This window comes from Cotesia glomerata, linkage group LG1 (assembly GCF_020080835.1).
Source record: "Cotesia glomerata isolate CgM1 linkage group LG1, MPM_Cglom_v2.3, whole genome shotgun sequence".
In the NCBI taxonomy this organism is placed as follows: domain Eukaryota; kingdom Metazoa; phylum Arthropoda; class Insecta; order Hymenoptera; family Braconidae; genus Cotesia; species Cotesia glomerata.
Genome location: NC_058158.1, coordinates 14,270,729 through 14,414,907, shown reverse-complemented (window position 1 = coordinate 14,414,907; position 144,179 = coordinate 14,270,729). Strand labels below are relative to the sequence as shown.

The following is a 144,179-nucleotide window of genomic DNA, read 5'->3' as shown; positions in this document are numbered from 1 at the left end:
CCAATACACAACCAAGAGCGCTGACAAGGAAAAACCGCTGTCCTCTTGTGTTTGCACACATTCATTGAACAGCATTTGAGAGTTACGTGTTATTGCAAATGTGTGCAACTCTCATCGACTCCTCTGGCAGCCCATTCCCTGTGGGTACATCGAAATATACCCGCAGAATATGAGCAGTATCCAGCGGGGACCACGGGGAGGCGGAGTCGATAGAAGACCGTGTTGTATGTGTAGTGTGTTGTGTGTAAATTGACTTTACGAGTAAGTGTTTGCGTCTGTGGGGTGCCCGGGCACTTGTGTAGTTTTTGGTTCCCTATCTTATTCTACGGCAGTCATCCAAAGCTCTATACTATCCTCACAATTGTGTGGAGCATATCGCTTTTGCCTAGGCGCTCCGACTCTACCTAGGTGGATGCCTGAGCTTCGTCCCTAATCGCGCTTTCATTAGCTAGTTGGGTCTGGAGTTTGCAACATACTACTACTTTGCTGAAATCTTTTAAAAGCTTGAAGTTACTTTGGGATGTGGCAATCGCACGCGCAACATTCACCCACTCCGCGTTCCCACCCCATATGTCCTTGAGCACCTCGCGTTGAGGCTCGTACTCAAGGCATTCGAGCATTAAGTGCTCCACGTTGTCGACCCTTTCTCCATTTCCCTTCTCCCTACACTCGTCGCAGAACCTACTCTCCGTGTGTTCGTATTTGAATTGATATTCCCTAAAACAACCGTGACCAGTTAGGATTTGGGTCAGCCAAAAGTTTGGACTGATCCATTTGTTTGCCAGACGTTCTGCTACGTCTGGGAAAAAGACTCTAGTTTCGCGACCGTTTTCTGATATGTTCCATTGTTCTTGCCACCGACGTATGGTTTCAGCTCTAAGGGTTCCAAGGCGATCCTCCGCATCAGGCTGCACGGTAACGTTTCCTAGGGTCGCCTGTTTGCCAATACGAAGGTTGTATCGAGCGCACCGTTCGTCTATTACCAGTTGAATGGGTATCGCACCCGCGACTACGCAAATTCCGTCAAGCGACACTGTCCTGTAGGCAGTAGTTGTTGCTATGAGCGCTTGACGCTGTAGTGCACGAAGATGTCTCCAGTCCTCCTTATCGCAACGGTCACTCCAAGCCGCCGCCGCATACGTGACGATAGGCATGAAGAAACCCCTGTATATTGTGGACATAGCTGGGTATCGCAACCCCCATTCCGCTCGCGCAATACGCCGCATGCGCCCGAATACCCTACTCAGTTTCGCGCACCTTGTTTTGATGTGACTTTTCACTTTAAGGCCCTCGTCGAAGTGCACCCCTAAGTATCTAACGCTTTTCTTGAATTTAATGTTGGTCTCTCCTATCGTAATTTTTGGCGGTTTATCGTACTTGGGCTTCCTCTGTTTTCCTTTTGCCTCATAGGGGTGCGGGCTCTTTTTGTCCTTTCGTGGACCGCGATACACAAGCTTATTCTTGAGGAAGATGGCTTCAGTCTTCGACTTCGACAGTTCGAGCTTTGCGGAATTACACCATTCCAGTATCATATCTACTACTATTTGACCCTTACGCTCCAGTTCACTTCTTGAGGAGCCTTCTATCATGACGAGCAAATCGTCAGCAAATGCAACGAATTTATTCCCGTGTTCTGTCTGTTCGAGTCTCTGAAGGAGAGCGTCGAACATCACGTTCCAAAATAATGGTCCCAGCACTGATCCTTGTGGGCACCCTCGCGTCGGCGTTTTCGACTCACTACCAAATCCCCATGACAGCGCGACCGATCTGTCCTCAAAGTAATTCCTAATAACCTCGTATATGTTTCTAGGGCAGCCTCTGGCCTTGAGACCTTCGAGTACTAACGGCCACCACACGTTGTCAAAAGCGCCCGAGATATCGAAGAGAAGCCCGACCACTAGCCTCTTCTCTGAAGAGTCTACAAGTCGGCGCATCTCCACGATTGCATCCTCCGTCGACTTTTTGGCTGTGAAGCCAAACTGCCGGCTCGAAATGTTCCCTTCTGCTAAGACTGTGGTAGTCAATCGCGCCTTAATAAGTTTTTCGAAAACTTTACCTAACCCCGAAAGGAGGCAAATTGGCCGGTAAGATTTAGGGTCATTTGCGTTTTGTCGGTGCTTTTAACTAACATTATTATTGCCCCTTCTTCCACTCTGTTGGGGAATACTCCTTGTGCCAGACAGGCATTATACAATTCTAAAAACTGATCGCGAAGGATAACCCCTGCGCGTTTAACTACCTCGTTTTCTATCAAATCCGGCCCCGGGGCCTTCCTGTTCTTTAATGTCTTTAGGGCTTTGTCCAGTTCGCACGGGGTGAACGGTTCGGCGTCCGCGGTGTCAGGTGGTAGAATTGTGTTGGCTCTAATCTTTTCCTGATCGAGGGTTTCATTGTCTTGGTCATCGTCTACGATATGCGTGTTGAGAAAGCACTTGGCTGTTTCCTTAAAGTTTTCCGAGGATACTCCGTTACGACTTAGTGTGCACATTGCACTTTTGACTCTAACTTTTTCAGCGCAGATCCTGTAAACAGGACCCCACTTCTCTTGATTCCCTTTCTTTGTAACGAAGTCCCGCCAGCTGCTTTCTCTCGTTCGCTTTATGTCTGTCGAGTACTGTTTCCGTAATGTTCTGTATTTGACGCTTAGGGTATTTTTGACTAATTCGTCCCTTTCCCTTTGGTATACCCGCCTAGCTTTGTGCACTAGCCTCTTCGCGTGTGTTAGTTTTCTGGTCCACCATGGGTATGATTTTACATGGGTTTTTCTACGTGGTATCGCGGCTTCGCAAGCTTCTAAAATTGATTTGCCAAGCGCAGAGGCATACCTTTCCACGTCCTCAACTGATTCCACTCCAAGGCCTTCAAGGTTTGTGCATGCACACGTGAAGAGGACTTCGTCAAACTTTTCCCAATTGGCCAACGTTAAGTTAAACCTTTTGGGGTCCGCCTGTACGCCATCCTCCTACCCCGATTTAGCCCCCAGAGTGATCTCAATCGGGTAGTGGTCAGTATTCTGCACCCAACTCCTCTTAATGGACCAGCTTAGAATGCTACTCGCGATTTTAGGCGTGACGAGTGTCACATCGATATACGAACTCCCGTTTGTTGATTCGAACGTCGGACCCTCCCTCGCGTTGTTGACTATCTCTAACTCGTGTGCGTCAATAAACTGCTCTAACTTTTCGCCACGCGCGTCGTCAGTCTTGGATCCCCATCTCTCGGATTTCGCGTTCGCGTCCATTGATATTAAGACCCGTTTCCCTCTCAGTGCTCGGACCACCTTTTCTAAATGCTCCAAATGTGTTTCTATTTCGTCTTTTATACTGGAAGTATGCTGAGACTACGAAGAACGTTGTGTCAGGTCCCACGATCTGAGCGCATACGCAGTGAGTTGTACTAAGCTGTGAAAGAACCAGCAGTTGGTACTTAGGATTTGTTAAGCAAATAGCCGCATATGGCCTGGACCTGGTTTCGGCAGCGACTTGTATGCCGCAACCGAACCCAGGTATCTTGAAACTATTATTATTCTTACTGTACGCTGCGTATGGCTCTTGCAAGAGGAGAACATCAATACGTTTTTCCTCCCACAACTGACTTGCCTCCAGGGTCCCTGCTCTGTCGTTCCGCAAATTCGCCTGCAAAACCCGAAAACCTTCAGCCTCCATTCCCCGGGTCGCGTGCGGAGACTTATGATTTGACCTAACGCCCGGCGCGAGCCCATCTAAATTTCCCGAAATCGCGGACCCTCTGAGGGTGTATCTAGTCGGCCCTGTGCATCTTCGCCGGTTGATGCTTCGCGTGCAAGATTCGAATTCTCCCCTGCTACTTGGTTTTGCCTCTTCTAAGTTTAATCGCGTGAGTTTAACTAGACAAGGTCGCGTGGCTAGAGGCATTAGCTGTTTCCGTGTTACTTTCGCGAACTTACCCGGACACGTACGCGATCCCGAGTCCGCGTGCCGGCGATGAACGGGAGCGTCAGATGGCAGCTCGATTGGAGAAACGCGGTTGGCTATTCTGGCGCTCCATCGAACGGTCGAGAGAGTTTGGTGACCACCGAACGTGGGTGCGTCACCTATCCGAGGCTCGTCGATTCTGTCCTGACCAATTTAATTTAAGCTATAAGAGCTGGTAACACCTATAACCGATAGCATTTGCCCTCTCGGGCGTGTTTAACGAGACCAAAAAAAAAAAAAAGGTGTGTGTGCGATTCACACACGATAGAAGTGAAACTTCAGTGAATCGACAAAAGAATGAGATGAATATTTATAACAAGGGTAGGATAATTACAAAGTTTAATTGTTCAAAAATGAAAGTATTTTGATTAATTTTAAAAGATATTTTATATTTTATTTAACATATGTTACATAATCTATTACTCAAGTTCCATATTTTCAGTTTCAACAAATGATACAAGAGGCTTATGATAACTAAAATACGATACAAATATTTTAGTTTCAATTTGGTTGATATATCTTTGGAACACTGCATCTATTACCGTTTTTGATCTTGTAGTTGATTGAGTGCGATTGTTACACATTTTTAAATAAAATGTTGTATCGAGAAACTCAATCAAAGGAAGCGCTGTATCTGATGCAAAATTTATGTTAAAATCCCCACTTAAAATCATCGGAATTTTATCATAATTCTTTTTGAGAATTCGCGATACCTCTGGGGTATATTTGATCAAATTTTCATGTATAAATTCAATAACTGATTTTATTGATTGGTTGGGAAAGATGTAAATTGCTACGATCAAAATTAAATCTCCTTGGTCATTTCTGCTCTCACAGGCACATATTTCTCCAACTTTCGAAAGCTGAACAGACAATGATTCTAGCTGTTGTGCATTGAGATCCATTTGTGGCGTAACAACACGGGCTCCATCATTTACGTTGTGATAAATTGCTACTCTGCCTGCCCTCGTACGTGGTCTTTTGTAATTAACAACAATATTAAAATTTGGAATGTCTACAATATCTTCATTATTCATCCATGTCTCCGAAAGAATTAAAAATTTGACGATGACACTATATTGTCATGTTGCAGATCTTGTACATGAGCTCGTAAGCTTTGACAGTTAAAGGTAAACAGTGACATCCCTTTTCTTTTATTTAAGAAATCATATAAAACATTTGTAATTGTCTCAAGTCGATTCAAGTTCAGCCTTCGAAATTCATGTTGTAGATCAATTGTAGATACTGACGCTCTTCGGCCATGGTAAAATTTTTTATCATTTTTTTGAAACGAGATATAAGCCGTTTATTGATGTAACTCGTGATAATGCGACGTACAGGAGTTGTTGAACGTGTGATTTATCATATTCATATACAATCTCACCAAAAGTAGCTCCCTGGGACTTGTGAATCGTCATTGCACATGCAGAGACTAATGGGAAATGATTACGTTTTACAATAACGGTTTTATTAGGTACTAGTGGTATAGATGATGTTCTGCGATCTATTGGTACTGCCAGTGGATGAAGATTATTTTTGAATTGATGCCGCTGCCTTTCTTCTCAATTTTTCTCCGATTTTTGGAGATTCTGGAAATTCTAGCCATAAACGACCTATCTCTCCTTTGTCATTATATTCAATGAAAATTAATTTTCCCGTCGCACCATTTGCTAATCCATCTGATACATCGATGTTAGTTGTTATCATGTATGGTTTGTTCAAAACCAATGTAATTTGATATGGCAAACCTCCTGTATCAATAGTTGACATTTTATGTAATTTTTGACGCATAGAAGTTTGCTGTTCAACATTTCTACATCCAATATATATATCAGTTGCCTCTGAATTCACTTTTTCTTCTATAGAATTCAAAATTTTATTGTTGTATTCAGCAACTGAATGATTATTAAAAACAATCGTATACCGTCTGGACAAAGTCTCTCAGCTTCTTCTTCAGAGTAAATCCGTGACTCAATTAAATCTAGCTCTTCCTGATCTAACAACTGTCCATTACCAATTTTTGTTAATATTGTTGCAAAACTTTGATTAGCTTGTCGCATAACTTCGTTTAGTTCGAAAAATTTCAACCCTCGCCATAGTGTTGAACCTGCTATTTGTCGTTTTATTTGTTTGTAAATTGGGGTAGCACGAACTGGCGGTAGTTGACGTAGATCACCAATCAAAATTATATCTAATCCACCAAAATGGACTTCAAAATTACCGGTGATTTGCTTTAACCTTGAATCTATTTGGGACAACAACTCGGCTCCAATCATACTAATTTCATCGATAATCAATACACGAACATATTTAAAAAGTGATCTATATTGTTGGGCTACTTCAATTGATAAAGGAAGCAACTTTGAAAGACTTATCTTCAGTGCAGTGTGTACTGTTGTCCCATTGATAGCCACAGCAGCTTTACCAGTAGAAGCACAAGCGATATAAGCATTACAAAACCCATCACTTTCAGAATATCGATTATAAATTTCCATTAATAATTTAATAACAAATGTTTTACCACATCCAGCTGGTCCTGTAAAAATATTTGCAGCGGAGGAGGATCTTCCAACTGAAGATTGTAAATGACGTGCATCAAAAGTTCCTTTTGTTTTGGTTTGCCATTTTCATCAGCTCATAATATTGGTCGTTAGGCATTAAATTTTCTTTCCGTTTTGCAATGGCACCAAGTTTATTTAGGGTTGCGAGACGTAAATCACTGTTTACATCCGAATTCGGATTGTCATATAGCGTTTGGAATGGATTAATTTCTGGAAATCTAGTGGCAATATCATGAATCTCATCGTCATCGTCTGCTTCTTCATTTTCGCGACATAGTTTTCGGCATAGCTCTATAGTTTTATTAATGTCTAAGTCAGATTCAAACTCTTTACGTCGCTCCAGAATTTGATTTTCATTTTCGTCGTAAATCCTAATAAATTTCATCTCTTCAAGAATCTCGAATTCTTCATTCCGAAATGGGATATGCAAAGTCACCATTTCTCTTTTATACTCATTTATATCTGAGGCTATGTCATAATTCCTATAACGAATGATGCGTTGTTGCTTTCGACGAATATAATCACCTTGCGAATTTTTAGTAAAATTAGCAACGAATTGTGCAAGTGATAATTCTTCCATTTCTTGTGGCCGCTTCTCGTATTTATCAAACCAGTTTTCCTTCCAAATACTTGTTGAATCTTCATCGATATTTAATTCATCTAATTCTTTTTGTGTTCGTCTAATACGCTGTCGTTCAATAGGCCAAACGGTGGGAATATAAACTATGGAGACTGAACTTCTAGACATAGGTTCACGAAGAAGGTACCACGCTGCTTCCTGGCTTGTTAATTCAACGGTGTTGAGCATATTAACACTCATTTTTCTAGTTATTTCTACTATATCAAACTCAGGGTTTTCATCCATGATTTCATGAATTTGTCTTTGTAAATTACTTATACCCCTATTAGTTTTATTGACATATTCAACAACATACGCTGCACATGAGTATTCTTCGATAATAAATTGCATATCTGTATTTGATTGTAAGACATTGAGAATAAAAGGATTGAAAGGGTTGTGCCATTTTTCTTTAGGTTGTCGCTTCAAAAATACTTTTAGGTCTGGTAATTCCAGCTTCAAGAATATGAAAATAATCATTATCAGAAGTTATATGATTTTGTGCATAAAACATTTCAATATTCTCGTAATCATTGTTCTCAAGATTAATTTGTATTTGTTTATACCGCTTAGCGTAATCAGCATATCCTGGATGATCTTTCTGCATTGGTTTTAATATTGTAGTGGATTTACATGGCATAAATGGAGCATCAAATCGGCATTTCTGAGGTTGATTGGCATGTACTTTTATAACAGGTAAAGGTATGTTTGTGACTTTGCAAGCGAATATGTCCAGAAGCTTCTGATGAAGAAATTGATATCAATTGATCAATCATCATTACAGTATCTTGATAGTTTGTACCAAGAGGATCTGATGGAGCGTCATTCAGCCACAATAAAATATGTGCATGAGGACTACCACGATGCTGAAATTCAATTCGTTTAAAATAGTCGACAACATAATAATTTCCAAATGGGCTGTTCTTCTTTGATTGGAGAATAGTTATCAATATATTGACTATTTTATTAAAATAGATAGCACAGGTCACAGCATCTTCATTCACTAGTGTAGTCTTAGATATGTAATCCAGTGACGCAGCTTGTTCAGCTGAAATTTCAGTACCGTTATTTTTTAATTTGTACAATAATTGTATTAAATTGGTCCATCCGATTTCATTGGCACTCAAAGTAAGAAACATCGTAGGTTTTCCTAGTTGCCGAATCATCGCAAAAAGATCTCTTTTTCGATCGCTCCAATACCATACTGAATTTGGTATTGAGCGCAGAAAAGCTAAATTACTTTCGATACAATTATTAATGTAGTCAGCTGACTCAACTTGCTGCCGTGTAATATTAGTATTTTTTCCCACATGTTTAAATGCAATCGTAAGCGAGTCACGAACTCTTAACCTCATAATTTTCATTGCTAGATATAATAAATGATGTGGAGTAACTCCACGCCGATCTGATCTTCGTAATTCGCTAGTTGCTATTGCGAACGGTGTTGCATTTACTCCCTCTCTGAATTTTCGGAAATGACCCAAATAAATCGATGGGAAAGAAAGTTCTTCGGCATGTTCATCAAAAATTATACTTTTGGGAATATTATATTCTCCAGGAGCGATCCGTAAATACATATCTTCATTCCAAAGTAGAGTTTTCTGTTGTGCTGTTAGACTCTCTTCGACCGGTATATCTTCACTCATTTCTTCTAGATCGATTTCATTATTACTATTATTGTTGAAGAAGCTTTCATCAATTTTAATATCGTAAAATAAATAAAGTGGAGTTTGAAGCAAATACTGAAGCCATGCACGAATTGTCCTTTTATTAACTAGTCCCATTAAATAGCTTGATCTATGTATTATTTTTCTTTTAATGTGTACGTTAATACAGTAATCATCATCGACATTACGGGGTAAGAGTTTTACCATATTGTTTACCTCGACTGGTACATTAATGATTTGTCCATAAATTCCATATTGCCCATGAACATGTCGTAACCGTCGAATTTGCATAAATGGAACTCGTGGTGAGACAAGTCTTTCGAAATTAAGTCAAGCGGTGGTAAAACCTCAGGTATTTTTCATATTTAAAACCGTTATAAGTAGACATTATAGGAATCACTTTCCTCCCAATTGCTTGGTAACACGTGTTGCACAGTAAAATATCTTCAACTGTATTGTAATTTTCAACTATTACCCTTAATAATTGTTCATCTTCAGCACGTGGTGATTTTAAATCTAACTTAAACCACAATCGATCACAAACGGAGCACTTATGACCAAACATATTGTTTAAAAACTTGTCGTTAAATTCTTTATGAGCAAACTTATTTCGACGAAACCGTGAGTATGGAATTTCTGGCTGTACATCTACTGGAGGGTTATCTGAAAAAAAACAATTCAAAGTATGTAACGAGTTATCTATCGACTGTGTATTGAGAATCAATTCCTTAAAAAACTAAAATTTTTTACATCGTAAATTCGAAAAATGTATATAAAATTAATTTTAAAAACTCATTTTAAGATAATGATTATTTTCAAATATGGTTATTAAATTATATGTACCATTTAAAAATTATCCACTCTTTAGTTTAAAATTAAATTATTTTTTTTTAATATCATTTTAATTTTGAATTTTTTTACAATTTATTTTACCATTCAAAAATATTCATCCGTCTTAAAATTGTTTTTTCCTATAAATCTAAATATTAAATCATTTTGTTAATTTAAGAATTATTGAATTATTGAATATAAGTTTAAATTAAATTAAATTTTTTAATATTTTAAATCATGAATTGTAAATTAGGTACATGTTTTTAAATTAAATTTTTAAGTTTTTAAGTTTTTCATTAAAATTATTATTAAATTGAAAAATTTCTTTAAATTATTTAACATTAAATGATGAAAGTTAGTATTAATTATTAGTACTTACAATCATTATTTACTAAATTATATCCCGTTGGAACACTATTTTGTTGCTGAGAGTGGTCTAAAACAGAAAAAAATAAATAAGGTTAGACACATGATGTATTGAGGTTATATATATATATATATATATATATATATATATATATATATATATATATATATATATAATCCATGATCAGTTTAAAATAAAAATCAAATTTATTGATTGAAAAACATTGATATATTAGTTTATACTTAAAACAGGATTAAAAAATATTTACACTTACCATTTATTACATCAGTCACATTGACACTTATATCTGAACATCTATTTTGATTGTTCAATAATTGTTTTACGTGCACGAAACTCGCGACTACGTTCTGTTGAACTTTTGCTGAATTTTTTCATTTTAATTTCATTTTTTTGCGTCGATATTGACGACACATTTCGGCATTAGTTTTCGGCATTTTATAAAATTTATTATTTAGTACAAGATATAAAAATACTCACAAACAGTTAAATAATAACACACCACGCTATCTTACTAAAACGCTGTAATACGCAGCCGCATACAGTGTACAGTAAGCTCACGTAGTTTTCACATGCACTACACACGTTAAATGCTCAAATACAAGCACGTATTAAACAGTGTGCAATATACATACACACTGACATCTGCTCTCTCGCTCTGGCTCACAAATTACAGGCGACTATGCTTAGAAGACGGGAGTGGGGACGCTACGAAGTATGGCACAAAGAGGAGAGACCGATAATATACAAATTGTATGTATATTTCTGTCTCATTCTTTCCCCTGGCTTCATCCTACACATTTTTGTATTTGTGTCTCTTACCTGTCGTTTTTTCGTTGCATCCGGTTTGAAATCACAACGATTCTAAAGAAGTTTCACTTCAAAAGTTGCCAACCGTTTGGCACCGCTACGTTTTGACAAGATTTGCAACCCCCCTGTCTTACACCCCTCACTACGTTAGTCAGTTGGGATTTTAGGTTTAGCTGAAAAGAGAAAAGAAGAAAGATCCTCACTCGTCACCTCAGGCATTATACAGACACAGGAATTGTACGAGGAACATGACGGCTGGCGCCACCACGTCCATCACACACGACCTCCGGCCCTTCTCGAAGAATAGCTCACAGATTAAGTGTTGCATAAAGCCCTTGGGAGCCGGGGAATAAAGCTGCAACCTCCCGCTCGTCCGAAGACGGCTATTGCTCGGTTGGAGCGGAAGGGTCGACTTTTCCCGAAACGCAATAGTAGACTGTGTCCATTATTGTTCGAGGTCGCATTTGCAGTGATTTCGTTATAGCCACATAAGAGTCATTCAAGTTATGTAAGCAGGCCAGTAGGTACTGGTGCTAAACTATCAACCCGTGGCACGTAAATCACGACACAAATGAAGTAGGACCGTCACCCAAGTCTGGGGCCCTTACAGGTAGTTACCATCCGGAGCCAGATGGACCTGGTTTTTTCACGAGGTTTTACTCCTCCGACTTCTCCTTCCCCGTCATAGACAGGGCCCCGGGCTAGCCACCGGTTTAGCAGAGTTTGTCACCTCGGGATCTTGTCCGTACACACAGGGTGTTGCGCAGCGAGCGCGACTACTGACATACACCAGACTCATCACGCCCACCAAACTCGACCTCCGGCCATTCTTTGAGGAATAGCTTGCGGATTAAGTGCGACGGCTTTAACCAGTCAGAAGTGACCGGGGACTTAACCATGTTACTTCCAGCCGCAGTGGCCGGAGAACCAGTAAGCCCCCCGAACGAAAAAGTCGTGCATGGGCGTGCCTAGGCATACACATGCACACATTACCTTCCCGAACGGCCTCCAATCAAGGGGCAGCTTTGCTGTAATCCAAGCTGGAGCCCACACAGGTTTGTTTCCATCCGGTGCCAGATTGGACCTGGTTTTTTAACGAGGTTGTACTCCTCCGACTGCTCATTCCCCGTCATAGACAGGGCCCCGGGCTTGTCACCGGCGTAGCGGAGCATTTATTTTGGCAGCGGCCCTGGAATTTTTCTAAGTCAAATCCATTCGTATTGCTTTTCAATCTTTTGTAAAAAAATAAAAGGCAGTTCCACAAGGCCACTGCCAGGAATCTCAGCCGTGTTACCTTCAAGAGTATAATAGCAGAAGGAAAACGGAAAAATCCCTTAAAGAGAAAAGGCCATGCATGGGCGCGCATGCCTGAGCATGCACATCCACACACGGCCTTTCCAGAGTGCCCAACCCTCCATTCAAGGGGCCACATAATAAGAAACAGTTACGCGAGGTCACTGCCTGGAACCTTAACCGTGTTTCCATCAAGAGTATAATAGCAGATGGGAAACGGAAAAATCCCTTAAAGAGAAAAGGCCATGCATGGGCGTGCATGCCTGAGCATACACATCCACACACGGCCTTTCCAGAGTGCCCAACTCTCCATTCAAGGGGCCAGCAGGCACGAACAGATGCCCCATCTTCCAAGAAGCGCTCCAGAAGATAACGAAGCCAAGAACATGAAGATAGTGCAGCTCAACCTCAATCATTGTGAGGCTGCGCATGACCTGCTCATGCAAACTGTGCGCGAATTAGAGGCAGATGTAGCACTTATAAGTGAGCCTTATAGACATCTGAGTAACCAACCCTGGCAATCTGACAGCACTAACAAAGCCGTCATCTGGTCCTGCGGTAAATGTCCTTTTCAGAGAACAGTCAACAATAAAGAAGCTGGCTTAGTAGCAGCATGGGTAGATGGCATCCGCTTCTACAGTTGCTATGCACCACCTAGTCTCTCTAATGACCATTTTGAAGACTTCCTTGATCGGCTAACTGAGGACGCAAGAAAACACTTTCCCGTGGCAATAGCTGGTGACTTCAATTCCTGGGCAACAGACTGGGGCAGCAAGTTCACTAATACACGTGGAAAAGCACTTCTCGAGGCAATGGCCACTCTGGACGTGATCCTTCTTAATACCGGTGACACGCCAACGTATACTAAGGGAGAGGCAAACTCAACTGTCGACCTTACATTTGTCAGCAGTTGCTTAGCTCGAAGAGGTTTTTCTTGGAAAGTATTGAACATCTATACAGCCAGCGACCATAGTGCGATACTATGGGAAATATCAACTGGCCAGAAACTAACAAGAGACAACAGGAGCGCTAGCGCCGTTGGGTGGAAAGTTAAGTCTCTCGACCCCACTGCTTTAGTAGTAGCCTTAGACTGCAATCCGATCATCGTAGAAACTGCTGAAGAGAAGACCAAGGACCTAATGAGAAGAGTCACCCAGGCTTGCGACGCTAGTATGTCTCGGAAACGTCGCATAAATTCAAGACCTTCAATGCACTGGTGGAACGATCACATTAGCATTTTACGCTCAAAGTGTCTTAAAAAAAGAAGAAAGTCTCAGCGTGGCTACAGACGATCTAACTCCGCAGAGCTGTTGGCAGAGTATAAAAAGGCCCGTCGAGAACTGAACAGAGCCATCAAAGAAAGCAAAAAACATTGCTGGAAGGAACTAGTCGCAGAAGTCGAGAAAGATCCATGGGGCAGACCGTATAAGGTGGTTATGACCCACTTGAAATGCCAACCAATGCCATCACCTACGTGTCCACAACTCCTAGAGAAGATTGTTACTACGTTGTTTCCCCAACAGCTGGTATTCACCTGCAAGTTGGAGCAGCTCAATTCTGAAGACATCCCAACTATCACGTTGGACGAGTTGATAGAGGCAGGAAATCGAGTAGGGAATAATAAGGCGCCGGGATTGGACGGAATTCCTAATATTGCCCTGAAATCAATCCTTAGGGCAGCACCAACATTATTCCTGGACGTTTACGATACATGCCTGAAGGAAGGGACTTTTCCCCAGAAGTGGAAACAGCAACGGCTAGTGTTACTTCCGAAGGGGAAAAAGCCGCCGGAAGAACCGTCATCCTACCGACCACTCTGCATGTTAGACACGGCCGGCAAGATATTCGAGCGCATAATTCATCAGAGAATAGAGGCTTTAGTCGATCCACTCCTAGCAGAGAACCAGTTTGGTTTCCGAAAAAGACGGTCAACTCTGGATGCTATCAAATTGGTTGTTGATATAGCCAAGGATGCAATCGCCGGAACGAGATGGAAAAGTGGAAAGAAGAAATACTGCTTGGTGGCTGCTTTGGACATCAAGAATGCCTTCAACTCCGCTAACTGGGACTGCGTTATGCGGGCTCTAGAAGAAAAAAACATACCAGGATACCTTCGCAGAATAGTAGCGAGCTACTTCACGAACAGGCTCCTGAAATATGACACGACGAATGGTACGGAAGAGTACGAAATCACCGGAGGAGTGCCACAGGGATCAGTTTTAGGTCCTCTGCTATGGAACATCATGTATGATGGCCTCCTGAGAATAGCATTGCCTACGGGAGTCAAACTTGTAGCATATGCGGATGACGTAGCTGTCGTGATTGTCGCAAAGCACCTCGAAGAGATAGAAATGGCATTTGATATTACATTCAGACGAGTCAATTTGTGGATGGACATGATGAACTTGCAACTAGCCAAGCATAAAACCGAGGCAGTGCTCATCACCAGCAGAAAAACGGTAGAAACCATCAAGTTGAGAGTCGGAGAACAAGAAATCACATCACAACCATTTATCCGTTATCTGGGAGTGATGCTGGATGCACGACTCAACTTCAAACAGCAGGTGGAACATGTCAGTGCCAAAGCGTCAGTAGTGAGGGCTAGTCTCGCACGGCTGATGCCTAACATCGGAGGCCCAATGCAGAGCAGGAGGCTACTATTGTCATCAGTAGTCACATCAGTGCTCACTTACGGAATATCCATTTGGGCTGATGCACTGGAAACCCAAGAATCATGGAGAAAAGCTGGACCAATATACCGACAGAGTGCCCTACGAGTAGCTAGTGCCTTCCGCACTCTATCAGAAGAAGCAGTGTGCGTCATTGCTGGAACCCTACCTCTTAGAGTTCTAGCAGAGGAAAGACGGGCCCTTTACCAACGAAAAAGGTCAACTGCACTGAGCCCGGAAGAACTTAAAATTGAAGAACGGCAGAAGAGCATAGGCCAATGGCAACTACAATGGGATGCTGCAGAGAAGGGTAGGTGGACGCACCGTCTCATACCTCGGATCGACATTTCGCTTAACCGGAATCACGGTGAGGTCAATTACTATCTTACGCAGATGTTGTCGGGACATGGGTGTTTTCGAGAGTATCTACACCGCTTTAAGCACGATGACTCTTCGGAGTGCCCGTCCTGCCCAGGAGCTGCTGAAGACGCGGAGCACGTCTTCTTTGTATGTCCTCGTTTCGATCCACAGCGTGAAGAACTGGAGAGGATCCTGAACCAGAGAATGCAACCAGATTCACTAGTAGAAGCAATGTTGTCATCAGAAGCTGCCTGGAACGCTACCAACACGTTTGCAACAGAAGTCCTTAAAGACTTGCGTTCCACCGAAAGAAAAAGAGCAAATAGCAGAAGATAGAAGGAAGATAGTTAACACCTTAGCCACCAGAAGGAAAAGCAGTAGCTAGATCCTCCCTTCACGAAGTAATGCCTGACAGCGGTTTCCATGAGGGATTAGAGGAAAGAAGGAAAAGGGGTTTAGGGTTTAGTGGGTAGGGGCGTTAGTGTCGAGTTAGTATGACGCTGCGTCGAGTCGCCACATATCCAGGCCAAACAGCTATGCCTAGAATCCGTAAAAAGGATTCCCCCCCCCCTTAAAAAAAAAAAAAACACACACACACACACACACACTCGGGGCAGAAGAGATACTGCTACCGGGCGCGTCTCCCCGAGCGGATGGGAGAACGCTCGCTGTCCTTGGATGACACTTAATCTCTTAGTTGATGAGGTACAGCGGGTAGGAGCCAAGCAAAATAACCAAACAAAATACGCTTCCGTGGACAAAACTCCCCTTTAATGCGTTGGTCGCACTAACTGACCTAACAAGACGATCGTTCTCTGCTGTGACCCACTGGGAGTGACCGGAACCTGTATCGTAGTTTCCGACGATGCAGGCCACGGCTGATGTGAGCTTGCTCTACCGAGGTGTAAGTTGCAGCAGTGGATCAGGAGCCAGCCACTTCGGGCCTTGATCAGGAAGTACGCAGTGAGTGTTAGAGATCGGAATCTTCACCGCTCCGAGCGAGTCTAGTCCGTCCGTGTATCCCGGGACTGGCTAAGTGTCGGCTAGGCCTCAGGGAACTGGGGTAGGAGTACTATCTCCGAGGGTACACCCGTTCTTAGTTGTGGCAACCCGCTCCACTCCGTACGATGCGCTGGTAAATTAAAAAGTATGAGTAATTCAAAGGAAACAAACAAAAGTGGAAACGGGCTACATGCCAAACAAGCAGCGATTGACGCAAGTGCTGAAATGAAGCGTTCGCAAGCGCTCAAACGCCTTGAAAAGCTGATCAGTGAGTTGAATGATTTCGTTCAACCAAAGGTCAACATTCACAAAGAGATTAAATCCAAGATGACTGGTGTAACTAACGCCCTTCAAAGGTTTGAGAAGCTGGACGAGGAGTGGCGCTCATCATTGCAGCGCATATCCCATGCTACACCGGAGAAAGACTGTCAGGCTATCGACGTGACTGACGAAGCAATGGACACCGGAGCTGAAGGTGACGGTGAATCAGTCGCGGAAGACAAAAGTGAAGCCAGCAACAAGTCAGTTAAGAAAAAAAATCGACCTTCTCCTGACCCAACAATCAGCCAAGCCATGAAGAAAAAGGATTTGAAGAAAAGCCCTCCACAAGGAGCGGCAGGGCGAAGCGACGAACAGGAAAAAGCGTCAATCTGGCAAAAAGTTCAGTCCAAGCAAGAGCTAAAGCGACAGAAGAAAGAGATGCTCTCAAAATAGACGTCAAAGGAGCCCCGACCTGAACCCAAGCGAAAGAAACCGCGGAAATGGATTAGACCGGATGCCCTCATCATTCGGCTGACAGAGAAAGCAAAGTACGCTGAGATCCTGCGTCGAATAAAACAGGACGTCCCTGACGACCAGGTCCGCATTACGGTAGAGAAGATCCATAAGACCAATGCTGGAGATATGCTGATAACTCTTTCGAGGAAGAGCACCGACAAAGGCCAAACATTGAGAAAGACCATTGCAGACATTCTGAAAGAAGACGCAAAAGTAATCTGCAAAGGACCACAGGAGGTAATTGAGATCCGAGACGTCGATGAAGAAACAACTAAGGATCACATCCAGGGTGCCCTACAGGAGGAAGCTGGAGATGGCTGTGAGATACCACTAGAGGCAATCAAGATCCGTAAGGCCTATAGAGGTACTCAAATTGCCACAGTAATTCTACCAGCAGCAACAGCACAGAAACTACTGGATGGAAGTAGCAAAATCCGGATTGGTTGGGTTAATTGCCGAATAAGGACAACGAAGAGACCTATTCAATGCTTTAAATGCTGGCATTTCGGACATCATGGATCCCAGTGCAAAAGCAAGGTGGACCGTTTGAAGCTTTGCATCAGGTGCGGACAAGAAGGGCACAAGATTGCTGATTGTAAAAATCCCGCCAAATGTGCATTATGTGCTAAGATTGAAAGTGCAGAGAATGTTGCCCACCATGCCGGTACCCATAAGTGCCCGTTATTTCAGGATGCACTCCAGAAGTTGACGAACAAACAAGCATGAGGATACTGCAGCTCAACCTCAACCATTGTGAGGCAGCGCATGACCTGCTCATGCAATCCGTGCGAGAACTAGAGCTTGACTTGGTACTGATAGCAGAGCCATATAAACACCTGAGTACCCAACCCTGGGAATCTGACAGCACATCCAAAGCTGTCATCTGGTCATGTGGCAAGCTCCCTTTCCAAAATGCAGTCGACAACAGCAATGCCGGCTTTGTAGCAGTATCAGTAGAGGGCATCCGCTTCTATAGCTGCTACGCACCACCTAGCCTCTCTACTGTCGAATTCACCGCATTCCTGGATCGACTTACCGAGGACGCGAAGCATTACCACCCAGTGGCAATAGCTGGGGACTTCAACGCCTGGGCAGTAGACTGGGGTAGCAAGAATACAAACGCGCGAGGAAAGGAATTACTAGAAGCCTCTTCTACATTAGATGTAGTACTGCTCAACAATGGTGACACACCAACCTACACCAAAGGAGACACAAGTTCTATTGTAGATCTCACTTTCGTCAGTGGCAGCCTCACCAGAGGTAATATCAACTGGAAGGTGATGGATACCTACACAGCCAGCGACTACAACGCGATTCTCTGGGAAATATTAAACGCCCAGAGCCCGAGAAGACCTAAAAAGCAACTTAACACCATTGGTTGGAAGGTAAAAACTCTTGACCCAAGGGCATTGTTAGTAGCTCTCAATAGTGACCAGATTATCGCGGGCTGCGCAGAAGAGAAGACCAAGGACCTGATGAGAAGAGTGACCCAGGCGTGTGACGCCAGTATGTCTCGTAGACGTGGCATAAACACAAGACCTTCCGTTCACTGGTGGAACGACCACATCAGCGCCCTCCGTAAAGAGTGTCATCAGAAGAGAAGAATATCTCAGCGTGGCTACCGACGACCTAACTCTGTGGAGCTGGTCGCAGAGTACAAAAAAGCCCGTCGATCCCTGAACAAAGCCATCAAAGATAGCAAAAGAAAATGCTGGAAGGAGCTCATCAACGAGGTGGACAGAGATCTGTGGGGTAGGTCGTATAAGGTGGTCATGACCTATCTTAAAAACCAGCTAATGCCATCACCCACGTGTCCTCAACTCCTACAGAAGATCGTAAACGCGTTGTTCCCCGAACAAAGCAAGTTTAACTACCTATTAGCGCAGAATGAAATGGATGACATTCCATCTGTCATAGAGGGAGAACTGATGGAGGCTTGTAATCGTGTAGGGAACAATAAAGCGCCGGGATTGGACGGGGTCCCCAATATTGCTTTAAAAACAACTATAAAAGCAGTGCCATCATTGTTTCTGGACGTCTACGACACATGCCTCAAGGAAGGGATTTTCCCTCGGAAGTGGAAGCAGCAACGACTAGTACTACTTCCGAAAGGGAAAAAGCCACCAGAAGAACCGTCATCTTATCGACCACTTTGTATGTTAGACACGGCAGGTAAGATACTTGAGCGTATAATCCACCAAAGAATAGAAGCAGTTGTCGATCCACTCCTGGCAGATAACCAGTATGGTTTTGGAAAGGACGATCAACCCTGGACGCAATCAACTTGGTTGTTGCAACGGCCAAGGAGGCAATCGAAAGGATCAGATGGAAGGGTGGAGCGAAGAAGTACTGCCTGGTGGCCACTCTGGACATCAAAAATGCCTTCAACTTCGCCAACTGGGACTGCATTATGCAAGCCTTGGAAGAGAAAAACGTACCAGGATACCTACGTAGGATAGTGGCTAGCTACTTCACGGACAGAATCCTGAGATACGACACGAAAAATGGTCCAAAAGAGTACGGTATTACCGGAGGTGTACCCCAGGGTTCTGTTCTGGGTCTACTTCTGTGGAATGCCATGTATGATGGCCTGCTGAGACTGACTCTTCCAAGAAGTGTCAAGCTTTTTGCATATGCAGACGATGTAGCTGTCGTAATCGTTGCGAAACACCTAGATGAGATAAACCACATGTTTGGTATCACCTTTGAGAAAGTTAACCGGTTGATGGATTCAATGAATCTACAACTGGCTAAACAGAAGACTGAGGCTGTGCTTATTACCAGCAGAAAAGTGATAGAGACCATAAAACTGAAAGTCGGAAAACAAGAAATCACATCACAACCATATATCCGATATCTGGGAGTGATGCTTGATGCCCGACTCAACTTTAAGCAGCAAGTCGAACACGTGAGTGCAAAAGCATCAGCAGTGGTAGCTAGCTTAGCACGACTGATGCCAAACGTCGGAGGCCCAAAGCAGAGCAGAAGACTACTACTATCATCTGTAGTCACATCAGTGCTCACTTACGGAATATCTATCTGGGCGGACGCACTAGAAAAGCAAGAATCATGGAGAAAGGCTGGACCAGTCTACCGTCTGAGTGCCTTAAGAGTAGCAAGTGCCTTCCGCACAATATCTATGGAAGCAGTGTGTGTCATCTCCGGAACTTTGCCTCTCAGAGTCTTAGCTGAGGAAAGACGGATCCTTTACCAACGAAAGAAGTCGACCACACTAAGCGCTGAGGAGCTTGGAACAGAAGAGCGGCAGAGGAGCATAAGTAGATGGCAACTACAGTGGGATGCCACAGTGAAGGGTAGGTGGACGCATCGTCTCATACCAAGGATCAACGTTTGGCTGAACCGGAGTCACGGTGAGGTCAACTATTATCTTACACAGATGTTATCAGGACACGGCTGTTTCCGGGCGTATCTCCACCGCTTCAAGCATGATGATTCCCCGGAGTGCCCGTCCTGCTCAGGAGTCAATGAAGATGCAGAGCACGTTTTCTTTGAGTGCCCACGTTTTGACCCACAGCGAGATGAGCTGGAGAATATCCTGAAGAGGAAAATCCAACCAGAGACAATAGTAGCAGCAATGCTGTCATCAGAAGCTGTCTGGAACGCTACCAACACGTTTGCAACAGAAGTCCTTAAAGACTTGCGTTCCACCGAAAGAAAAAGAGCAAATAGCAGAAGATAGAAAGAAGGTAGTTAACACCTTAGCCACCAGAAGGAAGAGCAGTAGCTAGATCCTCCCTTCACGAAGTAATGCCTGACGGCGGTTTCCATGAGGGATTAGAGGAAAGAAGGAAAAGGGGTTTAGGGTTTAGTGGGTAGGGGCGTTAGTGTCGAATTTTAGTATGACGCTGCGTCGAGTCGCCACATATCCAGGCCAAACAGCTATGCCTAGAATCCGTAAAAAGGATTCCCCCCCCTAAAAAAAAAAAAAAAAAAAAAAATACACACACACACACACACACACACACACACACACACAAGAAAAGCGATATTGTGGAAACAGATTTGTAATGATCTCGACAAGGACATCTGGGGCAAAACTTACCAAATTGTCACTAAACGACTTGGAAAGGCTTCACTAGAAGCGCCGAAGTCGGCTGCCTTAATGGACAGCATTGTAGCGGAGCTTTTCCCCAAATACCCGCCGCGGGAGAAGGAACACTACGCTAAAAACAGCGAAGGAACACCCTTCACAACTAAGGAACTACAAGACGCGGCCAAGTTACTCAAAACAGGAAAGGCACCTGGACCTGATGGCATTCTGGCAGCGGTGATCAAGATTGTAGCCCTGGAACACTCAGACATACTCCTGAACACCTACAACGCATGCTTGGCAACTGGCACGTTCCCCGCGGTCTGGAAGCGGCAGAGAGTGGTTCTCTTAGACAAAGGAAAGGGAACCCTCGTAACACTTCCGTCGTTTAGACCACTCTGTATGCTAGATATTGCTGAAAAACTGCTCGAGAAGCTCATACAAGGGAGACTTCGTAACGACATCGACCGTGCTGGAGGTTTTGCCACCAACCAGCATGGCTTCAGGAAAGGTCGTTTGACAGTCGGAACGATTGAGAAAGTTATAAAGACAGCAACACAAGCATGGTCTGGTAGCCTCAAAGCTCGTAAAGTATGTCTCCTCCTCACGCTAGATGTCAAAAACGCATTTAACAGCGCAAATTGGAGAGACATTTTAGATGCTCTGGAGCACAAGTTTGACGCGGAGCCAGAGAATCTGGCACTAGTCGACAACTACCTGGACGAAAGAAAGCTAATAGCGGAAACTACGGAAGGCCCACAAGAATACGCCATAACGGCTGGCATACCGCAAGGCTCAATAATGGGGCCCGATCTATGGAATGCAGACTACGACGAGCTTCTTGAAATCTCGTTACCAAAGCAAGTAGAGCTAACGGGCTTTGCAAACGACGTTGCGGCCACGATATTAGTAGACAGCGTAGAAGAGGCCGAATTACTGATCCGGGAAACCATTGACGCCGTCGAGACTTGGCTTGATTAACACCACCTAAAACTCGCCAAGCATAAAACCGAGATGGTTGTTCTGACACGTCAAAAATGGTTCCCAAAACCATTCGCTGTGGACATGGAAGAAACAACACTGATTTCAACAAGGGCCCTGCGCTATCTAGGGGTAATGATAGACGAGAAACTATCTTTCCGCGAACACCTTGACAGTGCATGCAAGAAAGCCAGCAAGACGGTGTCTAGCCTAGCAAGAATCATGACCAACACTATGGGACCAAGAACCAAAAAGAGAAGAGTTCTTCCAGAAGTAGTCCACTCGGTACTGCTTTATGGAGTAGAAATATGGGCAGACATATTGTAACAGAAGACTTACTGATGAAAAATAGTGGTAGTGCAGCGGCGAGGCGCTCTCAGGGTTGCCTGCGCCTATCGAACGGTTTCCGGGGGAAATGGGCAGTTTAATGCCTATCTTTTCAAGATGGGACTGCACAGCACACCAACGTGCAAATACTGCCCAGACAAAATTGACAACGTCGAGCACACGTTCTCTGAGTGTGACCGGTGGAAGGAATACAAAAGCAGTGCTGATGAAACTATTGGCACCACGCTCTTCCCTGAGAGCTTAGTAACCTGCATGATCAAAAAAGAAGATAACTGGTCAGCTGTCGCAGCCTATGCGCAGCGTCTTTTAAAGGAAAAAATCGCAGAAAGAGACTAGTAACTAGGAGCAACCATCGTGAGACGCAACACAAGCTGGATTGAAGTAATGCTAACGCGGTCCCGATCCAGTCTTCCCCGTAACATCTATAGGGAAAGAGAGAGGAAGATGTTTAGTCGGTATTGTTCTCAATAATATTGACTTCCGAGTCCGACATACCCAGGACAAACATCTCGTCCTGGTATACGTATATGTATTTGACCTCCTCTATAAAAAAAAAAAAAAACACACACACACACATACAGACATAGTGACAACATCGCGGGGGTAGTCAGGGAAGCTTCCTATGACCTTAAAACGTCGAGATCTGATGAAAACTCAATTTTTGCGAAACGGGGTGAAAACAATAACTTCCCGATTTTTGAAAATCTTCGATTTTCTTAGCGGGAAGTTAAAAAAATGTTATAGCTACTGAACTAAAAAGTAGCACTATAACTATGCTGCTACTTTTTGATTAGAAAAAATGTAGATTAAGTAGGAGGGCCAAATGTTCCTTTGTCTAAATGTTGTTTTTCTATTATTATTTTTTTTTTTTTTTTCAATTCAAGTTTATCGCTGTAAAATAATGATTTTTATCAAAACAAACATTATTACCGAATTCATTCCACATAATTAAAAACAAAACGAATCTCATGACGTATTAGCCACATTGACACGAAATTACCTAATATCATGTTTTTAATTAGTGGTAAGTATAATGTTTTTAGTTCATAAGATAATTCAAACCAAAACGTGATACACGGAGAGAAATGGATGGTGGATACCACTATACCAGTATGGGCGAGAACGCCATACAGTATGGTATTGAAGATTTTTGTCTATTATTAAATTGTACACATAGATGATTCGACCATTGCGGGAATGGTAACATTGACGATAGTTATCGCGGATGCCGCAATGCTAGTATGGCTGTCAGGCCCATACTGGCTTGCCGCATGTACAATCCTTTTGGCAGTAGACCTAGCCAATATTGTAATATTATCTACATCACCATTAGCGTAAAAACAATGTTTATTTAATTATAAACGTAGGTTATGTCCGAAATATATTATATAAATGAAAATGATATTAATTATTTCATGACATCCCGTGAAAAAATTTTCTGATCAGACTATATTAGGCCTGATATAAACCGTCTATATCAGGACTGATATGGAAATTGACCATATCAGAGTGTACAGGGTGTCCCAAAAGTCACGGATGCCATTGTAGCATCTGATGAAAAAAATAATTCTGAGACGAAAAGTCCTTAGCCATTTTTCAATTAACCCCATAGATAATTAATTATTAATTAAAAATAACGTCACTTTATTTGTTAAAGAGAGAGCGCCAGTGTCCAGTAAAGTATGTGCCAAACAAAGTCACAACTAACCGTATGACTAACTAGTTTCTATAGCTAACGTAGTCACACATATTTACTTACACATTCACACGTGCAAGCGCCTTCGTTGGAACGCACTTGACTTGACACTAGCGCTCTCTCTCTCTCTCTAACGCATAAAAGGACGTTATTTTAATTAATAATTAATTATCTATGCATCTGATTAAAAAATGACTAAGGACTTTTCGTCTCAGAATTATTTTGTTTATCAGATGCTACAATGGCATCCGTTACTTCTGGGACACTCTGTATATGCCTTGATATAGGTATATCAGACTATGTACCCGCCCGGGTAAAAAAAATTATATATCATTATATATCGACTTATATAAATTATATATCATTATATATCGACTACCCTACATTACCCAAGGTACCAAAATACTTAGGTAGAATACTCGGACAAAAAAGTAAAACTAACTTATCAACGAATGCTCAATGATATCTTTACACATAAATAGTGATAATGATGTCATTACTGTAAATGATAAACAAGATATAGATGAAGATTTCAGTTATGAAGATTCTTATGATAGAATTAATGAATTAAATGAACAATTTAATGTGAACGATCTTATAATTGTTAACTTTAATGTAAGGAGTCTAAATGCTAATTTTGAAAAACTGGAATGTTTCATTAAAAGTTTAACTGTGTTACCTGATATTATTGTGTGCACAGAGACGTGGAGTTTAACGTGTCCAACTATTTTTAATATATGTGGATATAATATATACTATAATGACAGTCACATAAATAAAGCTGATGGAGTGGTAATGTATGTAAAAAAATCTTTAGCTGGTCAATCAATGAATATCGAATCGGTTGATGGAATTAAATTTTTATCAGTGGAAATAAAAATAAAAAAGAGTGGTGTCTTGAAAATAACTGGGATTTATCGATCACATGATACTGATAAAGAAACTTTTAAGGAATCTGTGAAAAAATATTTAAATAAAAATGCAAAATTGAAGAACCATATCATTACTGGTGACTTCAACATAAACTTCCTATATTCTGATTTGTTTACAAATGAACTTATGTGTAATTTTTTGGACTTTAATTATATACCATATTTCAATTGTATAACGAGACCCAGTTCAGTTGTTAATGGGGGTACTTGTATTGATAACATGTTTGTAAAAGCAGACATTAAAAACATTAAGTCATATATTTATACGAATACTTTTGCAGACCATTATACATTATTTTTAAAGTTAAATCTGTGTAAAAAAGAAATTCAAATAAATGAAAAAACTGTAATAGACTTCAAAAAGTTAAAAAGAAATAGTGATCTGTTTGACTGGTATAAAGTGCTAAGTTATAATTCTCCTGATGAAGCAGTGAACAATTTAATTGAAAATATACAAACTATTATTAAGAAGTCATACAGGAAACAACAGAAGCAAAAGAAGAACAGGCGACCCAGAAAAGACTGGATTACAAGTGGTATAATAAATTCATGTAAGACTAAAGAAACTCTATATCTTAGCTGGGCCAAAGATAAAAATAATTTACTTTTAAAAAGTGAATATAATAAGTATTGTAAAATCTTAGATAGGGTAATTAAAAATGCGAAGCAAAACTTTATGAGAAAACAAGTAGTTGAATGTAAAGATAGCAAACGATTATGGCAATATATTAAGGATAAGATAGGTAAAAATGTAAATAAAAATAGTAATATAGAGTCATTGATATGTGAGGATAACGAAATAACTGATAATAAACAAATTGCTGATAACTTGGTTACATATTTTAGTAGTATCGGTGACACTTTAGCATCTAGAATAGACAAAACTAAATCACTCAATAAAAAAACATATGCCAGGAATCCATATAGTATTTTTCTCGTACCAACAAACAAAAATGAAATAGAGAAAATAATTAATGAATTAAAAGATAAAGCAGGGGGGGTAGATGGTATCAGCAGTAAGATTTAAAAAAAAATAGCTAGTAATATTAGTGAGCCTTTAGCTCACATTTTTAATATGTGTATGAACACCGGTATTTGGCCAAATGCTTTAAAAGCAGCTGAAATAATACCAATTTTTAAATCTGGAAACAAGCAATTACCATCGAATTACAGACCAATTTCGTTAATATCAAATATTGCTAAAATAATGGAAAAAATAATATATCAAAGGTTTACAGTATTTTTAAATAAACATAAAATAATATCTGAAAAACAATTTTGTTTTGTTAAAAATAGAGAAACAAATGACGCAATAAGTTTTGTTACAGAACATATTTATAAGCATTTAGATAATAATATTCCTACAATAGTAACGTTTTTGGACCTGGCAAAAGCATTTGACACAGTAAACCACAATATTCTGTTAGAAAAATTAGAAGCATATGGAATAAGAGGAGTGGTCCTGGAGTTATTAAAGAATTATCTAAAAAATAGAGCACAGTGTGTCAAAGTTAATAATGAAAAGAGTAAAAATATGAAAGTGACAGTGGGAGTACCACAAGGGACGATTTTGGGTCCTTTACTTTTTATAGTGTACATAAATGATGTCTTTGGTCTACTCCCGGACAACTCTATTGTTTCCTATGCTGATGATACTGCAGTTTTATGCTCAGGTAAAAATTGGAATGAGGTTCAAACTAAAACTATAAAGTGGTTGAAAGTACTGAACAAATGGCTATGTGTTAATCAGCTTTCTCTAAATATTGAAAAAACCATATACATAACTTTTGGATGCTACAAAGATAGTGTACCAAAAGAGACAGAAATTTACATAGAAAATAAAAAACTAAAAAGGGTAACAAATTGTAAATACTTAGGAATAGTTATAGACAGCTGTATGAAGTGGGATTGTCATATCAAAGAGTTGATAAAGAAAACCAAATACTTTATTTTTGTTTTCTATAAGCTTAGTTTAATAATGAATAAAAGAACTCTGAAAATCATTTACCAGGCCTTAATTGAAAGTGTAATTAATTATGGAATTACTGCCTGGGGTGGAGCGTATAGTAATACGTTAAACTCACTAATTACAATTCAAAATAAACTAATTAAAAAAATAAACAGTGAGGATGTATTAAATATCAGGCAATCTTTTATTATAAATTCTATTATGACATACTATAATGAATGTAAACTTAGATATAAAGATATAGTTGTAAACACAAGAAACAAGTCTATTGCAATGCCAAAGAGGAACAAAACTATTTCATGCAAGAGTGCTAGCTATGTTGCTGTGAAATTTTACAATAGGTTACCAAACAATTTAAAGATGTTAGACGGTTCTAAAAAATCTATTAAGATGAAAATAACTGAATGGTTAAAACAAAATACAGAATAAATTGAGTTAATTAGTTTTTAAGTTTTAATTGTTCAATTTTGTATGCTAATAATTTTGTCTTCATGGATATAAATTACTGTACCAGTCCTATGTACAGATGGAAATCATCTCTATAGGACAGATATTTTTGTATTGTACACTTATTATGTATTTTTTCAAATATCTGTATTTCTGGTAATAATAAATTATTATTATTACATAATTATAAATGAAAAATGGCCCTATATAATTATGTATAATTAGGTATAATTATTTCCATAGGAAAAAAAAAAATCGGCGTGAGTGGGAATCGAACCGTGGACCTACTGCTCGAAAGACTAATTCACTGCCCGTTTACCTAAGAGACTTACTTGGAGAACAGAGTTTATTATAACTACAAGTAATGCAAATCGTATACATGATCGATTCGTAGTGAACAAAATTTTTTATCTAATTTATTAATTATTTTCGATATTTATATATAATAATGGTATCTATATGTAGATTTAAAAAATTATCTATGTATACATGAAATCGCAAAAATGATTCTACGATATATTGTTAAGGTACTTCGTTGCTTTAGAATTTATAATTTCTTTGAAATAAAAAAAATAATCGAGGTAAAATCAGAATTGAAAGCTTAAATTTTGATGGAATTATTTGTTTAGTATATGGAACTATATATTGCTGGAGGGCCCGGCTAACAATTTTTGAATTTGATAAAACTAATAATTTTTGTGAAATTAAATTTTTTTTTAAGTTCCTATTATTTCATCCGAAAAATACTATAAATCAAAAGATTGTTAATCATTGGAGTAACAGACTCTTAGATAGAAAAAGAGAATGTTGTATAGTAATCACAAAATACCCACTAGAGTAAAAAAAATTATATAGAATTCTATATGATTCGTATATAATTGTATATGAATTATATATACATTTATATAATTATAAATGAATTACATATGCTTCTATATAATTAGATATGAATCATATATAATGATGTATAGTTTTTTTTACTCGGGTATGCCTTTATATGAGTACATAAGACTACTTATGTACTGGTAAGGGTATGAGTATATCAGACGATATGAATCCATATCAAGTTATATCAACCCTGATCAGGGATTTTTTTTTCAAGTTTATCAAAGTATATATAACTTTATAAGGTTATATCAGGGCATATCAGGACCTATTAAAAAATAATGTAAAATTAGAGATGAGCATATCAAGCTATATCAAGTCTGATATAGACATATCAAATTGATGATGCTTGATCAGGCCTGATATGGACAATTTTCATGTCAGGCTATATCAAAAATTAAATATGGACATATCAGATCATATCAGGCCAGATATGAACATATCAAAAATTTTTATATGGCCTTATCAGCTCATATCAAGCCTAATCAGAATATTTTTTCACGGGATGATTGATTTTTTTTTATGTTTACTCTGATATGAATTGGTTTTAGTGAAGAAAAATAACAACAACAATCAATTAAAAAATTGGCTTTTACTTTATATACACTGATAGAAGGATTCATTAACTATTAATAATTTAATTTATTTTAAGACAATTATTTAATTTATTAAATTTTAATAAACATTTTTTAACATTCAATAAATATTTATTTGGGAGGAAAGTACATTTATTAATAGTTAATAAGTATTTATAGTTGGACTCTGTTATGCAATAGTATGTTAAGTATATAGGATTTCCATAGCACTTAACACATTAATGCATAACAGTGTCCAGTTAATAAGTATTAAATAGTTAACAAATATTTATTAACAGTTAATAAATATTTTTTGAGTAAATTTGTTTTGCTTGCAATGTCATACGATATGAAGATGACTTATAAACGAAAATAATCTTTATAAATTATTTGCATTAATTACATTACATTATATTAACGTTTATTATAAAATACCAAATTCTATCACAGCTCATTATTATCTTTAAAATTTTTAAATATTGAAAACGTTAATTTATTTAGTGAATTGAATTATTATCATGTATTACAGCTATAGAATTATAAAAAGTGTCAAAAGAAAATTGCTATTTTTGCTGTTTATTTTAAATAAATATTTGTTAACTATTAACAAATATTTATTAACATTTAATAAATCGTACTTAATAAATAATTGATTAACTTTTAATTAATGTTTATTAAATCCTATGATGAACAGTTAATAAAGCTTATTAAACAAAAACAAATCCTTCTATTAGTGTAGTTTTGGTGGTAACAAAATAGTTTAATTGCTTAACACGCCAAAAATTATAGCGGGAACCGCTAGTACCATTGCGTCATCAACAATGTAGTATGGGTCTCAGGACCATACTGTCTTACCAAGCCTGCTATGCATACGTGTAAAAAATACAATAGCGCCATTACTATATTATATAGTAAATAACGCCATACTTATGGGACTCGTTACAATATTGAATTGCAATATTTCACATACTGTTTTAGTATCGGTCTGGAGACCATAGTAACATTGTGTTAAACGCCATTCATTTTTCTCCGTGTAAAATGGATTGAAATAGTTTTAATTATGACCCAATAAAATAATTTTAATTCTTAATTATTAACTTTGAAATTAAAAGAAAAATAAAACTTGATTAAACACACATAATGAACCATGATTGAGGTCTCGCTCAAAGAAATTGACACTTTCAAAAATTAAACGTAAATAAAAAGTATACACATATATATATATATATATATATATATATATATATATATATATATATATATATATATATATATATATATATTTAACGTTGGTGGTCTTTCCAAAGTATTCTGAATTCATTAAGAGCTGAGACTATGAGCAATTCAACGAGACATGTATTTTTATCATTCGAGAGTCTTGACAGTGAAACGGTTACCTCCCTGGTCGGTAGTAGTCATCAAAAGTCTTGTTAGTAGCCCTATATTGGTGACGCCAGTTATGTTCACGCCTATCCAGAAGCTGTGACAAGATTTCATGAACCATCAGTTATAGTATTCAGTTTTGATCGTAGAGGTTTGACTTTGATACATGTATTTAATTAATCATATATACTAATGATCAAATCTAAAGATATATACTGTAATAATCGGGAGTGACTTCAGAGTGAATGTCACTCCCATAATTTGGAGTACCGAAGTGAAGAAATAAAATACACTGTATGCAGAGTGAATCCGAAGTTTTTTCTAACAGAGTGACTCTGGAGTAAATCTAGATATTAATCTGGAAAATATCCGAGTACCCGGGGAAAAAAATTATATATAATTATATAAAATTTTATCTAATTATATATAATTTAGCATGTTTTTTACGAATTCTATTTAAATAAGTAGCCAAATTTATTTTTCACATACCCAGTGTTTGGAAAATGCATTCATTTTAATCAGATACATTCCCGCGATCCCGCAATAAGAACAATTTATAAGTTATGTAATCAGCAAAAATAATATGTATATAAAATTCTTAATCCGTTGACCGAATTACTACATGTAATGTTAAGTTTTGGAAACCTAGCAATTACTTTTTTCCCGCTGCTAAAGAGACGTTTGCTGTAAGGAAATGTTTAGTAAATGTTATTAAATCTCAATAGATATGGTTGAAGTTTCATGTTTCAAAAAGTTCTAGTTTATAAACAACAACATTTTCAGTAGATTTCATAGATATCTAACTATTTTATTTCATGAAACCAATTAATTTTCAGATAATTATCATAACCAAACATACGATCAGCATATAAACATAAATTTTCGACACTTAGTTCACCAAAAATAATAAGTTTCTTTTTCTTAAACTTTTTTTAAATGACGTTAAATCAATCAAATATCAAGGTTATGTAATAAAAACAAAAGAAAATCGTATTAAAAACAAATGAATAAAAAATGAGAGTCTTTTGTTTTTCTTAGCGGGAAAAAATGTATGTAAAAGTAAATCGTAAAAAAAATGACAAATGGTCGATGAAATCCAAAAAATAAGTAGCCCATAACCATCTACGGAAAATTCTGCGTCGAATGGTATATATATCTATATATATATATATATATATATATATATATATATATATATATATATATATATATATCTATATATATATATAAGCGAAATACCACTCACTCATCACGAGATCTCTGAAACTATTCGCCCGATTGACTTGAAATTTAGCATAGTTACTCCATTCGTGATGTAGACGCTCACTAAGAACGGATTTTACGCAATTCCTAGCCAAAATGAATTTTTCGTCTACCATCACATATGCCCTCCCCTCCACTCCCTCTCATTTTTCTTCGTCCCTCCCGTTCCCTATCATCTTTCCCCTTCCCTTAATCTCTCTTTTTTGGGAGCGAAATATCATTTTGACCCTCTAATCTAAGAAACCATCAGTGGCACCCGTAAATTATCGAACTCAACCCCTACAACCACCCACGCTAATCAACCGTTGCCATGGTTACCATTGTCATGGTTATCGTTGCCATGGTTACCGTTGCTATGGTTACCGTTGCCGTGGTTACCGTTGCCATGGTTACCGTTACCATGGTTGCCGTTACCATGGTTACCGTTATCATGGTTACCGTTGCTATAATAACTGTCAAAATGATTGATTTTAAATTTTATCGATTGACTGTTGGGACAGTAGGAATTCATAATCATACGTTTTTAAGAAAGAATAGCTAAATCATTAATAACTGAAATAACTTATATGTATTGGAATAATCATGAAGGATGAACTCGATTATATCATAACACAGATAAATTAAACATAAATATTATCAAGTTGATATTGTTAAATGATTATACTGATTTTAATGATTAAAATTAAAATGGTAAATTGTGTCTGATGCGTCTTCTCTAAAATTTTACAACGATATCGTTAAATTATTATAACATACACTCGATTTAGGCGAACTTCTAATAAAATGAGTAACAATAAATATAGCTTGTACTACCACTTAATTTGTTATGAATTTATTAATAACTAGCTGATACCCGCCCGCTTCGATAGGAATACAATAAATTTTTATGGTGTAACCTAGATGAAAAATATAAACAAAATGGTTAATTTCAAAAAGATAATGAATATAAATTTTGAATTAGAGAAAAGTGATTGTTTGTGATGACCGGTGTTAGCGAGTATTAAATATATGAGAAAAGTATTTTATTATTAACATTTTTTTAAAATTAAAAAAATTATTGACATTTTTTAAAATTAAATAATACTATGAAGCGGAAAAGAATAGGAGTTACGGATAATTATTACGTGAATCGTTCCAACATTCACGTAACAGAATAATTGGAGGAGGAAGAGATTGAGAAAGAAATAGGAAGGACCTTCTTAATAAGAGTTTACAGAATATGCGAGAAAAAATTCAGATAGCTCGGACAGGGATTCGAACCCAGAACCTTCCGGTGACATGTCGGCTACTCTACCATTTGACCTATCCGGTCTAGACTAAATGTTTAGGATAACATTATTATAATGGGAACGCATCTCATTACACAGTACGTCATGGGTGATGCGGAAATCTGTCTAATGACAGATTTACTGACTAACTGACCCATTGATTGATTGATTATTAATAATAAAATACTTTTCTCATATATTTAATACTCGCTAACACCGGTTATCATAAACAATCACTTTTCTCTAATTCAAAATTTATATTAATTATCTTTTTGAAATTAATCATTTTGTTTATATTTTTCATCTAGGTTACAACATAAAATTTTATTGTATGCCCAGCGAAGCGGGCGGGTATCAGCTAGTATATATATATATGTGTACTTTCGAAAAATATAAAAAAAAAACTTGAGAGGTGTTAAGGGACACCCGGATGGAACGAAGTTCCTTTCGATTAATTAGTAAAGGAATTGTAATAAAATTTTATTTTATTTAGAAAGAAGAAACGAAAATAACCCTGATAGCTATCCAATCGTAAAAGTTAACGTTAAAATGCAATCCAACTTATGCACAATCTAGTGCCGGAAATTCACTTTAACTTTTCTCAATATCTTGTAGTACAAGTCTTAATATGAACTTTTAGTGAAGTTGGACAAAACACTTATTGATATCGCAGATTATCAGAATTTGTCTCTTTTTTATATCGTTAGGTAATTTATCGGTAAAAAAACGAAGCACAGTAAAAATTTTTTACTACGTACATAACAAAAAAAAAAACAATATTTTATAGTTCGACCGGGGAGTCAAACCCGGTTAGAATGGTTACGAGGCAAGCTCTCTACCAGATCAGCTATCCGAGATGCTTGACGCGAATGCAACTTTAGTCAGTTATTTCTGACATATTATTGCATGCCTTAAAACTCGCCTAAAAATCGTGATTTCGATTAAAACGTGATTTTCGTAATTTAAACGAAAAAAATTATGGATAAAAAGCATATTGAAATAAATAATAGTAACTACAGAACACGTTAAAAAAATTTTCTTATCGATTAAATAAGATTTCTCAGAAAAAACTCGTTTTTCTGATGAATTAAATGAATAAGAGCGTGGTATTCATGGGAGCTATGGTCTTGATAACACCACAACTTTGTCAAAAATCACTTTCACGATTTAATTTTTTTTTTTGTTTTATTCCTAAGGAAGTTTATCAAAACCCTTGTGAAAATTGCGTGTCAAAATAATTCCGTTTCGATACAGTTAATTTTTTTCGATTGTCAGTTCGGTGACTTTTTCTGCGATTTCGGCAGCCATATATATTATTTTTCATCAACAGAATTGAAATAACTATAAACAAGCAGAAACTATACATTAGGGTGTTTCAAAAAAAGACGAATTTTTTTTTTTTCTTTTGGTGTCTAAAAATTGATAGTATACCTAAAAACAAAAATTTTGGCGCCCATGTGAGCTCTTGATATCAATAGTAAGATTTGCCTGTATCCATTTCTTTATTTTCCATTTAAATAACACGGGAAAAATTTTTTTTAATTTTTTAATTTTTATTACTTTGGAACGGTTCATCGTAACAACAATCTGAAAAATGATATTAGTAGGAAATTTTACGCTCTAAAAAAAACGTTTGAAGACCAAAGTTCCTCAGATTAACGGCTTCAACGATATCCGCGGTCAAAGATAACACTAATAAAAAATTTATAATATTTTCCAATAAAATTACAAAAAAAATATCACATGCTATATTTTTATTATTTTTTATGTTAAATTACTTTAATTCCGTTAACCTGAGACTGTAAACTTTTTTTTTTTACTAATTAATTCAATACTTAACTCACGAAATGCACTAATATATAAATATAAACGTTAAAAATGTCACATAAATGATTTTTTGGTCTTTCTTATAACAAATTTATTTTATATTTTATAAAATTTATAAATTTTTGTAAGAGGAAAATGTAAAGTTCCTTATTACACAAACTCACCAAACACTCATCATTGCATATTATTCAAAATAATATGAAAATTCTGTAAATACGTTAAATCAATTAAATCTACTATAAAACTTGATCAAATGTTTTTTATTTGAAAAATATCAACAGAGCTTTATTTAGCTCTGTCGGTACAGAGTATTATACTCATTTAATTTGAGTGTTGTAGCTAATAAGCTCTGTGTTGGTAAGCCTGGTTGTTCGGTACTAACTTCATTTAGTTGCTTTGCTCTCAACGCTCTCAACAGAAATGGTGCGTGTGTATTAGTAGAAAAGGCTCTTAGTACTCTCTTAAAATTAATCAGTAGAATTTCACTGTTTCACAGTTATAAGTATACCAAGTGGTATACTTATAACTGTGAAATAGTGAATATACCACTAATTTCCAGTGATTTTCACTGTTTCAGATTTAGAGAGTAGAAAACTGTTGTACTTGCTATGCCGACACCATATTTTTGAAATTGTTCTTCGAAGTGCATTTGAAGTATACTGGCCTGCTTCATCTGGCCCAAACGTTCCAATTTATCAGAGATTTCAAAAGAAGTGGGATGAAATTGACCAATCAAACTTTACGGCTGGTATTTGTGACAAAAAAGTTTTGGAAGTAATAACACCAATCAAAGATGAGATTTTGAAATTCGTTAATAATCAAATAGAAGTAAAATTTTTTAATCCAGCGCTGAAGAATTATTAACTGATGTTAAAGTGGAAAAGAAAAATGTATAAAGTTCAGTATAATTGAGGAGCTGATTTTCAAAAGGGTATCTTTTCATATTTTAAAATACCAGTTTTCTGAACTTTTAAATACTAATTACTTTGAGAATTATGAACATTTATAAATGAAAATCGAATTGCAGCTTCATAACCGATTGCACTTTATAGCTAAATTAAAAAAAGTTCAATACAAATATTTATAATTGAAGATAACTAGTTTTTTGTCTCGATTAATCAAAAATCAAAAGATACCCTTTTGAAAATAAGCTCCTCAATTATCAATTTTACTCTGATTAATTAATTTGCCGTCGTGATTAAAAATATTGAAAATCAGTTTCACATGACTGTTATACTTTTAATCATCTTTAACGATTAAAATTGCGTTTGTAAAATATTTTACAACTTTTACCTCACATCAGTTAATAATAATTAGTCTTCTCAACTTTGAAATTGCGATATAATCAATTTCATTTTGACTTATAACTTTTTTTGTAGATGGATCATTGTCGAGACGATTACCGTGAACTTCTGGAATTATCATTAATATTTTTGGGTACTACTACCACAAATATTACATTTAAGCATCCTGGAGCGGTCCATCATGCAAGGTGGATGGCTAAAAGCAATATATAGTTTAAAAATTTTTTTATTCAGAAATGAATTTCATCTTACTAAATCGGAAATAGATGGATTACGAGAACTTTGTTTATTTATCATAATATTCTATTTAAAAGCTTGGTTCACTGCGCCGTGTGCTATAACAGCACCTAATAATGATTTAACTTTGATTAAAGAATTAATTTCATATGAAAGATTTAATAATAGTCTTTCACAGACATGCTCACAAAAATTAGCCGATCACTTGTGGTATTTAAACAACGAGCTGTCTGTTTTATCTCTCTTTGATAAAAATGTTTCAGTTGGAACAAAAAAGAATAGTTCATGCTCTTAAAAACTGTAAAGCCAATGAAACTACAACAAATCGCTTTATAATAGATAAGAAAAATTTAGAGTCATTATTAAATAAAGATCTTAGTCAATTTATGTCTATGAGATCGATTAATATATTCGAATCGTTTGATTTGTCGTATGAGTTCATTGATGAGGATGTTACTTTGTGGCCTCAGAATCCGAATTTCTTAGAAAACTTGGAGTATTTCGGGAAACTTCAAGTTGTGAATGATGTAGCAGAACGCGGCGTGGCATTGATAGAGCAGTATAATCGATGCTTAACGAAAGATGAAGAACAGCTTCAATATTTGTTGCAAGTAGTGACAGAACATAGAAAACAATATCCTAATTGCAATAAAAGTAATTTTATAAAACTGTAATATTTTCAAGTTGAAAAATTGTTGTAACAAGTTGTAAATATAGTTTTTTGTTATAAAGAATCAATTGTTCAATTAAATTTCTTAATATTTAGTAAAAAAAAATAAATTTGTTATAAAAGAGACCAAAAATCATTTATAAGATATTTTTAACGTTTATATTTATATATTAGTGCATTTCGTGAGTTAAGTATTGAATTAATTAGTAAAAAAAAAGTTTACAGTCTCAGGTTAACGGAATTGAAGTAATTTAACATAAAAATAATAAAAATATAGCATATGATATTTTTTTTGTAGTTTTATTGGAAAATATTATAAATTTTTTATTAGTGTTATCTTTGACCGCGGATATCTTTGAAGCCGTTAATCTGAGGAACTTTGGTCTTCAGACGTTTTTTGTAGAGCGTAAAATTTCCTACAAATATCATTTTTCAGATTGTTGTTATGATGAACCGTTCCAAAGTAATAAAAATTAAAAAATTAAAAAAAATTTTTCCCGTGTTATTTAAATGGAAAATAAAGAAATGGATACAGGCAAATCTTACTATTGATATTAAGAGCTCACATGGGCGCCAAAATTTTTGTTTTTAGGTATACTATCAATTTTTAGACACCAAAAGAAAAAAAAAAAATTCGTCTTTTTTTGAAACACCCTACTATACATACATGATGGTATAATTACTAACTGTTTTATCATCTGTTAAAATTTTTCTTTAGTTCGACCTACAGAGGGGATAATACTACTCGCGGGGAAATTTAAATTAAAAACGAATAATTTTTGTTATGATCTAAATAATTTATGTATAACATGAGCGCTTAAGGCATGCTCATTTGGATTTTCCAAACTTTTAAAAACAAACTCGCAAAACATTCTGTAAAAGCCTCAGTAACAATATTTATTCTATCAAAAAAAATATAGGATACTTTTTATTAATTCTAACTCTGTAAAATATGTTAGCTGGTTTTACTTCAACATTTTTTTTGTAAGCCTATCTTTGTTACGTAAGCAATAAATAATTTGTGTGTACCGAGTAAATTCATAAAAAAAATTATCTATGTATAAATTATATCGTAAATTGATCATTTAAAAATTTGAGATTCTTATTTTTAGCTATTTCTATAATGTACTAGCTGACCCGGTGAACTTCGTATCACCTACAATATATTTTGTTACACCTTTCGATCAGCGATTATCAATCTTTAAACTCTAATCTACTTCGATAAAAAATAAATACTAGCTGTATGAAGTACAGTTAGAATTTTGTCAAGCTATTAAATAAAACTCGCTTCTTATTATTGCCTGAAAATCAAGATCCCAAAAAATCAACACTGAATTCATGAAATTTTTTTTGTCCATATATACAGAAGATAGACGATTAACAATTTTAAATCTGTTGATTTCCTTAGCTGAACTTACGGGTTTTCCAAAAATTTTATTCTTTTGAAAACATCCCTGAACTATAGCGAACATAACAAAAAGAAAATTTTTAAAATCGGTCTAGTCGTTTTTGAGTTTTAGCGAGGCTATCACACAGTTATTGATTTTTATATATATAGATAAATATAAACAATATGAAAATAAACACGAACAAAACAAAAGTAGTGACAAACATTCTTCTTGAGTTTCTCTTTGAGATTTGTGGTTATGTCCTACAAACTGAATATAGGTAAGTAGTATAACTCTGCAGTATACTTGTACGTATTTTCCTACATATTGAAAAATTTTGGTACACTCTTGCATCCTTATGGTTGAGGCTCAAGCGTAACAATAGCGATTCCGATACAAAATTAACAATTTTTTATTTTTTTAGCTGAACTTTCGGGTTTTCCAAAAAAATTTTTTTTTAAATCATCCCTGAACTATAGCGAACAAAACAAAAAAAAATTTTTTTAATCGGTCCACCCGTTTTTGAGTTTTAGCGAGACTAACGCACAGCAATTTATTTTTATATTTTTTTATTATTTGATGATGATTAATGATAATGATTTTTTTAGCTGCTGTCGAGTTTTCCAAAAAAAAATTTTTACTGAATCATCTCTGAACTGTAGCGAACAAAACAAAAAAACAATTTTGAAAATCGGTCCAGCCGTTTTTGAGTTTTAGTGAGATGAACACACAGCAATTCATTTGTTTTTTTTTTTTTTTTAGCTAAACTTTCGGGTTTTTCAAAAATTTTTATTTTTCCAAACCATCCTTGAACTATAGCGAACAAAACAAAAAAAAAATTTGAAAATCGGTCCAGCCGTTTTTGAGTTTTAGCGAGACTAACGCACAGCAATTTATTTTTATATCGAAGTATGCAAAATAACTACAGTGTAGTCTATATAAATAAAAATAAAATGCCGCATGTATGTCCACGCATCACTTGAGAACGGCTGGACCGATTGAGCTAAATTTTTTTTCGTTATCTTCAGAATTGTAAGGAGAAGGTTTGTATGTAAAAAAATTTTTAAAAAATCTACCCTCAAAGGGGATTGCGGGGGCGTTAACAATGAATTATTCCCGTTTTTGAACTATAGCTCCTATAGTTCCCAAATTTGGTAGGAATCTTTTGTAAGAGATATAGAAATAATCTATGAACGAATTTTACGATAGCTCGCTAGACAGGGGGTTGCGGGGGTGGATTTAACTTTCAAATTTTAGATCCTACAGACGGAAAATTTAGGTGGAGTCTTCCATATGTGATGCGGAAATGATCTAAGAGCGGATTTTACAAACCACCCCCAATAAGGATTACGGGGGTGGGTGTTAGAATGTTAAGTTTTAATTTTCAAACTGTAACTTCTACAGACTCCAAATTTAATAGGAATCTTCGTGTATGATGTTAAGTTCAGCTAAGAGTAGATTTTATCAAATTCTAATCTCAAAAGGGATTGCGGGGGCGTTAGCCATGAAAATTTCTCATTTCCAATCGATAGTTTTTATGGACTCAAAGTTTTGTTCGAATCTTTTATTTACAATGTAGACATCATCTCGAATAGGATCTTACGAAATTCTTTCCCCGCAAAGGAGTGCGGAAGTGATAATTGTCAAAAAATTCATATTCTTCAAATACAGTTCCTACAGATATAAAATTTAAACAATCTCAAGAGATACAGGAAATTACAGGGATGGCCTTCAAGGTCAACCGATTTAAATATTTTTCTTAGTCAATGATTAGATTTCAACCAAAAACGAATTTCGTGATAATTCAATTGATATGTAGGTTGTGTCAGAGTGGTGAGTAGAATGTAAAAAATATTTTTGTACATAAACTAGGACTTTTTGAGACATGAAATTAAGGACATATCTATTAAACTTCAATAACATTTAATAAAAACTTCCTTACAACAATCATTTCTTTGGCAGCGGGGAAAAAGTCATTTTGTAAGGTTTTCAAAACTTAACATGACATGTAGTTATTCAGTCAACGGACTAAGAACTTTATACATGATATTTTTGCTAATCACATAACTAATTGATTGATTTTATAATTGCGGAAATGTAACGGTTGAAAATGAATGCATTTTTCAAACACTTGATTATTAATTTCAAGCCGATTAATAAAATCTATTATCAGTTTGTCAGCGCGTAAGAACTTTTTTATTGTTATTGTTTCAAAATACCAAGGAGAAGACGACCTGACTAAGGTCATGCCAGTTAATGAGATGTGGGACGAGCTATCTCACGTTCAAACCACACTGACGATCATAAATAAATCGCCAGGCCAGTCGTTGAAAATTTGCGGAATCAAATCGGAGTTTCCCTGTTTCGTGCATGGGAAATTATACGTTCTGTGTTCGTGAATCGGAAAACCATCATCTTTATATACTTACGCACCGCAAAAAAAGATAAAAAATGTAGTCCATCAAAAAGCTTTAAATTGATTAAGTGTATAACTATGTTGCATTGAATGTAAATAAGAATTTTGTATTAAATTTTGACTATACTTTTCACAAATATATGTAGGTGATACGAAGTTCACCGGGTCGTCTAGTATATATATAACTAGTATATAGTATAGTATATAACTACACTGTAGTTATTTTGCATACTTCGATATAACTCGAATTTTTAAGTGATTTAGTTTTATAAATTTTGCCTTTTTAAATAATATTTTTTACTTTAAAATTCTGAAAATATCTTCTTTTCTGGCCGCAATTATTAAATTTTTCTTATTTTTTGTTAGAATCATCATCCGAAAAATGATTACAAGGAGTTTTTGGAGCTGAGCTGTATCTTTTTGGGTGGTATCAAAAGTCATAGAGCCGAATTTAAAGTACCTGGTGCTTTTCATCACGCACGGTGGTTATCGAAAGCTCTCTATTGCTTGAAAATATATATGTTTAGAAACCAGTTTAAAATGGGAGCAAACGAAAAAAAATTTTGCAGAAAATATGTGTTTTCATCGTAATATTTTATGTAAAAATATGGTTTACTGCTCCTAATGCAATAAATGCTCCAAACTCGGATTTGCAATTAGTAAAAGATCTTATTGACTACAGAAAAATACTTCCAGAAATTGCAAATGCAGCACTCGATAAATTGTCTCGGCATTTGTGGTACTTACACGAAAATCTTGCTTGTTTAGCTCTTTTTGATGAAACTGTGTCAGTAGAAGAAAAAGTAAAGATCGTACAAAAAATAAATTCCCAGGTAGCGGTCAAAAAGCCTAATAAACGTTTATCAGTCGCTTATGAAGAAATAACGTCGTTATCTGAGAAAACATAAGCGATTTTGTTAATCCAAACTCGTTGTTTATTTTGAGCAATTTGAGCTCCCTCATGAATTTTGCATACAGATCCAAGTTTGTGGGAATCAAATCTTGAGTATAAACGATGTTATGATACATTCAAACAGTTAAAAGTAGTAAACGATACTGCGGAAAGAGGAGTAGCGCTAGCCGAAAGTTTTAATGAAGTATTGACTTATAACGAAGATGAAAGACAAAGAATTTTTCAAACTGTTCAGCACCATCGATCTCAATACACATCGTGTAAAAAATCACAATATATTGACAATGAATTAATCTAACAATTCATTTTTCTGCTTTCAATAATAATTAATTGGTATTGTTGTTTTTATTTTTATTAAATACTTATTGTTATTAATATAATTCGAACTATTATAATTTAATAAACTGTTAATAATATATAAATTATTTAAGTGTAATTGAATTCATAAGTTTTATGCAGAAACTCGTAAATCCATTATTTATTAAAGATTCTTAAGATATAAGCTTTTATAATGTAAGATACTGTAAGATACTTATCATATCCTGTTTTTCTAGCCTTAAAAAAATATATTGAAGAAAAAATATAAAAAACAGAGAAAGTAAACAAGATATTATTAAGTTTAAATCAATGATCGGCCAAAATTTCACGAAAAAATATATTCAAGGCTTAATATCTCGCTTAATATTGATCTTAGCGATTTGGTCCATAGGACTTTTTTTGTTGGAAATTGAATTTTCTACAAGTTTGTCATTTACATTTTTTCCGTAGCTCTTGATATTTACGAGATAAATGCGAAAAAACGCCAATTTTATGAAAAAATCAGGTTCAGTGGCCCGTACTGCCTCGCCAGTGTGAGTTACGACTTTGCGGCAATGGGCACTTTTGTAGAGCGTTCAATTCTAAGAAAAAACCATCTTCGATCAAAGTGATTCCATGAAATGCCGCTGAGCTTTAGAAATTCAAAAATTAAAAATCAAAGTTTTTGTGTATTTTCAATGGGAAATATTCACATGCCTTGGTTGAGGACGTTAATTAATATTAAGAGCTCAAACTTTCAGGGAATTTTTTTTTGGGTATTTCCAACAAGAATTCACGATGGGACCGAAAAAAAAAAATAAAGTAAAAAAAAAATCACCCTAATATATATACATATATATATATATATATATATATATATATATAGATAGATAAAATGTAAAATTGTATTTGCAGTTATGAATATAAAGTGAGTGAGTTAATTAAATTTAAAAGTTTTTTGTTTTTAGCTATGACATTAAAGTAAGCCGTCACTTGACTATTTTTTATTTTTTTTGAACAAATAAATTTGTTTCAAAAAATTATTTATAAAAAATTGCATTATTAATTTTTGTAAATTTCTACCTGTCAATTTTTTTTTCTAATTATTTTTTACCATAATTTACTTGTTAAAAAAAATTCTTAAAATTATCAAATGTCAGCTAGATTAATTTTCATTTTTAGCTTAAAAAATGTAAAAAAATGTTTTAATAATTTATTAATAAAAATAAATATCTGAAATTATATGATGTTTAATTTTCTTAAATATAAAAATACTCTGAAAACTTTTATGAAATTATTTACAAAGCATTAAAAGTTTTATTTATCGTCCTATTATTTTTCATTACGTTTTTATAAGAAGTGATTGACAATTAACTTGCAAAAAACTTTTTTAAATCATGGTTCTCTAATCAACTTGAAGGTCCAAATAAATATAACTTGAAGTAACATAAATTTTTCTATAAATTTTACAGTTAAAGTTACAGTAATTTTTCATTAAAAAATCTTCCAACGTTACTATAAAATTTCAACACAAATTGTATATAAGTTTTACTGTACAAGTCTTGGAGTAAACTTAACGTTAACTTTGACTAAACTTCCTATACTACAAGTATTTTTATAGTAAGTGTGGCTATCAGGGAACTGGCTTGCTTTCTATCAGAGATTGATTGATAAATTTATTTATGCCAAGGCACAGGCCAAATGGCAATTTAAATACAAAATATTTACATTTTAAAAATAATAATATTAAATGTAAGTACATAGTTCTTAACCTAAATTTTAGAATAATATTGCAAAAATAATATTTCAAATTTACTTTCTTTAAAAAAAAAAAAAAAAAACTTTTAACCATTTTTAAACTTTTCTAAACTGATTCGACTATTATCTCAATTAAAATTTTTTAATTAGTATACAAGTACTGTAATCAACAAATTTAATCTATCAATTGTTCAATTTATCAACTGTCTAAATTTAGCAAATAGTCAAAAACTTTATTTTTGAAGACTTCACTGCTACTTGAGTTTACGATTTCTTCTGGTAGTTCTTCCCACAGACGAATCACGGAAATCAAGAAGAAGTGTTCCATATAGGTGGTAGCAAAATGAGGTATCTTGAAGGAACTATGTTTTTTAGCTGCTAGCCTATTGGAACGTCTAACATCAATGTCTTCAATGAATAGCTCTCGTAAGTACTTGGGCTTTTCAACTTGAAGTAACTTGTAAAAATAACAGCTCATGTAGTACATTCGGCGATACTTTACAGACAACCATCCCAGCTCATGTCTGAAAGGTGTAATGTGCTCATCTTTTTTGAGATTAAAAATAAATCTGATAGAGCAGTTAATCGCACGTTGTAGTTTTAAATTGTTATCAGAAGTTGAGTCGACCAATACAACGGAACAATAGTCAACGAGTGGTAAGATGGTTGCTGATACTAGTAATTTCCTTATAGGAGTTGAAAAGATATTTTTTTTAGTTCCATATTTTAGTTCCATGACAGATTTCTGCTTAGCTGAATACCAAAGCACTTGGTATAGTTAACGTAGGGTATTATGACACCATTTACTACTATTGGTGGCAGATCCAAGTCCTCAAGCTTTTTCAACTTACTATTAGAGCCCAAGATCATAGCCTTTGTTTTAGCTAGGTTGATTTCCAATCCATGGTCTCTTGCCCAGTCAGCGACTGATTGTGCATCCGAGTTGACCCTCCAGATAGCATCATGTAGCTGATAGAAAAAGAAGTGAGAGTATATATATTTGTCGTCAGCAAACAATCCATGCTTGCAATATACCAGCCGCTGAGCCACAGAATTCATGACTATTAGAAACAGGATTGGACCCAGAACAGATCCCTGCTGAACACCAGATGACGTTTTGAGTAGTTGAATTGGAGTCCCAAGATCGTTTAATATTGATTGAGATCGACCCGACAAGTAAAAGAAGAACCAATTTATTGTTTCCATTGAGAAACCAAGCTCAAATAGCGCAATCAGTATATTTTTGGGATCAACATAGTCGAAAGCTTTGCTCAAGTCAAACAATACTAATACAGTGAGTTTGTTGTTGTCCATTGCCTGTTGAATATCATCAGTGAGTTTCAATAACGCTGTTTGCGTGCTGTGATGTTTTCTAAATCCAGACTGAAAAGGATCAAATAGCTCATTATCTTCCAAATATGCTGTCACCTAATTAGCAATAATTCTTTCAAAGACTTTAGCCAAATGCGACAAATTTGCAACCGGCCGAGTGTCTGACGGTTACCTTGGTGGTGTAATTTTATTTAATAGTATTATATAGATAATCTTCCAAATATCAGGGAAGATACAACAATCACCAGATCTATTAAATAAATCTGTAAGAAAGAGTGAGATTTGGGGGATATGATCTTTCAGCCATCTCAGATCAAGACCATCAGGACTTTTACCTTTTGATTTGGATAGTGTGAGGTGCAATGCCTTGATGACATCAACTATATCAATCTTTGTCCAATGAAATGAGCAGTCAACCTTCTTTGTATGGTCAATAGGTAAATTATCTATGAAATTTGCATCACTTGGTTGATGTTTCCTAACTATGTTTGCATAGTACTCATTCAACTCGCAAGCATCAAAGAAATTAAGCGGTGACGAGGGGTTTGATTTGATTAAGCCAAGATGTTTGAGTTTGCTCCAGACAGTCGAACCATAAGGCAAATTTGAAAGAGCAGTTTTGAGGTATTCTTCACGAGCTTGATTCAGCTGGATTTTTAATTCTTTTCTTTTTAATCTAAAGAGAGCAATCAAGTTTGGATCCTTGTATCTCTTTGCTTTTTTGTAGATTTTATCGCGCTCCTGACACTTAATTTTTAACTCTTTGGTAAACCACGGATTACTCACTCGCGTCACGTTTCTTGTAAGTAAGGGTGCATGTACATCTAGAGAGTCCAAAACCCCAGCTTTAAAAATACTTAGTAGTCCATCAGGATTAGAATTTTCAAGCACAAAATTGTCAATTTTCAACGCATCCATCAGCGACATTGATAAGGCCAGGTGATCACAGTTTTTAAAGTTCCTGAAGGTTAACCTCTTTGGAAGAGGTTTTAAGTTATCCAGTCTGTATTGGCAGAGTGAGTAGTCATGACCATCAATAAATGGGAACTCAGACTTTATAAACGAGGATAACTTGGTTTCATTATCCAGTAAAATGACGTCCAACCAGGAATCACAATTGTTTTTGTGAAAAGTAGCACCATAGGGTACACAATGAAGTGATGATTCAGCTATGAAATTCTTTAGATGGTTCGAAGTGTAGGTATCTTCCAACAAGTTGCAATTTAAATCACCAGCGATAATAATGTTATTATAGTTTAATGCAAGTCTGGAATAAATATCAAAGAACTCATTGAGAAAGAGTCCTTTTGGTCTTCGGTAAATGCAAGATAGTAGACGATGAGATCTTGTAGTTAAAATTACGTCAACAATGAGATACTCCGGTTGATTTATATGATCAGAAGTTGAAATATGGAGTACTTTAGCTTTTAATGATTTGTGAATAAGACAAGCCACACCTCCACCTTGAATATAGCGATCAGTATCTGTATGCTTCAGGATTCTGTCCCTACGAATGATAAAATAGTCATCCAATGAAAAAATTTCATCATCTAAGGTAGGTTTTAACCAGGTTTCCACAAGGATAATAATGTCGGGTTTTGTATTATCAACTAAATCAATGAACTGAGCAATGTGACCAATAACACTATTTATATTTAAACTTAGTACAGTTAATGATGAGAAAGTATTCTTAATAGAGATATTCGCAGAATCAGTTAGATGTTAATCAAGCTTTGTGAGATCAGATTCATGATTTATAATAAGCCTTTCTGAATCCTCATCCTTCTTAACAAAAATTTGCCCACATTTAGCCCAGACAAATTTGAAATTTCTATTCTTCGCCTTTTCTTTGGTTTTCAGTAGCAATCGATAAGTCTCAGGAAGCAAAAATTCATTAACGTAGATAGAACCCTTAAAAGCCTCATTAACTTGTACAGGAAAAACTTTTTTTGCTAAAAGATTTCCTAACTTGCGCTTCTTATCGACGATGAAATCACGAGCAGGAGTTGACATCAATGAGATAATATAAGAGTGAGTATTAGATGTATTACGATTTCGCAATTGCTTATTTTTATTTACAAATTTACGAGCATTCAAGACACTACCAATCAGATTTGGCAACTCTAGACTTTTCAACACTGCAGCTGAAATATCACCTGGTGTTAAATGATTTGCAACTGTATCAGGAATACCTGAAATCACCAGTTCAGAAGTGCTACCCAAAACTTGCTGAGGAACAGACGATACAGGTGCTGATTTCTCTATATTAGATAGTCTTTTAGAAATTTGCTCCAAATCAGATTTTCGCGTTTCTTTCAAATTCAAAAGATCTGAGCTGATAGCAGCAATTGACTCAGCATTTTTTCTAACATTTGTAGTTAATTCTGTCAGGTTTGTAGCAGTTTGCTTCTGTGATTCTTTGACCTCGAGCAGTTTCACACTCAAATCGTTCAGTTTTTCATTGGTCGTGACTTCTGAATTACAAAATTTCTCCATCAGAAGAGTAATTTTATCATCCAGAGACTTTTCAGCCCAATCAACTGGCAAACACGACATCGTTGGTGAGATTATAGAGGTAATAAATACTGCGTCTGAACCAGGTGATATCGGTGTATTTGGAGTGATGGGTGATTGTAAGCAGGTCGAAACACGAGCTGTGGATGAACGAACAAGTGAGGTAGATCCACGAGCTTTAAATGTAGGATCAAGAGGAGAAGAGCTGGCAGACTTGAAGCTAGAAACTGAAGAGGTGTTGGAGCTAGTAGATTTTAGCGAAGCAAGTCTCGTTTTTGATTGATTGATTGATTGATAATTTATTAATGCCAAGGCACAAGCCAAATGGCAATTTTAAATACAATAAGATTTACAAATACAGTAATAATCGTAGCATAATATAAAGTAGTATAAGTACATAAACTAGAGCATGAATCTAATATAAAAATTTATGTTTATTTTTATCTAATTCAACTAACAAACTCAAATAAATTATTCTATTGAAAAAAAAAAAAAAAAAAAAATCTGATAAAAGAACAAACTTGGAGTATTGAACACTTGGAATTTAATAGTAAATATCAGAGAATTTTTCCACTTTACAATAACATAATTAATGATCCAAATTCAACAAATGGTCAAAAATTTTATTTTTGAATACTTCAAGACTAGATGAGTTGACAATCTCTTCAGGTAGTTCTTCCCACAAGCGTATTACACTCACTTGGAATGACCGCTCCATGAAGATCGTAGCAAAACGCGGAAACGTGTAAAGAGAGTGTTTTTTGGTTGCTAACCTATCTGAGCGTCTGACTCCAGTCTCCTCAATAAAAAAATCTCGTAGGTATTTGGGTTTACCAACTTGAAGTAGCTTAAAGAAATAACAACTCATGAAATACATTCTACGATATTTCACAGAGAGCCATCCCAATTCTCGTCGATAAGGCGTTATATGCTCATCTTTTCTAAGATTAAAAATGAATCTAATTGAGCAATTTATTGCACGCTGAAGTTTCCAATCATTTTCAGATGTTGAGTCTACCAGTACGACGGAACAGTAGTCAGCAAGCGGTAAGATGGTAGCTGATACTAACAATTTTCTTATGTCAGTTGAAAAGATGTTCTTTCGAACTTTGAGAGAGTGCAGAGCTGAGTTTACTTTACTTACTACTTGCTGGACATGATGATTCCAACTCAGGTTCCTGCTGATGTGTAATTCTAAGCACTTAGAGAGAGATTTAGATTTAGATTTAGATTTATTTATTATTGATGCCAAGGCACAAGCCAAATGGCAAAATCAGTTTCATGGTTATACAATTTCTACAAAAAAAAAAAAATAAGTACTATGAAAATAAATTTCTGCGAGTACATAACATAGAATACTTAGTAATGTATAAAAATTAGTTTAAATAATATGTGTATAAATTTGAATATAATCAAATTCAATTTGAAAAATTTATATGAAAAAAAAAAAAAAAAAAAAAAAAAAATGGAAGTTTTAAACAAAAAATTTTAATGCTATCATATCAGATAATAACTCTATAATAGTTCACATAATAATTCTATGAATTGCACTTATTATATCTTTATTTTAATATTCAATCTTTAGCCTTTATTTTTAATGTATTGGACTCAAATTTGTTATTTATCATTATTAGACACTATTTTAATTATCAAGATTTAATAAATAATAAAAAACTTCATTTTTAAAGACTTGCAAGGAACTCGAATTTACAATTTTGCGCGGAAGTTCTTCCCATAGTCTTATTACAGTCACTAAAAAGAATTTCTCTAGATAGCTTGTAGTAAAAAGAGGTAGCTCGAAGGACGTGTGCTTTTTTGCAGCCAATCGGTTTGAACGTCGAACATCAGCTTCCTCAACGAATAAATCTCGTATGTACTCCGGTTTTCCATTTTCTAATAATTTGTACAAGTAACAAACAGCATAGTACAATCTACGATATTTGATTGTAAGCCACCCCAGCTCTTTGCGATAAGGACTGATATGCTCATCCTTCCTGAGATTGAAAATAAATCTGATTGAAGAATTGATTGCTCGCTGAAGTTTTAGATCATTTTCAGTAGTCGAGTCGATGAGCACAACAGAGTAATAATCAATTAGTGGTAAAATGGTAGCGGTAACTAGGAGTTTTCTTATCTCAGTAGAGTAGATGTTTTTTCGGACCTTGAGGCTATGGAGAGAATAATTAACTTTTCTGACAGTCTGTAAGATGTGGCTATTCCAAGACAAATTGTGATTGATAACAAGTCCTAAACACTTCGTTGAATTTACATAGGGTATTACTGAGTTGTCAACAAGAATGGGAGGAACATCTAGAGACTGCAGTTGTTTCAATTTGGCATTTGAACCCAAGATCATCGCCGTAGTCTTAGTCAAATTTAGCATTAAACCGTGAGATCGAGCCCAGTTTGTAATTGCTTGTGAATCAGCAGTAACTTGCTGGACTGCATCAAGGAGCTGATAAGTAAGACAATGATGATAGATGTACATGTCATCAGCAAATAGACCATATTTGCAAAAAATTATCCACCTGGCCACAGAATTGACAACAATTAGAAATAATATTGGCCCCAGCACAGAACCTTGAGGCACACCCGACCTAGTTTTTAGCAGCTCAATTGGAATTCCATGATCATTTAAAATGGATTGTGAACGGTTTGTTAAATAAGAAAAAAACCAGCTTATTACGTCAGAAGAGAAGCCCAATTCATGAAGAGATCTTAGAATTACTTTGTGATCTACGTAGTCGAAGGCCTTACTCAGATCAAATAACACCAGAATGGTTAATTGATTTTTGTCCATGGCTGCTCTGACGTCATCAGTGAGTTTTAGCAATGCTGATTGCGTACTACGATGCTTAGAGAGAGAGAGAGAGAGAGAGAGAGATTGATTGATTGATTGATAATTTATTAATGCCAAGGCACAAGCCAAATGGCAATTTTAAATACAATATGATTTACAAATACAGTAATAATAGCAAAATTACATAAGTACATAAACTAGAATATAAATCTAATATAAAAATTTATATTTATTTTTATCTGATTCAACTAACGAACTCAATAAATTATTTAATTAAAAACAGCTGATAAAAGAACAAAGTTGGAGAATTGAACACTTCGAATCTAACAGTAATTTTCAGAGAATTTGTCACTTTACAATAACATAATTAATAATCCAAATTCAACAGATGGTCAAACATTTTATTTTTGAACACTTCAAGACTAGATGAGTTGACAATCTCTTCAGGTAGTTCTTCCCACAAGCGTATTACACTCAATTGGAATGACCGCTCCATGAAGGTCGTAGCAAAATGCGGAAACTTATAAAGAGAGTGTTTTTTGGCTGCTAACCCATCTGAACGTCTGACTTCAGTCTCTTCAACAAAAGAATCTCGCAGGTACTTGGGTTTACCAACCTGAAGTAGCTTAAAGAAGAAACAACTCATGAAATACATTCTACGATATTTCACAGTGAGCCATCCCAATTCTCGTCGATAAGGTGTTATATGCTCATCTTTTCTAAGATTAAAAATGAATCTAATTGAGCAATTTATTGCACGTTGAAGTTTCAAGTCATTTTCAGATGTTGAGTCTACTAATACGATGGAACAGTAATCAACAAGTGGTAGGATGGTTGATGATACTAACAATTTCCTGATGTCAGTTGAGAAAATGTTCTTCCGAACCTTGAGAGAATGCAAGGCTGAGTTAATTTTGCTAACCACTAGCTTGACATGATAATTCCAACTTAGGTTCCTACTGATGTGTAATCCCAAGCACTTGGCAGTGTCGACATATGGAATTATGACACCATTTATAATAATAGGTGGCAGATCAAAATTACTCAGTTGTTTCAGCTTGCTATTTGAACCCAAGATCATTGCTTTGGTCTTGGACAAATTTATCTCCAAGCCATGCTTCCTTGCCCAATCCGCAACTGATTGTGCATCAATGTTGACCTGTCTGACTGCCTCTTGTAATTGATACACAAAGAAGTGTGTCACAAGGTTTTTATTCCCTGTGTGCGTCCCTCCCTGCGCCTAAATTTGGCAACAGATCCACACTCGGTGTGTCTCTGAATTTATTATTTTATATTGATTTATGAATTTATTTATTGAATTTAATATTATTAGTATTATTTATATTTGAAATTTCTAATATTATGGTTATTAATTTAAGAATTAATTTTATCTTTATTTCAGACATTTATAATGAATTATTTGTAATTTATTATTATTATTATTATTTGTGTGCATTGCCGTAAATCATTGGCATATAGTACCTAATTTTACTATGAGTGATAAATCATAGCCTTTACTCGCACGGGTGAGGCCCTACAATATCGATCGCGAGCAAAGAGTTCATTGAATTAGGGAAAATGGCTAGAGAGGCCCTTGTTGTCGAACACGAGGCCTCGAACGGTTTACGGTGACAAAAATTGAGCAGACACGCGGTGGCCCGCTTGGTGTGAGGTAGGCACGCGGGACCTCCGCTATTGTAAGGAGTGTGGATTTGGTGCCTTGGTTTGAGTTTCCTTTTCTGGTGAGTACTCACAAGTTGAGATCAATTAATATCCGCACACCGCTGTCTCCTGGCTTAAATAAGTTGTTCTTTTACTGTCCAATTAAAATCACTATCGATTGATCGGGTCGATCCCATAGCGAGTAAGGGTTATCATAAGGAAATATTTGTACCTGTCCCGAAAGCCGCGTGTTGGGTCCTCGATACGGCCAGCAACTTTTATAATTAGTATTGTCAAATTAGGTTTAGTATTTTGCATCATTGACAATTATTATTGTCAAACATTAACTATCATTACAAGTATTATTTTCAAGCGCAATTCAGATTTAATATTCTTAAATTTTAATTACTGTTACGATTATTGTTTTGATTGAGGTTATTATTATTCTCGAACGCAATATTGTAAAATAAGTTGAAGAAAAATTTATATGTTAACCACGAATTCCATAAAGGATTTATTTTGTTATTTAATGGATAAATTTAGTTTTAAGTAACTTCATTTTTGAATAAACAATTTATTTATTTTTATTGAAATTTTCTGATCCATTAATAATTAATGTATGAAAGCTGATTCTCGGATTCCTTTCCTATGACTCATCTTCCTATCTTAGTTAAATAATCTAGGATATTAGTTTATAATTATTTAGTTATTGTTTTTGATTCCAAATAATATCCTAATCTCGACTTTGATTATTTCGTGATTTATTTTCCATTCTCATTAATTTAAATCGTTAATTGATCGTCCGGCGCGGCCCCTGGAATTTTTATTATTTTTGGTAATTTTCATAAAAAAATTACCTGGCGTCCAAATGTGCACTAACCCAGCCTGAGGGGTTTCCGGGTTAATTTTATTATATGTTTAAAAAGGGCGAGCGTAAAATACCCTACCCAGCCGATATCTCCGCCATCGGTCGAATTTAGTTGAATTCTGGGGAAAAGTATTGTTACAAGTGTAGATAAATATATTTGTCGTCAGCAAACAGGCCATAGTTACAATACACTAGCCATCTGACAACAGAATTCATGACAATTAAAAACAAGATTGGACCAAGCACAGAACCTTGAGGAACACCAGATGAGGTTCTAAGGAGCTGAATGGGAGTCCCAAGATCATTCAGTATTGACTGAGAGCGATTTCATAGGTAGGAGAAAAACCAGATAATTGTTTCCATAGAAAAACCAAGCTCAAATAACGCAATCAGTATGATTTTGGGGTCAACATAGTCATAAGCCTTACTCAAATCAAATAAGACTATTATAGTTAGTTTATTCTTGTCCATCGCCTGCCTAATATCATCAGTAAGCCTCAATAATGCTGATTGAGTGCTGTGGTGCTTCCTAAATCCAGACTGAAAAGGATCAAGTAATTCATTGTCTTCCAGATAGGTTATCACTTGATTTGCAATGATAGCGTAAGATGCAGTGCCTTCGTTACATCAACAATGTCAATTTTGGTCCAGTTAAATAGACACTCAACTAGCCTTGAATGGTTCTCGGGTAAAAAATCGACAAAATTTCTATCGCAAGATGGGTGTTTTCTTACTATGTTGGCGTAATACTCATTTAATTCAAGAGCATCAAAAAAATTTAGCGGCGAAGAAGGGTTAGATTTAATTAGTTCAAGATGTTTAAGCTTACTCCAAATAGATGAACCATATGAAAGATTTGAAAGAATAGTTTTTAAGTATTCTTCACGAGCATGATTCAACTCAGCTTTTAATTTTTTTCTCTTAATTCTAAAAAGAGCAAGCAGATTTAGATCCCGAGTTCTCCTAGCTTTTTTATAAATTTCATCACGTTCTTTGCACTTCATTTTTAATTCTTTTGTAAACCAGGGATTACTATGACGAACTATCTTCTTAGTAATTTCTGGTGCAAACAAATCCAGAGAAGATAGAACACCAGATTTGAAGATAATCAGCAACTTATTTGGATCCGAATTCTCTAGTACAGCATTATCAATTCTTAAAGTGTTCATCAAGGTTCTTGAAAGAGCTTGATGATCACAATTCTTTAGGTTTCTAAAGGTAACTTTCTTTGGTGCTGGTTTTGAACAATTTAATTTATATTTACAAAATAAATAGTCATGGCCATCAATGGACGGAGAGTCGGATTTAGCAAAAGAAACTAATTTACTCTCACTGTCAAGCAGGATGACATCCAACCAAGAATCATGATTATTTTTATGAAAAGTAGCTCCGTAAGGTACGCAGAACAGTGACGATTCAAGAATAAAGTCTTTCAGGTGCCTTGCAGTGTAACTATCATCCAACCAATTACAATTTAAATCACCAGCTATGATTATGTTATTGAAATTTGGAGCAAATCTTGAAAAAATGTCAAAGAATTCGTTGAGAAATAGCCCTTTCGGTCTTCTGTAAATGCAAGATAATAAAAGGTGAGATCCAGAGAATAAGGTGACATCAGCTATCAAATATTCTGGTTGGTTTAAATAATCAGAAGTTGAAATATGTAAAACCTTGACTTTTAAGGACTCATGGACAAGACAGGCCACTCCACCTCCCTGAATGTAACAACCAGTATCTGCATGTTTAAGGGTTCGATCTCTTCGAACAATATTGTAGCCATTCAGTGAAAAGATACTGTTATCGTGTAAGGGTTTTAACCACGTTTCAACCAGGATAATTATATTAGGTTGAGTATCATTAATCAAATTCAAGAATTGAGCAGTATGGCCAATAAGGCTATTTATATTTAGACTAAATACATTTAGTGATGAAGATATATTTTTTGTTGAGCTATTAGTTGAATCAGTTGACTGTTAATCTAGTTTAGTAAGATCAGAAACACATTTAATTTTAAATATTTCAGAGCCATCATCTCTTTTCGCAAAAATTTGTCCACTTGTCACCCAAACATACTTGATCTTTTTTAATTTAGCCTTTTCTTTAGTTTGTAAAAGTAGTTTATATATCTCAGGCAGTAAAAATTCATTGACGTATATAGCACCTTTGAAGTTTTGATCAACATAGTCCGGAAACACAATTTTAGCTAAAAGATTTTTTGACTTGCGTTTCGAACTTATAATGAAATCACGCACTCGAGAAGACTTCAAATCAACAAGACAAGAATGATTAACCTTATCTTGTCTCGGTCTACTTTTATTTTGAAATTCGCGAACGCTCAAAACGTCACTGACCAGATGCGGCAACTCTAGGGCATTTAAAACAGCAGACTGAATTTCAGAAGGCGATAAATTATCAGCCACCGAATTGGGAATACCTGCAATTACCAACTCAGTTGTACTTCCTGATAGAGATGAAGTAGACGAAGTTTCTCTGTTTTCAAGATTGACTATCTTGTTCAGATCTGCTAGATTATTATGCATTGTATTCATATTAGATTTATAATCTTCTTTTAATTTTTTAATTTCCGAGTTCAACTCCGAAATTGACTCAGCATTTGTTTTTACACTAATCTTAACTTCCGAAAGGTCAGCCACAGTAGCAGCTTATGAATTTTTGAGATCAGTAATTTGCGTACTAAGATCTTCAAGTTTCTTATTCACTGACATGTTCGATGATAGGAACTGTTCCATCATAGTTGTCATCTTATCATCAAGTGACTTTTCAAACCAGTCTGAAGGTAGCTGCAACATTTCTGGTGATGGAATAGATGAATGAAACACTGAGTCTGGACCAGGAGATATCGGTGTATTTGGTGTGACGGGTGATTTCAATGAGGTTGATACATGAGCTGTGGATAAGCGAACAAGTGAGGTAGATCCACGAGCTTTAAATGTATGATCAAGAGGTGAAGAGCTGGCAGACTTGAAACTAGAAACTGAAGAGGTGTTGGAGCTAGTAGATTTTATCGAAGCAAGTCTCGTTTTTGCATCTAAATTTCCCAGGAGATAGTTAAATTGTTTTCTGCAACAATCAGTGAGCGGCCTGTTTTTTACATAATCTCGTGCACAACCAGGATGAAAATGCTGTTGACAAGTGTTACAAATAACAGATGATTTAACAGGTCTCTTGCATTTAACACATGGGTCAGGCACCAATGGCATAACCAGAAGATTGGAAGTAAAATTACTTCTCAATACACACACTGTTGGTACTTTGTAAATTCTCAGGCCGTAACAATTTGATGTTCAGAACACACTGTAGATCTTTTATAAGTTCTTGAACTATAGTAATTTGATGCCGAGAGTCAATTTGATAACAATTTACCAACAGAGCAGTAATCGAATGGATGATATCTATCGAACCTGGTAAACCTCAAGTGAGAGTTGACATCAACTGACGCTAATTTGGCTAACAGCCCACTGCACACTAAAACCACTGTCAACTTAACTCTAAGAGAGAGAGAGAGAGAGAGAGAGAGAGAGAGAGAGAGAGAGACAGAGAGAGACAGAGAGAGACAGAGAGAGAGAGACAGAGAGACAGAGAGAGACAGAGAGACAGACAGAGAAACATGCGCACGCCGCACGGCTTACAATATCGAGCGTAGATCACTACCTCAACACTTCGCTTATGAGTCATGCAATAATTGAGCATAGAACTTTATTTTGAAAAGTTTGATAAACTTGAATCAAGTGGAAAAATTTTTAATCTGAGAAAATATTCTTGATTTAAGTAAATTTTACTTGATTTGAGAATTTTTTATTTGATTCACGACAACCAAATTCTTCATAATGATGTTCTTGATTGAAAAATTTTTCTCTTGAATCAAATTAGTTTTTTGATTCGTGTCCAAAAACTGTTGACAATACAATATTAATGACAATTATGAATGATTAAACTATTTTAAATGATAAGATCCACTATAACTCATGAGATGGTTATAAATCAATAAACTTTGGCAAATGTGACGTTTATAAAGGTAACGTTGCCATATCGTTCAGCATTGTCATCGATATCTTGGAAACGATTTATATGCATGTGATTATAGTACTAATTATAGGGCTATTAATTAATTTTTTGCTGTAATTTTTAATATATATCAAATTTGAATAATCTATACAATCGTGATGTAAGATGAAATCCCGAAAAAAAATATTTATATATATTTATATATAAATTGGTTACATAATTATATATAACAATATTCAATTATATATTTATTACATCTAATTAATTATTGGGTTAATTTTATTGATAGAGTATTTAATATGGTGCTACGCAATTCTCTGTAACCAGTAAAAATGCAAAAAAAAATATCTAGTTATAATTTTACGGCTATAACACCAGCGGTCACCCATCCAACTGTTAACCCTGCTCAATGCTGCTTAACTTTGGTGATCTCCGTGCGTCTTGAAGTTTCTGTCTGCTATGCTGCTGTCTAAGATGATAGTGACTCTATGATCTACATAATGTATCATATGAGTTTATCATAAGTATAATATAAAAATTGATTTTATAATATATTTGGATAGTCATAATTCATAATTTATTTATTTTACCGAATCTCATTATCATATAACACTTATTTAAATAATAAAATAAATAATGATTTTACTATTAGGTAGTAGCAGAGCAGACCAAAACATCTCATAGGAAATGTAACAAATTTTGTATTTCAGAATTATTTAAACGTAATTATAAACATCATTTTACACTTTTTGTGATTACCAAAAAAAAATTTTTTTTCAAAGAAAAAATTTTTATATGTTAATTATATATAAGCATATATAATTATATATGGGGCTATATATAATCCTGCATGGCTGTATATTGCTCCATATATAGTCATATATAATTATATAAAATCTTATATACAATTCCATATATAATCATGTATGATTATATATGATTATATATAATTCTATATGATTATATACAATTATATATGATCATATAGAAAAATTTTTTCTCCGGATAGGTTAAAATATTTCTATGGAAGGAAAAATTCTCTGAGAATAGGGATCCGAATCATTATTCTAACTATACGCCATATATTGATTTTTCTTAGCGATATGCCGTATGGTCAATTCAGCTATACATCGTTTCCTCACTATCCTTGCAGTGGTTCGGGTGATCATGGTTTAATTTAATAAATATACTACCATTTAATGCAAAAAATTTTCGATTATTACTTATTATTTATAAAGAATGTTGTTATTAGAAATAAGTTATGAATGACACATCATTTTCAATTCCGTCAATAATTTACATTTATTAAAGAAATCAATTATTTTTAATATACTTTAAATTTCAAAACAATTTTTTTTTTTTTACAAGACATAACGTATAATGGATGTATATTCCTTTTCAATTAAATTTGTTTTCTTTTTGAAGGAATTAATAATTATGATTTGTCAGAGTCATTTATTTTTTATCTGCACCACACTATCATTCAATTTTTATTAACATGAAGAAACACATTTCTATATACCATAAAAATAGTAAAAGTCTTATATACAATGCTTTATTCAATATAAATTTACACAGAAATTACAATTAATCATATTTATAACTAAAACTTAGGTATGCTGCTTTAATATCTAAACTGGCCTACTTCATAAATTTTCCATCAAATACTTTTAGAAAAATGGCACATTTTAATGAAACTTTTAAGTGTTCGGTTCAACCTTTAAAAGGATTTAATCGATTATAACTATTAAAATATATATACTTATAATTTTTTATTTTTCTTCACTTCCCTCATATTTTTCATTATATTTTACAGTTCTGTTATACTTAACTATTTATATTTATTGGCCAACTGCATTGAAAAAAATAATCGGTAGAGGCAACCGATTAAAATCGGTAGAGGTTACCGATTTTTTTTCGGTAGCCTCTACCGAAAAATCGGTAACCTCTACCGATTTACTTTTACTGAAGAAATAGTTCTTGGGGCCTATAACTATAGTATATTACACACCTAGGGAAGTAAAGTAAGAAATGTCTCAGATCACATGTAATTGTTGGCCGAGGCGAAGCCGAGGTCAACAAACATGTGATCTGAGGCTTTCTTATTTACTTCCCGTGGAGTGTAAACTATTTTTTTGCTCGACGAAGGCAGAAAGAGGCAACTTGGTTTAGCGTAGTGGGCCGAAAGTTGACGCTTTCTGCCCGTCGAGCAAAAAAAGTATAAATGACATGTCAACATGATTTTCATGTAACAGCAACATGATTTTCATGTAGTAGTAACATAATTTTCATGTGGCAGGCAATCCTTTATTTCTAAATTGATGTAACGTTTTCATTGTTGTCGCTTTTTGTTGCTATTGCAACCACTTTGGCAACGATTATCATCATGGGAACGGTTAGATATTATTAATTAAAATTTGTACAAATATTGATTGATGAAATTTTCGATGATAAACATTTTGTCAGAAGCGTACTCAAATGAAAGGTCTCGATGAGCGTAACATCAGGATGAGCTTATATCTTAAGAAATGTCAATAATTAGGAAATGACGTTGTATTTTGTCCTTTCATAATATTTTTAACGATGTAAGCTCGTTCTGGTGTTACACTTATCGAGATCTTTCATTGGAATACCCACACGAATTTTTTATATATTTTACAAATATGAAAAATATCATATATATAAAATGTATGAAAAAAGTCGTGTGTATTCTCAAACGACAGGTCTCAATGAGAGTTACATCAGGATGAGTTTTTATTTAAAAAAATGTCAATAATTAAGAAATGACGTATTTTGTCCACTAATGATATTGTTAACGATATAAGCTCATCCTGGTGTTACACTTATCGAGACCTTTCATTTGAGTATCCATATGTATTTTTGATATATTTTTTATATATACATATATAAAATATACACAAATATATGAAAAATTGATGTGGGTACTCAAATGAAAGCTATTGATGAGTGTAACATCATGATGAGCTTATATCTTCAAAAACGTCATTAATTAAGCAATGACCGTGTATCTTGTGAACTATTGACATATTTTAATATATAAGCTCATCCCGATGTTACACTCATCGAGACCTTTCATTTGAGTACCTACATCAATTTTTCATATATGTATATATATAGGAGACTTTCTATAGATATAGTCACTCATCACGATATCTCTGGAACTATAAGACCTAGAGACTTGAAATTTGGCAGGAATATTCTTTTCACCAAGTAGAGGTCAGCTAAGAACGGATTTTACGAAATTCCACCCACAAGGGGGGTTGCGGGGGCATTAACAATAAAAAATTCCCGTTTTTAAACTATAGCTCCTATCGACTTCAAATTTGGTAGGAATCTTCTGTAAGAGATGTAGAAATAATCTATAAACGAATTCTACGATATCCTACTTCAAAGAGGATTGCGGGGGTGTTAACAAAGAAAAATTCCCGTTTTTAAACTATAGCTTCCATAAACTCCAAATCAGGTAGGAATTTTCTGTAAGAGATGTAGAAATAATGTACGAATGAATTTTACGATAGTTCATCTCATAGGGGTTTGCGGGGGTGGGTGTTAACAATTATAAAAATTTTTTTTCTCAAGCTATAGCTCCTATAGTCTCTAAATTTGGTAGGAATCTTCTATATGTGATGTAGAAATAATCTAAGAGCGGATTTTACGACAAACCACCCCCAATAAGGATTGCGGGGGTAGGTGTTAACAATAAAAAATCTTAATTTTCAAAATATAGCTTCTAAAAGCTGTAAATTTAGTAGGAATCTTTTATTTGTCATGAGAAGATCAACTCGAAACAGATTTCAAAAAATTCGACTTCCAATAGGGATTGCGGGGTCGGGTTTTAAAATCTAAAATTTTAATTTCCAAACTGTAACTTCTGCAGACTCTAAATTTGGTAGGAATTTTCGCGTATGATGCTAAGTTCAGCTAAGAATGGATTTTCTCGATTTCTAATCCCAAAAGGGATTGCGGGAGCGTTAACAATGAAAATCTCTCATGTCCAAACAATAGTTTCTATGGACTCGAAGTTTTGTAGGAACCTTTTATCTCGAATAAGTTCTTACGAAATTCCTCCCCCACATAGGAGTGTGGGAGTGATAATTGTCAAAAAATTCATATTCTTCAAATACAGTTCCTACAGATATAAAATTTGATAGAATCTCAAGAGAAACAAGAAATTACAGGGATGGCCTCCAAGGTCAACAGATTTCAATATTTTTCTTTCTTAATAATTATATTTTCTAACAACAATCGTCCCTTGGCAGCGGCGAAAAAAGTCATTGTAAGGTTTCCAAATTTAACTTTATATGCAGCCATTCAGTCAACGGACTAAGAATTTTACTTACATTTTATTTTTGCTGATCACATAACCGATGAAATGTTTTTATTACGGGATCACGGGAAATGTAACAGATTAAAATGAATGCATTTTCTAAACACTTGAGGTGTGGAAAAAAAATTTGGCTACTTATTTTAAGAGAATTCGTAAAAAACATGTACAAATAATTTTCTATGAAGAATTTATGTCACGGAGGAAATTTTAATTATTGGCAAAATTCGTCGCACTTTAAGCTAGGCAGATTTCAACTTCACTTATGAGACCTGCAATTAGTTTAACTGAAAATTTCAGTGCTCATTCCAAATTTTTTTCTTCCTGTCAATTATTATTCATTTTTGGAAGAAAGCCATGGGAATGTTATAGTTATTGCACATTGAAGTTACAGTGAATACTAGCTATATAGAATAATCACATGGATAAAAGGTACAGGCCACTCCAATGAAATTTGGAATCTGTGCAAGCCAAAACAATACCCCAATTAAATTTCAAGTCTACATCTAAAAATATAATTCTATAAAGTGCCCAGCGGAGCGGGCGGGTAACAGCTAGTTTATATATATTATATATATATATATATATATATATATATATATATATATATATATATATATATATATATATATATATGTATATATATATATATATATATATATATATATCTATATATATATTTATATATATAAATAAATATATATATAAATATAAATTTATATATATAAATATATATATAAATTTATATTTATATATATATTTATATATATACTATATGCTATATATATATATATATATATATATATATATATATATATTAGGGTGTGTCATTTTAAAGCGATATTTTTTTTTTTACTGATATACCAGAGAATTTGGGAGTTTATAAATAAAAAATTATGCCACTGTGCTAAAGGGTTTAAGTCCAATAGCGGCTTAGCTCATCAAAAAATTCGATTTCCCATTTAAATAACACAGGAAATATTTTTTTTTGTTTCAAGTGGATTTTTCGTTGTTAAAAATTTTTTTTTTCAAAAAACCTTCTTATGGCTTTTGTAGGAAATTAAATTTTCTACAAATTATCTCTTCGGTCAAAGGCTGTAAAACCACTAGTTTCGAAGTTATAGCCCGTCGAACGGTAACATTTAAAAAAATACACATTAAATTCCATTTAATTTTCAATTTATTACTCTTACATAAATAATTTAATTTTTTTATACATTGTCGAGCATTTAAATTTTAAATTAAAGTATTGACTCGTTTTAATACAATAATCTCAGTCAAATTATTGTTAGTTAATCGTTATAATTACAAGCAATATATTCGATATATTCCTTAAAAATATATTGCTTAAGAATTTATCTGTTTCGAGAACAATTTTCACTCAGCCGGACAGAAACTTCGGGATTCCGCTATATTTGTATTTTCATTGTTTTAGTATTCATAAAAGTATGGTATTGTGCGCCTTCAGCGATCCAAGCTCCTCGACAGGATTTAGAATTTATGAAAGACTTACTGAATTATAAGAGAATAAAAAAAAATTTTTCAGAAGTAGCATCGAAAAAGTTCAGCAATCACTTGTAGTATTATCTTTCTGAACAACTTATTCGTTTGTTATTATTTTATAATAATGTCAGTGTAGAAATCAAAGTAAATTGAATTGAATCGATTTAGAAAAAAAAATTAGGAAAACGGTTGACCCTGAAGGCCATCTCTGCAACTTCCCGCCAATTCTATACCTAAACGCTTGAAATTGCACTTATGACGTTTTTGAGCTCTTTGAGCTCATAAATAAAATTTGTGTGTTATTTTAAGCTCTTTGAGCTCAAAAAAATAGCTTTTGTATGCTTTTGAGCTCGAAGAGCTCAAAAGTTTGATAGAAGTTTGATAAAACACTATTTTTGGAATTTTCAAATCGCAATAACTTCTGAATGAATAAACCGATTTCTACGCGGTTGGTGGCATTCAACGCAGTTTTTTAAGCTTCATAAAGAATGTTCAAGTTTAAATTGATAGAACGAAAAATTTCGGAGTAATTCCGAAAAAACACTTTTTTCGTTTTTCTTTCGTCAATGATAACTCACGAACGAATCAACCGATTTTGACCGGGCTGGCGGCGTTCGACGTGGTTTTTTTGATGTTAAAACCTGATTAGTTTTTGAAATTGATCGGTCAAGCCGTTTAAAAGTTACTCAAAAAAAACCCCATTTGAAAAAAAAAATTTTTGTATTTTTTTTTGCGATTTCTCAAAATCTACCGGTTAGAATCGTTTCAAACAATATTCAAAATCTAAGTTCAGTCAAGCCTTTTCGAATGGCGCCAACCGCGATCAAATCGGTTGAGTCGTTCAGAAGTTATGAAAGGTTTACATCCACACACACACACACACACACACACACACACACACACACACACACACACACACACACACACACACACACACACACACACACACACACACACACAAACACACACACACACACACACACACACACACACGTACACGCACACACATACACACACACACACACACATACACACACACACACACACACACACACACACACACACACACACACACACACACACACACATATACATCACCGCGGGAATAATCAGGGAAGTTTCCTAGGACCTCGAAACGTCGAGATTCGATGAAAACTCAATTTTCGTAAAATGGGGTGAAAACAATAACTTCCCGATATTTAAAAATCTTCGATTTTCTTAGCGGGAAGTTAAAAAGGTCAAATTAGAAACTTTGAACGATTTAATGAAAAAAATTATAATATTAATTCTTTCTTAAACAAACAACTGTATGATTTTGCATCAGTAGTGTCGTTGATTATTTTTGAAAGGTTGGAACACCCAACCGATTTTTTAAATTTAATACATCCTGATCAGTAAATATCTGACAAAAGTTACAATACTTGCTTAAAAAATTTTTTTAATTTACACGTTATTAATGATGCTGCGGAATGGGCGGCCCAACTGATAGAAGCCTACAATAAAAGCTTAACTGCTGATGAAGAACAGAAGCAATACTTATTGCAAGTTGTTGCTATACAGAGAAAAAAATTTCCAAATGCTAACAAGTAGACGTTAATGTTACCATTTTTAGAAGAATAAAAAATAAAATTTTTTGTAATTATAACGATTAACTAACAATAATTTGACTGATATTATTATATTAAAACGAGTCAATACTTTAATTTAAAATTTAAATGCTCGACAATGTATAAAAAAATTAAATTATTTATGTAAGAGTAATAAATTGAAAATTAAATGGAATTTAATGTTTATTTTTTTAAATGTTACCGTTCGACGGGCTATAACTTCGAAACTAGTGGTTTTACAGCCTTTGACCAAAGAGATAATTTTGTAGAAAATTAAATTTCCTACAAAATCCATAAGAAGGTTTTTTGAAAAAAAAATTTTTTAACTACGAAAAATCCACTTGAAACAAAAAAAAAATATTTCCTGTGTTATTTAAATGGGAAATCGAATTTTTTTATGAGCTAAGCCGTTATTGGACTTAAACCCTTTAGCACAGCGGCATCATTTTTTATTTTCTATAAACTACCAAATTTTCTGATATATCAGTAAAAAAAAAAATATCACCTTAAAATGACACACCCTAATATATATTTATATATATATATATATATATATATATATATATATATATATATATATATATATATTATATATATATATATATGTATATATATATATATATATATATATATATATTTATATATATCAAAAATGCATGTGAGTACTCATATTAAAGCTCTTGATGAGTGTAACATCTGGATGAGCTTATATCTTAAAAAATGTCAATAATTAAGAAATGACTTTGTATCTTGTGAAATATTAAAATTCTTAAAGATATAAGCTCATGCCGATGTTACACTCATCGAGAGCTTTCATTTGAATACTCACATGAATTTTTTTTATATTTTATATATTTTACAAATATGAGAAATATCATACATATGAAATGTATGAAAAAATCGTGTGCGTACTCAAATGAAAGGTCTCAATGAGAGTATTTTTAGGATGAGTTTATACTTCAAAAAATGTCAATAATGAAAAAATGACGTTGTATTTTGTCCACTAATAATATTTTTAACGATAAAAGATCATTCTGGTATTACTTATCGAGACCTTTCATTTGAATACTCACATGAATTTTTTATATATTTCATAAATATGAGTAACTAGCTGATACCCGCCGGCTTCGCTGGGCATGCAATAGAATTTTATTGTGTAACCTAGAAGAAAAATATGAACAAAATGATTAATTTCAACAATCTTAACGAAATTATATCGCTTTTTATCTATAAAATAATTGTTTTTACAGCTCTGAATTTGTTAATAAATTACATCAATAAATATGTTATTATTCTTTGTCTAAGCGCCAACTTCAATAACGTTATTTAGATTGTTAATTCAGATTATTATTTCTTATCTCAGCGCCATTTTTTATAAAAATATGAATATTAGTAATCAAGATTATAGAAATTAATCACATATCAATTGAGAATATAAACAACGATGTAATTATATTAATTTGAATAAAAATTAACATCGATAAGTTAATGAATAAATTTATTTCTGCTTATAAATATGAAAATGAATACATTCAGTTATTAAGAAATTATCACAAATTAAGTGGTATTAAAAATATATTTATTATTATTAATTGTACTAAGAATTAACTCAAATCGACCGTTTTTTACAATAATTTAACGATATCGTTGTGAAATTTTAGAGAAGATACACCAGACACAATTTACCATTTTAATTTTAATCATTAAAATCAGTATAATCATTTAACAATCTCAACTTAATAAATTTATGTTATATTTAGCTGTGTTATGATATAATGGAGTTCATCCTTTATGATCACTACAATACACATTAGCTATTTCAGTTATTAATGATTTAGCTATTCTTTCTTAAAAAAAGTATGATTATAAATTCCTACTGTCCAAACAACCAATCGATAAAATTTGGAATCAAAATGTATTTGCCTAACATTGTATAGAATAATACCGTTGAATAATTGTATAGAATATTAGTATTTAGTAACTTTCTACTTTTATTCTAATCATTCCTCTGAATTTAGTTGAAAACCGAATTTGTTATTACAATTTATTTATTTTGACAGTTATTATAGCAACGGTAACCATGGTAACTGTGACCATAGTAACGGTACCCATGGCAACGGTAACCATGGCAACAGCAACCATGGCAACGGTAACCATGGCAGCGGTAACCATGGCAACGGTTACTATGGCAACGTTAACCATGGTAACGGTAACCATGGCAACGGTAACGCTTCTGACAAAATGTTTATCATCGAAAATTTCATCAATCAATATTTTTACAAATTTTAATTAATAATATCTAACCGTTCCCATGAAGATAATCGTTGCCAAAGTGGTTGCAATAGCAACAAAAAGCGATAACAATGAAAACGTTACATCAATTTATAAATAAAAGATTGCCTGCCCCATGAAAATTATGTTACTACCACATGAAAATCATTTATACTTTAGTTATAGGCCCCAAAAACTATTTCTTTGGTAAATGTAAATCGGTAGAGGTTACCGATTTTTCGGTAGAACACTGATAGAAGGATTTCTTAGCATTTAAGAAGATTTCTTTGTATTTAAGAAATCATTTCTTAAACATCATTTCTTAGCATTTAAAAAATATTTCTTAGTATTTAAGAAATATTTCTTTGTATTTAAGAAATATTTCTCTGTATTTAAAAAATATTTCTTAGTATTTATATTTTTTAATATTTAAGAAATGTTTCTTTGTATTTAAGAAATATTTTTTAAATACTAAGAAATGATTTCTTAAATACAAAAAGATCTTTTTAAATACTAAGAAATTCTTCTATCAGTGAGGCTACCGACTTTTCTGTAGAAGTTACCGATTTTTCAGTCGAGGCTACCGATTTTTCGGTAGAGGCAACCGATTAAAATCGGTAACCTCTACCGATTTATTCGGTTGCCTCTACCAAAAAATCGGTAGCCTCTACCGAAAAAAAAATCGGTAACCTCTACCGATTATTTTTTCAGTGTGACAATTTCGAATTAATTTAACGAAACAAAATTTGAGTCATTTTTACAAAGTATTTTTTGATTTCATTGTTTTAGTTTTATATTTTTTTTTATTGATATCACTTCACGAGTCATTTTTTTGTTTGATTAGGATATAAAAACTTTCCATGCAGAATTTAACGTCAAATTAGAAAAACCAGAACGTAAAGTAAATTAATATTTTAGGTTTTGTGTACTCCAGTGTTTTTCTATCTTAACTAATACTTGATGAATAAATCAATTAAAATTACTACCAAGAGTTTATTTTCTTGGATCATAATACTTAATTTGACGAAGAATCCAATTAATACGAAGTGAGTTGACTTAACTAAGAAAATTTTTCATTCAATATTCTAATTTTATTTACATATTCATACTGCATCCTGTTCAAGTGCTCTACATTTTTGTGACTGATTTCAATTTAGTTGTCTACGTATATTTTTAAACAGGATTATGAAGTACATACTTAAACAGAAGACTCAATAAATAACATATTAGATAACCAAATAATTAATGTGGCTATACATAATCTAAATAATAATGTACTTACAAACATAATTCTTACTCTGATAATCATCGTTTACATTAATAAAGTTAAACTTTACATGCAACGATTGCAGTCTCACAAAACTTGATGTTACGGCAACGTAAACTCATAATAAAATATTTTTCATGGTGGCGATACCATTCCGGACGAATCTGGATAACTTTTAGTAGATGCAAGGAAACTTATGTTTCCAAGACTAATATGCATTAATACACAATTCGTATTTTATATTCTTTCACTTAAATGCCGACGGTTTAGCTACACCCATAAGTGGTTAAACAGGTCATGGCGTCTTTTGAAATGTGAATGTGACGAGTATGGGTACGTAAGATAGGCGCTTACTCTATAGATATCTTTGATATCTATACCTTTAATACTACAATCAATACCCCTTGGTGGAGAAAGATTATTTAACTTTCTATGCCTGGTATTTTAACTAATTATTTTTGATCAACTTTTAGATCCTTTTACAGAATTTTAATAATTGAATCCATTTACAACTATCTTTTTTTTTTGTTATTTTCAGTAATTGGTAATTTAGGATTTTTATTCACTTCCCTTAGGCTATTTTAAAACCGAACGTTCATCTGACCGATAGCACAATTTTCACCATTCGTCTTCTACTTAAATATCGAATTAAATAAATCTCTTTTATAAGCTTCGGTGTTTGATGCCTCACGTATAATGATGCAGTCTTGTATAGCTTGATGTTACAGTGACGTAAACTCGTAATCGGATTTTATTGATGGCGGTGGTACCGTCCCCGATAAGTCTGGTGAACTATTGGTAGGAGCAAGAGGACTTATGTTTTCAGGATTAATATGCACTAATGATCCACTAGAACTTTCTATCATTCCACCTATATGTTGACGGTTTAACTGCGCCTGCAGATGATTCAGTGGATGAGAGTGTCCTTGAAAATTTGAATGTGATAAGTGTGGGTGTGAAATACCGGCGCTTACTCCATGAATGTCTTTGATATCTATACTGTCAAGACTACTATCAATAACACTTAAAGGAGAAAGATTATTCAACTTTCTAAAGTTTGTATTTCCACTAAGTATTTTTGATCGACTTCCAGAACCTTTTGAAGATTTTGATGCTGGAACCTGTCCATGACCATTTTTTCGTCTAGTATTTTTTGTATTCGGCAACCTATTGTCTTTTTTAAATTTCATTCTTCTATTTTGGAACCAAATTTTGATCTGACGTTCCGATAAAACTAACGAATGAGCAATTTCAATCCTTCGTCGCCTTGATAAATATTTGTTGAAATGAAACTCTTTTTCAAGCTCTAAAATTTGATGCCTTGTGTATGCTGTTCTTTGTCGTTTTATTTCCATTCCAGGTTGATAAGTTCCGTTGGCTAAGACAAAAAAACAAAATTTTCGAATTAACATATTATTCAATATTTTCATTATAAGTATTGTTTCGAGTAATCAGTATGTTTTAAAGATTCAACGATACAGAAATAATTTTTTTTTGTTATCGAAACGATTAAAATTCTTTTCTATACGGTATATAAATGAAACATTGTACTCGCAAAACTTAAACAGTTACATTTCACATGGAAAAAATTAAATTTATTTGAGAAAAATTTTGTTGAACTAAGAAAATTCATAGGAAAAAAGCTTAAGAAAATTTAAGAATTTTTTTTCTTGGTTTCTTTCTTGCCTCAAAATCTGTTAATGTTTGTTTTGAAAGTATTAGGATTTAACTCAATGTAATTCAATTCTCAAACCAAGGAACATATTATTTAGGAATAAATAAAAATTTCAACACCGGATGGCGCGTCAGCAAACAACGGTTGTGTTGTAAAGTTTTGTGTTTATTTTCGAACAGCTAATATTTAATTTTTATTTCGAACAGCTAATAAATAAATAAATACGAGCTTTATTAAAATAATATTCAATTTAATTAATAACTACTGAGTATAGAAATTCATTCTATGAACGTATTTAATTAAAGTTTTTCATTTACTAGATAACCTACAAGTATCTGTCGTTGATAATTTAGTCATAAAATATATAAAATATTCAAGGGATTGAAACATACCCTTGGGGAAAAAATTTCTATGAAATAACTGTGAAAAAATTGTAATAAGTACGAATAATAGTTCATAAAGTTTTTTATTTTCTTAAAAAGTCCAAAAAAGTCTTATTAAGTCAGAAAAACTCTTCATTCGACTTAGAAAGTCAGATTTTTTGCAAGATTTGAGACTCTACCAGAAGAGTTATTCAGAGTTATTAAAACTTCTTGTAGGAATCCTTGTGGAAATAATTCTCTGAAAAAATTCTCTAAAAAGTCACATTTCCCCTGCAATTTGGGACTTTCCCAAAGGGTTATTAAGAGTTGATAAGTCTTATTCAGTTTTACAGTAAAATGAAGAGAATATTTCTTTCAAAAAAATTTACGTATCAGAATTGGAAAAAAATTGAAAATTAAACTATAAAAAAGAATTAATGAATGTTTTATAAAAAATTTTTTCAAATAATATTTTCATTTTCATACTTTTGAAAATCAAGTTCTCATCAAATCTCGACGTTTTGAGGTTATAGGAAGCTTCCCCGAATGTTTCCGCGATGATGTCCGTATGTCTGTATATATATATATATATATATATATATATATATATATATATATATATATATATATGTGTGTGTGTGTGTGTGTGTGTGTGTGTGTGTGTGTGTGTGTGTGTGTGTGTGTGTGTGTGTGTGTTTTTATTTTAAGGGGGGGGGGGAAATCCTTTTTACGGATTCTAGGCATAGTTGCTTGGCCTGGATATGTGGCGACTCGACGCAGTGTCATACTAAAACTCGACGCTAGCGCCCCTACCCACTAAACCCTAAACCCCTTTTCCTCTTTCCCCTAATCCCTCATGGAAACCGCCGTTAGGCATTACTTCGTGATGTAAGTGTGTGTGTGTGTGTGTGATTTTTTCGCACGCTTTATAGTTGTTTCTAATAAACATAAAAATTTTAATTTTTTTTTTGATTTTTCTTTTTTTAATTTTTTCGGAATGGCTCGATGGATTAACTCTCGAATCTAATCAGATTTAAGTTTTGATAAACCTTTTCAAATGACGTGTCGTAGAATCCAATCGGTTGATTCGTTTTTGCGAAACCGTACGACAAAAATTTATTTACACACACACATACAAACACACACGGCCGGACATTTCATTTTATTCGGAATGATACAAAAGACGTGTGTAGGTTCAGAAACATTTGAATAAATATCGTGAATGCAGTTGCCAGTTCTCACGCAAACATACATAGACGTCCTTACTTTTACTTTGTTGGTAAATTTTTTTGAAAAACTAAAATGTTGACTAGCTAACTTCAGGGTGTCGGTTTTTCGTGACGGTGTGCGCGAGCATCTTAAAAATTTACTCCCATAATTTTTCCCTAACGCGCCAAAAGAAGTATAACTTCAAAAATTTTTTGAAATGTGGTTTTTTTCAATAATTTATAAACGGCTCTACCGATCGATTCTAAAAACTAATCAACTCTTAACATAAAAAAACCACGTCGATCGCCGCTAGCCCGGTCAAAATCGGTTGATTTGTTCGTGAGATCGTTGTCGAAAGAAAACCGAAAAAAGTGTTTTTGCGGAATCACTCCGAAATTCCTAATTTGATCGATTCATACTAAGAAATTCTTTATGGGGTTTTAAAAACTGCGTCGAATGGTGCAACTGCGTGAAAATCGGTTCATTCATTCAAAAGTTATTGCGGTTTGAAAATTCAAAAAGTTGTGTTTTATTAAACTGCTATTAGAGTTTTGAGCTCGAAGAGCTCAAAATGACACAAAAATCATATTTTGAACTTAAAGAGCTCAAAAACGTAATGTGCAATTTGGAGCGCTCAAGGACAAAATCAGCGGAAAGTTGCAGGGATGGCCTTTAGGGTCAACCGTCGACCTAATTTTTTTTTTCTTAATTTCTATAGTTCAGCGGCATTTTAAGGTATAATATCGTCCAAAAATGCAATTTTCTAAAATTAAATGCTCTACAAAAGTGTCCGTTGTCGCGAAGTCGTAACTCATACTGTTGGGGTAGTACGGACCGCTACCGAATTTTTTCATGATTCTTGTTTTTTCTCTCATTATCTCATAAACAACAAGTCCTACAGAAAAATTGTAAACGATAATTTTATAGTAAATTCAATTCTCTACAAAAAAGGTCCTTAGCACCAAATAACTGAGTTTGATATTTATTGAGATATTAGTCATTGACGTTTACGTAGCATTCAATTCCCATGAAATCTCGAATCAAATCTTAGAATATATTGATTTTTTAACTTCTCGCTAAGAAAATCGAAGATTTTCAAAAATCGGGAAGTTATTGGTTTTACCCCGTTTTTCGAAAATCGAGTTTTCATCAGATCTCAACGTTTTGAGGTCCTAGGAAGCTTCCCTGATTGTTTTCGTGATGATGTCCGTATGTCTGAATGTATATATGTGTGTGTGTGTGTGTGTGTGTGTGTGTGTGTGTGTGTGTGTGTGTTTTTTTTTTTTTTTTTGTAGGGGGGGGGATCCTTTTTACGGATTCTAGGCATAGCTGTTTGGCCTGGATATGTGGCGACTCGACGCAGCGTCATACTAACTCGACACTAACGCCCCTACCCACTAAACCCTAAACCCCTTTTCCTTCTTTCCTCTAATCCCTCATGGAAACCGCCGTCAGGCATTACTTCGTGAAGGGAGGATCTAGCTACTGCTCTTCCTTCTGGTGGCTAAGGTGTTAACTATCTTCCTTCTATCTTCTGCTATTTGCTCTTTTTCTTTCGGTGGAACGCAAGTCTTTAAGGACTTCTGTTGCAAACGTGTTGGTAGCGTTCCAGGCAGCTTCTGATGACAACATTGCTTCTACTAGTGAATCTGGTTGCATTCTCTGGTTCAGGATCCTCTCCAGTTCTTCACGCTGTGGATCGAAACGAGGACATACAAAGAAGACGTGCTCCGCGTCTTCAGCAGCTCCTGGGCAGGACGGGCACTCCGAAGAGTCATCGTGCTTAAAGCGGTGTAGATACTCTCGAAAACACCCATGTCCCGACATGTGTGTGTGTGTGTGTGTGTGTGTGTGTGTGTGTGTGTGTGTGTGTGTGTGTGTGTGTGAAAGTATGTGAACCGCTTATAACTTTTGAACGGCTTGACCGATTTCATCGCGGTTGGTGCCATTCGAAAGGGCTTGACCAAACTTAGATTTTGAAAGCTATTTAGACCGATTCAGATCAATGGATTTTGAGAAATCTTCAAAAAACTGAAAAAAACAATTTTTTTTAATGTGGTTTTTTTGGAATAACTTTTAAACGGCTTGATGGTTCAATTCCAAAAACTAATTAGCTATTAACCTCAAAAAACCACGTCAACCACCACCAGTCCGGTCAAAATCGGTTGATTCGTTCGAGAGATATCGTGAACGAAAGAAAACCGAAAAAAGTGTTTTTTCGGAATAACTCCGAAATTACTAGCGCGATCAATTCAAAATTTGAGATTCTTTGTGAAACTTGAAAAAGTGCGTCGAATGATGCCAACCGCGTAAGAATCGGTTTATTCATTCAAAAGTTATTGGGGTTTAAAAATTCAAAAAATAGTGTCTTATCAAATCTCTATCAGACTTTTAAGCTCAAAGAGCTCAAAAGCATAGGAAAGCAATCTCTTTGAGCTCGGAGAGCTCAAAATAATCCATCAATTATATTTTTGAGCTCGAAGAGCTCAAAAACGTCATTGGTGCAATTTTAAGCATCTAAGTATGGAATTAGCGGGAAGTTGCAGGGATGGCCTTCAGGGTCAACCGTTTTTCTAATTTTCATTATATTGTTTTACTTGAACATATCGTTCAATGCTCCAAACGCGATAAAAGCCCCGAACTCAGACTTACAATTGGTAAAAGATCGGTTCAGCCAATTCAGAGATATTTAAAAAAAATGCCATTCGGCCTCACCCGAAATGGAAGGTAGATTTCATGTGATATGAGATTTTCTTTATTTATGTTATTTAATTTGTTCAATAACAAATGTTTATGTAATTTTTAAATTTTCAATCCGCTATAACTTTTAAGCGAGTTAACCGATTATCACGTAATTGACAACAGTCGATGCAGTTTTTTAAATTGTATAATGAATTTCAGACCGTTAATTGACCAGATAAAAAATTTCGGAATTTGTTTGAAAAAAACGCTTTTTTCGATTTTTTTCGTCAACGATATCTTACAAACGAATCAAGCGATTTTGACCGGTCTGGCGGCGATCGACGTAGTTTTTTTTATGTTAAGAGCTGATTATTTTTTGGAATCGGTTGTTAAAGCTGTTCAAAAGTCATTCTAAAAAAACCACATTTGAAAAAAATTTTTCATTATTTTAAAATTTTTGAATGGCCTATAAAATTAATAAAAATCTTTATAAAGTATAAGTGTTATAGGTCAAATTGAAGGAAATATAATCAGCTTTACCATGAAGTTTCCAGAAATGAATTCTTTTCTGTCAGTCAAAAATTATTCACGGTTAAAGTTATAAAACTTGAAATTTACAAAATTTTGAAAATTTTAAATGGCCACCATTTCTAAACTAATTGACCGATTTTGCTCATCTTCGAACTCGACCTCGGTAATTACCCAAAGAATATTTGTACCAAGTTTCATCAAGATCGGTTGAAAACTTTCCGAGATATTCTGATGACAAGGCTGGTTATATTACATATATATATATATATATATATATATATATATATATATATATATATATATATGGTTCCTTTGACTAAAGTTGACGTCAAAACTACTGTAGCTATCAGGATGAGACTGTTACCATTCGACGCAGAATTTTTCATAGATGGTTATAGGCTATTTATTTTTTGGATTTTTTCAACCCTTTTTTACGTTTTTTACGATTTACCTTTATTTAAATTTTTTCTCGCTAATAAAAACAAAAGACTCTCATTTTTCATTCATTTATTTTTAATACGATTTCCTTTTGTTTTTATTACATAACCTGAATGTTTGATTGATTTATCGCCATTTGAAAAAAGTTTAAGAAAAAAGCTAATTATGTCTGGTAAACTAAGTGTTGAAAATTTATATTTGCAGTATTTATCACAAATTTGATGTATATACATTAGAAATTAACTTTCTTTATTGATGTAAGATGGACAGCGGTGTTCTTGGCCCAACTCATTTCCCCCCTCCCGTGCGCTGTGTCAGTATGCCCTGGGAGGTGGTAATAGTGGTTACACGGAAAAAAATAAATAGTACATGCAACATGATACAGTCTTGGTAAATAAACATGATGAAATTATGTTGCACCCACATGATTTGTCATGTTTCGGCTACATGACAATCATGTTGCGGTAACATAAGAATATCATGTGGATGCCACATGACAATCATGTTGCGGTAGCATGAGAAAATCATGTGGCATCCATAAATATTTATGCACAAATATTTATGCTTCAAAAAAATTATTTATCATCAAGCAACTAGATTTTTTCGGATTTATAATGTTGTAGATGAAAATTAGAGTAATTTATCAAATTAAATCATTTGTAATATTTTTGCTTAAGGGGTTAGGGGTAGTCAGAATTTTCAAAAAATCGATTTTTTTTGCATTTTCTTCAAGTGTAATATCTTAAAAATACTGTCTGAAAGTTTGAAGTCAATCCGACAAGTACTTTTCGAGTTATTCGACAAATAACAAAGGACGTTGAAGCACTCCAGAATGCTCGAGAGCAGGTAGTGTAAAACTTAAAATGTGTTTTTTTCAAATCTATGTTTTTTAAACTGGTAACCACTGTAACTTGAAAACCACTCAGTAGATTTCAATGAAACTCATACAGTTTTATATTCCCGCGAGGGTGCCACTATGTCTATACGTATGTATGTATGTATGTGTGTGTGTGTGTGTGTGTGTGTGTGTGTGTGTGTGTGTGTGTGTGTGTGTGTGTGTGTGTGTGTGTGTGTGTGTGTGTGTGTGTGTGGGTTTTTCTTTTTTTTCCCTTGGGGGGGGGGGGGGAATCCTTTTTACGGATTCTAGGCATAGTTGTTTGGCCTGGATATATGACGACTCGACGCAGCGTCATACTAAAACTCGACACTAACGCCCCTACCCACTAAACCCTAAACCCCTTTTCCTTCTTTCCTCTAATTCCTCATGGAAACCGCCGTCAGGCATTACTTCGTGAAGGGAGGATCTAGCTACTGCTCTTCCTTCTGATGGCTAAAGTGTTAACTACCTTCTATCTTCTGCTATTTGCTCTTTTTCTTTCGGTGGAACGCAAGTCTTTAAGGACTTCTGTTGCAAACGTGTTGGTAGCGTTCCAGGCAGCTTCTGATGACAACATTGCTTCTACTAGTGAATCTGGTTGCATTCTCTGGTTCAGGATCCTCTCCAGTTCTTCACGCTGTGGATCGAAACGAGGACATACAAAGAAGACGTGCTCCGCGTCTTCAGCAGCTCCTGAACAGGACGGGCACTCCGAAAAGTCATCGTGCTTAAAGCGGTGTAGATACTCTCGAAAACACCCATGTCCCGACAACATCTGCGTAAGATAGTAATTGACCTCACCGTGATTCCGGTTAAGCCAAATGTCGATCCGAGGTATGAGACGGTGCGTCCACCTACCCTTCTCTGCAGCATTCCATTGTAGTTGCCATCGACCTATGCTATTCTGCCGTTCTTTAATTCTAAGTTCTTCAGGGCTCAGTGCAGTTGACCTTTTTCGTTGGTAAAGGGCCCGTCTTTCCTCTGCTAGAACTCTAAGAGGTAGGGTTCCAGCAATGACGCACACTGCTTCTTCTGATATAGTGCGGAAGGCACTAGCTACTCGTAGGGCACTCAGTCGGTATATTGGTCCAGCTTTTCTCCATGATTCTTGGGTTTCCAGTGCATCAGCCCAAGTGGATATTCCGTAAGTGAGCACTGATGTGACTACTGATGACAATAGTAGCCTCCTGCTCTGCATTGGGCCTCCGATGTTAGGCATCAGCCGTGCGAGACTAACCCTCACTACTGACGCTTTGGCACTGACATGTTCCACCTGCTGCTTGAAGTTGAGTCGTGCATCCAGCATCACTCCCAGATAACGGATAAATGGTTGTGATGTGATTTCTTGTTCTCCGACTCTCAACTTGATGGTTTCTACCGTTTTACTACGAGTGATGAGCACTGCCTCGGTTTTATGCTTGGCTAGTTGCAAGTTCATCATGTCCATCCACAAATTGACTCGTCTGAATGTAATATCAAATGCCATTTCTATCTCTTCGAGGTGCTTTGCGACAATCACGACAGCTACGTCATCCGCATATGCTACAAGTTTGACTCCCGTAGGCAATGCTATTCTCAGGAGGCCATCATACATGATGTTCCATAGCAGAGGACCTAAGACTGATCCCTGTGGCACTCCTCCGGAGATTTCGTACACTTCCGTACCATTCGTCGTGTCATATTTCAGGAGCCTGTTCGTGAAGTAGCTCGCTACTATTCTGCGAAGGTATCCTGGTATGTTTTTTTCTTCTAGAGCCCGCATAACGCAGTCCCAGTTAGCGGAGTTTAAGGCATTCTTGATGTCCAAAGCAGCCACCAAGCAGTATTTCTTCTTTCCACCCTTCCATCTCGTTCCGGCGATTGCATCCTTGGCTATATCAATAACCAATTTGATAGCATCCAGAGTTGACCGTCCTTTTCGGAAACCAAACTGGTTCTCTGCTAGGAGTGGATCGACTAAAGCCTCTATTCTCTGATGAATTATGCGCTCGAATATCTTGCCAGCCGTGTCTAACATGCAGAGTGGTCGGTAGGATGACGGTTCTTCCGGCGGCTTTTCCCCCTTCGGAAGTAAAACTAGCCGTTGCTGTTTCCACTTCTGGGGAAAAGTCCCTTCCTTCAGGCATGTATCGTAAACGTCCAGGAATAATGTCGGTGCTGCTCTAAGGATTGATTTCAGGGCAATATTTGGAATTCCGTCCAATCCCGACGCCTTATTATTCCCTACTCGATTTCCTGCCTCTATCAACTCGTCCAACGTGATAGTTGGGATGTCTTCAGAATTGAGCTGCTCCAACTTGTAGGTGAATACCAGCTGTTGGGGAAACAACGTGGTAACAATCTTCTCTAGGAGTTGTGGACACGTAGGTGATGGCATTGGTTGGCATTTCAAGTGGGTCATAACCACCTTATACGGTCTGCCCCATGGATCTTTCTCGACTTCTGCGACCAGTTCCTTCCAGCAACGTCTTTTGCTTTCTTTGATGGCTCTGTTCAGTTCTCGACGGGCCTTTTTATACTCTGCCAACAGCTCTGCGGAGTTAGATCGTCTGTAGCCACGCTTAGACTTTCTTCTTTTTTTAAGACACTTTGAGCGCAGAATGCTAATGTGATCGTTCCACCAGTGCACTGAAGGTCTTGAATTTATGCGACGTTTCCGAGACATACTAGCGTCGCAAGCCTGGGTGACTCTTCTCATTAGGTCCTTGCTCTTCTCTTCAGCAGTTTCTACGATGATCGGATTGCAGTCTAAGGCTACTACTAAAGCAGTGTGGTCGAGAGACTTAACTTTCCACCCAACGGCGCTAGCGCTCCTGTTGTCTCTTGTTAGTTTCTGGCCAGTTGATATTTCCCATAGTATCGCACTATGGTCGCTGGCTGTATAGATGTTCAATACTTTCCAAGAAAAACCTCTTCGAGCTAAGCAACTGCTGACAAATGTAAGGTCGACAGTTGAGTTTGCCTCTCCCTTAGTATACGTTGGCGTGTCACCGGTATTAAGAAGGATCACGTCCAGAGTGGCCATTGCCTCAAGAAATGCTTTTCCACGTGTATTAGTGAACTTGCTGCCCCAGTCTGTTGCCCAGGAATTGAAGTCACCAGCAATTACCACGGGAAAGTGTTTTCTTGCGTCCTCAATTAGCCGATCAAGGAAGTCTTCAAAATGCTCATTAGAGAGACTAGGTGGTGCATAGCAACTGTAGAAGCGGAGGCCATCTACCCATGCTGCTACGAAGCCAGCTTCTTTATTGTTGACTGTTCTCTGAAAAGGACATTTACCGCAGGACCAGATGACGGCTTTGTTAGTGCTGTCGGATTCCCAGGGTTGGTTACTCAGATGTCTATAAGGCTCACTTATAAGTGCTACATCTGCCTCTAATTCGCGCACAGTTTGCATGAGCAGGTCATGCGCAGCCTCACAATGATTGAGGTTGAGCTGCACTATCTTCATGTTCTTGGCTTCGTTATCTTCTGGAGCGCTTCTTGGAAGATGGGGCATCTGTTCGTGCCTGCATGGTGAGCTGCCTTTTCTACGCCGTGCCGTTCAAAGCACAGTGCACATTTAGCTGGATTTTTACAATCAGCAATTTTGTGTCCTTCTTTTCCGCACCTTATGCAGAGTTTAGACCGGTCGACTTCGCTTTTGCACTGCGATCCGAAGTGCTCAAAGTGCCAGCATTTGAAGCATTGTATGGGTCTCTTCGTTGCTCTCATTCGGCAATTAGACCAGCTTATCCTTATTTTGCAGTTTCCCTCCAGTAACTTTTGTGCTGCAGCTGCTGGTAGTGACACTGTGGCTGTCTGTGTACCCCTAAAGGCTTTACGGATCTTGATTGCCTCTAGTGGGATTTCACAACTTTCTCCAGCTTCCCTCTTTAGAGCGGTCTGAATATGCTCTTTCGTCGTGTCGTCATCGACATCTCGGATCTCGATGGTCTCCTGTGGCCCTTTGCAAATCACTTCGGCCTCCTCCTTAAGGATGTCCGCGATCGTCTTTTGCAGACCTTGGCCTTTGTCAGTGCTCTTCCTCGAAATCGTGATCAACAAGTCCCCACTTCTGGTCTTGTTGATCTTATCCACAGTTGAACGAACCTGCTCATCTGGGACGTCCTGGGCCCGAAGTGGCTGGCTCCTGATCCACTGCTGCAACTTTCACCTCGGCAGAGCAAGCTCACATCAGCCGTGGCCTGCATCGTCGGAAACTACGATACAGGTTCCGGACACTTCCAGTGAGTTACAGCAGGAACCAATCGTCTTGCTAGGTCAGTTAGTGTGACCAACCCACTAAAGGGGAGTTTTGTCCACGGGAGCTTATTTTGTTTGGTTATTTTGCTTGGATCCTACCCGCTGTACCTCATCAACTAAGAGATTAAGTGTCATCCAAGGACAGCGAGCGTTCTCCCATCCGCTCGGGGAGACGCGCCCGGTAGCAGTATCTCTTCTGCCCTGAGTGTGTGTGTGTGTGTGTGTGTGTGCATGTAAACCTTCTATAACTTTTGAACGGTTTGACTGATTTCATCGCGGTTGATGCTATTCGAAAGGGCTTTGCCAAACTTCGATTTTGAATATAATTTGGTCCGATTCGGACCGATAGATTTCGAGAAATCTAGAAAAAAACTGTGAAAAAAAATTTTTTTGAAAGTGGTTTTTGTTGAATAACTTTTAAATGGCTATATCGATTAACTCTAAAAACTAAACAGCTTTTAACCTTAAAAAACCACGTCGATTGCCGCTAATCTGTTTAAAATCAGTTGATTCGTTCGAGAGATATCGTGAAGGAAAGAAAACCGAAAAAAGTGTTTTTTCGGAATTACTCCGAAATTTCTGGTTTGATCAATTCAAACTTAAAGATTCATTATGAGGCTTAGAAAACTGAGACAAATGCCGCCAACCGCGTGAAAATCAGTTCATTCATTCAAAAATTATTACGGTTTGAAAATTCGAAAAATTATGTTGTATGAAATTTCCATCAGACTTTTGAGCTCGATACAACGTGGATTCTAAAATCATATCTGATTAAATTTTCTTTCATTGCGAGTATTCAAAGCTTAATAACTTTTTACTTGTTAGGATTACGAAAAAACTACCTCAGTACTTTTTTGTAGAAAATTAAATTTCCTACAAAAATAACTGACGAAAAAAACAAAAAAATTTTTTTTCGTAGTTTTACCGAATGAAAACGTAAATAAATTTTTTTTACGTGTTATTTGAATGGAAAAATAAAAATTCATTGAGCTTTATGAAGAATTGAGCTATCAAGCAGCGCTTTGGAGAGAATTTTTTTTATACCTTAGAGAAGTTTTTAAGACAGCAGCACTTGAAAAAAAAAATAAAAATGTTCTTTTTGGACCACTAATATATATATATATATATATATATGTATTAAAGTGTTTCAAAAAAACACACTATTTTTTTTTTTCGAAGAACATTGAAAATTCTTCAGAGTATCCCTAATCAAAGACATTGTGAAAATCTCAGCCCTTAATATTAATGTATAGAGGTGGCTGTAATTAATTTTTTATTTCTATTCAAATAACATGGAAAAAATTTTTTTTTTACTTTTGAATTTTGCTAGTCAACAACGAAACATTTTATAGCTATGATAGATACATATTCTTATAGGAAATTTAACGATCTACAAAAATTGTTTGAATGAAAATATGCGTCCGGAGAACCATTTCGGAGTTATCAGGCCTCAAACATCGAACTGATTAAAAAGTGATAATATTTGTTTATAAATACGAAAAATCAACTTAAATCACTCTTGTGTAAAAAAAAATTTGTCCTAAAATTGTCATAAGCTTAGTTTAGGACAATACGGATTGTCATTTTAGGATCCTAAACATGACACAATTTAGGACATTTTATGACAAATTTATGACACCAATCTGAAATGAAATTTAGATTGAAGAAAAATATTGTGGATATTACTCAGAAAAAAAATATTGTTGAAAATTACTTTTATGACAATTTAAGGATACTTTCCTAAAAATTTTAGGACACTATTATGAATTTTAGGACAGATTTATGACAATGTTAGGATACTCTTATGACATTTTTATGACAATTTTATAATCTTTTATGAAAATTTTATAAAAATTTTAGGACCCTTTTATAACAATTTCAGGACACTTTTATGACGATTTTATGACAATTTTGGGAAACTTTCTTGACAATTTTAGGACACTTTTATGAATATTAGGATACTTTTATGACAATTTTGGGACACTTATGAATCTTAGGATACTTTTATGACAGCTTGAAGAAAATTTTAGGATACTTTTATGACAATTTCAGGATACTTTTAGGACAGTTTTATGAATTGTAGGATACTTTTATGACAATTTTAGTACAAATTTATGACAATTTTAAGACGATTTCATGACATTTTTAGGATAATTTTTTGACAATTGTATGACAACTTTGACAATTTTAGGACACTTTTATGACAATTATAAAACTGACATGAAAGTGTCCTAAAATTGGCATAAAAGTATCCTAAAGTTGTCGTAAAAGTACCTTGACATTTTCATTAAAGTACCATAATTGTCATAAAATTGTCCTTAAATTTCATGACACTTTTATGACAATTTTAGAATACTTTTATGACAATTTAAGAACAGTTTTATCAATTTTAGGATACTTTTATGAAAATTTTAGGATACTTTTAAGACAATTTTAGGATACGTTTATGACAATTTTATGACAATTATGGTACTTTTATGACAATTTCAAAGTTCTTTTACGACAATTTTAGGATACTTTTATGCCAATTTTAGAATACTTTTATGACAATTTTAGGACACTTTCATGTCAATTTTATAATTGTCATGAAGAGTTGTCATAAAAATGTACTAAAAATTTTAAAGTTGTCATATAACTGTCAAAATTTGTCATGAAAGAGTCCAGAAATTGTCATAAAAGGGTCCTAAAATTTTTATAAAATTTTCATAAAAGATCATAAAAATGTCATAAGAGTATCCTAACATTGTCATAAGTCTGTCCTAAAATTCATAATAGTGTCCTAAAATTTTTAGGAAAGTATCCTAAATTTGTCATAAAAGTAATTTTTGACAATATTTTTTTTCTGGTCAATATCCACAATATTTTTCTAAAATCTAAATTTCATTTCGGATTGGTGTCATAAATTTGTCATAGTATGTCCTAAATTGTGTCACGTTTAGGGATTTTAAGCTTATGACAATTTTAGGACAAATTTTTTTTTACACAAGAGTGATTTAAGTTGATTTTTCGTATTTATAAATAAATATTATCACTTTTTAATCAGTTCGATGTTTGAGGCCTGATAACTCCGAAATGGTTCTCCGTACGCATATTTTCATTCAAACAATTTTTGTAGATCGTTAAATTTCCTATAAGAATATGTATCTATCATAGCTATAAAATGTTTCGTTGTTGACTAGCAAAATTCAAAAGTAAAAAAAAAATTTTTTTCATGTTATTTGAATAGAAATAAAAAATTAATTACAGCCACCTCTATACATTGATATTAAGGGCTGAGATTTTTACAATGTCTTTGATTAGGGATACTCTGAAGAATTTTCAATGTTCTTCGAAAAAAAAAAATAGTGTGTTTTTTTGAAACACTCTAATATATATATATATATATGTATTAGGGTGCTTCATTTGAGACGACTATTTTTTTTTTTTCACTCCATTGACGAAATATTGTTCTGAACATAGAAAAAAAAATTCTCATCAAGGGATAGTTCTTAATTTCAATTTTAAGTACTCACTGGATAAATTTAAAGTTTTCCCATATAATTAACCCGATAAAATAATTTTTTTTGCTTAAATTATCTATAGCATAGTAACATTTTATGATATTCTATGAAGAATATGCAGAAGTTGTAGAGGAATCCTTCCTCTTTAAAAGCTCTGACAGCTTATTTCCAATTTATGAGTTACCGCGCCAGTAAAAAATTGTACATTCGATTTTTGCTCAAAAGTCGTGGTTTTTTGATTTTTTCTCCTAAACTATTGATCTGACACCTAAATTGCAAAGGACCTTTTTTGTAAATAATTCAATTTTCTATAAGATAGATTGATAGCTGAACCCTTTCAATAAATTGCCTCTGAGATAAATTTCATTAATTACAAGAAAACAATAAATGACACTATTTTATCGTAAGTTTTATACTTTTTAATAAAACAACAGTTGATAAAAAAAATTATAACATTGTATATTTTTATAATCAAATATTGTGATATCGTTATAATGCCTAAATTTTTAAAATTTTTAATTGTCTGACAAATATTCTAATAAATATAGTTGTTACATAGAATATATCCAAAATATATGATCATACATAACTCCGGCACACAAAAAAAAGTGGTATGTACTTTGGATTGCACCTACCTATCGAAATGAATATTGACCCACTGAATCCAAATTTCAAGTCCGTTTGACCCGGTAACCCTCCAATTTTGAGCATAATGCAAAAAACCCCAAAAAAATGCATAAAACTGCAGTCACAGCGATGAAAAAATTTTTGTGGACCCGGATCAAGTATGATTTTTATGTATTCCAATTTAATGAAACTAAATCTGAACGTTAATTAGCCTGCTGAACCGACCAAATTTTAAATAAAAAACGAAAAACCCAAAAAAATTGCAATAAATCATGAAAAATTGAAGTTATAGAGATAAAAATTTTTTTGGACTCAGATTGAGTATGATTTTCATGTATTTTGTTCCACTGAATTTGAATCTGAAGTTTTCTTGCCCCGTTAACGTTTTAAAATTAAAAAAAAATCTCAATAAACCAAAAAAATCGGGAAAATCGCAGCTATAAATATGAGAAAAAATCTATAAAACATGATTAAATATTTTTTTTGTGTTTTTTTACGCATAAAATATAAATTAAGATTCTGAAAATATAAAAAATTTTAATATCTATAAAAAATGACGTATAACTAGAATAAAGAGAACGATTTTCTCGAATTTCAAACTGTTCTTCATTGAAATCGAACTCTTTTGTTCTCAAACGATCTACGCCGTAAATTTTTCTTCCGTTTGTTATTTTTTTTTGTATTTCATGCGTGGAAAAATACAAGAATAGTATTTAATCGTGTTTTACAGGTTTTTTTTTTTTCAAATTTGAAACTGCAATTTTCCCAATTTTTTTGGTTTTTTGAGATTTTTTTAATTTTTAAACGTTAACGGGGCACTGGGCTAATTAACGTTCAGATTTAGATTCAGTAAATTAAAATACAAAAGAATCATACGTGATCCGGGTCCACAAGAATTTTTTATATCATGAAATGTCGCTATGCTATAGATAATTTAAGCAAAAAAAATTATTTTAACGGGTTAATTATATGGGAAAACTTTAAATTCATCCAGCGAGTACTTAAAATTGAAATTAAGAACTATCCCTTGGTGAGAATTTTTTTTCTATGTTCAGAACAATATTTCGTCAATGGAGTGAGAAAAAAAAAATAGTCTTCTCAAATGAAGCACCCTAATATATATATATATATATATATATATATATATATATATATATATATATATATATATATATATATATATATATATATATATATATATATATATATATATATATATACATATATATATTTGAAATTAACTTTTTTTTTTTAGCCATAAATTTTTTTTTCATTAAAATAAAACATTAAAAATTTTAACAAACGTTTTGATTTCAAACCTTATATGCTGATCGTGTTTGGTTATGATAATTCGAACAAAAACAGTTTCACTGTAAAAAAATCGCGCTACCCGGGTAAAAAAATTTATATATAATCATATATACTTCTATGTTATTATATATTACTTACATATAATTATATGTGATTATATATCTTTATATATATATATATATATATATATATATATATATATATATATATATATATATATAAAATTGGTGGTGTGTGTCCCTATATTTCACTTTGCAGCCAAAACTACGCATCGCAGACGAATAGTGTTTATATGTGGCAATAGGCACAAGGTTCCCATCGTGCACTATGGTGGTTGCGTGAATAATTATAAGGGTGTAAAAGATACAGGGGTTGGAAGATGTTAACTTTAAAAATGTGAGACTATCATTGGTCTGAAATAGTCAGGATTGTTCTAGAAATTTCTGGAATGATCTAGAAAGCTTTAATATGTATATCAATGTTCTGATTGATTAAAATTATTCTAGAAAATTCTAGAATGATCCAGAAATTTTTAGAAAGATCTGGAAAGTTCTAAAATCTACGTTTAGATTCTGATCGAATGAGAATGTTCTAGAAAATTCTAGAATGATCTAGAAATGTCTAGAATGATCTGGGAAATTCTAGAATGATATGGGAAGTTTTAAAATCTACGTTTAGATTCTGATCAAATGAGAATGTTCTAGAAGATTCTAAAATGATCTAGGAAGTTCTAAAATCTAAGTTTAGATTCTGATCGCATGAGAAAGTTCTACAAAATTCTAGAATGATCTAAGAAGTTCTAAAATGATTTGGGAAATTCTTAAATCTACGTTTAGATTCTGATTAAATGAGAATGTTCTAGAAAATTCTAGAATGATCTAGAAATTTCTAGAATGATCTGAGAAGTTTTAAAATGATATGGGAAGTTTTAAAATCTACGTTTAGATTGTGATCAAATGAGAATGTTCTGGAAGATTTTAAAATGATCTGGGAAATTCTAAAATCTACGTTTTGATTCTGATTGAATGAGAATGTTCTAAAAAATTCTAGAATGATCTAGAAATTTCTAGAATGATCTGGGAAATTCTAGAATGATATGGGAAGTTCTAAAATCTACGTTTAGATTCTGATCAAATGAGAATGTTCTAGAAAATTCTAAATTGATATGGGAGGTTCTAAAATTTACGTTTAGATTCTGATTGAATGAGAGTGATTTAGAAAATTCTAGAATGATCTAGAATAACTCCGAGTAAAGTAGAAAGCTCGAAAGTGTATTCTTATCGGTCGGAAATATGCTGGATTGTTTTCGTAACTTTTAAAACATCCCAAAAAATTTTCTAATATCAACAAATAACTGCACTATTAAAAATGACCCAGCGAAGCGGGTGTTCATGGCTAGTAATTATATATCATTAGAGGCAACATTTTTTTAATAATTATATATAATCATCTACAATAATTACATATAATCATATATAATTTTATATAACTCTATAGAATTGTACAAAAGTTACAAACATTATTTTATACAATTATATGAAATTATATATGATTATATAAAATTATATATAATGATATGTAAATTGATAGAAGGATTTATTAAATATTAGAAATTTAATTTGTTTGAAGACAATTATTCAATTTATTAAATTTTAATAAATATTTTGTTGAGTGAATTCGTTTCACTTGCAATATCATATGATATGAAGATTGCTTATAAACAAAAATCATTTTTATAAATTATTTGCATTAATTATATTATATTATAATAACGTTTATTGTAATATACCGAATTCTATTACAGCTCATAATTATCTTTTATATTTTTAAATATTAAAAACGTTAATTTATTTAGTGATTTAAATTATTATCGTGTATTCCAGCTATCGAGTTATAAAAAATGTCAAGAAAAAATTGTTATTTTTGCTTTTGATTTTAAATAAATATTTGTTAACTATTAACAAATATTTATTAACTTTTAATAAATCGTATTTTATAAATAATTTAATAACTGGTAATATATATTAATTAAATCCCATGATGTTAAAAAATCACTTATTATCAGTTAATAAAGCTCATTAAATATAAATAAATCCTTCTATCAGTGTAACTATACGTCAGTCATATATAATTATATATGAATCATATATAATTGTATATAATTTTTTTTATCTCAGAGTCTGCTACTCCAATGATTAATAATCTATTAATCTATAGTATTTTGTGTATGAAATCATAGGAACTGTATTAATTAAGTTAATTTATAAAAATTCATTATATATAAGATTTGCATTACTTGTAGTTATTTCAAAATTTACTCTACAAGTAAGTCTCGTAGGTAAACAGGTGTCAACAGCGTGTCAGTCTTTCAAATGTCAGGTCCCCGGTTCGATCCCCGCGTACGCCGAATTTTTTTTTATTTTTATAAAAATAATTACATATAGGGGAGGGGGGGGGGCAAAATGGGGTACTTAAGAAACCGTTATGATTTTAAGGACTTAAATATGCTGATTTTTCTCGTTTTCAGTCGTAATTGAAGGAAAATAATAAAATTTCAAGTTACCATAGAAAAAAAAATTTTTTTTTTTGCGGGAAAAATGGGGTACCCCCTGAAAAAGTGAAAAAAAAAATTTCATTATCCGAAAATGAAATGTCGTTAAGAAAATAAAATTTTCTTATCGATAAGTCTACGAAAGAACCCAATTCCAAGCAATAGCACGAAAAAAAACATTCGTAATTTTTTTGCACTCTCTTTCTTGGCTTAGGGATTCAGGAAAATTTTTTCAAGTTGAATGATCTTGTAGGCCTGAAGATCTTACTTTTTAAATTAAATATCTCACAGCCCACCAAATGATTTTGAAGAAATTGGCGGCCTCTGACACAGTTTTCTGAGCATTGATAGTTAAATTATGACATCAAAAATTATCCGAGAATAAATTTCGAAGTTATTTGAAAAAGACATTCTTTTAGAATGGTTAGTTTACACAGAAAAAAAGGTTCATTTGAGCCAAGAAAATATTTTTTTTCCTAATTATTTCCTTGAGCGAAAAAAAAATTTTCTTTTTGACACAAGAAATTTCACTTATTCCAACAAAATTAATTCTCTTGTTTTAAGAAATATATATTTTGATCCAAGAAAATTTATTTAAGTCAAGAAAATCTTCTTCTTTTGAGAAAATTCAGCCTCTTACTCCAAAAAATTAAATATAAAGATAGAAGTAAATTTTCATTAATATTTTTATTGATTAACATATCAAATGGGAAGATCAAATAATGTTGAATCATTTTTTTTCATTCAATATGTATGATTGCACGCTAAAATAATATAAAATGGGTATCAAATATTCAAGAGAAAAATTTTTTCAAGGTGAGAAAATTGTTTTCTCAGCTGAAGTAGGTGGCACTGCTTCCCTAAAGTATCTAAAAATCTTGATCAAATGTAAAAATTTATTGCATCAAGTATTTATGATAAATTGAATTAAGAAAAAATTACTTCCACAAAAAATGTAATTTCAATAAAAATTTTTATTTCGGGCAACACAACTTCAGTCTTCCTTCAGGCACCTGAAAATTTTCTTGAGCCAAGAATTTTGTTCGCCAGTCAAGAAATTTTTCTTTCTGTGTAAGATTTTTCTTCGACACATTAGAGGTTTACACTCACATACACACACACCGACAGATATCCTCGTAGGAATATTAAGAGCTAGTTCCTAGGACCTTAAAAATGTGAAGATCAGATTAGAACTTGATTTTCGAAAACTGGCATGGAACCAATGACTCCCCGATTTTTTTTTTTTTAATCATTCATTTGTAAAGCGAGAACTTAAAAATTCAGAAAAAAATCGTAGATGTGAAAAAAAATTTATTACGATGCATAATGACGATAAAAATTACTGTAAAAAAAGTTAGAAAAAAAAAATTTTTTTTGTTTTTTTAATTAAAAAATTTTTTTTTCTTTTAAATTGTAGGAAATGACGTTAAAATATATTTTAGGAAGCTGAAAGAGCTTTTTGGAAAAAAAAAATTTTCTTATGAAATTTTGGGGGTACCCCATTTTGCCACCCCTACCCCATTTTGCCCCACCCCCTCCCCTAATTCTATATAATTGTATCTAATTCTATATAATTATATAGGGGCATTTTTTATATATAATTATGTATAAGTATATATAATTATATATAATCTTTTTTACCCAGGCAAGTCCACGTTCATGAGACTATTAAGAAAAAAAAAATTTTTTTTTCTTTACAAAAAGATATAAAATAAAAAAATTAAAAAATCCAAGTAACCGATATGATTGTGTATGATTTTCGGAGATTAAAAAAAATTTTGTTGTAAATTTAAAAATTAAAAAAAAAATTTTGGAACGTATTTAGTATGCGGGGTTGCAGAGTTGAAGCTACACTTTATGTAAAAATAATTCCATTGCTCCCTGGCGGGTGTAGATACAAGCTGTGAAATGTATTTTTTTAACTGTAGTTTCCCATCTATTGGAAGATTACCATGCATTCTCGAATTATTTAGTTTGTAGCATGTCACTTTTTACGTCGAAAAAAAGTCAGGATCGAAATTTTTGAGCTTGCTATAGTTTGTGCTGATAAAATTGAATAATTTCAAGTAGATTAATTGTTATAATTGAATATAATTAATTAATATCAATGAAATAAAGTATGAATAACTGTTATAATATAAAATTTAGGAACGAGAAGTTCCGTAGAATTAAATAAAATTTTGCAACCTCGAAATACCGTTCTGCTTACAGTAAACATACTCGGTAGTCTGGCGCTCCGTTTACAACGGTTTTGAACGGAACTTGGCGCCAGATTCTACCGAATCTGTGGATTGGTTTCATGAAATAAAATAGTTAGATTTCTATGAAATCTACTAAAAATATTGTTCATAAACTAGGACTTTTTGAAACATGAAATTCAGGCCATGTCTATTGAGTTTCGATAACATTTAGTAAAAATTTCTTTACAACAAACGACTCTTTAGCAGAGGGGAAAAAAGTCATTGTAAGGTTTCCAAAACTTAACATTACATGTGGTAAATCAGTCAACGGACTAAGAATTTTACATACATGTTATTTTTGCTGATTACATAACTTATAAATTGTAACATATTTAAATAAATGCATTTTCTAAACACTAGATATGTGAAAAATAAATTTGGTTACTTATTTAAATAGAATTCGTAAAAAACATGTTAAATTAATTTTTTATAAAAAATTGATGTCACTGAGAAAATTTTAAGTAACAGAAAAATTCTTCGCACTTGAAGCTAGACAGATGTCAACTTCACTTGTGAGACTTGCAATGACTTTAACTAAAACTTTCAATGCCCATTTGGAATCAATGCAAAACAAAACAATACTCCAATTAAATTTCAAGTCTGTATCTAGAAATGCAATTCTATAAAGCACTCAGCGAAGCGGGCGGATAACAGCTAGTCTAATATATTTGTACCTATACGAAAAAAAAAAATATTGCTACTGAGCCATCTACTAGATCGCTACTCGTAGACCGCTACGACAGCTAAACGTCTTCCTACAGTGGCAATACTGTATAGCTCTGGTAGCAATACTTTAGTTAGCTAAAATCGCTAAACTACATTTTTCAACAGCGCCATCTAACATAACTACATACTCACGTATCAATCTACACGTACAATATCTATTAAATAACAATATTAATAAATAATGATTATAAGAATTACATTTATTAATTAATGAATTTCAAGTTATTTAATTTATTTTTATTGAATAAAAAAATTAAATTAAAGAATATCAAAAAAGTCAATCAAAAAATTCGATAATTACCATGATAAATTATTATTATTCATTATCTAAATAAAAACATGGTTCCATATTATTTATTAATAATGAATGTAATTATAGCTAGAAGTTTGACAATTTTAAAGAAGTAATAAATAATATACGAAAATAACAGTTAAAAAAAACGCCTTAAACTAAAAAAAAAATTGTTTCAGTACAATTTTAGTAAATTTTTTTATTTTAACTAAGTTTAAATTTGTTTAAAAATTAAATAAAACAAAATTAGAAAAACGGTAGATCCTGAAGGCCATCCGTGCAACTTCCCGCTAATTCCATACCTAGGTGCATAAAACTGCACTAATGATGTTTTTGAGCTCTTCGAGCTCAAAAATACAATTTATGTGTTATTTTGAGCTCTTTGAGTTCAAAAGTCTGATAGAAGTTTCATAGAACAATATTTTTTAAATTTTAAAACCGCACTAACTTTTGAATGAATCAACCGATTTTCACGCGTTTGGCAGCATTTGACGCAATTTTGATAGTTTCATGAAGAATCTTCAAGTTTGAATTGATAAAACTAGGAAATTTGGAGTAATTCCAAAAAAAACACCTTTTTTGGTTTTCTTTCATTCATGATATCTCTTGAACGAATTGACCAATTTTGACCGGCTTGACGGTGATCGACGTAATTTTTTTATGTCAATAGCTGATTAGTTTTTGAAATCGATCAGTGCAGCCATTTAAAATTTATTCCAAAAAATGTTGGAGTTATGTTAAAAAAACACTTGTTTCCAAATATTTTATCGAGGATATCTCTCGAACCAATCAACCGATTTCTACGTTCTTGGTGGCAATCGACGCGGTTTTTTAAGCTCTGAAATAATTCTACATCATCAAAAACGATCCGAGAAGAAAAGACGAAGTTATGTCATAAAAACACTTTTTTCAGTTTTCTTTCGTTCACGATATCTCTCGAACGAAGAATATACGGCGAGGCTTTCGCCTACCTCTGAAGAGGCCGTTTCCTGGGCTCAAAAGAGCTATATACGCACGTATATTTATCCTACCCTCACCATAACGAGAGTACAGCCAAGTTCGCGGACAAGGAAAAACCGCTGCTCTCTTGTGTTAATTCACATTCATTGAGCAGCTGCAAGAGTTGCGTACAATTGTAAGTGTGTGCAACTCTCATCGAATCCTCTGGCAACTCATTGCCTGTGGGCGCATCGAGATGTACCCACAGAATATGAGCAGTATCCAGCGGGGACCACGGGGAGGCGGAGTCGATTGAAGACCATGTTGTTTGTGTAATGTGTTGTGTGTAAAATATGATTCTACGTATAAGTGTTTGCGTGTGTAGGGTGCCCGGGCACTTGTGTTGTTTGTGGTCATTTTCCCTAACTTGTTCTATAGCAGTCATCCAAAGCTTTATACTGTCCTCACAATTGTGGGAGGCATATCGCTTGTGCCTAGGCGCTCCGACTCTACCTAGGTGGATGTCTGTTGAGTCTCGTTCCTAGTCGCGTTTTCGTTAGCTAGTTGGGTTTGGAGTTTGCAGCACATTACTACTTTACTGAAACCTTTTAAAAGCTTGAAGTTACTTTGGGATGTGGCAATCGCACGCGTAACGCTCGCCCACTCCGCGTTCCCACCCCATATGTCCTTGAGCACCTCACGTTGAGGCTCGTACTCATGGCATTCAAGCATTAAGTGCTCCACGTTGTCGACCCTTTCTCCTAACCTATTCTCCCTACACTCGTCGCAGAATCTACTATCCGTATGTTCGTACTTGAATTGGTATTCTTTAAAGCAACCGTGGCCGGTTAGGATTTGGGTCAGCCAGAAGTTAGGGCTGATCCATTTGTTTGTTAGACGCTCTGCTACATCTGGGAAGAAGACTTTAGTTTCGCGGTCGTTCTCTGATGTATCCCATTGTTCTTGCCACCGACGTATGGTTTCAGTTCTAAGGGTTACAAGGCGATCCTCCGCATCTGGCTGCACGGTGACGTTTCCAAGGGTAGCCTGTTTGCCAATACGGAGGTTGTATCGCGCGCACCGTTCGTCTATTACGAGCTGGATGGGCACTGCACCCGCAACTACGCAAATCCCGTCAAGCGAAACTGTCCTGTAGGCAGTAGTTGTTGTTATTAGCACCTGGCGCTGAAGTGCTCGAAGATGTTTCCAGTCCTCCCTATCGCAACGGTCACTCCAAGCTGCCGCCGCATATGTGACGATAGGCATAAAGAAACCCTTGTATATGGTGGACATAGCTGGGTATCACAATCCCAATTCTGCTCACGCAATACGTCGCATGCGCCCAAATACCCTACTTAGTTTCGTATCTCTCGAACGAATCAAGCGATTTTGACCGGATTAGCGACTATCGGCGTGGTTTATCAAGCTTAAGGGCGGATTAGTTTTTGAAGTTGATCGATAAAGCCGTTTGAAAGTTATTCTAAAAAAATCACTTTCAAAAAAAATTTTTAACTTCCTGCTAAGAAAATCGAAGATTTTCGAAAAATCGGGAAGTTATTAGTTTTACTCCGTTTTTCTAAAATCGATTTTTCATCAGATCTTGACGTTTTGAGGTCCTAGGAAGCTTTCCTGAATATTCCCGCGAGGGTGTCACTATGTATGTATGTATGTATGTATGTTTTTTTTTTTTTTTTTTTTTTTTTTATAGAGGAGGTAAAATATGTTTACGTATGCCAGGACTAGGTGTTGGTGCCTGGGTATGTCGGACTTCGAAGACAATATTATTTTGCAACAATACCGACTAAACATCCTCCTCTCTCGTTTCCTTATAGATGTTACAGGGAAGACTGGATCAGGACCGCGTTAGCATTACTTCAATCCAGTCCATGTTGTACCTCACGACACCTACTTCTTGTTATTACTGGTTTCTAATCCCTTTCTGCGATTTTTACTTTCAAAAGACGCTGCGCGTAGGCTACTAAAGCTGTCCAGTTTTCTTCTTTTTTGATCATGCAGGTTACCAAGCTCTCAAGGGAGAGCGCGGTGCCCATTGTTTCTTCGGTGCAGATTCTATCGTCCTTCCATCGATCACACTCGAAAAATGTGTGCTCGGCGTTGTCAATTTTGTCTGGACAGTATTTGCACGTTGGTGTGCTGTGCAAACCCATCTTGAATAGATAGGCATTGAACTGCCCATGTCCCGTCAGTAGCTGGGTCAGAAAGAAGTCCGTGTCCCCGTGCTTCCGAGAAAGCCAGACGTTGATGTTTGGGATCAGTCGCGCTGTCCATCTGCCTGTCTCTCCCGACGTCCATCGGTCCTGCCACTGTTGCTGCGTTTCCGTTTTTATCCTCGTTCTTGCCTCCTTCATGTTTTCGCCACCGATTTTAGCGTCGTAGAGTCTTGCTCTCTCGAACGCTAATAGGTCGATGGGCGCAGCTCCCGCAATGACCAATACAGCCGCTTCGGAAACCGTGCGGTAGGCGCAGGCAACTCTGAGAGCGCCTCGCCGCTGCACTGCTGCCATTTTCCGCCGATAGGTTTTCTGCTTTAATATATCTGCCCATATTTCCGCTCCATAAAGCAGTACCGAATGGACTACTTCCAGAAGGACTCTCCTCTTTTTGGTTCTTGGTCCCATAGTATTCGTCATAATTCTTGCTAGGCTAGACACCGTCTTGCTGGCTTTCTGGCATGCACTATCGAGGTGTTCGCGGAAAGATAGTTTCTCGTCTATCATTACCCCCAGATAGCGCAGGGCCCTTGTTGACGTTAGCGTTATTCCTCCCATGTCCACAGCAAATGGTTTTGGGAACCATTTTTGGCGAGTCAGAACGACCATCTCGGTTTTGTGTTTTGCAAGTTTCAGGTGGTGTTTATCGAGCCAAGTCTCGACAGCATCAATGGTTTCCCGAACGAGTAGTTCGGCCTCCTCTACGCTGTCTACTATTATCGTGGCCGCGACGTCGTCTGCAAAGCCCGTTAGCTCTACTTGCTTTGGCAACGGGATTTCCAGAAGCTCGTCGTAGTCCGCGTTCCATAGATCGGGCCCCATTATTAAGCCTTGCGGCACGCCAGCCGTTATGGCGTATTCTTGTGGACCTTCCGTGGTTTCTGCTATCAGCTTTCTCTCGTCAAGGTAGTTGTCGACTAGTGCCAGATTCTCCGGCTCCACGTCAAATCTGTGCTCCAGGGCGTCCAAAATATCTCTCCAATTTGCGCTGTTAAAGGCATTTCTAATGTCTAGCGTGAGGACAAAACACACCTTGCGGGCTTTGAGGCTACCAGTCCATGCTTCTCTTGCTGTCGCTAGGACTTTCTGGATCGCGCCGACTGTTGAACGTCCTTTCCGGAAGCCGTGTTGGTTTGCGGCAAAACCTCCAGCACGGTCTATGTCGTTGCAAAGTCTCCCCCTTGTATGAGCTTCTCGAGCAGTTTTCCAGCAATGTCCAGCATACAGAGTGGTCTAAACGACGAAGGTATTATGGGGGTTCCCTTACCTTTGTCTAAGAGAACCAATCTCTGCCGTTTCCAGACCACGGGAAACGTGCCAGTTGCCAAGCATGCGTTGTAGGTGTTCAGGAGTATGTCTGAGTATTCCAGGGCTACAGTTTGATCACCGATACCGGGATGCTATCAGGTCCAGGTGCCTTTCCTGTTTTGAGTGACTTGGCCGCGTCTTGTGATTCCTTAGTTGTGAAGGGTGTTACTTCGCTGTTCTTAGTGTAGTGTTTCTTCTCCCGCGGTGGGTGTTTGGGGAAAAGCTCCGTTACAATGCTCTCCATCAAGGCAAGAGACTTCGGCGTCTCTGGTGAAGCCTTTCCAAGTCGTTTGGCGACAATTTCGTAGGCTTTACCCCAGAGGTCATTGTCGAGATCGTTGCAGATCTCTTTCTACAGTTTCGCTTTACTTGCTTTAATGGCTCGGTTTAGCGTCTTTTTGGCCTGCTTGTACTCTTTTGAATACAAGTCCTGGCTTGGGGAGCGTTTCGTAGCTCTCGTTGCTCGGCGACGTAGCTGATGGCGTATTTTGCGAAGTTCTGCTATGTCTGCTGACCACCAGTACGCTGGCCTGTGGAAGCTCTGGTTTTTCAGCCGCGGCATAGAGGCGTCATATGCGGCAGTAATTTCCTTCATCGTGTTTAGCACTGCCTTTTCCGTCTCACTGCAGGTATCCGGTGTCGGGTTGTTCTGGAGGATAGACCAGCTTCGTGCGAGTGAAGTTTGCAATGCCTCTGGATCAAGCCTTTTGGCATTCCACTTCCGCTTAGAAACGTCGCGTTGTGAAACCGGAGCAAATGCCAATCCAACGCTGAATGTCACAAACTGGTGATCACTGCCACTGTATTCTTCGGATACTGTCCAGTCTTCAATCATGTTGGCAGTCCTTGGAGTCGCCAATGAGATGTCGAGGATGGATTCTTGGTACCCTGGTCTTCTAAAGGTCGTGGTGCTCCCGGTGCTCAGCACTATGAGGTCGAGTCTAGCCACGACGTTAGCGACCTCGTTTCCTCTGGTGTCGGAGAAAGCAGCGCCCCACTCAGCCGATTTAGCGTTGAAGTCTCCGGCTACGATAACTTCGCCGTCGAACTTAGTGACCGCATCTTCTATATTTGCGAGTTTCTGTCGGAACACACTAATCCCTTCGTTAGGTGAGAGATAGACGCTCATGAAGTAGGTTGTGGGGGTTTGAATCCAGACAAAACCTGCTCCACCTCCGCTGTTGTTGACGGTAACGTTCTTTGTGTTCACAATCCAAATTGCCGCCGTGCCCGTTTCGTCTGCGAACCATGTTTTACCTTCGATGTTTAGATATTGCTCGCAGATAAAGTAGACGTCAATTTTATCTTCGAAAACACGCTGGCGCAGCAGGTTTTGTGCCAAGGCGCACCTATTCAGGTTGCCTTGTAGTATGCGTGTCATTTCTGACCTTTCGTGGCTTCTGCAAGTGCTTTGCGGAATGCCTTACACGCTCCAGTGCCAGAAATATGGCATAGACTATCCTGGGCATCTTTGTCCGAAGCACAAAGGAAGCATTTTAACTTCTCCGTGCAGCTTACGGCCTTGTGGTACTCTCCGCCACATTTGTAGCAGCACCTGCTTCTGTCTGGTCCCGCACACTGACGTGTTTGGTGTCCATAACCAAGACATTTAAAATAACGTGTTACTTTTACTACTGGGCGCATACGACAGTTCACCAAACCGATCCGTATACGGGCCTTGTCAAGGGCTTTAATCGCACTGGGCTCGTCTAGTTCGCAGAAGGCTGCCCGATTACCTCGTGGTGTGGGTTTTGTCAAATTTACCCGTTTGACCTCCAGGTTGTCAGTGAATTCACGTTTGAGTGCTTCACAGACTTCGCTCTCGGTAGAGATTTCATCTAAGTCGAGGATCTCGATCGTTGTTGTTGGTGTTAGCGTCTTGACTGTGCCAATGTTTTCAGTGGCTGCCCTTACTGCATCGGTGAATGCCTTGCTGTCTTCGGTCTTTCGAGCCATTTCAAGGAGAACGCCTCCGTGTTTCGTCTTTTTAATAGACCTTATGTCTACGCCCGTCTCGACAGGGCTTACCTTGGCCTTGATTTTCTTCGGGAGATCGGCGTATGTTCGCCCTTCAGCTGGTTGGACTAGGACAGCTTTAGTTCTTGTCTTCTTCCTCCTTGGTTTCTTGGAGCCACCGCTGTTTGGCTGGTCTTGGACTGTAGCAGCTTGAGTCACTGGCTCCTGTTCTTTCTTTTTCTTGTTTTGCCGAGTCACTTTGGTCCAGGTATCATCCCGGGCTGTCTTTTTCTGTGCTGGCTTGTCAATATCTGAGGAAGGGCTGGGCGTGGACAGCGGCCTCTTCTTGTTGCCATCTCCTTGCTGTGGTAATTTCTTAGGAGTGGTCAGAGGTGGCTGTGATTTTTGTTCAGACTCGGAGATGATTGAGTCGTTGACGCCGACTTCGTTGGTGATTTATTGGCCAGCCTATATGCCGTACTAATAGACGAAACCAATTTTCTGATCTCATGGTGGAGATTCTTTTTGTCTTTTATGAAGTCGGCTAACTCATCAATCTTGTTGCCGAGCCTCTCCATTGGTGACTGTTGGCCGGTGACGGTCAGTAGAGAGTTCATTCTTCTTCGGTGGGTTTGATTAGTGGCAGGAGCAAAAGGTCCTCCACTTTTTGAAGGAATATTGCTCAGCTGTCCGTTCTCTGCCATCTGGGCTGATTTCGTACTCCCTGTAACCTTGCTAGCATTGCTAGACATCAGAGCCATGGGGTCTACTCCACTGTTCAAACGGTCGCTTGATAACGACGATTTTAGGCCCGTATGTATGTATGTATGTGTGTGTGCGTGTGTGCGTGTGTGTGTGTGTGTGTGTGTGTGTGTGTGTGTGTGTGTGTGTTTTTTTATAGAGGAGGTAAAATACATTTACGTATGCCAGGACTTGGTGTTGGTGCCAGGACTAGGTGTTGGTGCCTGGGTATGTTGGACTCAGAAGTCAATATTATTTTGCAACAATACCGACTAAACATCCTCCTCTCTCCTTTCCCCATAGATGTTACAGGGAAGACTGGATCGGGACCGCGTTAGCATTACTTCGATCCAGTCCATGTTGTGTCTCACGACACCTACTTCTTGTTACTACTGGTTTCTAATCCCTTTCTGCGATTTTTTCGTTTAAAAGGCGCTGCGCGTAGGCTGCAACAGCTGACCAGTTTTATTCTTTTGTGATCATGCAGGTTGCCAAGCTCTCAGGGAAGAGCGTTGTGCCTATTGTTTCTTCGGTGCTGATTCTGTCGTCCTTTCACCGATCACACTCAAAAAACGTGTGCTCGGCGTTGTCAATTTTGTCTGGGCAGTATTTGCACGTTGGTGAGCTGTGCAAACCCATCTTGAAAAGATAGGCATTGAACTGCCCATGTCCCGTCAATAGTTGGGTCAGGAAGAAGTCCGTGTCCCCGTGCTTTCGAGAAAGCCAGACGTTGATGTTTGGGATCAGGCGCGCTGTCCATCTGCCCGTCTCTCCCGATGTCCATCGGTCCTGCCACTCTTGCTGCGTTTCCGCCTTTATCCTCGTTCTTGCGTCTTTCATGTTTCCATCACTATCTTTAGCGTCATAGAGTTGAACTCTCTCGAACGCTAATAGGTCGATGGGCGTGGCTCCTGCAATGACTAATACAGCCGCTTCGGAAACTGTGCGGTAGGCGCAGGCAACCCTGAGAGCGCCTCGCCGCTGTACTGCTGCTATCGTCCGCCAGTAGGTCTTCTGCTTTAATATGTCTGCCCATATCTCAGCTCCATAAAGCAGTACCGAGTGGACTGCTTCTAGAAGAACTCTTCTCTTTTTTGTTCTTGGTCCCATGGTGTTGGTCATAATTCTTGCTACGCTAGACACCGTCTTGCTGGCATTCTGGCATGCATTATCGAGGTGTTTGCGAAAAGATAGTTTCTCGTCTATCATTACCGCCAGATAGCGCAGGGCCCTTGTTGACATTAGTGTTGTTCCTCCCATGTCCAAAGTGAATGGTTTTGGGAACCATTTTTGACGAGTCAGAACGACCATCTCGGTTTTGTGCTTGGCGAGTTTCAGGTGGTGTTTATCGAGCCAAGTCTCAACGGCATCAATGGTTTTCCGAACTAGTAGTTCGGCCTCCTCTACGCTGTCTACTATTATCGTGGCCGCGACGTCGTCTGCAAAGCCCGTTAGCTCTACTTGCTTTGGTAACAGAATCTTAAGAAGCTCGTCATAGTCGGCGTTCCATAAATCGGGCTCCATTATTGAGCCTTGCAGCACGCCAGCCGTTATGGCGTATTCGTGTGGTCCTTCTGTAGTTTCCGCTTTCAGCTTTCTTTCTTCAAGGTAGTTGTCGATTAGTGCCAAATTCTCTGGCGTCAAATTTGTGTTCCAGAGCGTCTAGGATATCTCCCCAATTCGCGCTGTTAAATGTGTTTTTGACATCTAGCGTGAGGAGAATGCATACTTTACGAGCTTTGAGGCTACCAGTCCATGCTTCTCTCGCTGTCCCTACGACTCTCTGGATCGCGCCGACTGTTGAACGTCCTTTCCGGTGTGTGTGTGTGTGTGTGTCTGTGTGTGTGTGTGTGTGTGTGTGTGTGTGTGTGTGTGTGTGTGTGTGTATGTGTGTGTGTGTGTGTAAGTATGTAAACCTCTTATAACTTTTGAACGGTTCAACCGATTTCATCGCGGTTGGTGCCACTCGAAAGGGCTTCGCCAAACTTAGATTCTTTATTAATTTGAACCGATAGATTTTGAAAAATTTGGAGAAATCTAAAAAAAAATTTTTTCATAAGCGGTTTTTTTTTGGTTAACTTTTAAACGGCTCTATTGATCAATTTCAAAAACTAATCAGCTCTCAACCTTAAAAAACTACGTTGATCGCCGCCAATCCGGTCAAAATCGGTTGATTCGTTCGAGAGATATCGTGAACGAGAAAAAACCGAAAAAAATGTTTTTTCGGAGTTACTCCAAAATTTCTATTTCGACCAATTGAAACTTAGAAATTCTCTATGAGGCTTAAAAAACTGCGTAGAATGCCGCCAACCGCGTAAAAATCGGTTCATTCATACAAAAGTTATTGCGGTTTGAAAATTCAAAAAATAGTGTTCTATGAAACTTCTATCAGACTTTTGAACTCAAAGAGCTCAAAAGCCTAGAAAAGGTATCTTTTTGAGCTCGAAGAGCTCAAAAAAAGCGGCCAGGTATTAACAGAATTAGCGGGAAGTTGCAGGGATGGCCTTTAGGGTCAACCGTTTTCCTAATTTTTTTATTTTTTTTGAGATTTTTCAAAATCTATCGGTCCGAATCGGTTCAATTTCGCAGAAAATCTAAGTTTGAGGTAACTCTTTAGAACGCCGTTTAGTAGATTCCTATCGGTTTAGTCGTTCAAAAGTTATAAGCGAGTCACATAGTCACACACACACACACACACACACACGAACACGCACGCACACGCACACACACGCGCATACATACACATACACACACACACACACACACACACACACACACACACACACAGACATAGTGACAACATCGCGGGGGTAGTCAGGGAAGCTTCCTATGACCTTAAAACGTCGATATCTGATGAAAACTCGATTTTTGCAAAACGGGGTGGAAAAGACAACTTCCCGATTTTTGAAAATCTTTGATTTTCTTAGCGGGAAGTTAATAAGCTATCTACTAATTTATTGCTTATTCATGACTATAAAATTAATTTATTACTCTATATAATAAATAAATTTGTATCAATCAATAAACTAATTTATTTCTCTGGGAAAATAAAAGTTTTTGAATTAACATTGGTTTAGAATTCTGATAATATTCCACTTGAATTTAAATAGTTTTTCTAGATAAATTTAATTTAACTAGGGTAAAAGACTCCATTAGTAGCGGGTACCCCATTACTGACACTTCCTTTAATTTTGGTACTTATTCAATTAATGAAAACATTAATTTCAATAATGAATATATTATTAACAAAAATTATTATATACAATTCTTCCGTAGTTAGGTATTCGGTAATTCTTAGGTGGCTGTAATGGGTCTTTTCATGTCGACAATCATACGTTGTTACAGAATTTCAAAAGCTTAAAGAGTAAGTCTTCAGAATATATTTTAGTCATTTGCGCAAAACTGAGTGAACTGCAAGTAATTTCAATTTTAATAAAAAAAAATTATTTTTCCATATTAATCAAATGACTAACTAAAATTGTGTACGCGGCCTTAAAGAGTTGAGCTACATGATCCGTCTTCAATGAGGATTTTTTCTTATACTATCGGAACATTTGAGAGGATACTATAAAACCATGCATTAAAATAATTTGTTGAAGCACTTTAATAAATATACACCTCATACAGTTGATTGACATGAATTTCTAGTCTGGATTATAAAATCTTTGAGGAGGGTCCCTACGTCGCTTACAATCTACTTATAGTTTTGAATCAATCAATTATTGTATACTTAAAGATATATACAAATAAATATCTTTCATAAATACAGGTGAGAAAAAGGTACTACAATAAATTGAGCCCGAATATATCTACCGTCGCTTGAGAACCAACAAGCGGCCATTAGAGTAAACGACTTCACATAAATCTTACGGATGAGCAGTAGTGATTTTTCTATGACAAAATTACTGTAGAGACACTTATGTTTAAAATGTCTGACACTAATAAATGAGTATTTATGTAAGGTGTATTAATATTAATAATACAAGTGTGATTTCTGAACTATTTAATCTCGTTCACATACCTGTGCACAAAATAAGTCACGGAAAAATTAACATATATTTTACATATTTATGTTGATCTGATAAAAGAAATGACGATTTTGAATTTGAGTAATTACGGTTTATCTGTGGATAAAAAATTACAAGTTCCGTGCTGGAAAGTTTAAAAACAAATATTGAATAATTTAAAATACAATTCACTGATTTTATTGTTTCTTAGAAAATACTTTCAAAATTATAATCCATATTAATTTATAGTTAAAATAATATTATGTATGTAAAAGTAAAACTGCTTCAAGCAATGGAATAGTAATTACTTTGGATAAATGTATTTGATAATTACTCAAATTCAATAATCATTTTGATGAAAAAATATAATAAATCATTATTTTTTAAATATCCTAGCACGGTTTGAATAAAATAAATTGAATAAACAGTCCATTCTTTTATAACATTTGTATTCATATGTGCAATTTATCCTTGTATTTTTTTATCTTTGTAAAATCTAAATGAGCTTTACTCTCGAGGAAACTTCTTCGAATTCTACATAACGGGTCATATTTATATTGTTAGTGTTTTCAAAAGATTACCAAATCTTACTCGATCGGCCGATTTTTTAAATTATTTGTATCACTTATACCCAAAGCCTGGAATTAATTCCATGAGTCTTTTATAAATAATTACTACGACGATATTCTGAAATGGACGGAAAAAATATGTAAGATTCAAAAAACTTTGGAAGATCATGCTATGGTAATTTTTAAAAACTAGAAAATTTGTCTAAGTATGCAGTTCAATACGGATACAGTGATTAAAAAAAAAAAAAACTATTCAACCCAAAGAAAAAAATTCTTTTTAAATTTTCACTTGTTTCGAGACATTCAGTTCTATTAATTTAAGAAATTTACTCTTTACATAAGGGAGTTGCTCCGTTTTGCAAGCACTATCATTTTTAACAAACAATAAAAAGATAAGACTTTGAATTTTTTATCATTTGTTGATTATTATTTAAAGATTATGCAAAACAAATTTAAAATAAAAATCTTCATTAGGATGAAAGTTATACTACTCTGAAGACACCCGTCTCAAAAAAAGGACGCTAACTTCCTCCATGATTTCGACTAATTGGGTTATCTGAATAAAAAAAAAATCTAGAAAATGGATGAGCCTGCAGGCCATCCTTGGAACTTTCCGCTATGTACGAGTTCAAAAGCTCGAAAAATTATCTATTCCGAAGTTTTGAGCTTTTCGAGCTCAAAAACACAACTGTTATACGTTTTCGAGCTCTCTAGTGGTTGTTAAAAACATACTTTGTTGAAAATCTTTAATAGTGGTAAATCTTTCTATCGAAATCAATCGATTTTGATGGGGCTTACAGTATTCGACGCACGAAAGTATTATTTATTACCTACCAAACGATTTGACGTCAAATCTTGAAGTCATGTTAAAATAACAATTATTTTGAATTTTTAAAAACGAAATATCTCTTGAACGAATTGACCGGTTTTGACTAGATTAGCAGCGTTCGATGCAATTTTTTGAGCACTTACAGTTGTTTTGTTTCTTAAAAAACGTTTTGATAAGAAATTTCGAAGTTATTTCAAGAAAAAAAAATAAAAACGCTTTTTTCGAAATTTTTCGTCAACGATATCTCACGAGCAATGAATCAATTTTGATTTTTAGGTAGATTTTATAGAAATCAATCTTTTGTATTGGTCCTAATGTCGGAATTTTGTCGTAATATCTCTTAACTAGTTGAGTAAAGCTCAATAACCTTAGTTAAAAAATTTATGCATGTATATATATATATATATATATATATATATATATATATATATATATATATATATATATATATATATATATATATACTAGCCGTTCCCGCCCGCCCGCTTCGCTGGGCGAATTATAAAAGGAAATCAATTAAATTTTATATTTCATTTTTATTTTTATTTATTTAAATTTTTATTATTATCCTTTTTTTTTTTTTTATTTTTGTATGAACATAAATATGCCCCGTGGATAGAATTGTAAGCATCGATACTGTTTTGACTTGCACAGATTCCAAATTCCATCGAATTAGCCAGTTCCTTTTGTCCATTTGATTTTTCTAGCTAATATTCATTGTAACTTTCGATGTGCAATGACTATAATATTTCCGTGGCTTTCTTACAAAATTTAATAATCATTGATACGAAGAAAAAAAGTTGAAATGAGCATTAAAGTTTTAGTTAAAGTTGCAGGTCTCATAAGTGAAGTTGAAATCTGCTTAGCTTAAAGGGCGACAAATTCTCTGTTAACTAAAATTTTCTCCATGACATCAATTTTTCATAAAAAATCAATTTAACATGTTTTTTACGAATTCTATTCCAATAAGTAGCCAAATTTATTTTTCACATATCTAGTTTTTGGAAAATGCATTCATTTTAATCTGTTCCAATCCCACGATCCCGCAATAAGAACAATTTATAAGTCATGTAATCAGCAAAAATAGCATGTATGTAAAATTCTTAGTCCTTTGACTGAATTACTACATGTAATGTTAAGTTTTAGAAAACTTACAATGACATTTTTCCCGCTGCTAAAGAGCCGTTTGTTGTAAGGAAATTTTTAGTAAATGTTATTGAAACTCAATAAACATGACCTAAATTTGATCTTTCAAAAAGTCCTAGTTTATACACAATAATATTTTTAGTAGATTTCATAGAAATCTCACTGTGTTATTTCATGGAACCAATTATTATAACCAAACACACGATCAGCATATAAATATAAATTTTCAACACTTAGTTCACCAGACAATAATTAGCTTCTTTCTTCAACTTTTTTTTAATGACATTAGATCAATCAAATATTAAGGTTATGTAATAAAAACAAAAGAAAATCGTATTAAAAACAAATGAATGAAAAATGAGTCATTAGTTTTTATTAGTGGGAAAAAATGTATACAAAAATTAATCGTAAAAAAAATGAGAAAGGGTTGATAAAATCCAAAAATAAGTAGCCTATAATCATCTATGAAAAATTCTGCGTCGAATGGTAGCAGTCCCATCCCGATAGCTTCAGTAGTTTTGATGTTAACTTTAGTCAAAGGAACCCTATTTTGCTTATATATGTATATTTTCCACCCACGCGTCTGTCCATGCGTGGGTAGATCAAACTTAATTCTAAAAAAAGAAACGTAATACAAATTATTTCCTTTTATGCTGATAAATAAACAAATGAATTGAAGAAAAATGCTCGTCTTTTGTTTTTATCGGCGGGAAAAAATGTTTATTAAAGTTAAACAGAAATAAAATGGTGAAGGATTGATGGAATTCAAAAAATAAGTAGCCTATAACTATCTACAATTCATTCTGCGTCGAATGGTCCTAGTCCCATGTCAATACGTTCAGTAGTTTTTGCGTGATTGACGGTCTACGAAACCCACTTTCATTATATATGTATAGATATATTTTTTATAATTTTACTTATTTCACATAATCCCACTTTAAAAATTTTCTAGGATGTAAGGTAACAGTTATGTTATTTAATATTGTGTTTTGATGAAAATTATCCATTTTTTACAAATGTTTATTAATTTAAAAAAAAAGCAAAAGTCAAGTTCTTACATTAACTTTAGACTTTTTAAATCATTCTGTATATTTTTAATATCATATTATAATATTTTAATTTTTTTTTTTAGACCGTATCAATTTTGACGATATACAATTGTTTTGTTGAAATAATAAATTTTCAATTTTAGCATTTGTTATCAAATATTCGTTAAGTAATAAATATTTACTGTTCCAAGTTCTATTACTTAATGATTAATTAAATTTGATTTTCCATTGAACGGCCAAAGTTAGGTTACCCAATTCCGGCTAAAGTCTGAGTTGACATTCAACGGCCAAGGCTAGGCATCCCAGTCTTGGCTAACGCTCGGGTAATCATTGAGTCGGCCAAAGCTAAGTTGTTCAGTCCTGGCCCAAGTCTGGATCACCATTGAATGGCCATGGCTGGGGGACTCAGTTCTAGTCCAAGCTCGGGTAATCATTGGGTTGACCAAGGATAGATTGCCCAGTCCTGGCCCAAGTTAGGGTGACTCTAGACTTGGCCAAGGCTAGGTTATCCAGTCTTGGCCCATGTTAGGGTTACCATCCAACGGCCGAGGTTAGGTTACACAAACTTGGCCCGAGTTAGGGTGACTCTAAGCTTGGCCAAGGCTAGGTTATTCAGTCTTGGCCCAAGCCTGGATAATCATTGGAATTGCCAAGGCTGATTGATCAGTTATGGCCCGGGCATGGGACAATATAGGTTTGCCAAGATGGGCTTCCCAATAATGTCCCAGGCATGGCCCCGTCGTTAAACTCTGGGGCTTCCTGTATGGGACGAAATCTACCTTCCATTTCAGATGTGGCCGAATGGCATTTTTTAAACCGCATTTTTTTACATAATCTTTAAATAATAAAGAAATTCAAAGTTTTATCTATTCATTGTTCGTCAAAAAAAATTTCCAAAAAATTTTTAGAAAACGCGACGTCACACGGGGCAAGCCCCTTGAAAACAAAAACTCTTCGAGGAAGAGCAAAAAATTCTCCATTCAAGAATTCAGTTTTTTAATGACGCTTTTACTATCTTGGAACAAGATGTATATACTTCGTTCAAGAATGTAGTTTTCTTGAATAAAGCTAGGCCTTAAAATTGGTTTAAGATATTAACGACTCGTTCAAAAAATGCCGCGAGTTTTGAATCAAGATACCATTTTATTTATTTTTTAGACAGTTAAAGTTTTTTTTTTTTTCAGAATTATTAAATAATTAACAAACACTTCGTTAATATTTACATCGTTTATTTATATAAAATCCTGATGTTGGGATCAAACATATGTTTTTTTTATCAAAGAAGTGACTATTCATACTCCAAAAAGCCCTGACAAATTCACGCCGCATGAATGTAAGGGCCTTAAATCTACGCAGCATGAATGTAAAGGACCTTATATACACGCGACGTTGATTTATCAGGACTTTTTCGAGTGTGAATAGACTTTTCCTTTTATCAAAATCATAAAAAATACTTTTAATATGCCCAGATATAATAGAATATATTATAAGCATCTATAATTATAGTATACATATTATTTAATTTTTATAAAAGTAGATTTTCTAATAATACGTTAAAAATGTTTTATTTTTGAATAATCATTTTAACGAAAAAATTCGTAAATGTGGTTTAGAATTTTAATGATGAGTCTAGAAATCGAGTCTGAATCAAGTATATAATAAAATCTAAATCTAAATGATATTTTTTTTATCAACGATGGAAACTTTTTTTACCTGCTAGTAAATAAACATTAACAATTCACTTCATTTGTTATTAGCATCATCAAAGTAAACATATAGCATTTATGAAATATATCTACACAGTAAAAAAATTTTCGTCATTGTGTAAAGTGTAAAAATGTTTGTGTAGAATTTAACATTTTAGTGTGTAGAATTTAACATTTTAGTATGTTGATTCAACACAATAGAGTGTTGATTCAACACAGATTGTGTAAAAAAAATCATCAACACAAATTTTTGTGTTAAATTTGATGAAAAATTTTTTACTGTAAAGTAATTTTAATAATAAATTTAAATTAAATATTTAAATTAAAATAATTATCATACTCCCGATGCACTGTTTAATGTTCAGAAAAAAATTTACTTAGAAAAAGATAGCACTGTTATTAATATATATGGCTGAGCTTTAGGCCATTTAAAAAAAATCGACTATTTTTTTCTCAAAAAGTACGCTAAAAATATTGTTCAAGATGTTTATAAAATGATGCTGTAAAAACAACAGTTCTTAACTTTAATATTAAGAAATTTCTCATACCGGTTTTCAATTTCCCGTTTGATTAAAGTAGAGAAAATTTTTTAATATGCTTTTGAATTTTGTAACTCATAAACTGACTGCCATAAAAGCATAACTAAATGATATTTTTCTAAGCAATCTAACGCTCTACAGAAAAGGTCTCTTATAATTTATAAGTTAATTATATTAATTTATAATTAAAAAATAAAAATTAGGACGACGGTTGACCCTAAAGGCCATCCCTGCAACTTCCCGTTCATTTTGTACTTAAGCGCTCAAAATTACCCGAGTCGAAATATCAGACCCGTTTAAGCTGTAAAAGTTTCCAAATCCTTTGTAGTTCAATTCGCCGCCTTAGAAGATGCCTGTTTTGGCAGTAAAAGTCGGAGTGAACTATGGATACAGTAAAAACAGGTCCTCTGAGTTCCGTTTTCAATGTAAATTTTATCCAAAGAATAATAATAATAATGCAGAGTCGAAACATCAGACCCGTTTTTGCTGTAAAAGTCGGGGTGAACTAAGGACATAGTGAAAACAGCTCCACTGAGTTCCGTTTTCAATGTAAATTTTATCCAAAGCATAATAAATAATAATAATAATAATAATAATAATAATAATAATAATAATAATAATATCATTATTAGTAGATTTCATAATAATCTAACTATTGCAGTCGTCCTTATAGCGCAACTTTTAAAAAATTTACCCATTCTCTGAATCAGCTTGACAAACTGAGTCAGAAAATATCTTTCATTCAAAAGTTTATATGTCGCGTTCCAGATACCATAAAGGCGTATCTCGGGAAAAGGGCCCGGTGAAAAGCTATCGGTGCGTATAAAATATTTTTTTTTGGGAATCGAAGAATTTTCGTCTGAAATGTGCAGAAATGTAGAAAAAAAATTTTATACGCCCTTATGGCTCCCGGGACCCACCTCGGATGCCATAAGGGCATATAATAAAAAATTTTTTTTTGGGAATCAACTTATTTTCACCTGAAACGTTGAGAAATACAAAAAAAAAATTTTCTCAAAATTAAAATTTTTTTTGAAAATTTAATTTTTTTTTGTCCAAAAAAAATTTTTAGTTTGAAGAAAAATTGTTTTTTTGCATTTCTGTACGTTTCATACAAAAATAAAATGATTCCCGAAAAAAATGAACCAATATATTTTTGTATAAAACGTGCAGAAAAGCAGAAAAACATTTTACTTCAAATTAAAAATTTTTTTTGGACTTAAAAAAAAAATTTAATTTAAAAAAAAAAATTTCTATTTTGAGAAAGATTTTTTTTTGTATTTTTTGACGTTTCAGGTAAAGATACCTGATTCCCGAAAGAAAAAATTATTTTTATACGCCTTTATGGCTCCCGGGACCTACCTCGGATGCCATAAGGGCGTATGAAAAAAATTTTTTTTTGGGAACCGACGTAGTTTTTCGTGAAAAGTGCAGAAATGCAAAAAAAATATTTCACCAAAGTAAAAATTTTTTTTGGACTTAGAAAAAAAAAATTAAATTTTTATTCTACGCCCTTATAGCATCTGTAACGCGATTTGTTAGCGAATGCTAAAAATGAAAATTTATTTTTTAACCGAAAAATTGCATACCTTCAAAATTGATATGGTCTTAAAAAAATTACAATATAATAATTTACAGTTGAATTTTTAATATTGAGAATTTTAAACATTAAAATTTATGATAAAATATTAAAAATGTACAGAACGATGTACAAATTCTAAAGTATAATAAGAACTTGACTTATGCATTCTTTTAATTAATAAAAATTTTTAAAAAATAGTTAATATTTATCAAAACACAATATTAAATAACATAAATTATATAAATAATGAACCGTCACACTTCGTCATTGCATAAATTTAGCTTATAAGAATGATGAGAGGTATGTTAACTCATCGGTCGTACGGTGTAGGGGTTAGTTATCGGTCTGGCAAGCGCGCGTCTCGGGTTCGAGTCTCGGTTAGAACGAATGCGATTTTCACTTTATTTCTAAAGGTGGCGAAAGTTAGGTCTAAATTAAGAGTCAAGCGGTCTAAACATGTGTTGTTAGCTCTACATTAAAAATAATATAAAAAAAAAAAACTCGAAAAATTTCTTTTTTTATCATTTTACTAATAACAAAATTATTATTATTATTATTATTATTATTATTATTATTATTATTATTATTATTATTATTATTAAAGAAACAAAGAAAAATTCGGTCTCTAGTTGAGTTCGAACCTGCGTCCCCAGACACGGTACAATAAAGGTAATTATTATTATTTAAATTGTTATTATTATTCAACGCCTGGTTAGACTGTAATCCTGTCAAAATGGGACAAAACTCCACTATTGACAGTCAAACCAGGCGTCGAGTTTATATAGTATTTAATTGAGCAGTCTTTCCTGACCACTCAATTTTCTAAGAATTGTTGGAAAAAAGTACAGCTTAAACGGGTCTGAATTTTCGACTCGGGTACACATTACGTTTTTGAGCTCTTTAAGCTTACTGAAACGCGATCTGGTGTCTAAGATTTCTATCATTCCAAAAAATTATTTTCTTCGTTTAAGATAGTATACTTCTGACTTAATTAAGACATTAGACTTCTCTGTCGGAGATGTAGATCTCTTGAACCGAAAATCCAGAATTCAAGGTAAGAAATTCTTAAAGTGAAACAATCGGTTGCCAGAATAAAGTTCTTGGGCTAAGCTAACTTTTCTATTAATGCATTAGTATTAAAACAATATTTTTTGATCTAGAAACTGAGCGAGAATTTTGACTGGGTACATATTTCGTATTATTATATATGGGTTAATTTGGATTCATTTAGACCTACGCAGTATATACATTAATTTACTTTTATCATTCTAAAAATATTAAATCGAAATGTTTAGAATACATAAATGAAAAGGGCAATCAATTTACATTATGTCTTATATCTGTAAGTATAAATGGTGGGTTAAAATTGTGGAGTAGATAGTATGATCGACATTCATACCATGGTACTTATTTTTATTACCTTCACAGTAAATAATGCACTTCAATGAAATACATAATTTCTGCTGAGAAACAAAGACTAAATAAGTTAAAAATTGTTATGAAACTACAAATATGACATTAATATTAAGAAGAAATCAAAATGGTAACAAATTAAAAAATTAGGAAAACGGTTGACCCTGAAGGCCATCCCTGCAACTTCCCGCCAATTCTATACCTAAACGCTTGAAATTGCACTTATCGCGTTTTTGAGCTCTTCGAGCTCATAAATACAATTTGTGTGTTATTTTGAGCTCTCCATGCTCAAAAAAATAGCTTTTGTATGCTTTTGAGCTCTTCGAGCTCAAAAGTTTGATGAAACACTATTTTTTGAACTTTCAAATCGCAATAACTTTTGAATGAATGAACCGATTTTCACGCGGTTGATAGCATTCAACGTAGTTTTTTAAGCTTCATCAAAAATTTTCAAGTTTAAATTGATAGAACGAAAAATTTCGGAGTAATTCTAAAAAAACACTTTTTTTGGTTTTCTTTCGTCAACGATAACTCACGAACGAATCGACCGATTTTGACCGGACTAGCGGCGATCGACGTGGTTTTTTTATCTTAAAAGCTGATTAGTTTTTGGAATCGATCGGTAAAGCCGTTTAAAAGTTATTCCAAAAAAACCACTTTTGAAAAAATTTTTTATTGTAGTTTTTTTGCGATTTCTCAAAATCTACTGGTCTGAATCGTTCCAAAATATATACAAAATCTAAGTTTGGTCAAGCCCTTTCGAATGGCACTAACCGCGATCAAATCGGTCAAGCCGTTCAAAAGTTATAAGAGATTTACATACATCCACACACACATACATACATACAGACATACAGACACCATCGTGGGGATAGTCAAGGAAGCTTTCTAGGACCTCGAAACGTCGAGATTCGATGAAAACTCGATTTTCGTAAAACGGGGGGAAAACAATAACTTCCCGATTTTTGAAAATCTTTGATTTTCTTAGTGGGAAGTTAAAAATAAGCTTCATCTATTAAAATTCGATTTCTAGGTCTTACTTAATGAAAAGTGTTTTCTCACGATAACGAGTTCAATATACATAAAAATCAATTGAGTATCAATTATATGAACAATGTTTTCGTTTAGGTTCTCCAAATATTATGTGTTCGGACTATTGATATCTGAAAAGGTCGAAAAATTATTTCCTACAATGCGCGGAGTTATTAAATAATTTGCTAGCCAAATCATCGATGTTATTTTTATTGATGTGTTTATCTGTAATGACGGTATATGAACAAATTTGACTAATTAATGTAACAAATTTTCTCTAAATTTTAATTAAAAGTGTCAAAATAACGATTAAGTCACTATATACTGGCGTCCTTTCTGATTTAAAGACCTCTTACTTTAACTTTATGAAAAGTTATGAATGTTTTAAGTCAAGAAAAATTTATTTTCAACTATCCATTATAATACAATAAGTATTTAATTTTTCTCCAAAACGAGTCGCAGAATGTCTTTTGCACAATTTTGCCTTGAAAATGAATGAATTCATATTTTAATTTTATGTGTTATTACCTTGTTCGATCACTGTTGAAGGAGTAAATTTTTTAAAAGTAGGATAAAATAATTTGTTAGTAATGCGTTTAATCCTTTTTACACGCTTTATATTAGCTTCACTTGTATGTCAGTTTGTTTGTCAGTTTGTATGTCAGTTTGTCAGTAACTCTCCGTGGGTAATCTGCGCGCCTGCGGCCTTCCTTGGTTCTGGTAGCCGTTTCTCAGGCTCCCTCTCCGAAATCGAACTCTGATTCCCCGTATTTATAATATTTATAAATAATTATTTTTTATTATTAGCTTCACTTGTATGTCAGTATGTCAGTATGTCAGTATGTAACTCTCCGTGGGTAATTTGCGCGCCTGAATATTTTTGATAATCAACAAATAATAGTTTAAAGAACTAAAAATCACGCTTTTATAAATAAACCAAACTAAAAAGTAAAAATAAATAATAGTTTAAAAACTAAAAACACGCTTTTTATAGAAAACCAAACTAAAAAATAGAAAATAAATTTAAATTAAGAATAGTGTTAAAAATTTCAATAAATATAAATTAATAATAGTGTAAATAAAAAAATGTATTTTATTTTAAAAAAAGCGTGGGGTGCTTTTTAAGATATTATCAAAATGATAATCACTCTACTCATATCTGTCAATAAAATATTTATAACTATTGACACCATGCACCTCACGCTTTTTTTAAAATAAAATACATTTTTTTTATTTACACTATTATTAATTTATATTTATTGAAATTTTTAACACTATTCTTAATTTAAATTTATTTTCTATTTTTTAGTTTGGTTTTCTATAAAAAGCGTGTTTTTAGTTTTTTTAAACTATTATTTATTTATAATAAGAAATTTCTTGTGCATTCCCGATTAGAAATTTTAATGTAAGACCTATTGGGCCCTCGTTGGGTTTCCTAATAGGGACCCCACATGGGGATGTCACGCAAAGTCCTATGCGGCCCTCATTGGGCAATCCCTCTCAGGTCCCAATGGGGAAATCCCCATCAGAGCCCAATCTAAATTTTGATAAAAAAATATTATGATTTTCGAAAAGATTAAAAACAATTTAGAACCATATACTCATATTATATTATGATCTCGTTAGTAAATTTAATTGGAATTCAAATGAAATCGTTGATAGAAAAAATCCTTGTCGTGAGTTGGGCTCGAACTTGCGTCCTTTGGGTCCTCAGTCCTTGACGTTACCGCTGGTCCAAGCAGGAGTGCTGATGAGAAAATTTCCTATCTCGTATACATGAACTTTACCGGTTGACTGAGACATTATTCATGTTATGTTCAAGCTTTAAGAAATTATTTTTTTTTTTTTCTTATTTATCCACTTTACTGACGTCAAAATAAAATTTTTGTATAAATTAAATAAAAAATTTAAAAATAAAAAAAAAAAAACGACTGAAAAATGTAAAAAAATTGAAAAAATCAAAAATAAAATTCCTTAAAAATGTCCGATTAAATTTGGAATCCCCCTTATACTAACACAAAAATTTTTAACTTCCCGCTAAGAAAATTGAAAATTTTCAAAAATCGGGAAGTTATTGGTTTTACCCCGTTTTTCGAAAATCGAGTTTTCATCAGATCTCGACGTTTTGAAGTCCTAGGAAGATTTCCTGACTATTCCCGCGAGGGTGTCACTATGTCTGTATGTGTGTGTGTGTGTGTGTGTGTGTGTGTGTGTGTGTGTGTGTGTGTGTGTGTGTGTGTGTGTGTGTGTGTGTGTGTGTGTGTGTGTGTGTGTGTGTGTGTGTGTGTGTGTGTGTGTGTGTGTGTGTGTGTGTGTGTGTGTGTGTGTGTGTGTGTGTGTGTGTGTGTGTGTGTGTGTGTGTGTGTGTGTGTGTGTGTGTGTGTGTGTGTGTGTGTGTGTGTGTGTGTGTGTGTGTGTGTGTGTGTGTGTGTGTGTGTGTGTGTGTGTGTGTGTGTGTGTGTGTGTGTGTGTGTGTGTGTGTGTGTGTGTGTGTGTGTGTGTGTAAGTATGTAAACCTCTTATAACTTTTGAACAGTTGAACCGATTTCATCGCGGTTGGTGCCATTCGAAAGGGCTTCGCCAAACTTAGATTTCCTGTTAATTTGAACCGATTCGGACCGATAGATTTTGAGAAATTTGGAGAAATCTAAAAAAAAGTAGGAAAAAAAATTTTTTCTGAAGTGGTTTTTTTGGGATAACTTTTAAACGGCTCAACCGATCGATTCCAAAAACTAATCAGCTCTCAACCTCAACCGCCAATCCGGTCAAAATCGGTTGATTCGTTCGAGAGATATCGTGAACGAAAAAAAACCGAAAAAAATGTTTTTTCGGAGTTACTCCAAAATTTCTATTTCGACCAATTAAAACTTAGAAATTCTCTATGAGGCTTAAAAAACTGCGTAGAATGCCGCCAACCGCGTAAAAATCGGTTCATTCATTCAAAAGTTATTGCGGTATGAACATTCAAAAAATAGTGTTCTATGAAACTTCTATTTGTAAAAATGCTTGCCGTAAGATGGACGGTGTGGCTTAATGTATATAGAATAAGCGAATGGAAATTTAGTATAGAGCGGATAGCTCAAATGGTAGAGTAGCCGACATGTCTTCGGAAGGTTCTGGGTTCGAATCCCAGTCCGAGCTATCTAATAATTTTTTCTCGCATATTCTATAAACTCACATTAAGATTATCCTCTCTACATTCCTTTCTCAATCCTTTCCTACCAATATCCTGTTACGTGAATGTGGAACGCTTCACGTAATAATTACCGTAACTCCTATTCTTTCCCGCTTCACAGCATTATTTATATTTGTAAAAATGCTTGCCGTAAGATGGACGGTGTGGCTTAATGTATATAGAATAAGCGAATGGAAATTTAGTATAGACCGGATAGCTCAAATGGTAGAGTAGCCGACATGTCTTCGGAAGGTTCTGGGTTCGAATCCCAGTCCGAGCTATCTAATAATTTTTTCTCGCATATTCTATAAACTCACATTAAGATGATCCTCTTCACATTCCTTTCTCAATCCTTTCCTACCAATATCCTGTTACGTGAATGTGGAACGCTTCACGTAATAATTACCGTAACTCCTATTCTTTCCCGCTTCACAGCATTATTTATATTTGTAAAAATGCTTACCGTAAGATGGACGGTGTGGCTTAATGTATATAAAATAAGCGAAAGGAAATTTAGTATAGAGCGGATAGCTCAAATGGAAGAGTAGCCGACATGTCTTCGGAAGGTTCTGGGTTCGAATCCCAGTCCGAGCTATCTAATAATTTTTTCTCGCATATTCTATAAACTCACATTAAGATGATCCTCTCCACATTCCTTTCTCAATCCTTTCCTACCAATATCCTGTTACGTGAATGTGGAACGCTTCACGTAATAATTACCGTAACTCCTACTCTTTCCCGCTTCACAGCATTATTTATATTTGTAAAAATGCTTGCCGTAAGATGGACGGTGTGGCTTAATGTATATAGAATAAGCGAAAGGAAATTTAGTATAGAGCGGATAGCTCAAATGGTAGAGTAGCCGACATGTCTTCGGAAGGTTCTGGGTTCGAATCCCAGTCCGAGCTATCTAATAATTTTTTTTCTCGCATATTCTATAAACTCACATTAAGATGATCCTCTCCACATTCCTTTCTCAATCCTTTCCTACCAATATCCTGTTACGTGAATGTGGAACGCTTCACGTAATAATTACCGTAACTCCTACTCTTTCCCGCTTCACAGCATTATTTATATTTGTAAAATATAAATATTATATTTAAATGATTTGTAACCTTTCCCGCTTCACAGCATTATTTATATTTATAAAAATGCTTACCGTAAGATGGACGGTGTGGCTTAATGTATATAAAATAAGCGAAAGGAAATTTAGTATAGACCGGATAGCTCAAATGGTAGAGTAGCCGACATGTCTTCGGAAGGTTCTGGGTTCGAATCCCAGTCCGAGCTATCTAATAATTTTTTCTCGCATATTCTATAAACTCACATTAAGATTATCCTCTCCACATTCCTTTCTCAATCCTTTCCTACCAATATCCTGTTACGTGAATGTGGAACGCTTCACGTAATAATTACCGTAACTCTCATTCTTTCCCGCTTCACAGCATTATTTATATTTGTAAAAAATGTGGAACGCTTCACGATTTTGCGTGTCATCCTTGCGCAGGGGCCATGCTAATCTAGCCATGCTAACCCAGAACATTTTTTACAAACATAAATAATGCTGTGAAGCGGGAAAGAATAGGAGTTACGGTAATTATTACGTGAAGCGTTCCACATTCACGTAACAGGATATTGGTAGGAAAGGATTGAGAAAGGAATGTGGAGAGGATAATCTTAATGTGAGTTTATAGAATATGCGAGAAAAAATTATTAGATAGCTCGGACTGGGATTCGAACCCAGAACCTTCCGAAGACATGTCGGCTACTCTACCATTTGAGCTATCCGGTCTATACTAAATTTCCTTTCGCTTATTCTATATACATTAAGCCACACCGTCCATCTTACGGTAAGCATTTTTACAAATATAAATAATGCTGTGAAGCGGGAAAGAATAGGAGTTACGGTAATTTGTAACCTTGCGCAGGGGCAATTACAGTCCATTCCTACCTATCTCAAAGAGCTCAAAAGCATAGAAAAGGTATCTTTTTGAGTTCGGAGAGCTTAAAACAACACACAGATTGTACTTTTGAGCTCGAAGAGCTCAAAAAAGCGTCCAGGTATTAACGGAATTCGAGCGGGAAGTTGCAGTCATGGCCTTTAGGGTCAACCGTTTTCCTAATTTTTAACTTCCCGCTACGAAAATCGAAGATTTTCAAAAATCGGGAAGTTATTGTTTTCACCCCGTTTTGCAAAAACCGAGTTTTCATCAGATCTCGACGTTTGAAGGTCACAGGAAGCTTCCCTGACTATCCCTGCGAGGTTGTCATGGTGTCTGTATGTATGTGTGTGTGTGTGTGTGTGTGTGTGTGTGTGTGTGTGTGTGTGTGTGTGTGTGTGTGTGTGTGTGTGTGTGTGTGTGTATGTGTGAAAGTATGTGAACCGCTTATAACTTTTGAACGGCTTGACCGATTTCATCGCGGTTGGTGCCATTCGAAAGGGCTTGACCAAACTTAGATTTTGAATACTATTTGGACCGATTTAGATCGATAGATTTTGATAAATCTTAAAAAAACTGAAAAAAAAAATTTTTTCAAACATGGTTTTTTTGGAATAACTTTTAAACGGCTCAACCAATCGATTTCAAAAACTAATCAGCTCTTAACCTCAAAAAACCACGTCGATCGCCACCAGTCCGGTCAATATCGGTTGATTCGTTCGAGAAATATCGTGAACGAAAGAAAACCGAAAAAAGTGTTTTTTTCGGAATAACTCCAAAATTTCTAGCGCGATCAATTCAAAATTTAAGATTCTTCGTGGGGCTTGAAAAACTGCGTCGAATGCTATCAACCGCGTGAAAATCGGTTTATTTATTCAAAAGTTATTGCGGTTTAAAAATTCAAAAAATAGTGTCATCAAATCCCTATCAGACTTTTGAGCTCGAAGAGCTCAAAAGCATAGGAAAACAATCTCTTTGAGCTTGGAGAGCTCAAAATAACCCACAAATTGTATTTTTGAGCTCGAAGAGCTCAAAAACGTCATTGGTGCAATTTTAAGCGCCTAAGTATGGAATTAGCGGGAAGTTGCAGGGATGGCCTTCAGGGTCAACCGTTTTCCTAATTTTTTTTTTTTGAAAATTAAAATTTTTTTGAAATGCAAGTTATTTTTTAAAATTTTATTGTATGGATAAAAATTTAATTATGAAAAAGTTTAATTTTTTTTACAATATAAATTCTTTTGCAAATGTGAATCCTCAAAAGTTGGATATTTTTCAAAAATTGAATTCTTACATACTAACAATACTAATAATAATAATGTTTTCTCACTTCGAGAAAATTTTTCTCTTGAATATTTGATACCCATTTTATATTATTTTAGCGTGCAATTATACATATTAAATGAAAAAAAAAGATTCAATATTATATGATCTTCCCATTTGACATGTTGATCAATAAAAATATTAATGAAAATTTACTTCTATCGAGATATTTAATTTTTTGGAGCAAGAGAGAAATTTTCTCAAGGTAAGAAAATTTACTTCTATCAAGAACTAAATTTTTTGGAGCAAGAGACTAAATTTTTTCAAAACAACAAGATTTTCTTAACTTAAATAAATTTTCTTGGATCAAGATACTTATTTCTTTAATAAGCAAGAAAATTAATTTTATTGGAATAAGTGAAATTTCTTGTGCCAAAAAAATTTTTTTTTTCGCTCAAGAAAATAATTAGGAAGAAAAATATTTTCTTGGCTTAAGTGAACTTTTTTTTCTGTGGAGTATTTGAATTTAATCTCGAATTGATCCCAAATTAATCTGGAATAACTCCGCTGAAAAAACTTCGGATTCACTCTATACGCGAATCGTTTAATTACTTTACTCCAAAACTCCGAGTAATGGGATTAAATTTTAATTTGGATTAAGATTTACTCCGAATTCATCTCGATTTTTTAAAATGTATTTTTAATCTCGTAAAATTAAATTTTTTAAAATATAAAGTTATATAAAATTTGATAAATCTAAATTTTGTAGTTTTTATTTAACAATGTTGGATGAATTTTTTTCCTAATTATTTTCTATACTTAACGGCTAATTTTTATTTTTATTTCTAATTAATTTACAATGAATATATGCTAAGAATATAAGCTCACCAGATCTTTGGGTGATTGATTTTTTATATAAATAAACGATTGTCTAAATTTAAAGATTATTTATTCATGCATCTACTCTCAGGTTGGGTTATTCCAATTGGATCCTACTACGAGCCCAGTTAGGAAAACTCATCGATGCCTTATTTACATTACGTTGGGAAAATCCTCTTCGGTCCCACACCGATCCCACTTAGGAAAACTTAGCAATTTTATTTTTATTTTTCGTTGGGTTATCCCTCTTAGATCCCACACAGTTCCCACTGGGGAAAATTTAGAAATTTTATTTTTTTTTCCGTTGGGTTATCCCTCTTAGGTCCCACACAGGACCCTATTGGGAAAAACTGAATAAAAATTTTTAATTTTACGTTGGGATTTCCCATTTAGGTCCCACACAGGGCCCTATTGGGAAAAACTGAATGAAGCTACTCATTTTTGCATTGGGATTTCCCATTTAGGTCCCACGCAGGGCCCTATCGGGAAAAACTGAATAAAAATTTTTATTTTTACGTTGGAATTGCCCAATTGGAGTGAATTAGGCCCTTATAGGGATTTCCCAATTGGGCGTGCCTCTTCGGGACCCAATCAGGTCCAGATGTATACGCTGGGTAATCCTAAAGTAGTTTCTAGCCGGGTTTAAATTAAAGAAGGAAATTTCGATTCGTGATTTCTACATGCCAACTCAAATCAACGCGTCCAATTATCATCAGGATCATTGTTTTGGAATTCTTTCATTAAAATTTTGAGAACATTTGAACAAAAAAATTATCAATTTCTTTACACTGTAATAGTAAATTAAAATATTATTTATTGTGTCTATTCAATTATAATTCGATTTAACGGATAAATTAACTACTGAAAGTTAAAAAATGTTTTCGATTTCAGTCCAAAAATGATTATGCCTTATTATTATTAAGTCCTTTAACGGCAGTTATTTTTTGCCATAAGTCATCGTCGATCACTCTTATTCATAAGAATATTAAAATCTCATTTAGTCCTCAGTTCTTAATATTATACGAACCCGTAAAGTGAAAAATTCTACAGGTGATTTCGACTATTAAAACATTTTAACACGGGTTCGAAATTTTTTTTTTATCCAAAATGAAATGTTTTGTTTCAACGATGTTGTCCCACAGAAAAAATATTCATGAAAATATCCATGCAAACATGCATCAAAATATTTAAGCTAATATATAAGAAATTTATATGTCACATAACATATTCAACTTTTATTGTTTTTCGTTGAAAAGATTAGGAACAATTATTTACGTGCTTATCTATATGTTGTCATGTCTTCAATATATTAGATATATTAGATATATCCGTGCATTTATAAAAAAAAAAAACTTTGAAACTTTCCGGAAAACGTAAAGAGCTGGAATGGCTTATCCAAGCTTGTCATAAAAAATTGTTCATGCACTTTTTGGCGAAAAAAATATAAATTAGGTATATGTGGGATATAAATTTTTTATATTTTTGCTTTCATATTTTCGTACATGCTCTCATATACCTTTTTTCTGTTGGAGTTTTTAGACTGGCTATTGAAGAATATGGGAAATTTCTTTAAGCATGAGAATCAAAACTCTCTTAATCATAAATAAGTTATTGGAATTTTTAATACGCTCTTATATTGTTAGAATTATGTTTATGTGAAGTGTTTGTAGGTGACCAAGAGAGGGAGTAAAATTTGATTTGAATATACTAAAATTAATTCAAGTTAATTTTGATTTGACAGACATTAAGCTGTGCAAAATTTCATAAAACATAAATCGTATAGTACTAAAAAATTATTTTACTAAAAATAAGAGTCGGTTTTTCTCAATAACTTTATTTTTACTCAAATGATTTGAATTTTAATAATAATTATAGAGCCGGAGAATCATTTTTAAATATACCGTCACAATAATGGAACTTTTGCTTGATCGTATTTTATAACACTAAGTATTTTTGAAGAAAAAGAAATCAAGCATTATTAATTATGTTTCAATATTTAAAATTAATTTTTCTATCGTCGTATTTAATATTTGTTAATGAAAAATTTGTGTGATTCACAATTAAAATATTAAGTTCCTTAATCGATATTGCAATTTACATTAAAAAGTATATCGATCTCAAGTAAAAAATTTATATGGTCGTCGAACTTTCTATCTACACAATGGAAGACAGAGTAGTACATGGATTATTGTAACTTGGTATAAATATCATAATAAATACCAATAATACCATAATAAATTATAAGTACTTACGAACACCAGCAACGTGGATTTTCTTCATCCAGGGAAAAACTTTTCGATCACCTTTACTATCCTCGTCTTCATCATCATCATCACCATCTCCAGGCGATCCATCAGTTGTAGGATCATCCTGATCCATATCATCTTGATCAGAATTATCATCAGTAATATGTTGTTGAGAAGTTGCAAGATGATTCTGATGTTGGTGCGTGGATTGTAAGTCTGGTGAAGAATCACGAAGGTGTGAACCTGAACGCGTAGGACTACATGAATTATTTTCATGAGATTGCTGCTGTGACTGTTGAGATTGTGATTGTTGTAAGTGTTGCTGATGTTGGTGGGCATCAGAAGGCTGTATATGACTAGATAAAATAGACGACGACGAATTTGAAGCTTCTAAAATACTGGAAGATAATGGCCGCTGCTGTGGCTGCTGCTGTAGTTGTTGTGATTGTACAGAAGTTGGACAAGTTATCGGAGGTTGTTGTGCCTCCGGCGGCATAGCTAGAGCACCGATGCCATGATGATGAGGATGAAGGCTTGCATGGTGAACTGTGTGCACTTGATGGTGAGGATGATGTGGACTATAATATCCACCATATCCGGGATATCCTCCATTTAAAGGTACAGTAGCAGCTGCTCCGTAAGGAGTAGATGTTGCTTGATGATGATGTTGGTGATAACTATATTGTAATTGGTTTGTCTGAGGATGATTCAAGTGATGGCTACCACTAAAATAATCTCCACTTGAGGGTGAAATATAATTACTTTGGCTGTATTCTTCACTGGGAGGAAATTTTGGGTCAACGACAAATGTTCCAGTTATATGGGGTACAGTAGGTTGTTGATGTTGCTGATGATATCCATTGCTTGTTGTTGGATTCATCATAAATGTATTCATTATCGATAACAAATAATTTAACACTATTTTTAGTCACAAGCAAATAATAATCCACATTAAAATTAAAACTTTCTTAACGAAATACTCTAATAAAGAAAACAGTTATTTTAACACATTTTTTTTTACATGATAAAGCACAACACAACACTTTTAGTCATTATTTCACTATGAGCTTATTTTTATCCTGTATTGTACAAAATATTTATCGTTTAATATGCAGTCATGTAAATATTGGTGATAAAAATCACTGAAAGCTTGAAATGCAGCCACTCATTCCAGTAACTCGTCATCAGTTAGTTTACGATATTCCACACCGTGATCCCCACAACATCGTACATGTAGTGAACGCCACATGAAGCCAGTCGGTTCCCGCCCACTGAACACAAATTACCATACCTCGTGACCAATTCAACCAATGAGAAAAGAGCTACGTCTGCAACCATGATGGATAACTGGCACGCATGCAGTTCATGAGTGGTGCCTCAGCGCTGTTGCGGCAGGTGCAATAACTTCTTTACAAACCAAGGCTTAATCGGTTGCAACATATATAAGTTGGTTCTAATACTATATATAATTTTAGTTGAAATAATTTAAAATAAAATTCATACTTTTATTATTTTCACAGCAGCTTTAAAAAAACTCATTTTCAAGATACATTAGAAATTTTTACAAGTAATGAGAGTTGCTAAAGATTATAGAAATATAATGATTTCAGTTATATCGCGTTACTTTAAAATGTGACTAAATGTGTTAATTTTGAAACAAAATAAATTATCAAAATTCTTTACAGCTTACTCCGGGTTTAAACATGGATTCGTATCACAACCCTGTTTTGTTACGCTCTCCCTCCAATATACTCAAATGGAAGCTCATAGGTATACAATATCTCTTCTAGTTGCCGTATAAGTTCTCCCCTCTTTTAAGTATATTCCCCACCTTTTGTAGGATATACAGCCAACCCCTGCTCTGAGGGCGCTGGACCACTATCCCTATGGTTACTTCCAGTCACATCTCTACGATTTTTCTGAATTTCTAGCACGCCTACAAACTTATAGTTTCACTTTGGTGTTTCTAATAATTAAAAATGTTAATATTTTTGTTAATTTTTAAACCAAAGATCATTTCTTAATGAGTTTCTTTTGTGTGCGTAAATATAGGATAGGTAATTAGCTTAATTAAAAAAATACTTTACTTTAATGCTAAATTGTTTTGAGGAAAAAAAGAGGAGTCTACGGTGGAAAAACTACTTTTAATCATTTTTTTTTTTACTTTGAGTTAATAATCATGAATTTATTGATTTCAAATTCGTGAAGTTCATATTCCAAACTCTTTTAAGTAAGCAATAAATATTTTATAACAGTTGATATTATTCACATTAACTCAAACGATATTTTTACACTTGAAATCAATATTATAATCATTACCTTGACCATCATGACATCGAACATATACTTTATAGAAAGCGTCAGCAGTCGCAAACTCGGCCAAGTACGTCAACTGTTAGCATTTGTATATGAGGGGATCTCAAAAACGGAACCCTATAAAATGCAAGTCATTGCAAAGATAGACCTAAGTCATTGCTTTGTACTACCCAATAACGACTATTCATTCTTATATGTATGTATATATTTACACGTGGATATTATATAGTTAGTTATAAAATTGATATGAAATTCATGTAATTATAAATACCATGTATAATCTAATTGTAGTAAAGGGAACCATAAAAAAGTTAGCAGAATAAAAAAATATTTTATATAATGGAAAATCAGAATCCGGTATGCATAGATTTTTCTTATTATGTAAAATTATAATTTTAAAAAAACAATACATAAACAATGAAAAAAAAAAAAAAAAAAAAAAAAAAATAGAGAATTGGTTGACCTTAAAAGCCATATCTGCAACTTCTCGCTAATTCCATATCTCAGCGCTTGAAATCACACTTAAAAAACACTTAAATTGCACTTGAAAAAACACTAGTCTTTAAATTTTCCAGCTGCAATTACTTATAAATGAATAAAACGATTTTCACTCGGTTAGCGAAATTCGAAGCAGTTTTTCAAATCCTACGATACACTTTTAAACACAAATCGATCAGACCGAAAATTTTGGAGAAATTTAAAAAATTCACTTTTTCCAAATTTTTTCGACAACGATAACTCACGAGTAAATCAACCGATTTTGACCAGCCAGGCGGCGATCGACGAGGGTTTTAATATTCTATAACAGAACTCAGAGCATGCATTTGATCATTGATAAAATTTCAGAATAATTTGAAAAATCACTTTTTTTGATTTTTTTTCGACAACTTATTCCAGAATTTTCAAAAATTTGAAATTGTTAAGTACGGGAGATTAAAATTTCTTCATCAATTTTAATTTAATACAAATTGATAAGACGCAAACTAATATATTTTCTTAAAATAAAAAAATTATAAATATTTTAAAAATCACTTTAACGTTACATGTTTGAAAAGTAAAGAGAGAAACGAATTGTGTTTCATTTTTACCTATATGCAGCTTATGAGCTCACAGCATTCACTAAAAAAATTGCTTAGTCATGCAACAGACGACGAATCGAACTCGCAGTAATAAAAGACAACGATGAAAAGCGTGTAGATGGTACTGAATTTCTAAACCACCTATAATACTCACAACAAATGGAATCAATTTTTGGTTTGCATTTTCTATTAACAGAATAGAGACAGATTTAGGCTTTTGGACTGACGTGGGTATAAACTTGCATTGACATACATGTGTGTATTTTTTTATTTGTAAGATGAAAATTTTGGTTTACAATAGTTTTCAAAGTTGTACCACGTATGAATTAGTTTGGAGTGAATTAGTTTGCAGATAAAATTTTAGAAATGAGGAACTTTATTTTAGTATTAAATGACAGTATATTTCGTGGTACTGTCTTGTTAAGGTTTATAAAGAAATAAAAATGAATACATCTTACAATTTCAATCGTAAGTGTATAGAGTGAAAAATTAGAAGTAATAACAGGGAATGTGCATCACCTGCTTTTTAAATTTATTTCTGAGTAGTTTCATCCCATATTCAAAGTATTTATTTTTTTCCTTTTATTGTACCCACAACCCTTCACTTTACATAAAAAGTATGGCTAGTTGTTAAATTCAAAAGAAGTTCGAAGAGCTCGATGACAATTGTGAAGAACGAAAAAGAGAAAAAGTACGTATATTAGAGAGATGAAACCGAGAAAATAAAATGAGAGAAAAACAATGGAGGACTTTTTTTTTGTTTCGTAGGGTGCAACCTCCTCAGCTCTATCATCATTGTGTATTTCGAAACGATTTTTTTTTTTATCTCTTTTCAAATGTAAGGTTTATACGATATTTGCGACCCTTACCTTTTCTTTTTGCTCTAGCTCCCGTATTTCGCTCCTTTTCTCATCGTATCCAGCGAAAGATAATCAATCACTCCTCCAAGCCTCTTGGCATGACACCCCCTTTTGCTTCAACTACCGCCCTTCCCAACTCGAGATCTCGATAAATGTATATATGTGTCTCGTAAATGTATATATATATATATATATATATATATATAAATACATATTCACTCATATATTTTTCTATTTTTTTTTATGGGTGAAACAACTATTCCACCATTTTTTTACATACCAAATAAACCGTTGATTATGAAATCCACATCCATAATTTATTTTTGTCTGTTTTATTTCATGCATTAGGTTTGTTTTTCATTTTGATGATTTGATTGAAAAAGAACATACAGTTTATCTAAAAGTACACATACCGGGAATATTATTTATTCGGAAAATTCCGAAGAATAAGTCTTAAAGAAATTTTGTTTTAGTATTACGCACGAGTTTTTATTTTTGTAATTCTATTATTTGGATATAATTTATTTATCGATACCATCTCTCTAAAACTAAATTAGTGAATGTTCACTATTTGGTAATGCAAAGTGTACCATTTGATATACATTGCACTATGAAATAGTGAATAGTTACTATTTAAGTTTGAGAGAGAGACAGGATTAAACAAAAATCGGGATTAATTCAAAAGTTATAAATATAATAAAATTATGAGAAAGTATTTTAAATAACGTCAATTGTATTCATTTTTTATTTTTTGTTTCGGAATATTTTTAAATTTCCTAATAATTTGGTACGATTATCACAATAATAAAAATTAATGAATGAAACTATAATTTCATGATATAGCCTTATTTATAGCATAAGATAATTATTTATTAGGTTTAACTCATTATACGGATATAAAATTTTTAATAGTAGATTTCATAGAAATCTGACTATCGCATTTATTCTCGTGTCGTAAATTTCGCTATTTTCTGATTCAACTCGCCGATAATGTTAAGAAAACATCACATCGCGATAAAATCTTTTTATCAGTCTGAACTATAGTTCAGAAGTTTATGTTTGTATGTATTTATATATCTGTATATTTATAAATTTAGACGATATAAGGTGGCTTGTCGCGATAATAACGTCTGCAATTCGTAATGTATCTTAATGAAACTCATTATATTTACACTTTAGATGATTACGAAGATGAGCTAAATCGGTCAATAAGTTTAGAAATGAAAGAATTTTAAAATTTTCATTGTTTAAAAAATCACATTCTTTCCACTACTCCCTAAAATAACTTTAAATTGGGACAACTTATCGACTTTCTGTGGAGTTCATATGAAAGCCCATGAAATGAGCTTCAATTTGCACGTTTTACTATCAACATAGGCTTATAATTACCTAATTTTTGTGCTGATCCAATAAAAATTTTACAGTTGCATTCATTTTGTTATTTTTATTTTCAATTAACATTTATTTTTATTTACGCCAATAATAGTTTTACTATCCATAAATCCACTATAGAATAAATCAAACTAAAATCTACTTCCATGTCGGCTGCCGAATAGTCTATTTATTATTGAATTGACTACCTGTCGGTTTGTTCCGCAGTATTTTAAAAGTAACTTTGAGAATAATTCAGAGGATAAATCCAAGTCAACAAATTAGAACGTTTTTAGATCTTAAATGTATAAATTAAGTTTTACTGACTCCTCATTCAAACATTATTTTCCAAATAAAAGTCATATTTGGAACTCAAACATATAAAAATACGAGTTTAGTTTTATTTAATCTTTAATCCCAATATTATTATAGGAAGACTAAATGAGTTTCAACAAAATATCGAATAATATTTTCTTTTATTTCTTTTATTGATAAGGTCTGAATGAAATCTGAACTGAAATAAACGAAGAATTTTTAACTTCCCGCTAAGAAAATCGAAAATTTTCGAAAAATTGGGAAGTGATTGGTTCTACCCCGTTTTGCAAAAATCGAGGTTTCAACAGATCTCGACGTTTTAAAGCCCTAAGAAGCTTTCCTGACTATTTTCACGATGATGTCCGTACGTCTGTATGTGTGTGTGTGTGTGTGTGTGTGTGTGTGTGTGTGTGTGTGTGTGTGTGTGTGTGTGTGTGTGTGTGTGTGCGTGTGTGTGTGTGTGTGTGTAAACCTCTTATAACTTCTGAACGGCTTAACCAATTTGATCGCAGTTGGTGTCATTCGAAAGGTCTTCGCCAAACTTAAATTTCCTGGAACTGATTCAAACCAGTAGATTTCGAGAAATTGCAAAAAAAGTGAAAAAAGGGTGTTTTTTTTATTTTTTTCAAATATCTCCGAATAGGCTGAACCGATCGACCTCAAAAACTAATAAGCTCTTAACCTTGAAAACCCACATCGATCGCCACCTAGAGCGTCAGAATCGGTTGATGCGTTCGTGAGATATCGTTGTCGAAAAAAATCGAAAAAAGTGTTTTTTTTTAATAACTCCGAAATATTTCATCAGATCAATTTTTTTTGTTCTAAATTTTTTATAGCTCAAAAACGTTATAAGTGCAATTTTAAGCGCCTAGGTATGGAATTAGCGGGAAGTGGCAGGGATGGCCTTCAGGGTCAACCGTTTTTCTAATTTTTTTAACTTCCCGCTAAGAAAATTGAAATTTTTCAAAAATCGAAAAGTTATTGGTTTTACCCCGTTTTTCGAAAATCGAGTTTTCAACGGATGTTGACGTTTTGAGGTCCTAGGAAGCCTCCTCAAATGTTTCCGCGGTGATGTCCGTATGTCTGTATGTGTGTGTGTGTGTGTGTGTGTGTGTGTGTGTGTGTGTGTGTGTATGTGTGTGTGTGTATGTGTGCGTGTGTGTGTGTTTTTTTTTTTTTTTTTTTTTTTTCTCAGAGGGGGGAATCCTTTTTGCGGATTACAGGCATAGCTTTTTTGCCTGGATATGTGAAGACTCGAGGCAGCGTCCTACTAAAACTCTACGCTAACGCCCCTACTCACTAAACTCTAAACCCCTTTTCTTCTTTCCTCTAATCCCTCATGGGAACCGTCGTCAGGCATTACTTCGTGAGGGGAGGAACTAGCTACTGCTCTTCCTTCTGGTGGTTAAGGTGTTAACTACCTTCCTTCTATCTTCTGATGTTTGCTCTTCTTCTTTCGGTGGAACGCAAGTCTTTGAGGACTTCTGTTGCAAACGTGTTGGTAGCGTTCCAGGCAGCTTCTGATGACAACATTGCTTCCACTAGTGAATCTGGTTGCATTCTCTGGTTCAGGATCCTCTCCAACTCTTCACGCTATGGATCGAAACGAGGACATACAAAGAAGACGTGCTCCGCATCTTCAGCAACTCCTGGGCAGGACGGGCACTCCGAAGAGTCATCGTGCTTAAAGCGGTGTAGATACTCTCGAAAACACCCGTGTTCCGACAACATCTGCGTAAGATAGTAATTGACCTCGCCGTGATTCCGGTTAAGCCAAATGTAGATCCGAGGTATGAGGCGGTGCGTCCACCTACCCTTCTCTGCAGCATCCCATTGTAGTTGCCATCGGCCTATGCTGTTCTGCCGTTCTTCAATTCTAAGTTCTTCAGGGCTCAGTGCAGTTGACCTTTTTCGTTGGTTAAAGGCTCGTCTTTCCTCTGCTAGAACTCTAAGAGGTAGGGTTCCGGCAATGATGCACACTGCTTCTTCTGATATAGTGCGGAAGGCACTAGCTACTCGTAGGGCACTCAGTCGATATACTGGTCCAGCTTTTCTCCATGATTCTTGGGTTTCCAGTGCATCAGCCCAAATGGATATTCCGTAAGTGAGCACTGATGTGACTACTGATGACAATAGTAGCCTCCTGCTCTGCATTGGGCCTCCAATGTTAGGCATCAGCCGTGCGAGACTAGCCCTTACTACTGACGCTTTGGCACTGACGTGTTCCACCTGCTGCTTGAAGTTGAGTCGGACATCCAGCATCACTCCCAGATAACCGATAAATGGTTGTGATGTGATTTCTTATTCTCTGACTCTCAACTTGATAGTTTCTACCGTTTTTCTACTGGTGATAAGCACTGCCTCGGTTTTATGCTTGGCTAGTTGCAAGTTCACCATGTCCATCCACAAATTGACTCGTCTGAATGTAATATCAAATGCCATTTCTATCTTTTCGAGGTGCTTTGCGACGATCACGACAGCTACGTCATCCGCGTATGCTACAAGTTTGACTCCCGTAGGCAATGCTATTCTCAGGAGGCCATCATACATGATGTTCCATAGCAGAGGACCTAAAACTGATCCCTGTGGCACTCCTCCAGTGATTTCGTACTCTTCCGTACCGTTCTTCGTGTCATATTTCAGAACCCTATTTGTGAAGTAGCTCGCTACCATTCTGCGAAGGTATCCTGGTACGTTTTTTTCTTCTAGAGCCCGCATAACGCAGTCCCAGTTAGCGGAGTTGAAGGCATTCTTGAAGTCCAAAACAGCCACCAAGCAGTATTTCTTCTTTCCACCCTTCCATCTCGTTCCAGCGATTGCATCCTTGGCTGTATCAACAACCAATTTGATCGCATCCAGAGTTGACCGTCCTTTTCGGAAACCAAACTCGTTTTCTGCCAGGAGTGGATCGACTACAGCCTCTATTCTCTGATGAATTATGCGCTCGAATATCTTGCCAGCCGTGTCTAACATGCAGAGTGGTCGGTAGGATGACGGTTCTTCCGGCGGCTTTTTCCCCTTCGGAATTAGCACTAGCCGTTCTTAGTGTATCGTTAACATCCAGGAATAATGCCGGTGCTGCCCTAAGGATTGATTTCAGGGCAATATTAGGGATTCCGTCTAATCCCGGCGCCTTATTATTCCCTACTCGATTGCCTGCCTCTATCAACTCGTCCGACGTGATAGTTGGGATGTCTTCAGGGTTGAGCTGCTCCAACTTGTAGGTGAATACCGGCTGTTGGGGAAACAGCGCAGTAACAATCTTCTCTAAGAGCTGTGGACACGTAAGGGGATGGCATTGGCTGGCATTTCAGGTGGGTCATAACCACCTTATACGGTCTGCCCCTAGATCTTTTTCTACTTCACGACCAGTTCCTGCCAGCAGCGTCTTTTGTTTTCTTTAATGGCTCTGTTTAGTTCTCGACGGGCCTTTTTATACTCTGCCAACAGCTCTGCGGAGTTAGGTCGTCTGTAGCCACGCTGAGACTTTCTTCTTTTTTTGAGACACTCTGAACGTAGAATGCTAATGTGATCGTTCCACCAGTGCACCGAAGGTCTTGTATTCATACCACGTTTTCGAGACATACTGGCGTCGCAAGCCTGAGTGACTCTTCTTATTAGGTCCTTGGTCTTCTCTTCAGCAGTTTCTACGATGATCGGATCGCACTCTAGGGCTACTACTAAAACAGTGAGGTCGAGAGATTTAACTTTCCACCCGACCGCGCTGGCGTTCCTGTTGACTCTTGTTAGATTCTGGCCAGTTGATATTTCCCATAGTATCGCACTATGGTCACTGGCTGTGTAGATGTTCAATACTTTCCAAAAAAAAACCTCTTCGAGCTAAGCAACTGCTGACAAATGTAAGGTCGACAATTGTGTTTGCCTCTCCCTTAGTATACGTTGGCGTGTCACCGGTGTTAAGAAGGATCACGTCCAGTGTGGCCATTGCCTCGAGAAGTGCTTTTCTACGTGTATTAGTGAGCTTGCTGCCCCAGTCTGCTGCCCAGGAATTGAAGTCACCAACTATTACCACGGGAAAGTGTTTTCTTGCGTCCTCTGTTAGCCGATCAAGGAAGTCTTCAAACTGTTTATTAGAGAGACTAGGTGGTGCATAGCAACTGTAGAAGCGGAGGCCATCTACCCATGCTGCTACGAAGCCGGCTTCTTTATTGTTGACTGTTTTCTGAAAAGGACATTTACCGCAGGACCAGATGACGGCTTTGTTAGTGCTGTCGGATTTCCAGGGTTGGTTACTCAGGTGTCTATAAGGCTCACTTATAAGTGCTACGTCTGCCTCTAATTCACGCACAGTTTGCATGAGCAGGTCACAATGATTGAGGTTGAGCTGCAATATCTTCATGTTCTTGGCTTCGTCATCTTCTGGAGCGCTTCTTGGAAGACGGGGCATTTGTTCGTGCCTGCATGCTGAGCCGCCTTTTCTACGCCGTGCCGTTCAACGCACAGTGCACATTTAGCTGGATTTTTACAATCAGCAATTTTGTGTCCTTCTTTTCCGCACCTTATGCACTGCTTAGACCGGTCGATTTCACTTTTGCACTGAGATCCGAAGTGCCCAAAGTGCCAGCATTTGAAGCATTGTATGGGTCTCTTCGTTGCTCTCATTCGGCAATTGACCCAGCCGATCCTTATTTTGCAGTTTCCCTCCAGTAACTTTTGTGCAGCAGCTGCTGGTAGTGACACTGTGGCTGTCTAGTGGGATTTCACAACTTTCTCCAGCTTCCCTCTTTATAGCGGTCTGAATATGCTCTTTCGTCGTGTCGTCATCGACATCTCGAATCTCGATGGTCTCCTGTGGCCCTTTGCAGATCACTTTGGTCTCCTCCTTAAGGATGTCCGCGATCGTCTTTTGCAGGGCTTGACCTTTGTTAGTGCTCTTCCTCGAAATCGTAATCAACAAGTCGCCACTTCTAATCTTGTTGATCTTATCCACAGTTGAACGAACCTGCTCATCTGGGACGTCCTGCTTTATGCGACGCAGAATTTCGGCATACTTTGTTTTCTCGGCGGGGTGGATGATCAGTGCGTCGGGTCTAATCCATTTGCATGGTTTTTTCCGCTTAGGCTCTGGCCTGAGCTCCTTCGGCGGCTGCTTTGAGAGTTGCTCTCTAGCTAGCTTCCTCTTCTCCTTCTTAGACTGTACTTTTTCCCAATCCGACGCCTTCTTAGGTTCGTCACTCTGCTCTGCTACTCGTTACGGAGGGCTTTTTTCAAGTCCTTTCTCTTTGTGACTTTGTCGGTTGGCTCGGGCGAGTTTCGGTCCTTTCTCTTTCCACGCCTTGTGCCATTTTCACCTTTGTCCTTAGCAGCAGATTCGCAGTTTACAATCGGCTCCAGTGTCCATTGCTTTTTCAGTCTCAACTTCACTTTGAATGCGTCGTCGTGATGACTGCCATTCCTCGTCCAGTTTCTTGAATCTTCTAAGAGCATAGACTATACCGGTTGTCTTGGTCTTTATCTCCTTGTGGATATTGACCTTTGTTTGGACAAACTCTTGCAGCTCAATGGTCAGCTTTTCAAGGCGCTCCAGCGCTTGCGTTCTCTTCATTTCAGCGCTTGTTTCAATCGCTGCTTGTTGGGCATGAAGCCCGTTTCCACTTTTGTTTATTTCTTGTAAATTACTTATACTTTTTGATTTAGAGATAGGAGATAGTACTCCTACTCCAGTTCCCTGAGGCCTAGTCGACAATTAGCCAGTCCCGGAATACACGGACGGACTAGACTCGCTCGGGGCGGTGAAGATTCTGATCTCTAACATTCAATGCGTACTTCGTGATCAAGGCCCGCAGTGACTGGCTCCTGATCCACTGCTGCAACTTACACCTCAGCAGAGCAAGCTCACATCAGCCGTGGTCCGCATCGTCGAAAATAATCGACACGGGTTCCGGACACTCCCAGTGAGTTACAGCAAGGAACGATCGCCTTGCTAGGTCAGTAAGTGTGACCAACCCATTGAAGGGGGGGAGTTTTGTCCACGGGAGCATATTTTATTTGGCTCCTACCCTCTGTACCTCATCAACTAAGAGACCTAGTGTCATCCAAGGACAGCGAGCGTTCTCCTATCCGCTACAGGGAGACGCGCCTGGTGGTAATTTCTCCTCTGCCGCAGGTGTATGTGTGTGTGTGTGTGTGTGTGTGTGTGTGTGTGTGTGTGTGTGTGTGTGTGTGTGTGTGTGTGTGTGTGTGTGTGTGTGTGTGTGTGTGTGTGTGTGGCCGTATGTGAACCTCTCATAACTTTTGAACGACTTGACCGATTTTATCGCGATTGGTGCCATTCGAAAGGCCTTGACCGAATTTGAATTTTGAATACCATTCAGACCGATTCGAAGCAGTCGATTTTGAGAAATCTCAAAAAAACTACAAAAAAAAATTTTTTGAAATGTGGTTTTTTTGGAATTACTTTTAAATGCCTTTACCGATCAATTTCAAAATCTAATCAGCTCTCAAGATCAAAAAACAACGTCGATCACCGCAAGTCTGGTCAAAATCGGTTGATTCGTTCGTAAGTTATCGTTGTCGAAAAAAACCGAAAAAAGTGTGTTTTCGGAATTACTTCGAAACTCCTGGCTCGATCGATTTAAATTTTAATATTATTCATGGGGCTTCAAAAACTGTGTCTAATGTCACCAACCGCGTAAAAATCGGTTTATTCATTCAAAAGTTATTGCCGTTTGAGAATTCAAAAAATTGTGTTTTATTAAACTGCTATTAGTTTTGAGCTCGAAGAGCTCAAATGACACAAAAATCATATTTTTGAGCTTGAAGAGCTCAAAAACGAACGGTCATTTTGAACGCTTAAGTACAAAATGAGCGGGAGGTTGCAGGGATGGCCTTTAGGGTCAACCGTCATCCTAATTTTTAACTTCCCGCTAAGAAAATCGAAGATTTTCAAAAATCGGGAAGTGATTGTTTTCACCCCATTTTGCAAAAATCGAGTTTCCATCAGATCTTGACGTTTGAAGGTCACAGGAAGCTTCCCTGACTATCCCCGCGAGGTTGTCACTATGTCTGTGTGTGTGTGTGTGTGTGTGTGTGTGTGTGTGTGTGTGTGTGTGTGTGTGTGTGTGTGTGTGTGTGTGTGTGTGTGTGTGTGTGTGTGTGTGTGTGTGTGTGTGTGTGAATCGCTTATAACTTTTGAACGATTGAACCGATCGGAATCTAGCAAACGGCGTTCTAAAGAGTTCCCTCAAACTTAGATTTCCTATGAATTTGAATCGATTCAAACCGATAGATTTTGAGAAATCTCAAAAAAAATCGGAAAAAATTTTTCTCTTAAAGTGGTTTTTTTGGAATAACTTTCAAACGGCTTCATCGATCAACTCCAAAAACTAATCCGCCCTTGAGCTTAAAAAACCACGTCGATCACCCCTAATCCGGTCAAAATCGGTTGATTCGTTCGAGAGATAGCGTGAACGAAAGAAAACGAAAAAAAGTGTTTTTTTGGAATTACTCCGAAATTTTCTGTTCTATCAATTTAAACTTGAAGATTCTTTATGAAGCTTAAGAAATTGCATCGAATGTCACCAACCGCGTGAAAATCGGTTTATTCATTCAAAAGTTATTGCGATTTGAAAATTAAAAAATAGTGTTTTATTAAACTCCCATCAAATTTTCGAGCTCGAAGAGCTCAAAAGCATACAAAAGCTATTTTTTGAGCTCGGAGAGTTCAAAATAACACTCAAATTGTATTTATGAGCTCGAAGAGCTCAAAAACGTCTTAAGTGCAATTTCAAGCGTTTAGGTATAGAGTTGGCGGGAAGTTGCAGGGATAGCCTTCAGGGTCAACCGTTTTCCTAATTTTTTTTTATTCATTCATTAAGATTAAATGCGGTTTAAACTCAAAGAAATACAAAATGCTTTTTTTTTTTTATAAAACACTTTTAATTTATAAAAAAATTTAGTATCGTATTAATTCTTATATCATACCGACTTGAAGAAAATTTTTAAGTTAATACTAAATGATTATTATGTACATAGGGTAAATGTACCAGTAGTTGACCGAGCACCAGTAGTTGACCGATAATATACAAACATCGAACAATTTTTATTAAATAAAAATTATTCAGATACAAAAATATTTTTTTAACAAAGCTAAACTAATAACAATCATAATTAACACCCGAGTCGAAATTTAGAGCCTATATAGAACCCTTTAGTCCGAAATAGATCTGACTGAGAGCCCTGTAGTCCCATAGCTCCGATTTTGAACCCACAAGTCCGAATATTCACCGAGAGGTCCGATTTTGAACCCTTAAGTCCGTCAATATTAGCCTCTTCATAAATTTTTATTAACTTCAATTAAATTCGGGTGCCTGAAGGAAGGCCGAAGTTGTATTGGCCGAAGTAAAAATTATTCTTTAAATTCTATTCTTGGTGGAAGCCATTTTTTCTTAATTCAAATTATCATAAATACTTGCTACAATAAATTTTTGTATTTGATCAAGATTTTTAGATACTTTAGGGAAGCAGCGCCCCTTACTTCAGCCGAGAAAAAAATTTTCTCACCTTGAGAAAATTTTTCTCGAAAATATTTGATACCCATTTTATATTATTTTAGCGTGCAATTATACATATTGAATGAAAAAAAATGATTCAATATTATTTGATCTTTCCATTTGACATGTTAATCAATAAAAATGTTAATGAAAATTTACTTCTATCGAGATATTTAATTTTTTGGAGTACGAGTCTCGGCCGTTCCTTTGGTGAACCAGACTTGAACCAAGACTCATCATGGCTCATCTAGCTCTGGCTATTTAATGGTGTACTAGGCTTGGGTCAAGACTGGATAACTTAGCCTTGGCCATTCAATGGAAAATCTAAAGTTAATTTATCATTAAGAAAGAGAAGGGGGAGGGGGCAAAATGGACCTATTAAGACAAAAATGTTGAAATCCTTAATGTTTTTCTCTGGTTTTACGTTTTTTTCAGTCATTTGCCAAGTATTTGACATTAATTTGTTCTGTTTATTGAAAATAAAAAATTTAAAATGTGGGGCAAAATGGGCCACCTTCAAAAAATGTTTATCATATGAGTTTTTTAACTTGTCTTCCTTTTTTTGGCCTTTTACTGAGTCTATGGTATTGATTATTTTGTATCTATCGAAATTAAAAAATTGAGAAAAGTGAGAAATCTCAAAAAAATTAAAAAAAAAATTTTTTTCAAATGTGGTTCTTTTGGAATAACGTTTAAACGGATTTACCGATCGATTCTAAAAACTAATCAGCTCTTAACATCAAAAAACCATATTGATCGCAGCCAGCCCGGTCAAAATCAGTTGATTCGGTAGTTAGTTATCGTTGTCGAAAAAAAAAACAAAAAAAGTATTTTTTCGGAATCACTTCGAAATTCCTCGTTCAATCAATTTAAACTAAAAGATTCTTTTTGAGGCTTCAAAAACTGCGTTGAATGCTGCCAACCGTGTAGAAATCGGTTCATTCATTCAAAAGTTATTACAGTTTAAAAATTCAAAAAATAGTGTTTTATTAAACTTCTATCAAATTTTTGAACTCGGAGAATTCAAAATGACACGAAAATTATATTTATTAACAATTGATTTTTCTATCAATTATTCGATGAAAATTTCCATCAATAATTAAAAAATTAAATTTATTAACTGAAAAAATTTTTCTTCTTGATCTGAAAAGAAAAATTCTTAAACTAAGAAATTTATATTGGTTTAAGTGAATTTTATTTGATTCAATAATTTTTCGTCTTGATTCAATACAATGAATTTCTTTAAAGTTGTAAAAATTTATTGTTTATCGAATATTTGTTAGCAAATGCTAAAATTGAAAATTTATTATTCAACCAAAATAATTACCTATCGTCAAAATTGATATGGTTTTTAAAAAAATTAAAATTTAATAATTTACAGTTAAATTTTTAATATTGATAATTTTAAATATTAAAATTTATAATGAAATATTGAAAATCCACAGAATGATGTACAAAGTCTAGAGTAATATAAGGACTTGACTTTCGCATTTTTTTAAATTAATGACCATGTGTAAAAAATAATTAATTTTCATCAAAACACAATATTAAATAACATAAATTATATAAATATTAAATCGTCACACTTTATCATTATATAGATTTAACTTATGAGAATGATGAGATGTTCAGCAGCTCATCGGTCGTATAGTGTAGGGGTTAGGTATCGGTCTAGTAAGCGCGCGGCTCGGGTTCGAATCTCGGATAGGACGGATGCGATTTTCACTTTATTTCTATGATTAGCGAAAGTTAGGTTTAAATAAGAGTCAAACCAGGAAAATAATCATATTTTTGAATCGGTCAACTATTGGAACATTAGCGGTCAACTATTGGTTCACGCCGGTCAAATACTGGTGTTTTTGTTACCTGTGCTTTAAGTAAATTTTCATGTAATTTTGATATTAATTAAAATAAAAAACATCACATATCCAAAATTTACTCATTAATAGACAACATAAACTTCTAATAACTTTTTTTTAGACTATAGTAACAAATTTACACGAAATGTAATAGCTGAAAATTCTTAATCGGTCAACTATTGGTATATTTACCATATGTAAGCTTGAATTTTCATAAAAAAAAATCTGAAAAACGGTTGACCCTGCAGGCCATCCCTGGAACTTTCCGCTATCTATAGATTGTATACGAGTTTAAAATGCTCGAGACATGATCTATTCTGAAGATTTAAGCTTTTCGAGCTCAAAAATCTAGTTCTTTTGACAACATTTTTTTTTGAAAATTTTTAATTGTGTTATTCGATCGAATCAATCGTATTTGATGGGGCTTGCAGGATTAGATTTTGTAATTAATCGTTACATCCGTTTTAAAGTTATGGAAACAAACATTTTTTGTTTCATTTAATTGTTGAAAATTTTCAAAATCTACTAGTCATCCTAATTTTTTTAATTTTCAAACTGCTATAACTTTTGAATGAATTAACCGATTTGCACGCGGTTAGCGGCAATCGATGTAGTTTTTTGAGCTCTATAAATAATTTTAAAGGTCATCCCTGCCACTTCCCGCTAATTCCATACCTAGGCGCTTAAAATTGCACTTATAACGTTTTTGAGCTATAAAATATTTAGAACAAAAAAAATTTATCTGATGAAAAATTTCGGAGTTATTACAAAAAAAAACACTTTTTTCGATTTTTTTCGACAATATCTCATGAACGCATCAACCGATTCTGACGCTTTTGGTGGCGATCGATGCGGGTTTTCAAGGTTAAGAGCTGCTTATTTTTTGAGGTCGATCGATTCAGCCTATTCGGAGATATTAAAAAAAAAAAAAAATTAGTAAAACGGTTCACCCTAAAGGCCATCCCTGCAACTTTCCGCTAATTCCATACCTGGGTGCTTAAAATTGTACTTATGACGTTTTTGAGATTTTTGAGCTCAAAATATAATTAATGTGATATTTTGAGCTCGCTGAGCGCAAAGAGATAGTATTTATTACTATGCTTTACTTGTACTCCTCTCGGTTTTTACAAGGCTGATTCCTCTTTTTCTCCTAGCTCTACGCTTTTTCTATTTCTCATATTGGACCTTAGCAAGTCCCACCCGACACTTTATTTTTATTTAAATTTTTTGCGGCTGTGGACCGACTTGTACTTTCTGTACCGCATTCACCCTGAACCTCACCTCTCAGGCTGTTGGAACAGAACCATGGGGAAACCACAGAGAAAACCCATGATAGTACAGTCGGAGCTGGGCTAAGTCAACAGTGATTGATAAGAAACTCTTCTTTATCGACCACTGGAGCATTAGGCCCCTCTCCTAGTGTGCAGAGATCCCTCGCGCTAACCAACGCCGACTAGAGTGGTCACCCATTCAAGTTGTTGCTTAAATGGGTGATCACCCAAGTCAGACGTGTGCCGCCCGGCTATCTCTGCCACTTTTAGAGGCTGGCAACGTAACGCACAAATTTTTATTTATAATCACTGAAAAATAGTGGTGCGTGTTGGGATCGAACCCGGGTCCCACTCTTTCGAAAAGAGGGCACCGAGCCGACTAGGCTATTGCCAGCCTTATCTCAAAGAGATAGTATTTCTATGCATTTGAGCTCTTCGAGCTCAAAAGTCTGATAGAAGTTTGATAGAACACTACTTTTGGAATTTTCAAACCGCAATAACTTTTGAATGGATCAACCGATTTTTACGCGGTTGGCGGCATTCGACGCAGTTTTATCAGCCTCATAAAAAATTTTCAGGTTTTAATTGATCGAACCAAAAATTTCGGAGTAATTTCGAAAAAACACTTTTTTCGGTTTTGTTTCGTTCACGATATCTCTCGAATGAATTAACCGATTTCGACCAGCTTGGTGGCGATCGACGTGGTTTTTTATTGTCTAGAGCTGATTAGTTTTTGGAATCGATCGGTAGAGCCGTTTAAAAGTTATCTGAAAAAAACAACATTTGAAAAAAATTTTTTTTTTAGTTTTTTTTGCGATTTCTCGAAATCTACTGATCCGAATCGGTTCTAACGTACAGGAAATTTAAGTTAGGCGAAGACCTTTCGAATGACACCAACTGCGATCAAATCAGTCAAGCCGTTCAAAAGTTATACGAGGTTTACATACACACACACACACACACACACACACACACACACACACACACACACACACACACACACATACACACACGCGCGCGCGCACATACATACAGACGTACGGACATCATCGTAAAAATAGTCAGCGAAGCTTCTTAGGACTCCAAAACGTCGAGATCTGTTGAAACCTCGATTTTTGCAAAACGGGGTGAAAACAATAACTTCCCGATTTTTCGAAAATCTTCGATTTTCTTAGCGGGAAGTTAAAAAGATTATTAAAAAATAGCTATGACATATTTTCAGTGTTATTGTAAGATGGTAGTAACCATATGTGAGTGCAAGCATTCATGTACCAGAGAGCAGAACATATCTCTAATCAAGAGCAGTCAACCAAGCTGGACCCAAGTAATCCACGAGATTAAAGAAGTTAAGGATCATTGAGAATGGTTTATACTGGAATGGGCAACTTTTCGAGTGTCAGTGCGGATTTTTTTCTGTAAATTTTTTACTATACATATGAAATATACTCAAATTGAATATGAGTCAAACCTCATTTAAGGGTAAGGAGGGGGGGGGGGGGCAAAATGGGCCCCTTAAGAAAAAAAAGTTGAAATCCTTAGTGTTTTTCTCTGGTTTTACTTTTTTTTAGTCTCTTGCCAAGTATTTGACCTCAATTTGCTATGTTCATTGAAAATGAAAAATTGAAAATGTGGGGCAAAATGGGTCACCAGAAAATTTTTATAATATGAGTTTTTCAGCTTGTTTCACTTTTTTTGGCCTTTTACTGAGTTAATGATATTAATGTTTTTGTATCCATCGAAATTAAAAAATTGAGAAAAGTGGGGTAAAACGGGTCCCCAAGAAAACTCAATATGTTTCTTACTTGTTTTATGTTTTGAATCTTTTCGGTATGTATTCAGTACACAGTAAAAAATTTTGCATTATTGAGTCAAAAAATTTTGTGTTAAAAATTTTTATGTTAAATATTTAACACTCTTATGTGTAAATTTAACATTTATTCTGTTAAATCAACACAAAAAAGGGTGAAATATTTAACACAAAATTTTTTGACGCAATAACGCAAAATTTTTTACTGTGAATAAAAAATTAAGAAAACGGTTGACCCAAAAGGTCATCCCTGCAAATTCCCGCTAACTCCATACCTAAGCGCTCAACATTTCATGCCAAGAGCATTAATAAATCAGGTCAAAAATGTCGGACTAATTAAAAAAAAAACGCGTTTTTTTAACTATTTCGACAACGATATCTCTCAAACTAATCAACCAATTTCAATCGCATTGACGGCGATCAACGCGGGTTCCCAAGCTTAAAAACCGATAAGTTTTTAGAATCGATTGGTAAAGCCAATTAAAATGTATTAAAAAAAAAACAATTTTTTAGAATTTTGTTAACAACGATATTTCACAAACGAATTAACTGATTTTAAAAAAAATAACGGTATTCTATACAGTCTTTCTAGACCAAAAAGATTATTTATAACTCACCAGACAATCGAACGTAAAATTTTAAAGTCGTGTTGAAAAAATTCTTTTTTTTAATTTTTTAAATAAAATTAAATATCTCTCGAACTATTCAACCGATTTTGACGTTATTGGCAGCAATTGGTGTGGTTTGTTAAGCTCTAAAAATCATCTTATTGAATCAAAAACGATCCAGAAATAAATATCGGAGTTATGTAAGAAAAACACTTTTTCCCAAATATTTCGTTCACGATATCTCACGAACGAATCAACCGATTTTTATCGCGTTGACGGCGATCGACGCAATTTTTTAAGCTTAAGAGCTGATAAGTTTTTGGAATCGATAGATTTAACAGATTATAAATAACTTCAAAAAAACGTTTTTTTGAAAGTTTTACTTTCGAGGTTACTCAAAATCTACCGGCCCGAATTACCTTAAATAGTATGAAATATCTAGGGGTAAAGAAACTGCAGTTTTTTGCAATTTTTTGCCTTTTTTTTGGGGTTTTTTACATTTTACTCAAATCTGGAAGGTGACCGCGCCTAACAGACTTCAAATTCAGATTCAGCGGTTCGAAATATATGTCCGTAAATAGGTCCGGTCAAATGCACAAACAACTTTTTTTTTTGTGTGCCGGTGTAATCTATTTTTCTAATTTTCTCAGTTCCAAAAAAATTAAATTGCTAAATTTGAGGAAATTTAAAATGTATTCCAAAAAGTACTGTAAATTGATTTCTTCGATTTCTGGACTGAATTTTTTAAACAGTACCTAACAAAATAGTATACAATATGGATTTGTATATTTAATGAATCTTGCAAACACTTACTATACTATGGCTCAACTCATTTTATATAAATCAGTTAAAAGGTATTAGTTGATATTAATGTTTTTTCCGCCGGAAACAAAAAAAAAACAATAATCAAACTTATTTATTGTTTATAATATATACTATATCTTTAGGTGAATTATTGTTGTTTCGTTGGAAAATATAAATAGATAGAGATTGAAATCTGTTTTGTTAGTTTGCTAAATCTTGTAACTTCTATTAAAAGTTTTTTTAATTTTATATTAAAATATATTACACTAAAAGTTTAATTAATTTTTATTGAAAATTTTTTAAAAATATTCACTTGAGATCATTTGTAAAGATAAAAAAAAAAATTAGGAAAACGGTTGACCCTAAAGGCCATCCCTGCAACTTCCCGCTAATTCCGTTAATACCTGGCCGCTTTTTTGAGCTCTTCGAGCTCAAAAGTACAATCTGTGTGTTGTTTTAAGCTCTCCGAGCTCAAAAATATACCTTTTCTATGCTTTTGAGCTCTTTGAGCTCAAAAGTCTGATAGAAGTTTCATGGAACACTATTTTTTGAATGTTCATACCGCAATAACTTTTGAATGAATGAACCGATTTTTACGCGGTTGGCGGCATTCTACGTAGTTTTTTAAGCCTTATAAATAATTTCTAAGTTTCAATTGGTCAAACTAGAAATTTCGGAGTAACTCTGAAAAAACACTTTTTTCGGTTTTCTTTCGTTCACGATATCTCTCGAACGAATCAACCGATTTTGACCAGCTTGGTGGCAATCGACGTGGTTTTATGATGTTAAGAGCTGATTAGTTTTTGGAATCGATCGGTAGAGCTGTTTGAAAGTTATTCCAAAAAATGTCGAAGTTATGTTGAAAAAATCCTTATTTCCAAATATTTCGTCGAGGATATCTCTTGAACTAATCAACCGATTTCCACGTTTTCGGCGGCAATCGACGCGGTTTTTTAACTTCTGAAATTATTCTATATCATCAAAAACGATCCGAGAAGAAATGACGAAGTTATGTGAAAAAAACACTTTTTTCGGTTTTTTTCGGTTTTCTTTCGTTCACGCTATCTCTCGAACGAATCAACCGATTTTGATCGGGTTGACGCCGATCGGCGTGGTTTTTCAAGCTTAAGGGCGGATTAGTTTTTGAAGTTGATCGATAGAGCCGTTTAAAAGATATTCCAAAAAAACTACTTTCAAAAATGATTTTTTTCTTATTTTTTTTAAGATTTTTCAAGATTTCTTAAAATCTATCGGTTCGAATCGGTTCAAATTCTCAGGAAATCTAAGTTCAGCGTAGCCCTTTCGAATGGCACCAACCGCGATGAAATCGGTTCAACCGTTCAAAAGTTATAAGCGAGTCACATAGTCACACACACACACACACACACACACACACACACACACACACACACACATACATACATACAGACATAGTGACAACATCGCGGGGGTAGTTAGGGAAGCTTCCTGTGACCTTCAAACGTCGAGATCTGATGAAAACTCGATTTTTGCCAAACGGGGTAAAAACAATAACTTCCCGATTTTTGAGAATCTGAGATTTTTAGCGGGAAGTTAAAAATTAAGTCACAGATCAATTCCTTTCGTTGCTTTTTTTTTGACAAAATATCAATATTTTGACAGTGTATTAAATGCTCATATAGCTCTATCATTTAAATTTCATTTATACCTTTGAAATAATAATTTATAATATTTATGAACACTTGGATTAAATTTTATGCATGTATTTTTGTGTTATACTGTAACTATTTTTATGAATACGTTGAACATATATGTTGAGATGTTCTTTACTGTTTAACAAAAAGCCTTGCAAAT

The 144,179-nt window shown here is 34.8% G+C and overlaps 2 protein-coding genes and 1 pseudogene across 2 annotated transcripts; all 3 read right to left on the bottom strand.

The window, feature by feature from the left end:
* Positions 1 to 9,125: 9,125 nt before the first annotated feature.
* On the bottom strand, positions 9,126 to 11,725 carry LOC123275134. The gene is made up of 4 exons (XM_044743058.1): positions 11,611 to 11,725; positions 10,273 to 10,380; positions 10,011 to 10,067; positions 9,126 to 9,463 (listed from the first exon to the last, which is right to left on the bottom strand). The coding sequence occupies exons 1-4, from the start codon at positions 11,723 to 11,725 to the stop codon at positions 9,126 to 9,128; spliced, it is 618 nt and encodes a 205-aa protein (XP_044598993.1).
* A 55,267-nt stretch (positions 11,726 to 66,992) lies between these two features.
* LOC123266800 (homeotic protein deformed-like) lies at positions 66,993 to 122,949 on the bottom strand. The gene is made up of 2 exons (XM_044731219.1): positions 121,550 to 122,949; positions 66,993 to 69,108 (listed from the first exon to the last, which is right to left on the bottom strand). Exons 1-2 carry the CDS (start codon positions 122,436 to 122,438, stop codon positions 68,453 to 68,455), a joined length of 1,545 nt encoding a protein of 514 aa, XP_044587154.1. The 5' UTR covers positions 122,439 to 122,949; the 3' UTR covers positions 66,993 to 68,452.
* On the bottom strand, positions 116,681 to 116,777 carry LOC123275463 (annotated as a pseudogene).
* Positions 122,950 to 144,179: the final 21,230 nt, after the last annotated feature.

Bases quoted from the DNA above. Each gene is read 5' to 3' on its own strand.
- LOC123275134 (XM_044743058.1), bottom strand. From the start codon at position 11,725: ATGGTTAAGTCCCCGGTCACTTCTGACTGGTTAAAGCCGTCGCACTTA. The intron at 10,381-11,610 runs GTCAGTAGTCGC...GAAAAAATTCAG, and splicing joins GCGTGATGAGTCTGGTGTAT to CAAAAGTTCAACAGAACGTA. The intron at 9,464-10,010 runs GTAAGTACTAAT...GTTTTTTTTCAG, and splicing joins TAATTTAGTAAATAATGATT to ATAACCCTCCAGTAGATGTA.
- LOC123266800 (XM_044731219.1), bottom strand. From the start codon at position 122,438: ATGAATACATTTATGATGAATCCAACAACAAGCAATGGATATCATCAG. The intron at 69,109-121,549 runs GTAAGTACTTAT...TTTTTGTCTTAG, and splicing joins AATCCACGTTGCTGGTGTTC to CCAACGGAACTTATCAACCT.